The sequence below is a fragment of the Dysidea avara genome, chromosome 15 (genome assembly GCF_963678975.1).
Source record: "Dysidea avara chromosome 15, odDysAvar1.4, whole genome shotgun sequence".
NCBI lineage: Eukaryota > Metazoa > Porifera > Demospongiae > Dictyoceratida > Dysideidae > Dysidea > Dysidea avara.
Genome location: NC_089286.1, coordinates 1 through 114,738, shown reverse-complemented (window position 1 = coordinate 114,738; position 114,738 = coordinate 1). Strand labels below are relative to the sequence as shown.

The window sequence follows — 114,738 nt, the reverse complement described above, 5'->3', positions numbered from 1 at the left end:
TCTATATACAGCTTATTTCTTAGGGTTACCTAAGGTGCTGAACTAGAGATGAGACATATAAGATAAGTCACTTAATTTGTATGCATAGAGTGGTTGTACAAATAATTACATTAGACGCGCTTAAAAAACGTTTGGCAAGAATCCATTGCCACAATGCATGAAAAATGCGTATTCGATTCTACTGCCTCAATACAAGTACGGATAACTTAGATTCTACAGTGTTACATTCACCTATTATAAGGTATTAATATACTAGAAGGATGAGAGCGTAGCTGATCTGGTTTCTGAAATTACAATGAAATTCCGCTTTTTGCTAGATGCTCACAAAGCCTGATGCCTATTCACGTTTATCAATGTGTTAAAAAAGTTTTTCTGAAACAATTGTAAAGAAAGAAAGCAGTTTAGCCTCGCCATTTCAACTTAGTGTGGACCTGTTTCAAAAATGCGTGGGCGAATAAACACTATTTTTTGCTGCGTAGCCACAAAGTAGACCGGCTATGCTCTCACTACCCAGTATGTTAGTACCTGATAACAGATGATTATCAACACCGATGTAGTTAGGCTAGTCATTCTACAACAACAGGAAAATGAAACACGCAATTTTCCCAGCACCTGGCTGTACAAATGTCACACGTTTCAGTTGAACGCCACACCTGTGATGTCACATGCAACCGCTCTATACTGATATACTGACTGACTGACCATTCAAAAATTGTTTAGTAGGTATCAACTAACAAACCTTTTGGTAGTTGTGACTCGTAAAAAGGATATTGTAGATTAACAGCTCCACAGAAAGGCTTGGAAAGTGCATCAAAATAAAATTTCAAAACAAACCACAATCTGTACATAAGTAGGTCAGTAGTGCATGATATTAAATCATAGCTAATTTCAAACCTTTTAGTAGTTGTAACTAGCGTAAGCGATCGATTGTCGACCAGCATCCGCTTACCTTCGGCGGTGCCCGTACTATACCAGGCGCACTACGATTTATTAGTTTTACAATACCTTTAGTACAAGCATAGTCTCTGCCTGTACTTAAACAACAGTTTCTATGTGACAAAAAGTAGTGACAAGCGATTTCCTTTCTCTCCATTTGTTTCCATTTTCGACCACGGATATATTAAGTCGACCGCTATACATTTTCCAATATCTCAATGTCGACCACCCTGGTTTTCCCCTTTGCCATAGTAATTACATGTACGGAGTTTTACTATTATTCATACTATGGTGTTCTATAAATAGTAAGGTGTAAGTCCATATATAGTGTTACTAAAAATAGTGTTGTGTTAATATTGTATTCTAGAGTTTTCGGGAGTCAGCTGTTGTGTGAACGCGAAGGAGACCTTCGCCTTCGTTCAGATGATCTTTCATCGCCAGATTAACGCAGCTACTATGAATTAAGTAAGTGCAATAGTCGCTATAACCACTTCCTTTAATTTTAGGCTCCCCACAGCGTGATTCCCGGCCTTGTTAAGCTTCCTGTATCCTATTTCCATTCAGATTGTCACAACCGCAGCACATGTTGACATTAATTAAGCAGTATTTCTTGACCATCTCTGCCGAAAAGGTGACTGGTTTAGCCGGATTAAATGGGCAAACACTTGTAGTGCGGAAGCCAGTAGCAGTACCCACTGTGCTTGTAGAGTCAGTAGCAGTACCCACGGTGCTTGTAGAGTCAGTAGCAGTACCCACGGTGCTTGTAGAGTCAGTAGCAGTACCCACGGTGCTTGTAGAGCGAGTAGCAGTACCCACGGTGCTTGTAGAGTCAGTAGCAGTACCCACGGTGCTTGTAGAGCGAGTAGCAGTACCCACGGTGCTTGTAGAGTCAGTAGCAGTACCCACGGTGCTTGCAGAGCCAGTAGCAGTACTCACGGTGCTTGTAGAGTCAGTAGCAGTACCCACGGCGCTTGTAGAGCCAGTAGCAGTACCCACGGTCACAATATCAGCATCCAAAATCTCTACAGCACCAAAGTAAACATGTACCTACATAATCACACAGAATGCAAAGTTGTACTAACCAGGAGGGAGATGGTCAGGATGATACATCCGTATCCACTGCACATAAGCTGGATCTGTATAGATGTTGTACCCATTCTCAAATCGTCTTTCAAATTTCTTGACCGTCTCCGCCGAAAAGGTGACTGGTTTAGCCGGACTCTTACTGGTAGTAGACTCGTCTGTTTCTTTCTGCTTGGGAAATTTGCTCAAGATTGCATCTGGGTTAAATGGGCAAACACCAGTGGTGCGGAAACCTGATGAAAAGTTATTAATGGTCATACTCTTGGACCATGCTTCTGAAAACAAAGACGAAAAGTGAAACTTAGTAATGACCCGACTAGGATTAGTAAATAAATATCTGCGACACACATCAACCCAATGGGTCTTCAGTGGCTTAAAACAAGTGGTGTCAAGTGGTTGACTGTCGGCAGTGGTGTGGGGAGGAAGACAAAATATTATGACATCTTCCTCAGCAGCTCTTTTGACCAAGTCTAGAGTGTAATGAGATGAGTGGCCATCGAGTAACAATAATAAAGGTCTACTGGATACAGCATGCTTCAGAAAATGCTCTGAAAACCACTCTCTAAAAAGCTCTTGGTCCATCCATCCCGATGGTGACATTCCATAAAGAGTAGCAGGGACCTCTCCTTTAGCTAAGGCACTGTTGAAATGCTTTCCTGAAAACACTACCATTGGAGGTATGGTTTGCCCTGCAGCGTTGGCACAGGCAAGGATTGTTGTTTGAGTCTTAGTTCCTGATGTGCACTGTCTCACCTTCTTTGTGCCTTTGGCTGCAACAATTCTCGGCAGTTTGTACTCCAAGGGTATGCCAGACTCATCACAATTATAAATCTGAGCTGGTTTGTCTTTCAGGCCGTGCTTAGTTAGTGTTTCATCGAGAAGATCAAAGTACGACTCAAAAACTGTACGGTTGCTCATCTGGTCATGCACCAAAGGAAAAGAATCACCCTTACGGAGTTTGATTTCTGGCCATCTTTTACAGAACTTTACCCACCAACCCTGGGTAACTCCATTTTCCAGTTTAATGCCCTTCTTCTCCACCATAGCATGAACAATACCCAACACCTCCTTTCTGGTTTTTCTGTACCCCATCTTCGCACAATTCAACAAAAATTCAACCAGCTCCTGTTCTTCCTCTCGGCTCAAGTACGGTTTCGCTCCCATATTGGTGCCATGAATAACTCGCCCGGACAACCTGTCTTTCAATGTTGTCGGTGGTATTTTGTAATCTCGTGCTGCCTCATTAATGCCAAGAATGCCAGACTGTACGGCATTCAATGCGCGTACCATACCATCATCAGTCCATTGTCGTAGCTTCGATGGCCTTTTACTGGCCGGTTTTTGTACATTATTCAGGCGTCTTTCTCTTCGCTTCTTCTTCTTCCTCTTACGCGCCATAGCCTTTTTAATACGCGCTAATTCAAGAGCAGTAAATTTACGGATAACTTCAAGTCATTTCTGTGGTCGACTTTGTAAACACCTGTGGTCGACATAAGATACCGGTCGACATTCGGTCGCTTACGCTACAACATCTACTAAAGTAAGTATTTTGGCAGAGATGGATAGATATTCTATACACACATACCGTTTGTGTGGTGTGTCGACAAATTCTTGCTTCTTGTATCTCCACTTACCTTTTACGATCTTTTTGTAACTGCTTGTCTATGAAAGAATGGCTATTGCTGAATAGTGCAAGGATAAAATAAAATCAAACTATCTCTTAGTCTTAACAGACATTATTATGCACTGTCCTGGGTAGCAGAGCACATAGATCCACTCAAAGCGACTATGTGTGCTGTTCCTAGCTTGCTGTTGCATTAATAACAGTCTGTTGTAGTAAGTTACAGCTCCACAGAAAGAAATGTCTTAGACCTTCAAATATCGACTTCAAATTAACTTCAGAATTTTGTAACCTGGCACATCTGATGTAACCATTTAACCATTTAAGCTATACACCATGGTACGTAGCAGCCTACGTACTAAACTACATACTTTCAAATTAAACTAGGACATGCCATTGCTAGCTTCTCCAGGTCCCCTGAATGAAATTCTCATTCTAAGTCCAATATAAGCTATATAACTTTCAATTTCTCTGTGTTGTATAGTTTTAATTCCACTCACAGCTCCTAGCCTCCTAGAAATGTAGCACATTTTCACTACACGACAAGACAAATCTATGAACTTTCAATTTCTCTATATGCTGCATGTGTTGTATAGTTTTACTCAATTTCTGTGTCTAACTCAGTTCCAGTTGGTAGACTAAGAAAATTACGATTTGCCCTACATCAATGAAATTTGTGTGAATTTTATATATGAAAACTTACTAATCTTTTATCTCCCTGGCTTCCATGATCAAGTAAATCACTCATTTTCACTACAATACAGTTTAATATGGTAAGCCATATACGAAAAGCTACAGGTATTGCGAAAGATAAAATACTGTACAGGGTCAGTCAGTGTCACATAGTGGCCATAATGGAAAGAGTTCCATCCCTTGTATAAACTCACAGCTACGCAAATGATAAAATTTCTGTTCTATTTTCCAACTTCTAGCACGGAATAGATTTCTGGTAGGAAACTTCTGCTCCAGTCTATTCCTTAAATTGTCATCCACATTGTGTTTACCAAGGAAAATGTGCAGTGTCAGCAGTCCAGTTGAGTCATAACAAGACTGGTAATCCCATCAGTAGATATTATCAAATGAAATAACATGATAAGTTAATTTGCAATACTAGCTAAACTGAACTTTTAATTTCTCTCTATGGTGCATGTTTGTATAGTTTTACTCAATTCCTGTACATACAATGCACTCTTCATGGACTTACCAGTGTCCTCCTTTGTTTCCCATTCATCTTTGCTGACAGCGAAAAGTGTCAACTTGGTGGTGAAATTCAAGCAATATTAAAGAAATTGGAAAACGAGCAGTCATAAATTATTTCTAATAGAACATCGTAACAGAATTGGGGGTTTCACTTCGTAACAAAATTGTCTATATTTTTCATAGTGGCTATTTTGGTTGCAGAGATGCTTTTCAAATTCATACTGCTGTGTAATGAGTTTGTATATAGTTTTACAACAGTGCTACATCTTTAGGCTCAATCATTTTCTGATGTGTTGTTGGTGTTGGTGTATAGACTAGTAGTCCCCATCAGCCCTTTTGACCAATGTCCATTATTCCCAAAATTGTTCCAATAATGCTGCATTAGACTTTGGCTTCAAGTGTAATACTACTTCTCTTTTCCTTTATTAGAATACTATATATAATTGTGTGATGAGTATTCTGACCATTATATTAGAGTACTATGAGTGTGTTTAATGGACGTGTGCAAATTTTGGAACTACTGAAGCTTTCTATTTTTAAATAATGCCCACATAGTGCCAGATTCTTACTACCATATTGGTATTATGTTGTGATGTGTTTAACTTTCCAAAATAAATTCTTAGAATGATACTCCATCACTCATAGTTTTAATTTGTGAATGTTCTATTAGAAATAATTTATGACTGCTTAAATTTGGCTTTCCAATATCTTTAATATCGCTTGAATTTCATATTATCACTATCACAGCGAAAGCAAATCAAAAACACGGACGGTTTTGTCGACAGTGTATCAACTGCTCACCTCGCTGATCCTGAGTCTGACTGCCATCAGTTTCGTCGGCAAAACTATCAACGTTTATCAACAGTAGTGGGACAGAAGTTATACTGACCAGCAGTTTTGCCGGCAGTCTTTTCCCGCCTTCTTGAAGTTCATCCTCAGTTTCACCGGACACATTACTCAGTTTTCTCGTCGATTGATCGATAGTATCCGGCTCCACTAAGCCTCCATATCTAGCATGTGCTCTTCCGTATTTTGAAATAGCAATCGTAATCAGTTAAATTTTAATTTTAAAATACTGATCATAATTCATTTAAATTGTATTTAATAAAAATCACGCTATTAGCAGTAGCTGATATGGTCGATTAATAATCACTATCATAGTCATCATTATCAATCCCTTGCAAAAGCTGAGATGAGCTGATATGACTAAAAAATAAGAGTGCATATAATGTGTAAATACTACAGTAGAACAGCGAAATACCTGTGATTCCTATTAGTAGCTGGGTCTCTCCTGCTGCGGGACTCATGCAACAACAATTCACTACAATGTGAAAAAGCTTGAACAGCAGTTTATTACAACAAACACAATACTCACCGTTGTAGTGTCTCCGTCGTCATTTGATCTTGCAGGCAAATCACTAAAGAACAAAAAACAAAAGGTAACAGTTTAATGAACTACTTAAGGCGTAACTAGCACACAATAATTTAACTATCATATAGAGAGTGAGAAACTTTAGCAGAGTTAAACTTAGTTGGCAAATTTCTATTTAGTGAAATATGAATATCTGTTATACAGTTACTCTGCTGCATACAATTTTGCATACAATGATTGCATGCTCTAACTGTTCAGTTAGTTTGCAGTTTGACTGAGTACATCACGTCCTTCTGTCTCTAGATTTTTAATTGATTCCAGGTCATAAAGTAAGGAGTGTTATATTTGATGTCTACTTCTAAAAACCAGGTGCCGCGCAGCTCTACTTGGACTTAATCACCAATACATAAATATTACATACATTGTACTTTGGGCTTTTGTTTTGTAATATTCACATACAGAGTTTTAAATCACTGCATAGCTACGTATGATCCCTACGGAGTCTTGCTGGCCAGACATTATTCTGCACAGGGCATTATCCTGTGCACAGAGTAGCATCTGGCCATTGAGACTACCCAATAGAATACAATCACAGGTGAAAATAATGCTTCCTACAGTGGAACCGTGTTAACAGTACTGAATCAAGTGGTCAACTTTGTATATTGCAATGGCCACTATCACAAGGTATTTCCAATGCATTGTGGGCTGTGTTAAGCGGTCACCTGTCTAACACTTACAAATTGCTGTACACATATTTTCAACTCTCACAGAGTGGTTGCTGCCTTACAAAGAGAAGTTGGGGTTCTGTTTCAGTAAACTCACAATTTTCACAGTATAATCCATCTGGCCTCAACCATATGCGGGTACTGATGAAAGCCGGAATGGAACGGAACGGAATGGAATCGATCGGGGCACGCGCCAAGTTAAAAATCGTTCAAAACAGACTGTGCGCTATTTCCAACTGTCACACAATAACTATAATTATGCTAGAATTAGTTTGTTTCTGTTTATAGGCATGCTAGTAATCGTTCGCTCGAAAGTTCTATTAAATGCCCACCACATGGTAAGGTGTGTGTAAATAAAATCCATCCAGTTTAGTTTAATCCTGTTGTAGAAGTACTTCCTTACCATTCCAAGAGGTAAACTACTGTAGTATTTTCATGTTGTAGCGGTATTCAAACCTTTTTGTACATGTGTCGCTGGTTTTCTGAAGCGACTATAATTCTACCATTATTAGTATTAGTGATTTAGGATACATAGGCAATGCCTGTATATGATCCTATTCTATAACTAGCAAAATAAAATCAAACATAATTTAAATTAGCTACCAGTCATGATCGATAGTAAACATTTGTGAGGAGAAGTGTTGATCCAGTAGGTTTTTAAAACTGTTGATAGATTGGGCTGCAATCACATTCTCTGGTAAATTGTTCCATACACTAATGCTCCTTGCTGCAAAAATTATTGGCAGCGATTTACGAGAGTTCGCAAACTGCAGTATGTTATATTACCAGTGCTTACAAAAAAATAGGTTGACAGCTTAGCTAGATGATCGTTGTTCAGCTTAGACGATTATACAACACATTCTTACAGTGGGCATTAAATAGAGTTGTCGAGCAAATGTTTTCTAGAATGTTTATAGCAGAAGCGAACTAATTCTAGCACAATTCTAGTTATTGTGTGAAAGTTGGAAACAGTACACAATCTGTTTAAAACAATTTTTTACTTGGTGAACGCCCCTATTGATTCCATTCCGTTCCATTCCATTCCGGCTTTCATCAGTACCCACCATATGCATGCATGCACACTCATACACACTAATGATCAATGTGAATAAAGTAGTTGTGAAGTTTAAGTGGTAGGCATCACAATTGACTGTACAGCAAAAAAATTTATAGGTGCTCTTCAGTCAGACATAAGTAACAAAGGAAACAAGCTGACATGCTGTATAGAATGAGATGGCAAAAGCAAAACCAGATGTCAACACCTAAGTAGGCAAGGTCAGTTGGACATTGATGAAATAACTGGGTGGGCTGCTTCCCCAGTTAACACCAGCTATAAGTTCCCCAATGAACCTTATCCGCAACTACATCAAAACAGAAAAATGGCCGACAGAGTGTGGTAGTTTGTACAGTAAGCCATTGGGAGAGATGGCGTTTTGCTCTGATAAGTTGATAATGTTTATGCAGTTCAGCATGGGGCCAGGTGAGGCATACATACTTACCTAAAAGACAAATTAGTTGTCTGGTTGGATTATTTCACACCGCAAATTCATGTTAGCTAGTCTTTTACCTTCATTATCCCATGGCTCCATGTCCAGAAAGTTATAAACTAGCGATGCACCGATAATTGGTGGATAATCAGAAATTGGCTTAATCGGCAATATTTTCAATATTGGTATCAGTAATTATTTTGCCAATATGTTTTTGCTGACCCAGATGATATTGCTTTCATAGAAAGTAGATCAAAATAGTGTTTTTAAAATGACAATTTCATCAAATTCGTGTGAAATCTTGGGAATTATAAACATTGGATCGGTTATAGGTATCGGTCATCATGTGAATTATAATATCAGCTAATTGGATAATCAGAAAAATCTCATATTGGTGCATCACTATTGTAAACAAAGTCTATTTTGATGAACACGCTACAAAATATCGCCGATCACACCGCCATTTTGTCAATTGTGATGTAATTGTGAATATAGCTCATTCATACAGTAATCAAATTCTTACTCAAAATACTACCAAAGTGACACACATGCACGAATTTTTGTACATGTACACCCCTGTACAAATTGTTGTATACGTATGTACAAATTTTCCAAGGGACGTAATTTTCTGCAGATTAACTTTTCAGGATACTTTGCAGGTTTATTTTTGAGAATCACTTGTACTTCACTGAGGTTAACTGTCGATCCTAAAACAATTGTTAATTTTTGAGGATGAAAAAATTTGTAGACAGCTAGCCAACCAACCGTAAAAATAATATCCCTTGAAAATTGTATGCACACGGTACATGTACACTACACACTAAACACACATGCACGTATGCACACACAAAGTAATCAGACACAACAACACTGAACACACACACACACACACACACACACACACACACACACACACACACACACACACACACACACACACACACACCCTTGATTCTCATTACATACATACCAGTCATTTGAGGACACCATGCCATGTTGTATGCTTCCTCCCCTGGACCAAGTATTAAAAGACCAGACTTTGAAATAATGTTTAGTAAATATAGTCACATACTGTACCTGCTGGGTCACCTAGGTGTAACACTGCTATGCCTAGGGTTTCTGCTAGTATGTGGCCTATGCAAAACAAACTTCATAATACAATGTAGAGTGTTTGTTTGTATACTTACGATTGTTGCTGTAAAAGTATCTGCACAGATGCCAATGATGAACTACAAATATTGACAAATAAACCTAATTATTCTAAAGAAACAAAACTACCTTTGTAAAGGTGGCTGACGGATTGCACTAGGACTACTGCTGATCGGTGTCAATGGATTTGTAAGAAAAATAACTTAAGTACGGTAAACAGTGGCGGATACAGGGGGGTTGCAATGGTTTCCACGGAAACCCCCTTTTAAATTGTGCGCGCGCCGAAAATCATTAAGGAACGCAATGCTGTAGAAATGCTGTGTATCAGCATAGCCACGCCTATTCGAAGTGCAAGCTTAATTCAGGGCGACCAGGGGCAATTCTCGCGAGGCCAGACCTCCGTGATGGAGCTTATGATCGTCACAAAGAAATTGCGGAAGGGGCGCTTATAATCTTCAATCGATAAGCGCCCCACGAAGGAAATAGGTCTGGGCACGAGACGACACGTGTTACATTAAAGGTTGTAGCCGTTATGAGCAAACGAAAGCAGCGGCCTGATGGAATTCTGTCGTTTTTCAAGAAGAAGAGTAGGCAGACTGACAGTAAGTATTAATTTAAATAGTATCCTATATATATATATATACTTAATAGACAAGTAGACAAGCTTATTAACCAGCTGTAGCTACTGTTACCAGCTGGCACTAGCGAGACTAGCTAATCTCGCTAGTGACAGCTGTTAACAGTACAGCTGGTTAATAAAGCTTGTAGCCTTTTTAATCAATTCCAATTAGTTTTCGAGTTTTATGGCTTCTCAAATTACCTAAAATGCAACTTTTGTAGAAAATGATAGTTTGCCATGCAACCAAGTGGAAACTGAAGTGCCAGTGTCTGTGAACAGTATTAATCAGCACGAATCAGAAGTCGACATCATTGACTTAAGGAGTGATAGTGAAGATAATGACTTTGATGATTGCAGTTACAGTACTGATGACTACCACTGGAGTAATGATGTTGACATGCATGATATGAGCAACTGTACAAGTGAGTCTGTCGAGTCCATTTCAGGTGAAAACCTTATCGTTAATGCTGCTCCCAGCACTTTTATTGCTACTGCTTTCAGTAGCACTCTTGAAGGCCCAAGTACTAGTTGTGCTCCTCTTGACTTAAGCACGTGCACTACTAGCAGTGCTTATGTTGATGACCTTACCACTGCCGAAGGTGGTGATAATATTGATCATGATTTTGACTTAACAGAAAACACAAGGCCTGAAGATGGGAATGAGGATTCTAGTCTCAGTAGTACTCATTCGGCAGCTGAATGTACCCTGAGCATAACAGACGGTGCTCCAAGCACTGGCGAAAGTGCTAACACCACAGCATCTGAAGAAAATCTTGCACTTGATAATGGAATTGCTGAGTGTGATATAGGAAAACTGCTGCATGATGGTGTCAATTTAAGAATGTTAAGTAGAGAAAACAAATACATCATTTTAAAGCACAAACCAAATCCTTCTCCCTCAGTATACCCACGAACCCGTTGCCATGGCTCTGCAACTTATCGACAGTTTCAGCCTAAATGGATAAACCAGTATAGTTGGCTGCATTATAGTCCTCATGTTGATGGTGTGTTTTGTACAGCATGTGTCTTTTTTGCACCTGACAAAGTTGGTGGTCAAACACCTGGTCAATTTGTGTCTTCGCCATTTAAAATTTGGGTGGTGCAATCACAAAAGATGCTTGCACATGCTAAATTGGGTTATCATTTAACAGCAATGGCAAGAATGCAGGAATATTTAACTAGGTATGCACATCCTGCTACAGCAATTGATGTTGCGTGCAACAGGAAAGTTCAACAAAATATGGAAAATAATGTGAATGTCTTGGAATCTCTTTTTAAAATTGTTTTGCTTTGTGGCAAGCAAGGGATTGCATTAAGGGGTCATAGAGATGACAAAATTAATTGGTTTGAGCAGGATGAGGATGACTGCAATCACGGTAATTTTAATGAGATCGTGCGGTTTCGAGCAGAGACAGATGAAACACTTAGAAAACATTTACAAAATGCTCCCAGAAATGCCAAATATACCTCAAAAACTATCCAAAATGACATGATAGAAGTCATAGGCAAGCACATTCGCAAGAGTATTTTGAATGAGGTTCAAAAGGCCAAGTATTACTCGGTTATTGCTGATGAAGTAGCAGACATTGGCAATAAAGAGCAACTCTCAATTTCAATTCGCTACAATTTGGACAATTGTGTGAAGGAAGTGTTCCTAGATTATGTTCAACTTGATCGAATAACAGGTAGAGAAATTGCAGATGCCATACTAAGTAAGCTAGAATCATGGGAGCTCAATGTTGATGATCTAAGGGGTCAGTGTTATGATGGTGGCTCCAACATGTCAGGGGCAAAGTCTGGCTGCAGAGCACTTGTGCAAGAGAGGGCTCCCTTGGCCTTGTATACACACTGTGCTGCACATCAGTTAAACTTAGCAATTGTTGCTGCTTGCAAAATTCAGGCTTTCAAAAATACAGAGTCGTGCATTGGTGAAATAGCACGGTTTTTTCAATCTTCACCTAAAAGGCAGCATCTCCTTGACAAAGTCATGGAAAATGTTAGTCCAGCACCAAAGTCGAAAAAGCTTAAGGATGCGTGTTGTACACGCTGGATACAGCGCATTGACTCATACGTGGTTTTTTTAGAGTTACTGCCATCTGTTCACATTGCCTTACAAGCCATTAGTGACCCAGAGCAGTTTGAATACTTGGGAACAAATTGGAATTGGGATAGTGAGACAATAACCAAAGCTAATGGGTTCTTATATCAACTTGAGTCTTCTTTATTTTTGATTACTTTTGAGATATTGCTTGAAGTGCTATCATCACTACGAGGCTTAACAATGAAGCTACAAATGCAATCAGTTGATGTATTATATGCTCACAAAGAGGTAAAAAATGTAATTACCTCTCTTGGTAAAATGAGAGAAAGCTCTGAAAGAGAGTTTAGACAAGTCTTTGCTAGTGCCACCAAATTAGGTAAGGATTTACATGGAAGTGCTTTTACGTTAACAAAACCTAGGTTAACTGGTAGACAGATTTATAGACACAATGTTGTAACATCTACCGCAGAAGAGTACTACAGAATTTCATTTTACAATGACTTTCTTTCTCACGTTGTTGCTGAGCTGAAGGAGAGATTCATTAGCAACCCATTGAATGGTGTTGGTTTACTGCACTTGTTGCCTTGTGAATGCTGTAAAAGCAAAGATAAGGATGATGAGACACCTGAGGATTTAAGAAGGACTGCAGAGTTCTATGCAAATGATTTACCACATTCAGTAATTTTCCCAGTAGAGTATCGTATGTGGTCCAGGATGTGGCAAGACAAGGAAGAGGAAGGTACAGAGTTGCCTAAAAAGCTTATAGACGTGCTTCAAGCTTGTGATTCCATGACTTTTCCCAATATACATGTACTGTTACGTTTGGCACTTACACTGCCAATTACTTCGTGTGAAAGCGAAAGAAGCTTCAGTCAGCTAAAGCTTGTTAAAACAGCAAGACGGTCAACAATGACTACAAGCAGACTAGGTGATCTCACACTAATGAAAATTAATCGGAACTATAGCGACCAACTCCATATTAAAGATCTCGTTCAAACCTTTTCTCAGATGCATTCAAGAAGAATGAAATTACCTTTTATTTTAAATGATTAACTTAGAAATGTGCACAAAATTCAATGTGTAGCTAGAGTTGACTGTTTAAATTCCAATGATGGTTAATTCATCTTGATGCAGAAAATTATATTTGTAACATTATTATTATTATTATATAGGACGATATTAATAAGTACAGTATATAGGCTGAGCTGTATGGGCTGACTGTAGCTGTTGAGGCTATGTGATTGATATATATTCGATAGTATCTTTTCTCATTTTGTATATCTTTTGGTATATATATAGTGTAATAGCATGTAACATAGAACCATGCAATGATTGTTGTATGAGTTAATTTCACTTTAAAATTGATGTAAAATGCAGTCTCAGAGCCTCTATTTTTCAAAAATTTCCTGGGGGGGCATGCCCCCAGACCCCCCTAGCATATGTGTGTCCCCTCAAATATGGAAACCCCCTTTACAAATTCCTGGATCCGCCACTGGTAAATCCTAATTTAGCTTACATGGTGGAATGATTGCTTCTTGGTGTTGGTGTTGGCTGACTATTAATATCAAATTGAACTAAAATACACGGTTAACCTAATTTAGCTTACATGGTGGAATGATTGCCTCTATTTCCATTAGAAGTTGGTGTTGGGTGACTATTATTATCAAATTGAACCAAAATCTTGACGTAAAGTACTGCAAACAACAACTTCAATAATAAAAACTTCAATCTCGTGATCACCTTTTCACTGCCCATTGAACTGCGTTCCTTGGAATGGGCAGTGAAGATGGAACGCCTTCTATCCTAGGCTTGGCAGAGAAGTGACCAGCACACACTTCCTTTTCTTTGATGCGGTTGTCTAAAACTTGCTTCAGTTCTTCTAACTCTGCCAAAATCATTGTATAATACAGCAATTTAACCACACATACATTACCATCGGATTGCCATTCAAGATGGTGAAGCTTCATTGATCCACTCTCTTCGTCACTGCTCTCCTCTGTCATGTACAGTGGATCAATTTGCTCCCATAAATTTCGCTCTTCATCTGACCTGATGACCTTTTCTCTTCTCCTGTACAGTTGTATATAAGCAATTTATCATATTTAGCTGGTGAAACAAAATTCTAAAGTATGAGAATTAACCCCAAATGTTTGCACAAGTCTTGACTATCTAATAAAATACAGGCCATTGTAATAATGTATTAGATATGAGATTTTATTGAAATCACAAATTCTCTTTGGCTTTAACAAACTAAGCACTAAACAACAGAACCATTTCTTGTTTATCATATTGAAAATCTTTTGTGTTATCGACCCTGACATTGTGTTGAAAGCTCACTAACATTATCTCGTAGATTGCAGTGAGCATCTAAAGGAACAAGTTGATGTTGTGCTACTTCTAAAAGCCACTCTACTTAGACTTGTCACTACACTCAGTTTGAGCAAAGAAGAAAGTTATCTTGAGCTAAAGCTTAGCTACAGTTTAATATACGGTTTATTTAGCCAGAAAGTTGCTTTGGCGCACAAATGCAGGTGTGGAAAGACAAGCATACACACACTTTTCGTAAAACAATTTCAGTGAACCAGGCACACTGCGGACGCGTGACTGGTTTAAAAACTAGTTGTAAGAATGTGATGGTTTAATCTAAAGTTTACATTTAAACTTTGAAATTCACTTCTACACTGGATTCCTCAACTGTTAGTTATCTAATCAAAGATAAAATCAAAGAACAAAGCTAAGACCATTCTAATAGAGTTATTAGTGATAAGATTTAGAGTCTCCAACACCAAAGACTGTCTCGTTTTTTTAAGGATACCCTTCTCAAAATACTCTTATGAACATTCTGTCATCATAATTGCTCGGTAGAGTTGGCACTACAAAAATGCTATACAGGAATGAATTTTGATTTACAAATCATATACACAACACCGTGTGAGGTAGTCAGGTACAGCGTGTATAATGTTTACCCCTGTCCCGGTATCCTCTTTTGCCTTCTTATTTTCAGCAACCTTTGCCACTCTATGAGGTAGGGAGTCATTGTATGTTCTTCTCCTGGACTCATAATAGCGGTGTACTGCAGCTAGGAAATAGTTATCAACACAGTCAAATTCTACTATATCATGAGTATTTATCTACACAATAGATAGCATGCACCACTTACACAAACACGCACGCACACAAACATGCACACACTACACAAAGATTTATGTATTTATAACATAATTTGACTACATGTCAAGATGGGTGCATCTCAACAGTATGCTGCCCAAGATAGGTGCATCTAGCAGCATAAGTCAATACTGTGAATATTCAAGCACAAACAATGCACACACACAAACAGCACACACACACACACACTTGGTGTGACTCAAACCCATACACACACAGACCACACACAAAGGTATTTATGTAACATAATTTGACTACATGTCAAGATGGGTTCATCTCAACAATATGCTGCCCAAGATGGGTGCATCTAACAGCATAAGTCAATACTATGAATATTCAAAAACACACACTTCGCGTGACCCACACACACACTTTGCGTGACCCACACACACACACACACACACACGTAAACAGTTAGTAAAATGTGGTGACCAATTTGTCAAGATGGGTGCATCTCAACAATATGTCGTCCAAGATGGAAGCATCTATCAACATAGGTCAAAAAGGAGCTGAACACACACACACACACACACACACACAAACAAACATGTAAACAGTTAGTAAAATGTGACAACCGATTTGTCAAGATGGGTGCATCTCAACAATATGTCGCCCAAGATGGGTGCAAAAAAAAAAAAAATGGCCGCATGCGTGTGGTTGCTGATGTTGACTCTGGCGTCTTTGAAAGTTAGTAATGAATATTACAATCAAACAGAGGTGAATTTCAGCTCGTTTTCATCATCTGTGAGGTATTTGCAGAATAATATTGCACTCTGCTGGTTACAAGATGGTTTCTGTTTGTCGCCACGTGTGTTGAGCTTTAATTGGAGAAATGCTCGTTTTTGTTTGCAGTTAATGATACTCTTATGCGGTGATGTTCACTTGAATCCTGGACCAGAATATCCTTGCAGTAAGTGTGATTTAAATGTGGAAAATGATGATAAAGCATTATGCTGTGATGGGTGTAATCAGTGGATACATGTTTCATGTGATCAGTATATCTCAGAGTCTATTTATGATGAAATGGTCAATAATCCATCTTCTGATCAATGGTTTTGTGCTTTGTGTGTTTCTTCCTCAATTGAGTCAAATTGTATAAACCATCTATGGTGCATTTGTCTTAATGCACGTAGTTTGTTTCCAAAACGTTTTTCCCTGTTGGCATTTTTGTCTGTTGTAGATGCTGATGTAATTGCTATTACTGAAACTTTTCTGGATGACACTATTCTTAGTTCCCAACTATTAACCTCAAATTATGCTATTTTTCGGATAGATCGCAATAGGCATGGTGGAGGCTAGGCCTGAGCGATTGTGAAATTTTGCTACTTTCACGATTGTAAGAAGCAACATATCACGATTATGATAACCATCACGATGTTATAACTTCACATGCATTGACATGCAACATTGTATGTACGTACACTGTATGTCATAATTTGTATGAATTATTTTAAAGAAAAAACAATATGAACTTGCGTACAACATTTCAATGCAAAAAGTACAAGACCATAAGCAGTTATAGTTCAATACAATCACTTTATCAAAATCATGTATAGTATTCTGGTATAGTTTAACTGGTATGAATCACGGTAAGTTTTCTGCCAAAAACACTAGTTTATTCACGTTGTCAGATAACAAGGCTGATCTTTTTTGGTTAACAATATGGCCTGCTAGGCTAAATGCCCTCTCAGCTGGTACTGACGTTGCAGGAATAGCAAGATACTTTCTGGCAACATATGACAAACAAGGATACCTTGCACTGTTCATCCTCCACCAAACCAATGGTGATTCAGCCTCTGGTTCTTCATCTACATATTTGTGGATTTCAGCTTTTGCTTTTTCAGCAGGACTTGTACCCCGATGTTTAGACTTGACTATGTCATCGACAAAAGAAAGGAGGCGTTTTTCTGCTTTGCTTACTTTGCATCTCTTTGAAAGAGGTAAGTCCAATTCTTCAGTTGCTTCTGCAGACTCTGCAGATGAACTCACTGCTGATTCTGTATCTTTTGATGCAATGTTTTGTGCCACCATAACTGTCTCTGCTTCAATAGAAGCAATCACATCTAATCTGTCATCATCTGGAAGAAAAGACAGTGCCTTAAATCTCGGATCTAAGAATGCAGCTTTGTTTAGTAATTTCAGCACTGAACCTTTGTAACGATCTGCTAGGTTTGCACGCATGACTGTCTTCATTGTTTTCTCTAGCTGTGTAATCCTTTCACCCTCCTTCGGTCTGAAGTATACTTCAAGTAACTTATAAAGCACAGGACGTACTGCAGAGATAGTTACCCACTTTTGTGCACCAATGGATTCAGTTATTTCAACAAGAGGCTCCATTACCTTTACAAATAGCTCCAGGGTCTTGAACTCTGTATCAGATGGCATCAGGTCACCTCTATGTAACTCTAACAGGGTAGCACACAGTGGCTGTTGTTGGGATAACAGGCGTTCTGCCATGTAATAGGCTGAATTCCATCGGGTACTAACATCCTGAACTAAACTTAATTGTTTGTGCTGAAGGCTAATCTGTTTTTGTTTAAAAAGGTAAGTAGATTTTGAAGAGCGGTTGAAATGGGCAATTAGCTGTCTACTTCTAGCTAAAGCTCGTGATACCTCTGGAAGCTTAAGCACTACTTCAACAGCGAGCTGCAAAGTATGACTAAAGCATGGCATCCTCAGCCATCTTGTGATGTCAAAGGCAGCAACAATGTTGCTGCCATTATCTGTCGTAACAGCAGATAAGTTGTCTTCTGGCAGTTTCCAATTATCAAGTACCAGCTGTAGCTCTGCAGCGATGTTAACACCTGTGTGAGCCACTGGAAATTCAACGGTTTCTAGCAGGTAAGCTTTTAACTGGAAAGATTTAGCCACAAAATGAACCGTCACACCAGTGTAGGCTTCATTGTGACGTGAAGTCCAAACATCAGTGGTAAGTGCATAGCTACTTATTTCAGAACTACACAACTCACCACAAATCCGTTCCCTTTCTTTGTCATAAAGCTTGGGAATATAATTAGTGGCTAGTGTTTTGCGGTCCATGGGAACATATCGGGGATCGAAGGCAGCTAACATGGCTCGAAATCCAGTGTCATTTACAGTTTGATACGGGTGCATATCTCTCGAAATGAAATAACAGACTGCATCATTCAAAACTTTCAACCTCGCGGAGTTTCGAGGGTAAGGCTGCTTTCGAGCAATCACTAAATCAATCGTCGGTTGATCGCTGCTGGCCATGGAAACACTCGTAGCAGTAGTACTACTCGACGACTCCTTCTCACTGGCTTGTTTGGCTTCTTCTTTCGCTTCTCGATAGGTTTCCACGTGACATTCTTCCAAGTGCTGCCACAAATTTGTTGTATTCCCAACATAAGAGTAGTCCCGTTTGCACAGTTTACAAAAAACACGTTTTCGTTTCTTCTTATCAGGTTCTATCATTTTCTCATCTCTGCTGGGGAAGCCGAAATGCTTCCACACAACACTGGTCGAGTTCTCTAACGGTAACAAAGTTACTAAATCTTCCGCGAAAGAATGCGTCGCCATCTTGAATTCGCCAATACGCATGCGTGTGACATCATAACATCGTGATGATTCTATAATACACATCGACATCGCGATTGTTCAGTGGCAATCGTGATTAATCGTAGAATCGATATAATCGCTCAGGCCTAGTGGAGGCGTACTGATTCTGGTCCGTTCATCTATTCCTGCTGTGAGAATGCTTAATCTGGAAACAAATTGTGAAATTCTGTGGATAAAGCTCCTTACTCCACCAAACTCGTTTCTTTTTGGAGTGTTTTATCGCTCTCCAGGCTCCTCTAGTAATGTCTTAGAATAACTGAATGGCTCATTGTCATCCATCCAAAGTGGCAGCCCATTAGTTTTGTGTGGTGACTTCAATGTTCCGTCCGTTGATTGGTCTACAACCTCTCCCTACTGTTACTTCTGCCAATAGTGAATTTCTTTGTTCAATTGCCCAAGATCATTTTTTAACCCAGCTGATAAATTCCCCTACCAGGGGTGACCATATTCTAGACCTAGTATTTACAAATCGCCCTGATTATCTCACTGCAGTTAGGCCTATGGACAATTTGCCTGGAACTGACCATGATTCTGTGGAGTTGAACATTTGTATTTACCCTCCACAACGTCTAAACCATGACAAAAGGCTTTACAACTATAAAAAAGCTGATTTTTGTGCCTTGAAGGAGCTTATGTCGCATATTCCTTGGGATCAGCTAGACTTTGAGTCAGACATTGAAGATGCATGCATACCAATGCAAACAACTATTTCAACACGCAAGAAGATACTTCCTTTTTATCCATTAGACTAGTGTTTTATCAGCCATTACTTACAGCAGGGAACCTAAAAGATAATATACCACTATTTAACAATTGTACTGCATAGAATGGGTAACGAAAATAGTGTCAATAACTGTACTTTACTTTAACCAAGGGCGTTAAATAGAAAATAAACTAACTTTTAGACCTTTCGCCGTCTGCTAGTGAGTTATACACAGAGAAGACCATTCCTTACATCTGCTGCAACGGATTAAGTCTTTCCTTGCCTCCTAAAACTAATATAGTGAGCCACACCTGTTGACTTTGTAGATTGGCACCACCAGCTGCGGTATCACGCGATTCATCAATTAATGGCTGTGTCCAGTAAAACTGACGAACGTGTTTTCCAGTACCTGTTCACTGCGGTAGAACGAACTAGAACTGCTGCAGTATCACAGGTAATCAGTGTTCCTGATGTTGTTTCACAGTTTAGGTGGAAAAGACTGTGTATGCGTTTCGCTCAGTTCAATGCCGTTTTTGCGATAGCTGCCGCATCAACAACACTTTTCAATTACATATTCAATTAGAAAATGCATCGCTACTAAACCACAGGTGCAGTAACGTGGCAATTTAGGCATACTTCACTGGTTATCGTACCTTTTACTTGTATGGGCATGCTAGTAAAATATACAAATAAATTTTAAAAAATGTAAAATACCTGTGTGTCATTTTGCTTGTCCTTCATGATGCACCTGTATGGCACAACATCTGCCATGCTTTACGGTGTGATGTAGGTGTTGGTAGTGAAATGTTAAACTCGAGTGCGATGGTATTCATCAACTCGTAAACTTTACGAAATTCATTACCACTAGGAAACAAGAAAAATCGTTTTTCATCTATTGATTAACAGCCTCCTGTTTCATTCTAATGTTTTTGTAGTATGCCTGTAGGAGGCTGATGATCATTTAGTTACTCACTACAACTTCGGCTGGACTTCTCTGAACTCCTGTTTTGTGTTTACAAACTAACGTTATCTCATGCCCATCAATAGATCTGCTCTCCAAGTATTCCTTTATCTCCATGTACTGAATTACACCAGGCCTTTGTCCATTATCATATATGAGATTCGCAGCCAAATATCCAATTACTAGCTTGTGATCATGGGAAGATAAAGTTGTTTTCTGTGCTCTTCTGATAGCGTTATTGACAGCATTAACCACTTCATCACTTTCTATAAGCTCTTTGGGTGATTCTTCAGTCTGTATCTATAAAACAATGCACATAGCTTTGTTATATTGTACTATATCATATGGTACTATACTGAATATTAGGGATCATGGAGAATAGGGTTTTTTGCCCAATAATATTACCCCAAAAACCAGCCTCTCTTCACATCCATAACAGCTCCTGTCCAACCTCATTTGTTTCAAACAAAAGTGACTACAGAATTTTATTCGATTACAAAACAGTTAAGATAAGCCTACCAAATGCTTACATTTCCACTTGTTCACTATTCTGCCTGTAGTTACTGCACCATTTGTCAGTTATTTCAAGGGACTACAGAATTACGGCAGATTAAAACAGTTAGATAAGCACACCGATACTTACATTTCCACTTGTTCACAACAGAATCTATTCTACTGAAGTTATGTTATTCCACTGCTCAGTTATTTCAAACAAAAACGGACTAAAGAAATACGGAAATTAAAGCAGTTAAGATAAGCATGCTTATACTTACATTTCCACTTGTTCACTATTCTTCCTGTAGTTACTGCTCTCCATTCATCAGTTATTTCACACAAAAAGGCACTAAAGAATTACAGCACGTTATAAAACTGTTAGATAAGCACACCAATACTTACATTTCCAACAGAATCCATTCTACTGGCAGTTTTGTTATTTCACTGTTCAGTTATTTCACACAAAAAGGGACTACACATTTACGGCAGATTAAAACAATTAAGATGAGCACACCTGTATACTTACATTTCACTATTCTGCCTGTAGCTTCAATATTTCACTGCTCCTGTACTTATTAAACAATGACAGACTAATTCTACAACAGGATTGTGGTCAATAGCAACACAGTTACATAATCATGCCACCACTTGTGTACATTTCACAACTGTAATCATAGTCGCTGCTCTGTTCTCAGTTCCTCCAAATATTCTATAACAGAATTATGGTCAATTACAAAACAGTTACATAGCACGAGAAGACTTACAATTCCACTTGTTCACAACCATTTCTATCTGGCATTATTTCACTGCCCCACCCTCAGTTACTCCAAACAAACTTATAGTCTATAACAAACAGTTAGATAAGCATGACAGCAGTTATTCTCGCATGGCCAGACCACTATCTTACTTCTTTGTGATGTCAATGGTTGGCGAGATAGGGTCTGGTGAATTACTGTTGACAAAATGCATTCGTAGGCAAACAGTTACCACAGTTTCTTGCTGGGAAAATGCTATGTAGCAATGATATCAGCTCTGTTACAAGTTTTGCTGTAGCGTTTATGTCCACCATACTAACATACAACTAGCCAATGAATTAATTTCACTGGATATTGGTTGAAAGTCACCACTACACTTCACCAGGCTCTATCTTGCTGACAAACAATGCCACAAAGAAAGAGAGGAGGCGAAAGGCAGTCTAGCCACACGAGACTAAGCAACACTTACAATCCACTTTTTCACAACTGTTGCTATGCCTGTAGTTTACTGCTCCCATCTTCTGTGATTCCAAACAATGAAGAAGTGATTCTACAACAGAATTACGGTTGATAACAAAACAGATATGATCACATTTTGGAGATACAAATAAGGATTTGACATTATGCAGTGGCTTCAGTTAATGTCCATCCCCTCAGGAATAAATTTAAATCCCTTCATAATGCTGACAATGTCCTTTACTGGGGGAGATGGGGAATAACATTGATAGCTGCAGGTAAGCACACAGATGATCTAATTTATATAAGCTAAATAATGATGTCAAACAAAGCAGAATTTACTGCTCTACAAAAATATTATTATTATAGTGGCCATGTCAGTTAGGTGGAGTTCATGACTTCTTTACTGAGACCACCTCACTATCAAAGCTGCATTATTTTTCTCCAGAGGTGGTTCCATTAATAAAGTTCATGTATGCAAGTTAACTGCACAAAATACTATGCACCTTGTGATCACCTTTCTTGAAATTCAGCTACAACATAACAACATAAAAAAATAGCTAGTAGTGTGCCATCTCTCTCCATACGTACTTCATCAATATTCTTCATCCATTTAAATTGTTAACCACTTGCAGTACAAAAAGGTAGATAATCAGTTTTGGAGGTAAATCTTGTGGAACGTATCTTTACAGCTACATGGATCATCAATTTGACTGATAGAGTTTTGCACAGTTGTCCTAAAAATCATATCAATTATAATATTGTTACATACTACATACAGGATTTCTATATAAAACACAGACATTACATACATGTCCCCACAGCAAGACCGCTCAAGGCTGATCGCTGGTTGGAAACACAGATACATAAACACATAACCAACAGCTAGACCGCTCAAGGCTGATCGCTGGTTGGAAACACGGATACATGAATACATAACCAACAGCTAGACCGCTCAAGGCTGATCGCTGATTGGAAACACAGATACATGAATACATAACCAACAGCTAGACCGCTCAAGGCTGATCGCTGATTGGAAACACAGATACAGGAATACATAACCAACAGCTAGACTGCTCAAGGCTTATCGTTGGTTGAAAACAGATACACGAATACATAACCAACAGCTATACCGCTCAAGGCTGATTGCTGATTGGAAACACAGATACACGAATACATAACCAAAAGCTAGACTGCTCAAGGCTGATCGTGGTTGGAAACACAGGTACACGAATACATGACCAATAGCTAGACCGCTCAAGGCTGATCGCTGGTTGGAAACACAGATACATGAACACAACCAACAGCTAGACCGCTCAAGGCTGATCGCTGGTTGGGAAACACTTTCATACAATACAAACACGCCTTGTGTACAAGACCATACAAGCATGAACAATAATATCATCATACATCATGGTCCATTATGTAGTTTCGGGCTCTTCATTTTCTCATTCCATCTTTTTCTTCTTGGATTAGTCATGTCTTATAATTTACAGTTGTGATGCACCTAGAAGGAAACAATTCTGGCTAATACTAGTTCACTCTACGCATCAGACAGAACGACTATCTAATAAATGCTCACCATGTAATAAAGAAGACTTCCCAGAGTCGCATAAATCATCTAGTTCAGTGTAAATCGTAGAATTAGGCCTGGATGACTTCCGTACTTACAACCAATTCTTCCTTTGTGCAGTAGTCCTTCGCTCATGTAAAACTTGCTAAAAATAAAACACTGTTCAGTTGATTTGATGGCACATCTTTCTTTATACAATCTGTTCTTGTTACTGCGCGTAGCAGAATACTCGTAAACGCTCCAGCACATGCTCTGTTCAGTACGCCATTTTTTTCTAGTGCAGCTGGTCATACCTGTGGCTACGCGCACGTGTACAAAATCATTTACCGTATATCGCAAACCAGGGTAGCCGTGTTTTGATATACGGAATTGTCCCGTGATATGGATAATTAACGGTAACTCGTTAACAACTGTTTACAGGCGTTTAATCTCCTGTGCAAGATGTGCCTTTTTGCCAACCGCAGAAGTTACAATTTAGTGCATCATAGGCATACCTTTGTGCTCCTATGTGTCCTATTTCGTACTGCAAGATGTCAATTCGCGGTAGCACATGATGGGTTCTTGATAGTTTGCTATGCAAAAATCATCCGTATTTTCCATAGTGAGTGGATTGCTTGTAGGAGCAGTTGTTGTATCGTTTTCATTTGAAATGCTGTGTAACATGCTGAACATAGCTTCTTTCAGCCATCCGACCCTCTCTAGCACTGTTGTTCCTTCATATATCTTTACTTTCTGTAAATGATTAATGTACTCCCGTATATTTGCTTTATTCAATATGATATTCAGTGGTGTCTTTTGCATATATTGTTTTAAAATAATTCACACTGCGTGCTGCAGTTTTTGCAGTATCTGGATTTCTTCCCTCACTGGTTAAATATTCGAAAAAGCTATCTTGAGAAAAGTCGGTTGCAAAACATTTTCCAAGGTGGTATTGCTCAACCAAAAGCAACTCATCTTGCTGTGCCTACATATGCAGAGAATTAAAGTATAAAGAAACACTAATGACACAGGTACACCAATTACTATACTACTACTGCTTGTCATTAAAATGATTACACATGTACAATATAGTACAGAAACAAATTGGTACACGAGCAAAAGACTTAAATCACATCAAAATGAAAATTGGTGTCTAATACTAGAGATGCGTCAATTTTGCCAGCAAATTAATCAGAATAATAGGTGAGTAGAAGCAAAATTTTGCCAGCAAATTAATCAGAATAATAGGTGAGTAGAAGCAATGGGCAAAATGCTGGCTAAATAGGTGAAAGTTGTGTGAATTGGACATTTGGAAAAATAAAATTTGCACAAAAAAGATTGAGATACTCTAATAGAACAATCATACAAGAAATACTATGTAGCTAATTGTTATGGTAAAGTAATTGACGATCAATATACTCCAATAGAACAGTCACATGCATTATCATGTGATATCTGGGTTCTTGCTATGATCCTATTATGATAGTGTATGTGTAATCAATATTGTAGTAATACGTTGTACCTCATTAATTGTAAACTCATTGTAGTCACTGTCATAGTCACTATTAGGGCTGAGCGATAGTGAAATTTTCACTGTCCGAACGATATCAAGACACTGTTCATGATAGACAATAGTAAAATGATAGTGATAATTCACCTATTTCCTATTAGTTGCCTTCAAAGAGAGTTGTAAGGAGGGATGTACCCATGCATGTATTTTGCATAAGATATTAAACAGCCTTTTAAGCTGATTCTTGTTCCAAAAAGTTATTATTTTAAAGTATTTTGCAGATATTTCTCCGTATTTTACTTGTTAATTATTGTGCGATAGTAAATTTTCAAGCGATATAGGCAATACCGATAGTGATACTATCCCGATATTCCGATATGCACATACTATCCCCCAGCCCTAGTCATTATCACTGTCATCCTTTTCTCTCTGTAATTAAATTACATGTATAGCTGTAAGGTTTTCTGAGGTCCTCTACGTACTTATACTGCCTTTTCAAAGTCTGTCAAATTGCTAACTTTATTTGTTAAAGTATACACGACGTGTGAATATGGTCCTCTTATACTGTCGTGTATGCATAATACTTTTATCGACATACCTTGTACTTTTCTGTTGGTGGACTCACGGTTTTCTATTTTACATGCAAGTTTTTATAACTCAGAATAAATTTAAACTGACCTTATCACTGTCATCATGTCGGGACAATTTCTGTCTCACCTAAAAAAGAAAGCACATGAATTTATGATTATAGATTGCAGGAATATACATGCATTAACATGTATTTTCATGCATACTGTTTTAACTGTATGCATAGGCACATTAATTAAACCATACATTCAGTTATTTGCATAAGTGTCTACTGTAAAATTCATCTGAACTTGCTTGCTATAGTAGGTTAGGGTTAGGGTTAATAATAGTAGGCCAAGCATTGGCTGCCACAGTCTTGGGAACCAAAACTCAGAACAAACTATGCCGGAATGACTGTCCGGCTCAGGGGAGGGGGGCTACCTCTATAACATTACCCTTAGGAATACAACTATGAAGAGCCTGTCCCTAATCATATAACCCGGTTAAAACTGATGGTTAACCCTAGGCACAATGGCTGGACGAACGGTGATACACGGGAGACTACATGTACTAAATAATAATGATTATGATCATGATTTGTGCTAATGATAATGTGCAGTATAATATAATTGTCCTTTTTGTCGTTCTTCTTATGTTTCTTATTGGGCGGGCCGCTGTTACTGTCATTGGCGGTTTTGCCATTGTTCTCTCTTTTTCTTATCGTTTCGTTTATCTTGGCCCTTTCTTCATTGGCCTTAGTGAGGGTCTCCTTGATACAGACCAAGGGATCTCCTTCTACAAGGGGGTCTATAATTTCAAGGGTCTGGTTGACCTTCACACAGATGTTTCGGTCAATCTTGATTATTAGCTGTTTGAGGTGTAGTTCCAAACACCTGCATAGGATTTCCTCTGATTCGCTTAGTGCTCTGGCCCAGTCCTGACAGAACTTCGGGTCCTCGTTGGTGGGCCACTCAGGGGTCACACTGATCCTCATGCCCTTCGGTACCCTGCCAGATTTCTGTTTGACATATCTGATGTTCATCAGATTTCTATCTGCTCTGTCTCTGAGCTTCATCTATTCTACATAATAGGCAACCAAGTCCTTCATGGCTCTGGCCACCTTGTCCATCCCTGTGTTGGTGCTACTGTGAGGTGTTTCACCGGTTCCGTTGACAAACTGGGCAACAAATTGCTCAATGTCTTTACGGGCCCTGGTGGTGGCCGATCTCTGTTGTTCGTGTTCGTTCTCAGTTATTGTGCCACTGTCATCCTGGCCGCTTTGCAATTCTTGCGAGTGGCCTGTGGTCAAATTGTCTGGGTTTGTGCTGTTGGTGGTGGTGGAATCATCCACCACGGCCCCGCTGGTATCCGTGGAGAAACTGGCACCTGGTTCGGGACAAAATATGTGTTGTTTCCTTTGAGTCTTGCCTGTGGAGCCTCCTTTCCGGCAATCCTTTTCTTTTGTTGTTGTTTCTTTGTGCTCCTGATTGGGGTGCTGCTGCTATCACCAAACAGGTCTTGGCTGTGCAAGCCACTGATCACTCTTCTGATTTCCTCTTCATCTGTCATATTCTTGTCCCTACCAGACAGCTGGCTGCTAGGGAGTCTCTTGTCATCATTGTTGTTGTTGTTGTCATTTCTATCATCATTGTCTCTTGTGGCCATTATAACGGCGGTTCAATTCAATACACAGTTCTACTCTTCTTCGGTTTAACAAATTAATAACAATTCAACTCTTCGGTTTAACAAATTACAGCCACTACAAGCTCTCTCGTCACTATCAGGCACACGTGTCCAGACTGACTGCTTGTACAGCAAAAAAAATGGCACCTGTGTGCAGTGATGGTGTTCTGTGTAATTAATATTATTATTATTACTTGTAGTGGATGTACCTCTTCTTATTGTCTACTCTGGTGTGATTGAGACCCTGTGGATATTCACACATCATTCTGTACATCCACAAGAGTTCAGTTCTCTTAAGTTCTGTTTCTCTCTGTTCCATGGGGAGGATAGGGCCTCCCACAGCGGAGCCAGTGGGTTGTAGTACGTGTAATACCTGTACGGTAATGTTGTGTACACCTCTGCAGGCACCCCTGCGGAAGTGCTCGTGCATGGTGTTGACATCTCTGTGATCATTGATCTTCCATAGCTCTTGAATCTTTCCTTCAGCGATTGACCTGTTTGACCCACATACTGTAGCCCACACGTTCTACATTGTATCAGGTAGACCACAAATCTGGTATTGCAGTCTGCCCTGCCTCTGGTGATGTACGTTCTACGTTTGATCTGACTTGGTGCATTTCAACTTCACGTGCAGTGGACAACCTCGGTCACCGCACTTCTTGGTGGATATCTTTACACCAATGTCCACGTTATGTTTGATGTTGTCCAGTTCAGTAATGTGGGTACTTTTCACCCGAGGGCGACCACGTTTACTGTCACTGACACTATTGGTACTGGTATAACTGCTGCTGCTGCTGTTGTTTATACTATTAGGGTTAGGGCCCCGGACATGCGACCATTTAAAAAAAATCAAACCATTTGCGACCATTAAATACTTTAGAGGTGACCATTGTGACCATTTAGAAAGTATTTGCGACCATTTTTGACCATTCCAAGGATACTTAGCCAGTTGCGACCATTGGCTTTTAATAGCGTGTCCTTGCATATATAGGCTAAATCTCAATATCTATTGTGAGTCAACTTAGGTACAATTAATTTTTTTTGCTACATTTCTGAAATTACTTATCAGACTGATCATTATATATGTTAAGCATAGGTTTGCACTCATTAAATGTGCTAAACATTGTCTTGCATGTAACCATAGCTACTTTTTACTGTCTATTGTGAGTCAATTTTATGTACTGATCTAACAATTTCTGTGACATCCTAGCTACATGTCATGATAGTAGACTAAGGACAATGGACATCTTATGTATAGAGTGGAAACTTGCAGACAGTATAATTAGCCCAACTTAAACAATTGTACTACTGCAAACAGCTCTCCAATTATAATAGTTTCAGCACACAATATTACATACAATGATTGCTGTAAACATGAACGTGGAATTGTTAAAGAGATTTTTGCAATTGTCTCCATTTGTCCAGAACATCCTTTCCAGTTCGATTCATTTTATGATTCTTGGCAATCTCTCTACACACCATTAAACCTGGTGGACTATTGCTTAGTGGCCACTCTTTAAGCAACACTGTGATGTGTTGTGTAGACCATTTTTGTCTTTCAGAAAGATTTTGTAGAGCTTGATGAGCCAGCAATGAATCATTTGTGTTGCTAAACTGGTAATATCACCTACCTGTTTCTGTACTGTGCCAAAGGTGTTTTGCTACTCTTCTTAAATCTGCATCATTCAGCTCCCTTGCAGGATCTGTAGCTACCAAAATTCTGTAGTCGTTTGGCCTGGGAGATTATCTTGCAAAGCCAGTAAAATTGAATTTATAATTTTGAAGCCGCACATTGCAGTCTTTCACTCCATGTATTAAGTCAAAGTTTGATGGACCTTTGCTTCCTATATCATTGTCAATGATGGAAATATCACCACCTGCATCAGAAGTAAATTAATGATTGTCATCACTGTTTGATTGATCACTGCAAATGGAAGTGCTGTCATCACTTGACCATCTGCTTGTTTGTGTCCCAGTGCTTGCCTACATGATACAGTCACAAAGAGTACACATCTAAATACGATGACTATTCTTACTGTATCTGACATAATGCTCTCGATGCTTGTGCTTGTGATCACAGGACTAATGTTATTAGCATCATCTGTGCTGGCATCACTTTCACTTGAGTCATCATATATGGATTGTATTGCAGCTAAAGCACCCTGTGCAGGTGAGAATATTACAATTGGCCAGAGAAACACTTAATACTATACCGAATATTGTACTATTCTTTTTTCTTGGCTACTTTGTGCATTGGATGATGTAGATGTATCACTTGAGCTGCATAAAGGTGGCAATATTTTATGCGTCTCTGCCATGGATATATCTCCTTTTACTCCATTAACCTACATTACCATCATAATGTATAATATTACTGACTAAATGCACATATCTATATGCATGTGACATACTGTATGATGTGTATACTGCATAATTATGTATTATATAAAATATATTACGTGTGACCAGAAATTTAACTTAATATCACACACATTACTCCCTCACTTTTTCACTTTCAACACATGACCATTTTTCAATGCTTCTACTTTGCCGTTTGCTGGCTTTATGTGACAGTGAAAGATTCTGATCTGTTAACAGTTTCAGCAAATGGCTTCCTCTAGTGTAGTAGTCTTTTCTGTTAGTTAGATCCATGATGTATTTAATAGCAAATTGTAGTCTCCATATTTGTTCAGTAATTGCTGCTGGTTTATAATATTTTCTTCTCTGATGTACTCTAGGAATGCCTCCAGGTTGGATCTGGTTAGTAGTGTGTCTATCTTGCCAAAGCAGTCCTTGGATGATTGTGTTGTTACTTCATAAAAGCGGATCAGATCCACCACAATAGAATTTGCAGTTGCCTTATTCCTACTTACTCCAGCTGTGGTCAAAATGTATGCCATAAAACCTTTGAAATTAAATTCATCAGACAGCGGAGGCTGGAGTTCTGAGAGAACTCTGTTTGTTTCCTGAATATATGTGGAATAATAATGATAGATGTTTATTGTAACAATTGATGCACTTACTAAGAGAAAACTGTTACTGCTTGGCAGATGTGAGCTAACCTGTATAGACTTAAACATGTGGTATAACTATCAAATGTAGTTACATACGTTGAACATTACACAGCTATATAGCAATCATACCAATTTTTGCTGGCTTGTTTCACACTTGCTTGGCTGCTTGTCACACCTTTTAGAAGAAAAGTCTGGTTCTGAATCAGCCATATCTTTGTGGACATCATTATTTAGAGTAAAATTCACAAGTATAGGCACTAAAGTACAAATTAAAGCTTTTAGTCTTATATGAATTCCCAATGATGCATAAAAAAAGTATTTTCTCTTGCAATATCCTGTTTTATGTAGGCAATTGTCAGGCTTGTTAAATGCCTGAATAGATTCACAGTATATTACACAAAGCTGGCTAAAATGAGTAGTTTTAGGAAACAATAACCCAATTCTAGGATGCACATATGAAGCGAGAACATCACTATTTCTACCTGTACTAGATGTGGTTTATGTTGCTGGAATCATGTCAACATATGCACGTCATGCATGCTCTTGGTTACTAATTACGTCATTATATTTGACGTCACGGCGTGTGGTAGCCTGCTGGTGCCAGTACAGGTTTTAGATTTGACCATAGTTGAGAACAGCTCTTAGCAAAGCACCCTTAGGTATAGCTAATCGGTTGGAAATTTCACGTATGTTGAACCGTTAAAATTAAAGCAACATAAAATTATCAGCTGGTTAGAATCATGTGCCATGTAAAAACATAAAACGGCAGCCACGTGTAGCCCCAGCTGCTTACATTCAAAATGATAGTGGGCCTCTACGGTTGGAAGGACAAGTGAGTACGTAAATAGCATCAAGCACGCTTTTAATATTAGCAGCTTGCTGTATTATTATTGTAGCATACATGTGTGGCGATCTATCACCCTAAGAGGTGGTTTACTGCGTACGTACGCCAGTTTAGTTTTCTTAATGTACACAATATGCAAGTTATGTGCTACATAATGTAAAATACAAACCATAGGCTTAATAATTATTTTAAATTCAGCATATATAGACTTAGTACATTGAGCTTGAGGTCTATCTATATATGTGCCTTAAGCTTCTGTGTGTGATTTTTGTCTTGATGCTGCCTTTATATGTCAACATTTTTCATCCCATACAGGTGTCCTTTTTTTACTGCTAAGTACTTCTACAACTTCTCCATACTGCAGTGAAGAGGGCATTGATTTTGTACCCTACCTCTGTATTGGAAATGAACGTAGATGTCAGTTTTAGTCACTGGTCCCTGTGACCATTTGTGACCGTTTTAGATAGCCAGGTTATATTGACTGGAAGACGATTGTGGACCACCCTTTGGACACTGGACGTATTGAAAAATCCATAGAAACTTCACCCTTTACCCTATATTTTCATCTTTATATGTTGACATTTCATCATTTGCTGTTCAACATTGGAGAAATTGGAGACTGGTCAACCCTGTGAACACCATCAATAAGGCAGGGGTATGAGGTATCATCACTTCATGTGGATATAATATTGTGTAAGTTTGAAACTGTCGCAATAATAAGTTACCACGTACTGTACAATGCACAGGTACATTCACATTAAATATATTCACTATTATGAAGCTGTTGCCATTTGGCTAAAATCTCTTTTGATGTTCTTGTGATATGATTTTCTTTAATGAAATTTCTTATATCTTTAATAGCTGGAGGGTCACCAGATAGAGGCCATCTAGATGTCAAAAGCTTTGCCTCATGCTGCTTCCACCGTCGCAGTGCAGATAGAGTGCGGATGTTTGCGTGTGCCTCTGTGGCATCAACATTGTTCATATATTCATAGTATGTCTCACTTGTCTGTGCACTGTGACTGAGGTGTTTTACTGTCTTGCGTCTCTTCATTTCATCTAGGTGACGTCTAGCCTCACTGGAAATCAGCACTCTGTATAAACCAGGCTGAGGTGGAGTCATAGACTTTGTCCCTAATGTGTTTTTGATTCGTCGATACACCTGATCATATTGTTCACCACTTCGAGTCAAGAAGAGGTAATGTTCACAATTGGCTGCAGGAGTAATCATCTGCCGTATGTTGTCATGGTAGTATTGTATAATGTCATCAACTTCCTCACTAATCACAAGATAAGCCAGCCCCTGTGACCCTGTCTTATGGTGTACGCATGGAATAACCACCATATCTCCTGATTCTTCACTATAGCTCTCCTCGCGCATTTCAAATTCTCCGACGGTGAGGTTTGAAATAGCTCCTGACCTCTGCCCATTTACATAAATGGTGGCTGCTGCTGCATATGCAGTTATTGTATCAATTTCTTCTTTGGTACAATGTCCACTGGAAGCATTCTCAAATGCCTTGCTTAGCTTAGCCTTTACCTACATATGTATATCACAATTTAATAACAATCGGAGAGTCGGCATATATTTATACCTCCTGGTCATTCAAAAATTCATTCGGGTCTTGCAGATGTGGTAAAATCTCTCACTACTAGGCCATGTTCTTGTTTCTGTAGACTCACATCTTTGTTGAGCAAATGAACCCATTCCTCGATGGAATCGATGACCCTGTTTGCCTTGTAGTACAGCTGTGCATCATCAATACTCCGTTTAGCAAATTTTATTGCTAATTTAATTCTGTTCAGCTTCTCTTTCCGTGTGCTTGGCTTGAATTTCAGTTGCTTCGGGTCCTTCATTATTTCGATAAACCTTTCAAGCTCTGTTATGTTTAGAAGCTTCAAAATATCGCAATTGCTTCCTTCTGCTCTTCCGAGGTACAAGTTGACATCCCTTGCTATAGATTTTGCAGTAGTTGGATTTTTGCTGTATGACACCTTTAAATATGTTTGGAAGCCTTCATAGTCAAATTCTTTAGGCTGTTGTGGATGACGGTGTATAAAACTATGCAATCAAAAAATGTACTTAATCTTACCAGGTTGTAATCATTGGATGATTTACTATGAGTAGCAGTCATCGTGCAAGGGGTGGCTGGTTGATCCTGTGAGCATCATCAATCAATTAGTGTTATACAGCTGTAGAGTTCTGCCTTACCATGCTGTTACTTTCCATAGACCTTTGGAATGCAGGTACTGGAGCAGCTGTAGCCATTGATTCAATGATACCCTACAGTACAACAATAATTACAGGTATACAAGCTCTAAAGGATGTCCAACCTACCACGCTGTTGGATTGAGGAACTTGAGGAGCAGTGGACAAGCCGGTAGTCTGTGTGACCATTTGAGTCTATTTACATAAGTTGTAAGTCAAATACTAATAAAAATGCTAACTTACGTACCATGTTGTTAGGTCGAGGAACTTGAGGAACAGTGGAGACTCCGGCACACTGCGCAACCAGTTGTGTCTATTTACATAAGTTGTAAGTTAACTAACTTATGTACCATGTTGTTAAAGTGAGGAACTTGAGGTTGAGGAACAGTGGAGAAGCCGGTAGTCTGTGTGACCATTTGCACCTATTACATAAGTCGTAAGTCAAATACTAATAAAAATTCTAACTTACATACCATGTTGTTAGGTTGAGGAACTTGAGGAACAGTGGAGACTCCAGCACACTGTGCAACCAGTTGTGTCTATTTATGTAAGTTGTAAGTCAAATACTAATAAAAATTCTAACTTATGTACCATGTTGTTAGGTTGAGGAACTTGAGGTTGAGGAACAGTGGAGAAGCCGGCACACTGTGCAACCGGTTGTGTCTATTTACGTAAGGTGTAAGTCAAATACTAATGAAAATTCTAACTTATGTACTATGTTGTTAGATTGAGGAACTTGAGGAACAGTGGAGACTCCGGCACACTGTGCAACTAGTTGTGTCTATTTACATAAGTTGTAAGTCACATACTAATAAAAATTCTAACTTACGTACCATGTTGTTAGGTTGAGGAAGTTTAGGAACAGTTGAGAAACTGGCACTCTGTGTCTATTTACGTAAGTAAAATACTAATATAAATTCCAACTTACTGTATTGTTAGATTGAAGAAGTTGAGGTGGTGATGCTTGAACAGCTATAGTCATTGATCCAGCAAGCTATGGTCATCATGTAAGTAACTTGACATGCATATATAAACATTTAGTTTACCATGTTGCTGCTGCATATGCTAGATAATGTTGTTTGGGTAAGGGTACCAGCCGTACATGGCATCATGGTGTCCTATCCTATATGTTATGGTAAAACTGTATAAAAGTGATGTATTGTAATACCCTTCGAGTTACATAATTGAAAAGTAACTACTTATACGGTGTCCATGCTGTCTTCCCAGTTTTAAATAATGGTGTCTCTCCTCGGTGGTTAAACTACTGTGTAGCTTCATAAGATGGTCCGCCAACTTTGAAACGTTTCTGGTGGTACAGCCTGGCACATGGCAGCTCATAATGGTTCGATTTGGCGGTGGTCGTTTCTTCTTCTTTTTCACTGGAGACTGTGATCTACACAATTAGCCAAGCATAAACAGTGCACAAACAGGTAGCAGCAGCAGCAGCAGCAGCAGCAGCAGCAGCAGCAGCAGCAGCAGCAGCAGCAGCAGCAGCAGCAGCAGCAGCAGCAGCAGCAGCAGCAGCAGCAGCAGCAGCAGCAGCAGCAGCAGCAGCAGCAGCAGCAGCAGCAGCAGCAGCAGCAGCAGCAGCAGCAGCAGCAGCATTACCTTGCTCTTGTTGAATATACGTTTTGAAGTGTTGTAGTTATTTTTGCTGCATCTGTGCCAATCCATTCAAAATCTGGATGACTTTTCAAGCCATAATCAAAGAATAATTCCTCTCCATAGGAAATGTCTTTCTTGGCTACAAACCCAATTTTTAGTTCAGCACGTGGAGGCTCTCCAATAAGAACTGGTGACATTTTAACTAGGTTGTAGTTTCTTCTTGCATGGTTAATGTACCTCCCTGGATCACCCAATATCTAGGGAGGCATTGCGTTGGTCCCCCAATCCTCTCCATGTTTCTTACGTACCACATCCCCATACTCGCACACAAAGTCCCCAGCCTTGAAGGTCTTTGCAGCAAAGGCAGATCTTCCTCTGCCTGATACTTCCTCGAGGATGACATTCTGGCGTGAGTACTGTTTCCCTTTCAATAGCGCCCATAAATATTTCTCTTTGGTAGTTGCCAGTGGATGGGGTGTGGTACTATTGTCCTGAAATCCTTCATTGGTACAGTTATCTAAGAATAAAATTTTCTATGAATTTCCTGTGATATTGCAAGTGTTTCGTACCTAAGGTTTCAGTAGATTTGTTGGTATCTGTGTTGCCTAGTTAGCTTGAGGCTGTATTTATAAATTGTACAATACTGGTGAGTTCAACTTTCATTCGGAATATACCTCTGATGGTTGGTTGCACAGCTGAAACTGCTCCGCTCACTCACTGTAGTACAAGAATGAAGGTGAAGTACGTCATAAATGTGTTTTTTGCTTACAGTTTGTGTATACTGCTGCGGCTCTGAAGCATTGGCTGGTGAGGTCATGTCCACTTGAGCAGACCTATGGAAATGTGAGTTGAGTACATAGCAAACCATATGTTGAACATTAAAAAAAAACTTTTGTATTGAAAAAACATTAGGTTAGTCGGGCCCAAGGTACAGACCTAATAAATGCTGGATTATATCTCAACAGCTAACCCTAACCCTAAGGTTAGTCGGGCCCAAGGTACAGACCTAATAAATGCTGGATTATATCTCAACAGCTCATCATCTGATCACCTTGTAAATTTAAATAATGCCACAAATTCTATGTTAGCGTCTAAGCTCATCACGAAGTAAGGAACACTCATATTTCACCATATTATTTTGTTGGCTAAATAGTGATTTTTATGTCAAATGATAGCCAAGCTACATTATGATTGCTTTGCCACTTGTTAGAAGGCACCTACGTAGCTTATTCCTGCCAACCTACCAACCCTGAGTTTGTCCCAAGACACAAAAGATTTAGCTAGTGGAAGTGGCTTTAGTGAACATTTTATTGTCTGGCTTTACTGGAGCAAATTATAGAGCTGTTATTTTATTTGTTTGCTGGCCTGTACCATATTTTGCAGAGATATACTCTCAGCAAAGTCCCATGCAACTTAACCTTTAAGAATGTGCACGATACTGCACCGTGAGTCCACAATGCATGGGGCTATGCTGAGCATATCCTGATGTTCTTTGCTACTGCTTATGTAGTGAGGAGAAAACTCTTCAAACCAATCCTGCTGCTTCTTGTCATGAGATATACCAGCGTAATCCTATACTAGTAGGGGGGAATGTTGCACGAATGAGACTGCAGTGAAGGATCCATGAAATAAAATCAGCAGCAGACCGACAATGTCTGCCTATATACTATACATTGACACGTAAGCAAACAAAACTGTATTACTTTAAAAAAATGAATTGTACTATCAGATTCTCCCTAGTCTGGTTGTTTGAAGAAGCCAGACTGTTGTAAAAAAAGCTAAACAATACTGTTGACATTAGATATTAGGGCATTTTAACTGAAGTTAGTGTTAATACATCTCTGTTACATTCATCATGTGATCACCCTGTATGTTTAAATAATGCACAAATTCTCCTTTTAAGCTCATCACGTAGTATCTTATTTTACCATAGTAAACATTTTGATGCTCATTTACCTACTGTAAGTGTAGCAAATTATAAAGCTGCTGTTTTATTTGTTCACAGGTCTATACCATATTTGCACTGGGATGAGTCCCGCTGACGGATACGCTCAGCACATTGTGGACATATGTGCAGCTATTGTACCACCTTAGAAGCCAGTGTATAGCAACACACCAGCAACATCTGTCTGCATTACACATTTCATGATACGTAAGTAAACTGTCTGATTCAAAAATCAATTGTACCATTCAGTCCTCCCTATAGCCTGGCTGTCTGAAGAAGCCAGACTGTTACTGTTGCGAACACTGGAGATACTATTTTTGCAGCATTATTATTTTTAAAATAGCTACCGTTAATTTTCTTGCAATTGCTTGTCTGAAAAGCATTAAAAATTGTGCTTTTTACAATTACAACCAGCGGCTAGATTAGCCTATTCCTATTACTGGTGAAACTGAGCAAATTAAAAGCTAATGGGAGCTAATCACTGCAGGTGTGTGTGGCTACAATATCGCTTACCGCAAATGTCAACGGCTTCTTGTCCACGCCTACGTAGCTATCAGATTCTTGTACAACTGGCGCTGGTTAAGCTTTGAAGGTACTAGTACTACGTACAGTCTGTCGTGAAACTTGCACGGCTATAGCGAGCAGCAGAGAGTATAAACAAGCAACTTCAACCTTTTGGCGTCCTAAAACTATATTACGCGGGTTACGTGCCCTGCCTCCCTCTAATTTTAACATGGCTATTCGCTGTGCTATTGGCTGGTTGTGACTTAGTGTTGGCATTATGCATTGCAGAAAACAGGTTTTTTTCTGTTACGTGTAACTCGCGGCACCTAATTAAGCGGTTCGAAAAACCGCCTACAACAATTAAACTCCTGCGCTTTGGATTGGGAGGCGCCCCATTAAATAATGAATCATTACGTAGTGATCACCCTTCGAGTTTGACGTTGGGAATCATGCTAATACAGGACATTGATGAGTCAGCTTGAGGTATAGTTTGTTAGTTATAGAAAAAATGATGAAATAATTTTAAAAAGTAAAATACTAAACGCTCTTTTGAAGTATTAACCAAATACTAGCGGGAGCTCATTGGCACTGCTTACAGCGTTCATATGTGCTCCTGCTAGTTCCCTTATGTGCAACTGCATGAGGTGGTTATTCTCAAGGTGGATAGCTAGCATGGTGCCACAATAACTGGTGTGGATGTATGCATAGCCTGTACCGGCTCCTATGTCATACAAAACCGGCAATTAATGCAGGCTGGAGGGGGAGGGGGGTCTTAAAGTCTTCTGTGAGCTCAAATTTTACATGCTGGTGAGCTTTTAAGTGTCCATTAGCAGAAGAGGCCATGGATATTGGCAGTGGCATTGATGATGTGTATAAATTGTTGATGAAGCTAGCTGACCTCACAAATGTTGGTATATGTGTATAGTTAACCATAACGTTCATTAGGGTTAACCCTAACCTTGAATCATTTTGAGAATATTATCAACCTCTGCCTGGTGGTAATTGCTAACAATAAATTTTACAGACTTATCTCAATTACTTCAGTTAATGACCACCATTACTTTTTCCAGTATGACCCCGATGACACCTAACTAACCCTAAGTGAGGCCAGCATGTAGTATTTACCAATAATATAGTCTACTGGTCTACAGAGCAGATTTAATATTTAAGATTTCCGGGTTTAGCCCTAAACGTATGAGTGCATAACTCTACTTAGCAATCACTGAATGATTTTATATTAAAATCCCGGTGGAGTCTTAACAACCCTCTACAAATCTACTATGAAATATTCTTTATTAATGATAACCAACAAGCTGTGGTTGGCCTTGAAAATGGGTAAAAGTTAGTGGTTGAGCAGAAATGTTCGGGGTTAGGGTTATTTGACTGTTGGTTGTTATCATCTGTCCTCTCGTTCTCTGCTCTAGCCTTCTTCCTTGTCTCTTCATCTTCTTCTACATCTGATTCTGGTGATCTGTCTCTTTTCTGTCTCTCTGTTTGTTGTGCCTGTTCTTGTTGACTCATCTTTGAGCTACTGAGTAATCCTTACGAGTTGTAATAACGCAGGTAGTGATATTTATTAGCAATGAAATTAGTAGTGATATTTAATGACAACAGTGAAGTAATAATAATTAGTGAGGTAATAATGATTAGTGAAATAACAATGATAACAATAGCAAATAACAATAGCAATTAACAACAGTAGCAATAGCGATAAACAACAATAATAAAGTCAACTATACAGAAACCGGTTTCGGTTATAAACCTTCTTCAGTCTGTACTGAGTAGTGTGTGTGCAGTCCTTTTATATGTGTATATGTTGGACATGTTTTGTCAGGGATCAGTCGGTGTCAGCAGATGTTTGTTGGGCGTGTTATGTCAGGATCAGTCGATGTCAGCAAGTGTTAGGTAAATGTCAACAGGTGTCAGCAAATGTCAGTTTGGCATGTGTTGTATCATTGGTGTTGTGGTGATATTTCTTGGAGGTCTCTGTACAATGTTTAGTCCAAATGGCAGTTTTGTCTTGAGGTCTTTGATCCATGATGATTCTTTTTCTTTTCTAAGCTTTTGGTTGATTTCTACTTCAATGATGGTTAGTTGATAGATGGAGAAGTCTTTGTCATGAGTGATTGGGTGGCGGTAGATAGGTAGGTCCGTTTTTGCATTAAACTTATTTCTGTGGTGGCGCATCCTGATTCTTACTGTTGTACCTGTTTCTCCTACATATTGTTTGTGGCAGATTTTACATTGTAGCATGTAGATGGCATTTTTTGTATCGCAAGCATAGATGTTGTTGATTTTGTAGTAGTTTTTGGTTTGGTAGCTGGTGAAGTGACTTTTTTGACTAATTATTGTGCAAGTGTTGCAATTTCTAGTACGACATGATATATTTTTGGCTGGATGTTGTGGAGGTTTTCTGATGGTAGGTGGGGTTTTCTGGTGGCGGTAAATGTTGATCAAGGGTTGTTCTGGTCAGTAGTTTTCCTAAAGTTGGTGGAGCTCGGTAGCAGATTCTTGGTCCATTTATAAGTCTTCTTCTTAGATTGTCTTCTGTAAGTAGTAGTGGCCAGTTCTCTTTGATTATGGAGCTTGTAGGTAGAGTGGGGTCAAAGTTGGTAGTGAATGTAATATGAAATTGTGTTTCTCTGTCTCTCTTTGCCAAGTAGACATGTCTGTTGTTAAAGTCTGGTATTTCTTGGGTGGTGATGTTAGGATGGTAGTTTCTGTCTTCAAATTTTCTCTTTATTCAGTTGTGCTCAGCTGAAGTGGCAAAGGAATCATATTGCACAGATGCATTAGTCAGTTGTTGACCAAAGCATGAGCTTGGTAGCTGTATAGTAACAGAGATTGTATTTCTTTAGTAGCTCAATGTTGTTTTGATATATATATATATATATGTATATATATATGTACCTCAGATTGTGGTATTGTAATTTTAGCTCACAGTGGGTATAGGCAACTATGTACCTATCCTGGGTTATGGTATGTAACTGTGTGCTGGTGGCTATTATAGTCTCACCAGGTGGGAGTGCCACTCACACAATCTTCACTATTTGGTTTATAGCTGTATGGCCATATGTGTAGTTGTATTATTTGACTGGCAAGTTTAATTCGTCGTGTAATAGCTACACGGAGACCAAATGGGTTGAGAATTTCCCATTATAAATATCCATCGTACTGGTCACGACCGGTTTCGTTTCAGCTCTACGCCGGAAACTCATCAGGCAACCTTAGACGTGGATTTAGTATTGCCAGAGTAGTGTTGTACTACTTTATGGTGAAGAATTGGTAGCCCGGTATGAGATACTCGGGCCGACGCGTTATGTATAGCGTCTGACGTCACGGCGTGGGGACGCTATTGTTTCTGAGTGTTTTGAAGTGTGAAAACCACATGATATGGTAACACTTGTTGATAACACTTATTCCAAGTTTTGGAATATGTAAAATTGTAGTTTGTATCACAAGGTTGGGGGTTTATCTTGTCATAGCGTCAATATACTCAGTGTGTTAGCTATAGAATTAGACTGAAACACCTTTGTATGAGCTAGCCTGACTGTGTATAGCTAGCTAGGTATAGTTATAGTTAGGTTAGAACACAGGGGGTCTGGAGATTATGTTAGGGCAGTGAGTAGACAGATCACGCGAGTACAAGTTAGGTTAGGACTGTGTGAAGGCAGATCACGTGATTACTAAGTTAGAGTTAGGTGTAGGGTTTGGATTAGACAATGGTCACATGAGACACTCTTAGAGCTAGGGTTAGAGCTGAGCAGTGAATTATTTTGCTGTGTGCTGAGTTGCCTATGGTCTGAATTGCAGTGAGAGAAGTGTTGCATCGTATTGTTGTTTTGTTACATTGTAAGTATGACATGCTTATGGTGTCATGGGTAGCTACCCATTGTTATGTAGCAGCATTGATAGGTGCACCTCTACATTTTAGAATGTTATGCATGTCAGTTGACTTGATAGTGTAGTATGTAAACGAAAGCAACAATGTCATTGTCAGACATATAATACTGGTTGTATTCACTGCCAAAAGAATGCACATCTGTATAAGTTCAGAGTGCGATAGGGTAGTTGCAGCATAGATATGGTCAAGGAGTGTCATTTGTAGAATTATGTACGTGCCATTTTTATTCTGCCTGCAGTGTTTCAGGAGTTTGTGGTAACTGCCATTTCATTGTGATGTTTTTATTCTGCCTGCGGTGTTTCAGGAGTTTATAGTAACATAGCATATAGCTATATGGCACACTACTGAGCATATAGTCCCAGTTGACGTGCAGTTTACTTCAGTATGTGTATAGCTACAGCTATATAGAGATTGTAAAGTAAAACAGTTACAGTGAGCTCTGTTTTGTGTATTATATGTATAGGTATACATGTGTGTTTTATTTGTGATAGGAGAGAGCTACCGATGTGAGAATTGCTAACTGTGCTAGTTTTCATCAGCTTGGTACCAGACATAGTGCTCTGGAGTGTCAGGTTTTTATTCACAGTTTGTCTGTGCCAAAGTGGGACATGCACTGTTACCGGTGAAGTCTCACACTGAGAGAAGCCCTGGTGAGAACTTTATCAACCTCTGCCTGGTGGTAATTGCTAACAATAAATTTTACAGACTTATCTCAATTACTTCAATTAATGACCACCATTATTTTTTCCAGTATGACCCCGATGACACCTAACTAACCCTACGTGAGGCCAGCATGTAGTATTTACCAATAATATAGTCTACTGGTCTACAGAGCAGATTTAAGATTTCCGGGTTTTGCCCTAAACGTATGAGTGCGTAACTCTAATTAGCAATCACTGAATGATTTTATATTAAAACCCCTTAGGGTTAGGGTTAGGGTCCCAACCCGGGACCATTTTGACCAGTTATAGCCGTTCTGTCGATATTGTCCATATGGAGGACCAATTTGTCCATTTGTTGGACCGATTTGTCCACAACTTTCTTTTATGTTCTGTTAACAATAAAATTGACTTTTATACTTGTATACTGGTAATGTTTTATTGAATAATTTTTTGATATAAAATTATAGTTGTTATTTATGAATTTTGGAGCATAGTAAATTTAAAAGATCTATGGCTTTTGTGATTATAGTGCAATCGTGTTACTTCATGCATTAATTACAAAAAGGTAAATTTCATATTTCTGATTGTATATTGAGATGTCTTTGATGTGGATATTACCATAATTCTATACATATTAATTGTTACACAGGTGAACATGGCAAAACCACAATTATCTCATGATCGATGATTTTTATACTTACAGTATTTAGTTTTTGTATCTATACTTGAAGTATTACTGTTGTAAACACTGAGCAATTGTGTGTAATTGTGATATGCATTAATTTTATGTACAATATAATGTATTTAGTATGATTGCTGGGATTAAAAATTGTATTAATTCTGCCTGAGTTTGATAGAAATCCCACACACATATCAACACACATACTAGCTTTTCAAGCAAAGAAAACTTGTGACCATATTTTGGAAACCATACATTTTGTTATAATATTATACATCGGTCAAATTCCTTTTTATGGCTAAAATGAAGCACTGACTGGTTACCTACCTTGTTTTAAAATTTCATCCCAATACATTGAAGCATTCCAAGGATATAGTAGCTGATTTATTGTCTGATACATAACAAACTAACTATATACTATCAGTTTATAGTACTGCATAGTGATCAAGTGTATCAAATGCAGTGGCGTAGCCAGGAAAAATATTTTACCGAGGCAAAGTTTATACAATGATCTGATTGAAAGGGTCTGCTTCTGACTCAACTGACTCACAAACACTTTCAAGTATGGTACAGTGTTTACAGGTTGACTCTCTGGTTGGATGGAAGAAACTGTTTTAGAAGATTCTGGGCATTTTTCTACATGTCAGGTAGCTAATGCTCCATCTTAGTCAATGCTGCAGTATACCATGCTTCAGTTATTAGACTAGTTCAATTGTATATACTCAACACAAAAATTGACTTACTCCAAAGATATTTTGAGTGGTCAAGCCATCCATTAACTGAAACAGAGGTCATAGTCATGATGCACACTATACTTTATTATTGATCTGATGTGATATTAATGCTAAAGATTATCTCTTTCATATAATGCTCAACTGCATGTGCTAAGCATATCAAGCTAGGGAGTCTGGGAGCATGTTTCTTCAAGGTAAACTTTGAAAATATATATGATTCGAAATGGCATGTGGAGGCAATTTTTTGTTTGTAACTGATAATGCATAATATGCATGATCAATTAGCTCAATACAATGCCATGCAATTGACTCATTGGAACTTTTGAAAAGTGATTTAGAGACAATATAAATGTAAATGATTTAGCCCAATTAGTGCCGGTAATGAGAACAGTGTCATGAATGCTCTATTAAAGTACAATTATTACGATGACTGCTCTATTAGAGTATCTTGATCGTTCTCATACAAATTCAAGTAGCTGATAAGTGGTCCAGCCAATGCCAGACCATGTCACTGGGCTCCAGCATAGATTTTATAATGTGTGGTGCAGTAATGCTGTCTAGTAACATTTGAGTAGAAAATTCAGGCTACTAATTAAAACTCAGGCCTGCTCAGCCTGAGTTGTTGAGTACCAAGGCAGCTGCCTCGGTTACCTCAATGGTAGCTACATCACTGAAATGGTGACAAATCACTTTGTTGACAAAGATTTCCATTCCTACCATCTAAAATGGATAAAAGAGATCACTGAGAGTTTATCCAATTTATAAGTTAATTGTTGTCCTACACAATGTGAAACCACTACATGGTCTGATATAATTGATTATAACTCTTAGAAAAAAGAAGCTATGGGTGTGAAAAGCAAGAAGGCTCAATAGTTGTTTTATCAGAATGTGCAAAAAAATTAATTTTAAACATTCTCTGAAATTTTCAATTACGTTTTCCAAATTTTGCATGTGCTCAAATGTATGGTTTTCCAAAATATGGTCACAATAATTATTATGGAAAAACAGTTTTGAAAATGTGATAAAGCATGTAGTGGTTTGCGTGATTGGGTCACTTTTGCACTACTAGTACAAGGGTATAATAATATATAGACCATGCATACTGCTGTGAGGTCAGTCCCATTGCAGTGGTGGATACGGGAATTGCAATAGCTTCAGCTGAAACCCCTCTAAAAATAGCACCCGCCCCTAATGTGTTTACAATTTGTGTGGGTGACAAAATCACCAATAGTTACTTTTTCTACTGGCCAAACTTCATACTTTGCCTTTGAAATCACCATTACAGCAGGTATAGTTACCTTTGTTTTGATCTTTGACTTAAAGCTAGGCTGAAGTTGCAATTTCAGAGTTGAACTCCCCAAGTCTGGAACTGCATCCGCCCCTGACAGTTATTGAAAACTTGAAATCCCCTCTGAGAATTTCTAGATCTGCCACTGTATTGACTTTAAACATTTCAGAAAACCCTAGATAGTGTATATACATGAATTTAGCAGACCCATAGTAACACATCAGCTAATATATAGGCCCAGCTAATACACATCAGCCAATAAACTCACAGTAACATACCAACTAATAAACTCATAGTAACACATCAGCTAGTAAACCTGTAATGAGCACATCAGCTAATAGACCCATAGTATATGCAGGTAGACCCACAGTAATGTAGCTGCCTGTAGACCCACAGTACAATGCATGCCACTACACACGCATGGATTGCAATATTGTATTTTTGAGACATATACTTCCAGTTACTCAAATGCATGGAAGGTGCTATTGTTCTGATACTGCATAATAGTGGTGGCCCTACCTATCTAATGAATTACTGTTGTTAAATTAAATGATGAGTACTCAGCAATGATGTGTAACTCAGCAATGGTGTTCTCTAGCTAGCAATCTATCATCTTTGTTTATTCTTCACAGACAATTGTGGCTGCAATTACTATACTTATACACCACTTCCTTACACTACATAGAAGAACATAACCGAGAGATATATATTTGATTCAGTATAATGTATAAAAGCAAAAATCTAAAATTAAAGGTGTCATGCAGTTGTGAAATTCCTTAACCTACACCAATGACTTAACAAATGCACCTGAAAATAAATGAAACGTGATACAACAAATTCAAGTTACATGGTTCAAAAATCTTTCAGTGTATTAATAGGAACATCAATGCATGCTTATATTTAGGATACTTAAATGCTTCACAAAAATGATGCTGTCATGGTCACTGTGTGGTATGTATGCTAATTGCTACCACAAGTTTAAACCTTTAATTGACAGGAATGCTTGCTTATCAGTGATATAATTGATAATCATCCAGCATAGTCACTTTGAAATGGAGAGTATAAGATGGTATTTCCAGTGACTTATTGAATATAAAATAAGCTTGGTATAACATGTATTATACTAACAAGCTCACAAAAGGCTTCAGTTGATGTGTTATATAAACATACTGAAACCATATATGCAATGGTATAGTGTGGGTATTATAATTGATATAAGCTATTTTGGTTGATGTGGTAAATAAACTGAAACCATGTATATATGCAATACTAAGTACAGCATGGGATAAAATTATACTATAGTATGAGATGATTATAATATACTGCAGGGTATTAGATTAAGCTTATTTGTATTCAATATGCCACTGGAAATGCCATCTTATATTCCTCTTTTTTTACAGTGTGGTGTGTTCTGATTGGCTGAAACATAGCAACTAATTTAATTTGTGCTGAATCGAGCCAAATTTTATGGACATATAATTTTATGCAGTAATGCATAAATTATTTTATCTGTTAATGTTATTGCTTGGTAATTCATTGATTATGTTATCTGATGATTACCTACCACAAAAGGTCACTGCAACATTAAATTCTAATTGAAATACTCCAACCCACGAAATGGACAAAATGGTCCCAAATACCTTTTATTAGCAATAATATATTGCCAGATAAACAATCAACGATCTCTAAAATGTTACTGATGACCACAAAAGGTCACTGCAACATTAAATTCTAATTAAAACACACCAACCCATGAAATGGACAAAATGGTCCCAAATACCCTTTATTAGCAATATCTTTCCAGTAAACATTTAATGATCACTAAATTTTACTTGATGTACAGTGGGACCTCCATTATCCGATTACCTGTGTGCCGGCTGAATCACAAAAGTGTTCTGATAAGTGAATTTGTTCGGATAAATGAAGCCCATTGATGTATATACAGAGAGCTCTGTTGAACTACTCTAATAGAACATACACCTGTTAACAAATACTACTTTTTGGATAATCGAGGGTTCAGATAATCAAAGTTCGGATAATCAAGATCCTACTGTATGTAGCTATGCATGCATGTAATTTTAAGGAACAGGACATGTACAATGTATAACAAACTTTATCTCATACATTTTGTAGAACTCCTTCTAGTTGCTACTATCTCATATCATAAATTTAGGGGTCACCAACCATCATCCTATTATTTTGCCCCTTTGAATTATTCAAAGATCCCTAGATGTTGATACATATACACCATCAACATCATGTAGTGCTTCACTTAGTAGTGGGAGAAAGTATATTTCCACTCTAACATCAGCACCCACATATATAGCCAGCTAATATTTTTGCTACAGTTTTCAGTGGTTGATTCAGGCTAGAAAGGTACAAAAGCAAACAGTTGTAAACTTACAATGGTAGCTACAAGTAGACCTGAGTCAAAAAAATATGCTCAAAATTTTGCCCAGAAAGCTTTCAATTTCGTTATCTATTATGCTCTGTGGTGTTTCCAATATGTTTGTATTATGCTCTGTAGTGTTTCCACAATATGCTTGTATTATGTACTGCAGTGTTTCTGATATGCTTGTATTATGTTCTGTAGTGTTTCCAATATGCTTGTATTATTTACTGTAGTGTTTCCAATATGCTTGTATTATTTACTGTAGTATTTCCGATATGCTTGTATTATGCTCTGTAGTGTTTCCAATATGCTTGTATTATGTACTGTAGTGTTTCCGATATGCTTGTATTATGTACTGTAGTGTTTCCGATATGCTTGTGTTTCCTATATGCTTGTATTATTTACTGTAGTGTTTCCGATATGCTTGTATTATGCTCTTAGGTTAACTAAAATAATTTATGCAATGATCATGATCAGTGAATGCTCTATTAGACTGCTCTATTGAGGTTTGCATTTTCCCCTGACTGCCCTAATAAGTATCATTTTCAAGGAATTAAGCTCCATAGTTTGAAATAACTATCGATATATATATAATATAAACTGGAATATAGCACTCTAGCCTATATATAGTATTTTTATTATGCTGGCATATTTGATGCAGGCCTAGGTACAAGATATACAGGAATCAGGCTTCATTGCAATAATATGCATTTGTTTTATTTACATTTTATTTACATACAATTGCATGGTTCTCAAATATTTATCTTCCCACAAACAGAAAACAAACAGACTATATTCTGCATCAAAAGTTACTATTGTATTAAAGAATAGATGATCTCTGTACATTTTTATATACATATCAATTGGATGATTGTTGTAATACAGCTGCACGAGGGCTTCAAACAATATTCTACATCACCTATTAACTAATAATAATTTCATCACCTGACTTTCGCCCCCATGACCTACATGAAAAACTACACCGTATCCTACAAAGATATACTGTACCATTTTTAAACCATAGAATAAACTATAAATTGCATTGCAGAATGTTAATTGAATTTTTTTAAATGTTACAGTATTTCAGTGGGGATTGGTACAGACAACACAGGTACAGACAACACAGGTACAGACAACACATTTGAATGATCTTTAATATTGTTAGCTCTACAAAACAGACACTACAGCTTATTATATGTCTCGTTATATTTTACACTGACCTAGAACATGCATGACAATTAAGGACTAGCTACAGTGAGTGTCATATTCTATGTAATTTTGCATCTACAGTACATAGTCAACCCTATGCAAAACTACATCTACACACTTCTGATACATAGCTGTACATAGAAATTATTTTATAGGGGTCTCAAGTGTAGCCTTACTTCAAAGTATTTGCAGGTGCCAGTGTGTGAAATAGCTTTTCAGATATGTGCTGACGTACAGTCAGGCCATTGTGAAAGTTGAGTGGACATCAAGAGATTTGACTGGACTTTTTAACTTCAACCATTCACTGACATTACAGTATTTTAAAGGGTAACTACTGATCACATAAAGGAATTGATTCTAGGGTTTGTAAGAAATGAGTCATAAAGACTTTTATATACTTGCTTTTATATTCAAACTTTTCTTATGCTGCCATGTCTTAGAAAATATCGTGGGTCTATCCTTAATACAGTGTATGAACATAAGAGATGCACTGATAGCTGACAGCTTGTTCATTCTAGCTTAAAGTATAAACTAGTTGTACAGGTGATCATGAGCACCACAAGTAAAAGTACTATACTGGCAATCAGGTAATAAATACATTTTACTATTGCAGTACAGGTGACTGAGACAAGTAGGCTGGCACAGCATAGTAAACTGTTAACCTCAGTGTACATCTTGGGCATGCCTTTGTGGTCACCACAGACCAAATCAAATAACTGATTACTTGTCAATACCATCATGTCTGGCCTCCCTCCTAGCCCAATATAAACTCTGCTCCACATTGAAAGGAAACTATTTCCGGATAAATTCAATAATGGCCTGACACCTGGTGTAATTGACCAGAAATTGTCCAGTGTCTGGACTTTATTTTGCACACTGAGGTACTGTAAGTCTGAAACATTACAGTAATAATATTCGTAATCAGACATTTGTCCTTAGCTTCAAATAACTAACTTATTAAATTGTTTTTCTTCTCTGTAATCTTGTTCCTTGTGGCTACAGTAGGCTACAATGCATGTGTAGACATGAAATCATTTCAATTTTAAAAGTTACATTGATCATAAATATCAAAATTCATTTAACACACATGGACATATAATATATGCAAATAACATCTGCAGCATATATATTGTAGCTGTTATCCGTTGTAAGCTGCACAAGGTCGTCTTTGCCATAATTGTGCAAGAGTATACTCTCTGTTAAATGATTGTTGGGAAACAGCAGTAGCTTTATCCACTACACTACACTACACTACACACACGCAAGCATAAAATGCAAAGCCTTTGACTATTGCTAGCATGAAGTGGTGACTAACAGTGAAAAAATCAAGCCCATGTCTGATAGAATCAGGCAATTAGTTAGCCCACCGGTAGTGAAATATGAAATTTTAAAATTCCAAATAATTTGCGTTTTTGGCTGCACTGAAGAAGACACTTTTATCTTTGAAGGAATATACTACATAAGCCATATATTAATTGAGTGTTATGGACTGGACTACTGGACATGATATAGATACAAGCTATGCAACCTAGGACAATCTATCGTAGCTACTGTAAATTCCTTCCTAATATATAAGATAGCTTGCTAGTGTTATATAGTATTATTCTGCACCTTTAATAACCTTGCACTAATTTTGTGTACTGAATGGGTATTGGTTACACACACATTCTTTGCAGCATACCGATAAGGAGTATTATATGTACTGAGGATCATAATGAATAATAGTGAAATTGCTAGAAATCAGTTTTGCATACTCCACTCCTCACAGTCTTCATTTAGTACAGGCTGCAAGTTTTCTCAACACCCTTACCAAGCAAGTAAGACATAAAAGACCAGGAAACATGCATGATAGCAAGAGTTAATAATAGTGGAGGTAGAGTCTCGATCGCATGAAATTGATCATGAAAGGGACCAGACATGTAAAATGTTCACACTGGCACAACACGCTGACAGAACAAAGAATGCGATGATTGAAACATATAAAGAATACTACAAAATACAGAGTTTTGCAGAGAGCTTATCCCTTTCAATTTCATGCAATCATTTTTTACAGGCCTATGCAGTATTAGACACTCTCCCTCCACTATTGTTAACTCTTGATGACAGTTTTAAATTTAAATTTTTCATATAATTATAAACTGCTATTCTGCATGTTCATAACTGACTTTGAAAGTACACTAAGTTTTGCTGTAACCCATGAAGATCATCTTACTTTAATTTGTTAGAAATACATGGTAGGAAAAGCAAGCCACTTCATAATTAGGCTGCAAGTACGTATTTTGTTAGCATCCTCAGGCAGTTTCAAGCTGCAAGGAAATTTCAATGTTCATTGGTTGGGTCACAAAAAGGGCTAGAGTTATGCACTTTTTGGCTATTAACTATGAGAACCAAGCCAGTACAAGTATTGAACTCAAAAGTGGCTAAAGACTTGCAAGGAACCTGCAAAGTTTTTCAAGCAAAATGCGATAAATCAAACTGAGCTATCATAATAACTAGAGTAGCTAGAAATTATCCCTAATCACCATACCCCGGTGTACCTGTAGCACAGACATTAAGTTAATATTTTTTTGGGTTACAGCACATCAAACTAGAAATTCACCTCCATTAAAATCAGCTTTATTAACTCATGGTATGACAAGCACAACTAATACAATGCTTGGCTGCTGGGCCAGAGCACACGGTCTGGCTGGTCCGGCATTGGCTGGACCCTAGTCTTTACTGAATGCTCTATTAGAGTATCACGGTGACTGTTCTATTAGAGTATATTTTGATGACCACTCTAGAGTATATTGATCCTTTTACAAATTCAAGTAGCTGAAAAGTGTAGCCACTGTTCTAATCATATACATTGCTGTTCAAGCCACTACATCTCTGGTAATTGTCTTTCAATCTAAATGGTTTCTGTATAGAACTACGTAAATATTTGCTTCAGGAATTTTTTGTACCAAAATAAAATTGATATTGAATGATTGGTACAGTAGCACAAAATTACCATTGATGTTAACAAAGAGGAGAAAGAGACTTTGTATGTAAAGTAGCCTCCAGATGCCATTTCAGAGCATCTGTTTTCAAAAATTTCCCTGGGGGAGCATGCATGCCCCCAGACCCTCCTAGCTTGGCATGCTGTGCATGTGCCTGTGTGTACATAGCACATGCAGTTGAGGATGATTTTTGTGTTTGTAAATTGTTTGCTTAATTGTTTTGTATGTGTTGTAATTTTTTGTTCAGTTATTGTGTGTGTGCTGTTGTAATTTATATGTGTATATGTATGCTATTTTTGTGTTTCCTCCTCAGTCAGGGAAGAACGGCATTGCCGACTGACTTGAGGCTAATTTAAAAATCAAATCAAATCAAGTATCACAAAGATCTTATTAAATCAATAAAAAGTAGTGTACATGTATGACCTCCTTTGTAGTCCATGATCATGGCTGGACCACTCAAAATTTCTGGGCTCCGGCCTCATGTGGCCAGACCCTTTCCGCGCAGTCGCTTATTGATTGGAAATTATAAGCGCCGCGCTACTATAGCACGGCGCTGTGCGGAAAGGGTCTGGCCACACGAGACTAGGCCCCGGCCTGGCTCAATATGCTCACCTTTCAGATCGTGTGTGACTATCAGCCTAGCCACTGGGGCCTCCAATATCTACTGATTGGTTTCACCTGGACTTGTCACTTTAAACGCTTGACGAGGAGATGCTTCACCAGAAAACACGTGATACTTCGTTAATTCCGGTACTGTCTCCCGCGGATCGCTCCTGATAGTAGAAGCAGCGCAACGTTGAAGTCTCGGCTTGCCATGCTTGCAGTTTTGACGCATATTTGAAGAAGATATTTAAGTGGACTGTCGCATGATTCGAAAGGCTTGGCTGCTAAAGGTTAGTAGCTGCGGCTATCATGAAACCTGATCATTCTTTCTTATGTGATCAGGTTTCACAGGCAGTTCCTGTAATGAGTAATAGTAATATAACAGGTTTGGTTTTGTAGGCAGCACTATTTAGAACAAAATTAAACATTTTATCGTTATCATGCAAATGCCTAAATTAAATCTTTGCATATGGGTGCTTGGTGAACAGACTACCACGACTTCCATGGTCCAGTTTAATTCAATATATTGATGTATTTGTAATATCTGGGAACCAGTGCATATGGGTGGTTGGGGACCAGACTACCATGACTTCCATGGTTCAGTTAATTCAATGTATTGATGTATTTGTAATATCTGTGAACCAGTCTTTCTAGTCTATACTTGTCCCAGAAGGGTTAGCTGCTATATCAAAAGTGTTGATTTTTGTGATTGGGTGAGTGGAGTTTGATGCACATTTAAGTGTTGCTCATGCACATGATTTGTATCACACCCCATATAATGCTACAATTAAAGTTCAGAATATATATATTTTTTGAAAATTGTACCTTCTGGGATTAAAAGTTGAATGTGCTCAAGCTTAATTTGGTATACTTCTGCTCACAGGTATTGAATACCTGGCTCACCATGTGAGATTTTTTCATAGCCATATATTATCCTGAAAACATTTGAAGGTATGCAAATCTACCTGGGAAAATTTTGTAAGAACATTTTTGGAAGTTTTGTGTGCTCAGTAGTTATATACAGCAGTGTTATAGTTGTCACTCACAATTTTATTTGAGATTTAGGGGGGAAGTTCTCCCAACAGCCCTAGAATAAACACTGCTGGGAACCTGGTGCTGCCTCAAAATATTACGACGTACAGTGTACAACTATAGACTATTATTTATATCCTGGTAATTGTGGGATCAAGATATTTAATTCACATTGATTGTTAAAATGTATGCTTGATTTCTTGATGTGTAAATAGAAAGCCTTCTTGAAGTGGCTTGATTGTCCATTTTTTTGCATTGCTTGATCTCTTGCATTGTGAATTAGACCCTTGATTACTTTACTACAGTTTGATCCTGGGAGTCACTATACCTGTGAAAGTGACTACTGCTTGTTCGTGTGATTACTGGGCAGATAGTATAGTTGGTCTGCCCAGGAAAAGGAGACCAAATTTGCATATATTTTTAAAAGATTTGCCCTGACAAAGCTTAGTACTTGTATGTATGCAGTGATAATGATTTGTAGCATAAATAATATAGTACAAGTAGCTAGGTACTAATAGTTTTATGTATGGACAATCCTCATTGTGGGTCCGGACTTTAATGTACAAAAAAGTTCAGCTTTGTGAACTGAGGCCGATTCCTTTGATTACTGAAACCATAGACAAACCTGTAACTAGTAGTGACGTCACCATTGCGAATCCCTACTTTTACTATATTGTCTATGTTTGTACTGCAGCAATATAAACACTGCTTTATCACCCTGTTAAAGCATTCTTGGGCACTTAAAGGGGCTATTATACACTTGAGAATCTTGAAGAAGTCGTTTAAGAATTTAACTGGCAGTGAAACCATGAAGCTTACATATACAACATGTAGATAGCAACTTCTGACAGTCTGCACTAGTAGCTGCATGGGAGAACAACGTTAGCAACTAGCCATGGATAACAGTCTACTACTGTAAAAGGCATTAGCAAGCAGCTGAGGAGTAATAACGTGTATTTAGGTTTAATAACCATGTGTGTTGTAACAGCAGTGTTATTGCAGTAAAATTAAGTGTTTTGTCTCAGACAGAATTACTATGCCCTCACCACCTTTGTCATGATGCTAAGCAGTTTAGGAAACATTGTAAGCTAGCTCACTTGACGTATAATCATTTTACAAGGCCAGCTTTATGGTGTTAACAATCTGGGCACATACAGTAGCTAGCCCCTTTAAATGCTGTTCTATATCACCAAGGTAAACCATGTCACAATGCTTGCTTCACCGTGATCATTTTGATTTGAAAACCAGTCATCAAGTACCTGTACTTCATCTTTTACATTTTTGTTAAAATTAATTCAATTGTATAGCTAACTATTGGAACTCACATTAGTGTTGCCATAGACTACTGAGAGTAGGGTTGGGAGGTATTTAGGTATTAGTAGTTAAAAAGGTATTTTTCAGATACCAAAGTGGTTTTCTAAAAATACCGAATACCGAATTTGATGTAGTAGTTAATTTTTGGTGGTTTAGTGGTGACCATACGTATGTGAAGTCAAGCCTCATACAAACATGTTTACGCTGTGGACAAGTACAGAGCTATGAGTGTATGTTGAAGTATTCACAATGGTTTTAACTTTTTGGGATACTCCAAAACTTACTTTGTGGCACAATATTATTGTTGTTTCATTTGTTTCTTTTAAAACAATGTGGGTGTAAGTGCAAATCATAGCTTACCCAAGTTTAAAAGGTATTATAACAAGGTATTTAGTGATACCGAGGTATTTTTCCTAATACCGTACCGTTCTTCAAAAATGCAATACCGCCCATCCCTAACTGAGAGTAGCAGTTTAAACCATCATCAATTGAAACAGTAAACTATAGACTCTGGCAAACTATCTCGGAGTACTTTCATTAGGTTTGATTCTAGTTTCTTCATCTTGTAGGACCGGATAATGATATGTTAAGGTCAAGTGTTTCTGTGACTACCAGGCTTACGTCTTTATGATGAGTACTGCATTCTTCTTGAAGCCATATCTTCACCTAATAACATGCAATTTTCACTCTGTAGGTCTATAAGTAGTAAATCGCGTGTCCAAGTTTCCTTTCACACACTTTGAAAAGCACAATGTGTGGGTTAGAAAATGTGTACTCCAGAAATTCTTATAAATTCCTCATGCCTTTCAATAAAATGGTCTATTGTAAATGTGTTGTGATTATAACAATATATGTGACCCACTGAGCGAAAACCTGACTGTTTGCATAATGCCATTGCAATGTATGCCTATGCTTGCTACATAAATAAAGTTTTAATCGCTTCAGTACACAGTGAAGGAAGAGACTTGAGTTGAAATATCTAATATACCACTGGATTTGCTTCTTCATGGAGAGTAAGAATATCTTTGTTTCATTTCTGTACCATTAAGCAACCATGAGTTATGTGCATTTGTTTACATTGCTGTAAAACATAACTTTGTCGTCGCTGTTTCTAAGCTTGGTCAGCCTTTTTGCTTGATCCTAAATGCCCCGGTTTATGGTGAATTGAATGACACACTCCCTAGCCCATTTAATTTAAAACTTACGGTTGATTAAACAAGCGTTTGTAATTTTCTTCCCATATATGTAGGTACTGTACAAATTGATTGTTTTGCTCTTCAAGTTGCGTATTGCTATAACTCCAAAAGCATTTACCAGTTAAAGCTGAAACTTAACAACCCATTGGTTTTTCCCTCTAGACAACAAGAAAGTCATAAAAATGAAGTTTGAAGAAAATGCAAACTAGTTGGGTCTTTATTCAATGGGTCACACATTGTAGTTGGTGATATCTAGGAGAAATGTCATATCAGAGGAGAACACTACACATACCTATAAAGTAAACAGTGCTTTCCACAAATGTTGCCATTTGTTTGAATGGGTTTAGCCTGTAATAGCTGCCAAACAAATTAAATTATTATAGACCTTACTACATACTCCGTGTTGATGATAGCAATTTATTAGCCACTAGTGAGGTATGTTAATAATAATATCCATCCATTTATATATACAAACAATGTGGTACAGTGTATATCAAGTAAGTATATATCCATCCTTTTATTGCTTTTTGTGTTTTGTTAACTTCTTAATTATTTTGTGTGCATGTACAGCATCTTTGGTGTTTGCAAATTCGTAGTATTGCCTTTGGGTCTCAACGCTATGATTTAAATGTTTCGCTACTCCTCTATTGTCTTTGTCTGAGCAATGACGTGCTGCTTTGGTGCTAGTAATGATTCGAAATTCTGATGGCTTTGGTGGCTGAATATTTCGGATTCTTGTTCCCCGAAATGCTTGTGACATCCTTCTATACACTTGGTCTTATTCCTTGCCATTGGTTCTTAAAAATAGCAAGGGCCTGCATTCATCATTTTGAGGAATTATGTGCCTTCTCACCAAGCCATAATATAAATCAAGCAGTCTTGCTGCTTGATTTGTAAGTACAAGCTGTACCCTTCCCTGTGGTCCAGTTTTATGGCCCAGTATGTTAATTATTGTTTTCCCTCTGGAGTTGATTATCCGGCTTTTGTATTCTGTTTTGGTTGCATTCTGGACTACTCCAGATCTTTGCGAGTTTTGAAAAACAGCGTGTGCTGCACAGTAAGCTGTTAAAAGTTTTGCATCTTTGTCATTATATGCTTTTCTTAGTCGCTTTACCGAAGACTTGATTTCTTTATAGAGAGCCTTGCTTTCCAAGAGGTGTGTTGGGTTTTTGATAAATGGTAGTTTCTTTGTCACCTCAGTGCTATGCTTCTGACGTTGCAGTTTTTTAGATCTATTCAGGGACCGGATCCATAGCGTTAGCACATTTATGACTCTCTGTGCTTCCATATACCGTCTTTCACCTTTCTTGCTGTTGTCAGTGTGGTGCTGAATGAATGTTACAGCATGCCGTATCGTACGTAATTTATTCTGGATGGTACTTGGAGCTTTTCCTTCACCTTTTAACTGGCGGTAGTATTGCTCTAGGTTGTGACGTGATAGCAGTGTGTTGCTGTTAGCTGAAGTGCTACTGCTGCTGCTGCATTTGTAAAGAACTTGTGTACGTCTGCTGTGATGGCTTTTGCACTTTTTTTCCCTCTGTCGCCACCTGCTATGCCTTGCAAATATTTATAAAACTGTTTAAATTTTAAATCCAGTGGATCAAGGGGTCCTGCCTGTGCCTGTAATTACATATAAATGCACACAATATATATGTACACTGATATACCATATACAGACGTGCATGTACTCTACATTTGCATTCTAATATTAACTCTTGTTTATACTGTATGGTGCATGTACATTTGCGTTATAACATACATATAGAGGGTATCTTTTCATGTTAGCAATGGTTACTAGACACCATGTTGTTGAGGTAAAAACCATGCGAGATATTGAAACTTTTTGCTATTGGGAACCATTGAAGAAAGACTTGCTAAGCTGAGGTAGTTACTTATAGTAATAGTTAATTCAAGACCAGGAGTTAAGGGTACTGGGTCAACATTATGCCGCAAACCAACGAGTGGCTAAACTTTAATTCCCCTATTTCTTCCAGCTGTGAAGTGATATTTTCATTCAATGCATAACATAGAAACAATACCACAGTTGTCTTATTTTTGCTAGCATTTTTGACTCATAACTTGCTCTTTCATTACTCAACTCATAATTCGATCGTTCATTACTCAACTCATAACTCACTAATGCATGAAGTAACCTGTGATTATATGGAAATATTTACTGTAACATCAAACAGATATCTTCTATATGTAAGATTGCAATCAGTGTACGTACTAGTATGTATAACTACTTACCTTTACGTTACTTTCACTTTGATTGCTGCTGTCACTTCCGTCGCTTTCACTTTCTTCACTCCTTCCATCTTCTCCACTACTTTTGGTTTCTTCACTGTATTCGCTCTCTTCACTGCTTTTTCCTTCTTCACTGCTTTCACTTTCTTTGCTTTTCTCACTGCATTCACTGTGTTCGCTTTCTTCACTGGGTTCTCTTTCTTCACTGTGTTCCCTATCTTGACCTTCCTCACTTCTGCCTTCTCCCTACACAGAGGTTTAATCATAACTGGGGTTGCAAGAATTCTATATGTTTATGCAATCCTAGCAGAGCATATATTCATGTAATCAGGGTTAGAAATAACATTGTTACTTTAACCCTTAAACCTGCATAGAACTTTTGGGGACTGCATGCTTCACAATACAATCATAAATGTTGACATTAATTATGGTAACGTCACCTTTCAGCCTAAAACTGCCCATTGATAGAAATTATTTTTACTGAACTACGTACTTGGAGAAGTTTAATTGAACACTGTACCTATACAATGTTTTGCTAGTTATGAAACATTCAGTTGCAAATCAAGTTTCTGTGATTGAATATTCTTACTTGTTTAACTTTGATTGTGGGTTTCATCACGTAAGTCATATGGTCTGATACAGAATTTAATGGAATATTTGTTTCAGGTGCAACTACCATCGAGTATGGATCATTTTAGAATGGTTTGTAAAGTGTTTGCATTTCTTTTTGCTGAAGGGTGCTTAATACATGACACATTTTGGCCCCACACTTTGGTGCTAGAGTAAAAACCTTAGGGTCTGTTTGAATCCTCACCAGTTGAATAACATAAATTGTGTAGCCATAAGATACAGTGGGTAAAAATACTCATGGTACATGGTACGCACTGATAATAACCTCAAATCAATAAAACCTAAATGGAAAGTAAGAAAATCTTAGTTTCGTGTTTGCACAGTAAAGAATATGTGAGTTACGGGCACTTATTTATGATGTGATAAAAATATCGTTTACCATTGTTTTTTTTGTTATTGGAATGTCCCTCTTCTTTGTCAATACAGAGGCATGCAATATGAACACAAATGGCCCATTTACCACCTCGTGCCTTCTGCTCCTTTTTTCTCAGCAATAATTCACTATTGCAACCAATTCACTTCAAAATTTAATTGATTGGTCCAGTGGTATGCCACTGATGAAGCAGTACATGTCTTAAGATGGGGGTAGTTTGGCTCAGAGTCCCATTCCTTATCAAAAACCCTTGATTGAGCTGAGTCCCATGTTTATAGGGTTCATAGCTTATGTCAGTCGTGAGTTATGATCAATTATTTAAGCTCCTGTAATTTAAGGTGCTTTTTTCCATATTGTTTCTATATAAATTGAGTTTATCACTGTTCCAACTGTCTAGTGCTACAAATGATCATTCATCATATACGGCTGAAACTTTAGCTATCCACTCTTTTGTTACTGTAGATAACCAGAGGTTGGATGTGCAGCACCAGGGTAGATTCTATAGTCAAATCACTCTCATATTAAGCTTTAATTATATATACTGTTTTTCCTTATAAAAGCCACATTCAAATAAACACCAGGTCTTAAATAAAGGCCAAGGGGCACTACCTTAATATAATTAAGGGTTACAATAGCTTAATTTGTAGAACAAACTTTACTACAACTACTGAAACCTTTAACTTGTCAAAAGTATGTCGACTGCAGCTGCTACAAGAAAGCAAGAAACAACAAGATTTTTATCCATGGAGCCAGTGCTTCACTATTCCATTTGCTATAACTGATACATATTTATATTCTTTCCTCCCTTCTACCATCAAATATGTGAAATTGTTTACCCAATTCTCTAGTTATACTGGATGATATTAACCAATTCAAAGATGACTTATCCTTGCACCTCTTCCCTTATCTGATTTATGTATAATTATCTGTTCTTTTTGAGTTCTACACAGTAAATGATTCATAGATAGAATTGACAATGTCTCACTGAATGGTATTGAACAACTATGTACTCCACTTCACAAAACAGGCCTTCATATAATTTAGTTAAGCGGCGCTTAAAGCCTCCTCTGATAGATAACAGAAATGCAATAAAGTGAGATGCAAGGAATGTACCAAAAAATGGCCGGCGGTTTTTGCTCAGGCAGTTACATATGGATTTTATGGATTTTCCCCCTGTACTTTTTCTCATCTGAAATACAGTACAATGGTGCAAACCGTCAATGCATAAATAGCTTACCTTTTTACATTGCTATCATTTTCATCACTGTTGCTGTTGCTTCTGCTTTCTTCACTTGTCTAAAACATAGTACAATACTGTAGATTTATTCTAATTGCATTGGTGTGCTATTTACTTTTTCATTGTCACTCTGCTGGTTGCTGTCACTCCGCTGGCTGCTGTCACTCTGCTGGCTGCTGTCACTCTGCTGGCTGCTGTCACTCCGCTGGCTGCTGTCACTCTGCTGGCTGCTGTCACTCTGCTGGCTGCTGTCACTCTGCTGGATGCTGTCACTCTGCTGGCTGCTGTCACTCTGCTGGCTGCTGTCACTCTGCTGGCTGCTGTCACTGTTAGTCTCATTCATCTTCATCTGTCATATTATGTAAAGTTTTGATTACAAATTTAGAAATGATGTATGTACATGTAGTAATTGCTTTGGCTATTACAACATGGTCAGTACATACTATTGAATGTACTTTAACCGAGTCAATATATACATATGTATACATGTGCCATATATGTTGGGTCAAAGAGAAAAGTAATGAAACAAGGGAAAGGAATTTACATATTTCTGAGCACAAAGTGGTACTGTGAGTGCATGCAAAATTTGACTTGTAGTTTGGGATCTTTACTTACAACAATGATTGTAGCATTTATAGCCAGGTATGTATGTATATCTGCAGCTGTAGGTAGCCTCTCTTGTCTCACTACTCATTACCTAGAGCCTGAATAACTAGATACTAAATGCAAGGTCCAAAATCACTTTTAGGAAATAAACACCAGGGCATGCATGCATATGTGCATAAAAGGAAGTCTCCACTGGGGGAGAAGCGTGCTCCACCAGATTCACCACTGTATAATAATTATAATAATAATGTACTGTATATTTTAATGCATTTTTATGGATATACCTTGCCCAATTCATGGTGAACAGATTCAGAATGACACAAGTCTCTGTATCCCATTGCACTTGATACTTACGATCAATAAAATTTTAAAAAACTTTTTTGCTATTTAACCCATTGGTTTTATCCTCTAGACAGCAAAAAAGTCATTGCAACTCTGATGTACAGTCTTAAAACTAGTCTGGAATTCTTTTTTGTCTGCAGTACATTACAGTGTAAAGTGCATAGCCACTCGAGCATCAAATGCAAAGGGTAATGGGGTCACCTTATGTAGGATTTTTTGTTTTAAAAATCATCACAAGCCAAAGCTGTTATGATGGACTTTAAATAGAATTGTTGTACCATTTCAGTAATCTCCAAAACACTGCTTGTGCTTTTGTTCATTAGTGACCATGCAAACACTTAATTGTGACTCTCTGAGCGAAAACTCTGTTTACATTTTTCTCGAACTTCATATTGGTGTTCCCAGCACAGTAGAAAATTAGTTTCACCAATGTTTGTGTGCTATATACTTGTACAGTGTAACAATACATGATTCAGTTTATTAACCATGCTAGTATTAAACCCTGTATGTACTGCATACATAAATTTGTTATGGACATACTTTTGATGATTGTGGGAGCAATCCATATCTGATCTAAATGTATAGAATATCTACACTCTGATCATATACACAGTACACCAACCTTCTTGGCCATAGCTAGGTGTTTATCCCTCTCTTCTTTTGCCATTTTGTGTGTCACACGGTAGTGATCTGCCAGCTTCTTTACTAGTGAATAGCACCCTTCAACAGTGCATTCCTGCCTTGGCCTTTCATACTGCTGTTTTTTTGTCTTTTTACATCTGTAATCAAACATCAGCTGCTCTCCAGCTTTGATGTCTCTGCTGGCAACAAATCCAATTCTTAACCGTTGGTGGTGGTGGTCTCCTATCAGCACTGGTGGCATCTGCTTGACATTGGCATTTCTTATGGCATTCTGAATATATCTACCAGGGTCATTGACGTGGGATGTAGCATCAAAAACATACTGTTGATCCTGGTAGGTAGCAAACAAGCAATATTTTCTCTTCTCATCAGTCTCCTCTACCATTGCCACTGAGCTACCATATTCACAGACAAATTGTCCAGCATGGAAATCTTTGGTAGCATATGCACCTTTCTGATGATTGTCTATTGTTCTCACGATGACATTTGATCTTGAATATCCCTTCCCCTTCAGAAGCCCCCAAAGATAAGACTCTGAAGGAGTTGCCAAAGGGTGAGGATCAGCATCATCATCAGTCATTCCTTCATATGGTCCTTCACTGCTGCTTCCATCTGTTGAAACGTGCATTTACAAAGAATCGTTTTAAAATGATACATACAGTGCTAATGATGAAGGCATTAGCACTATTTGTAGTGTATGTACAGTGGATCTTTAACACCTTTGCTGACTGTCCTATTAAAGCATTTCATAGATTATGTTCTGTTGAAGTAGTGGGCTTCACACTCAGTTTCACTTATGTGAACACTAAGCTACGTAACTCTAGAGACAACGGCAGTGTTTATAGATAACCAGCTGGGTCAACTGTATCTACTTAAAGGTGGCAAGTACAAAGACCATAATGGAAGTAGGTTGAATAAAAGTTCCACTTCCATCGAATCTCAACAGTAACAGCATTTAGACTTCAAAAAATCAGGCTTAGATGGTTTAATCTCTCTTATTGTATGTGTAGTCAGGGGCGGATCCAGCACCTGGCAAGGGGAGGGGCACAAACAGCGAAGTAGTAGTTGGTTAGGGAAAGCCAGATCCTCTTGAGTTGCTGCATTTTTGAAGCAGCAAATAATACACCCCTTAGTAGTATCTCACTGTTGATTTTTACCATTTTGGCCTTTATGAAGTCTTTAAAGCTGTTTAAAGGTTCTGAATATCTTAAGCAACAGCAACACGATAATTATTTTTAGAGGCGCTTAGTACTCACGAATGTGCTGGGTGACAGTTTCGTAGCTAGTTTGGCTTTGGTTCACTTTAGTTTCAGGTGAATTCGTAATAAATGCTGGTAAAATGTACATATTTTCGTGAGTTTTATAAGCTGATCTTTGCCTGGCATGAAGTTTAGTGCTTTAATCAGAATTAAGTATGGCTCCTCCACGAGGTGAAGGGGGATGGGGAATTTGCCCCAAATGCCTCATCCTGGATCTGCCATTGTAGTAAGTTAGAAAAGATTCAAAACAAAGCCCACTTAGAGAAGATAATCATGTACAGAAGATACGTACGTAAGTAACTCATGATAATCTACTTTCAACTTTTAAAAAAAATGCCTGGGTGTTGACTGTGCAAGGAAATGTTTTACTTTCTACTTGACCAGGTAGCCTTGACCTTATCACTTCACAGGTAGCTGTGACCATATCACTTGAGCTTCATGACCAGGTAGCTGTGACAACCATTTATGAGTAAATTACAATTTACACTTTCATGTGGGAACAGTGACTATAGAAATGGACAATGGTGTCCTTTTTACTGTCTTCCCATTTTGTGTGTCATGTCTCAACATATGTGATTGTATCTGCAAGAATGCTACATTTTAGCACAAGCCTAATAATAGTATAGTAGAATGCATTAAGTGAAACAGCTGCAAATTCAAAATATTCTTTAAAAATTGAGCTCTTGTTAGAAGGTGCCAATGGAATTAACCTTGATAGTATCGTGTTATCCAAAAATTCAAGAGAGTCAGAAGATGTCAGAAGATGTTATCCAAAAATTATCCAAAAATTATCCAAAAATTATCCAAAAATTATCCAAAAATTCAAGAGAGTCAGAAGATGTTCTCAGAAGATGTAAGATACAGTACGAGCATTAGTCTGCCTAGTTGCCGACTCTCTTGAATTTTTGCTGGTTGTAGGAAGTATAAAGCCATGGATTTGTCTGTTCTTGTATAACATGATGGTGTAAGTTGTATATGCATAGAGGACTGCTTCTGTAAGTTATGATCAATATACTGGTGTTTTTTCCGTATTGTCTCTGCATGTACAAATCAAACCTCTTTTATTGCCACTTTGTAGCTTTTTAGTTTCTCTTGGCTTCTAAGGTTACCATTATATATCTATAGTAGATAAAGGAAATGTAATAATGTACAAACTTGTGGGGTTCTTGCAGATGTTGTCACATTGGATAGATCAACCATATACACAATATTGCTGCCTTACCATTGGTCTCCTGATCATCACTACTGTCCAAAACAATTATTCCTGCATGTGAGCAAATTTTCAAGGTACATGTGTTGTATACAATATATGTGTACCTCCCTCAGTGATGGCAGATTGAGAATACTCTCTGTGTGTCTCAGCAGTAGCTGGTGATGACTATGTAAGCAAGTGTCCATGTCAATGTGAAGTTTACATACCTCCCTCGGTAATGGAAGATTGAGAGGACCCTCCATGTCTCTCAGCAATAGCTGGTGATGACTATGTAAGCAAGTGTCCATGTCAATGTGAAGTTTACATACCTCCCTCGGTAATGGAAGATTGAGAGGACCCTCCATGTCTCTCAGCAATAGCTGGTGATGACGTCAACATTGTGTAAGCAAGAGTTCATGTAAATGTAAAGCTAACATACCTCCCTTAGTGATGGTTGATGAAAAGGACCCTCCATGTCTCTTAGTAGTAGCTGGTGATGATGTCAAGAAATATTTCATGTCAATGTGAAGTTTACATACCTCCCTTAGTGATGGTTAATGGAGAGGACACTCTGTGTCTTTCCGTAGCTGGTGATGATGTCAAGATAATGTAAGCATTTCATGTCTATGTGAAGTTTACATACCTCCCTTAGTGATGGTTAATGGAGAGGACCCTCTGTGTCTCTCAGCAGTAGCTGGTGATGATGTCGAGATTATGTAAGCAATATTTCATGTCAATGTGAAATTTACATACCTCCCTTAGTGATGGTTGATGAAAAGGACCCTCCATGTCTCTCAGTAGTAGCTGGTGATGATGTCAAGAAATATTTCATGTCAATGTGAAGTTTACATACCTCCCTTAGTGATGGTTAATGGAGAGGACGCTCTGTGTCTTTCAGTAGCTGGTGATGATGTCAAGATTATGTAAGCAATATTTCATGTCAATGTGAAGTTTACGTACCTCCCTTAGTGATGGTTAATGGAGAGGACCGTCTGTATCTCTCAGCAGTAGCTGGTGATGATGTCAAGATAATGTAAGCAATATTTCATGTCAATATGAAGTTTACATACCTCCCTTAGTGATGGTTAATGGAGAGGACCCTCTGTGTCTCTCAGTAGTAGCTGGTGATGATGTCAAGAAATGTTTTCATGTCAATGTGAAGTTTACATACCTCCCTTAGTGATGGTTAATGGAGAGGACACTCTGTGTCTTTCAGTAGCTGGTGATGATGTCAAGATAATGTAAGCATTTCATGTCAATGTGAAGTTTACGTACCTCCCTTAGTAATGGTTAATGGAGAGGACCCTCTGTGTCTCTCAGCAGTAGCTGGTGATGATGTCAAGATAACGTAATGTAAGTAATATTTCACGTGAAGTTTACATACCCCCCTTAGTGATGGTTGATGGAGAGGACCCTCTGTGTCTCTCAGTAGCTGGCGATGACGTCAAGATTATGTAAGCAATATTTCATGTCAATGTGAAGTTTACGTACCTCCCTTAGTGATGGTTAATGGAGAGGACCGTCTGTGTCTGTCAGTAGCTGGTGATGATGTCAAGATAATGTAAGATATTTCATGTCAATGTGAAGCTTACGTACCTCCCTTAGTGATGGTTAATGGAGAGGACCCTCTGTGTCTCTCAGTAGTAGCTGGTGATGATGTCAAGAAATGTTTTCATGTCAATGTGAAGTTTACATACCTCCCTTAGTGATGGTTAATGGAGAGGACACTCTGTGTCTTTCAGTAGCTGGTGATGATGTCAAGATAATGTAAGCATTTCATGTCAATGTGAAGTTTACGTACCTCCCTTAGTAATGGTTAATGGAGAGGACCCTCTGTGTCTCTCAGCAGTAGCTGGTGATGATGTCAAGATAACGTAATGTAAGTAATATTTCACGTGAAGTTTACATACCCCCCTTAGTGATGGTTGATGGAGAGGACCCTCTGTGTCTCTCAGTAGCTGGCGATGACGTCAAGATTATGTAAGCAATATTTCATGTCAATGTGAAGTTTACGTACCTCCCTTAGTGATGGTTAATGGAGAGGACCCTCTGTGTCTCTCAGTAGCTGGTGATGATGTCAAGATAATGTAAGATATTTCATGTCAATGTGAAGTTTACGTACCTCCCTTAGTGATGGTTAATGGAGAGGACCCTCTGTGTCTCTCAGCAGTACCTGGTGATGATGTCAAGATAATGTAAGAAATATTTCATGTCAGTGTGAAGTTTACATACCTCCCTTAGTGATGGATAATGGAAGGAACCCTTTGTGATGCTTACTAGTAGCTGGTAGTTGTACAATCACATGATCACATAAGTAAAAATTATATTCTGTACCTTGAGTTACAGATGATTCTGTAAAATAATATAAAATACCTCATACAATTAAATCAACAATAAAGACATGTATACTTAAATGCCTTTAGTTTAATCGAGATATGTACAGTATGTAGTGTTTTATGTGCATGAGTTCAATGGGGCCTGTTATTGTGTTGTACTTAGCTTACTACTTTTGTGTTTTTTATTGATGTACTAATTGCTTTCGTGAAACCATAATGTCAAACTATATTTGGCTGGACTTATTGACACAAATATCATCTTTTTGCACAAACAAAGTACATAATATTATGTGTTACATCGCTACATGCATACTATCCTAATAGAGCCATACAACAGCAAAATCAGATACTTTATCAACTAGGTCAGCAGGAAACACTCACGGATTTAGCTAGCCAAGTGACAAACAATTGGTGAGAATTAGGCTACATACCCATTAAAAACTCAGCACAGCTTTGCATTATTTAAGTCCCTACCATATAAGCAGGACATTTGACATAGAATTAAATTTTGTGGTTGGTTATATAAACATGCTATTAAAATTGACTTCTGCTTTTTAGATTAAAAAAATTACAATAACATCTAAAGCATACAACATACAATTAAACACAAAGATGTCTGTAATAACTAGACCATCCCTCTTCAGAACCTCTCAGCCTGATGTCTAAAGGAGCATATGTCCATATGTTAGTAACCGCACCAAGAAAGCTTCTAAAAAGATCCAAAGATTTTTATGGTATCTGACTTTTATTCTGCTTTTCAAAAACCGATATTCAGTTTAAGGTGGCACTGAAGTAATTATGTTATGCCATACAATTTCTATTTGCACAGGTGATTGTGAACTTCAGTAGTATAATATAGCCTGCATGTATCTAAAACTTTCTTATGATGTCGTAACTTGACATATACAGTACCATGCAAGTTATGTTAAATCACCCACTTGAATTGCATGCCATAAACTCTGATTGGAAACCGGTTTTAAAATAATTTACCCAAATATCAATGCAGCTTCTCTGCTAACAAGTAACATGGTTAGCACTAGAAAGAACTGTATAAAATATGAGACACAAATTACTATTGTAGCTACAGTATGTAACTTTACATGCCCTTGTAAATCTGTGAAAACTATGCCAACTGTCACTATATACTGTTTGGAGCACACCCTTGCCAGCTAGACCCTCAAAGTTTGGTAAAGGCACTGAGGCAGCATTTCGTATAGGGCTGTGGATCATCTTTTCGAAATTCACCCTCGACAGGCATGTAAGGCTATGTTTAAAGATATGGGTGGCCATTGTAACTTGTTGCTGTTGTTAAAAAGAAATTACTGCCAAGGTGGAATATATTCAATATGAAATACCTTCGTTTGTTCTAGTTTTTTGTGCTTTTCTTACAGTAAATGACCTCAAACATGATGTCCTAATAGCTTTGTAAGGTTTCATTTCATTATTTACATACTTTCTGTGCCACCTTAGTTGACTTGTCTCTTCTGTAATGTATTTCAAATTAGATAACATAGCAGTGACACTGCTATAGATTTAAAAAATCTGATTAACATATTACATAACATTTCAGTGGCTCATACCTAACTTCAGGGTTGGCAAATGCAGTGTAGGAGTTGAATACCCACATGAAGTAGGCTGCTTTTCTTACAAGTTGAACAAGTTCACAAAAGACTTTGCATGCCCAGCAATTTGCCAACAATGTGGCCAAGTGCCACTTTGCAGTAAACACATATACAGGCCTAACCATTGGCTTCCTGATCATCACTGCTGTCCAAAACAATTATTTCTGCATGTGAGCAAATTTTCAATGTACATACAGGTACACGTGTTGTATACAATATATGTGTACCTCCCTCAGTGATGGCAGATTGAGAATACTCTCTGTGTGTCTCAGCAGTAGCTGGTGATGACTATGTAAGCAAGTGTTCACGTCAATGTAAAGTTTACATACCTCCCTCGGTAATGGAAGATTGAGAGGACCCTCCATGTCTCTTAGCAGTAGCTGGTGATAACGTCAACATTGTGTAAGCAAGAGTTCATATGAATGTAAAGTTTACATACCTCCCTTAGTGATGGTTGATGAAAAGGACCCTCCATGACACTTAGCAGTAGCTGGTGATTGTACAATCACATCATGTAAATGTATATTCTGTACCCTGAGTCACAGATGACTTGTTGGTGGTCACTACTTTACCATTAATGCAGTAGCTTAATTATGTAGCCAAATAGCTTATGTCTAGCCTCCAACACATGTTACACAGCATGCTGAGCATCTGATTTATACGGATCAAACAATTGGTGGCCTATATCAGCCTGTGTCCAATTTTTGAACTGATTATCAGTGCACCACTATATTTGTTATCTGTAAACTTGCTATATGTTAACACATACGTAAATGTAATATCATTGCTACTATTCCTGTTTGTAGAAACCTGTACATAAGATCGGCTAAATTTGGGCAGCAGTGTTCACATGGTAGAACCACGGATATTACCAGCCAAAAGATTGGTGGGAATTTTTATTCAAACTATTGAGTGGCCGCCGCCAGTATTATCTGAACTTAGTATAATTATGTTGATTGACATTCTGTTTATGTGAAAAGTAGATCACAAAATGGAATAGCAATTGTTACTGGTATCACTACGTTGTATAGATCATTGTCCAAGTTGGTCACTACTTCCCCTGCAAACTAAAATCTGGTTGACTGCTCTATTAGAGTAGTTACAAGTGTTGCACAACCCCTCCCTAATCGAAGAAGCCAAATGAAAAATAAGCAAGCCCTCTGGCTTTGGAGCTTGCAGCTTGTGTGTCTATACTTTAATGCAACAAAATATACTACATATAACACGTACCTTTTCCCGTATTCTCTTTATTCTAAAGAAATAGATGACTACAGCTAGATCCCTGTATGGGCTATCTGACTTTGCTTACCACTTTATTTCGTTTGTCCCTTGCTTTATCCATAGTGGCTAGCTAACCAGTACAGCGAAAGACTTGACTAGCAACTAAATCAATATTATACGTAGCTAATTGGCGCAATTGAGCATACGTCATCAATCGCCCTCATGCTCTAATAATTAATTACATAATTATACGGCTTAGCTACTTACCAAAGAACATGCTCATAATACAATCCTTTCTTGCCTGCCCCTGTTGCAGGGATAAATAACTTGGAATGTGTGCCTAGCTAGCTCTATGCTATGCACAAAGTTGTAACATTAAGTCATCATCATCTTATTGATTCTGTGGTGTGTACTTAATGGAGATGGACTAAGATGTTCAGTAAAGACTTGGATAGCAACTGCAGTTGTCAGAAGAAAATGTTTTCTCCATAATTAGATTGTTATGACTCCCCTTGTGGGAAGTGTGTGCCTGTGTGATAAACTATATTATTGTTAATATGGGTAGTGCATGAATTGACTAGGACCGATTTTCCGAAACAGTCATCGAGACCGTTCGTTTAGTCAGAGGTGTGATGAAGTGACTCTAATACAACACACGCTATTCTATTAGAACGCACAGTTGGTGACAAAATGTTCAGTCATTGGTTGTGTAGCGTGGCTAGTTTCCCATATGTACTTGAAGTGACTGGCTTCCCAATGAAATTGTGCACCTAAGGCTAAGTAAAGAAACCCTTCGTCAACACATAAAATAGCCGTGTATTCGGTCCTTCCTGAAGCTTGACCTCCACACTTCCGGTAACACGGAGTGTTTCAACGCGTGAACTCCGTTTCCAATCCCGGTCTTTTAAGTAATATACTATCTATGACATTATCTACAGTGTCTGCTGTGGCAAATTTAGTTTAGGTATGGGCTTGTATCCTAGCTTAACTTAAACCAATTAAGAGTCCATAATAAAAAAAATTGTTGGACTCCTGATTAAACAAATAATGGCTTACAATTTTTCATCGTTAACAGCCCCACAAGTGCCTTATTGGCATGCAGCAGTACAGTACCTTTGTGTCCTTCAAAAGTGTACCACATTTCTTTTTTAACAGTGCAAGGTGTTGACTCATGGTAGCATGGCAATTGTTTCATGTTGCCTAGCTATCACATGATACTGTTAATAATACTGCTGGTAAAACATACTTGAAAATGAATCATAACCATTTGACTCTTCAGTAACTGATAGCTGAGGTGTGCATACCATTTTCCTTGTATAAAAGGCCAGGCATTTATTTCTTATAATCCACTCGCAAAACCTTATAACATAGAGTTAAAATTAAAAAAATTTCCTGGGGGCATGCCCCAAACCCCCAGAATAACATCCACGTCTGTTATATCCAAATTTGCTGTCCCTTAATTCTTTAGTCTGCACTTGATACTGTACCAGAAGCAAGCACAATTAAGTAGCTTACATTATACCTAACACAATTCTATTTGATATTGTTACCAGATTCAATTTCAAATTACACAATTTTCTGGAAAATCTTGCCCCCACACCCCCTAGATTTAAATTTGCATTTAGCAAAAGTTTGGAAACCAGTCACCAAAATTCTTGGGGTTGCCCGTCCCATTTGCATTAATGGTCCACACTGAGCATTGTACTCAATTCTAGATGTTATACGGTCCTGTGCAGTGTACCAATAACACTGGTATACATGTACAGTATGTAGCACAGAGCAGTGTAGCATACATATTAATGTTTCACCTGAGTTGTTTGTTTGCCACTTTTCTTGTACTTGAATGATGTATTCTACAAATACACATAATATATAAAGTACAGTAGTAGAGATCACTACACCAACATTCTATATACACCTGGAAGTACTGCTTATATAATACATGCAACCTTTAAATGTATACATTTTTTTCTATAATTATATGGTAGGAGAATGGTAAACACTGTACCTTGTCTGATCGTTGTATCAACCCTTGTCTTATCTGCAGTTAATTGAATGTACAATATTACATCACTACATCTGTGTAATTGTGTACCTTTCTTGCGATTGCCAAATGCTTGTCTAACATTTTCTTTGACATTTTGTGTGTTACTCGGAGATGATCAGCCAGCTTTTTCACCACTGCACAACATCCTTCAACTGTGCATTCTTGTGCTGGACGTTCTTTGGGTTTAATTTTCTGCAGGGTGGTCCCAGCTGCCCTGGCATCTGTTTTCAGCCATGGCAAGGTTTTGTCCTTTACCCCATAACTGAAAAAAAGCTCCTCCCCTCTTTTGATTTCTTTTTTTGCAACAAAGCCAATCCGTATTCGATCGTTAATCATAATTGGGGGCATTTTTTGCAAGTTGGTGTTTTTGCTGGCATGATTGATGTACCTACCAGGGTCATTGATGCGGGAAGCTGCATCAAATATTTATGACCCCGGTAGGTAGCATCCAAGCAGTAGCATCCTATGCCAAGCTGTGCATTCCTTTGTTCTCCCCATTCATCCTCATCATCATCATCAGTTCTGATTCTTACTACACTACTATATTCGCAAATGAAGTCCCCACTGTTGAAGTGTCTTGCTGCAAATGCTGATCTGCCTCTGGCCTTTACTTTTCTTATAATTACATTCTGGCGTGATAGTTGCTTTGCATCTTGCATTCCTCTTTCATAACACTCCCTAGGTGTTTGCATAGTACTATCATCATCACTTTGTTGATCTGTACATTATAGAAGTACACAGTGCGTAATTCGGTATGTTAGTTATGTACTTATAGTGTAATAAAGTATAGGCAATTTACATGGCTACCTATATTCTATATAATGCCACTAAACTAAATTATTTTACCTTTTGGATTTTGTGACTGGCCTTAACAAATTTACTTGGCAATTTTACCTTAACCTTTAGTATCAAAAATCAATAAGGAAAATGGTCAAACTTGACCAGTGCTCATTGCTCTAAAGTGATGTTACAGCCTATAATTTTAAAATTGATTGTGCTAAATAAAGTTGTGGCATTTGACCAAGGAAATACGGTGGACACAATCAATTAATAACATGACAGGTTATTTGCAACACTAAAAGGAATTTTATGTAATCTGTTATTTACATGTATTTTTAAAGTGATTCATACATGTACATGTACATGTAGGTCCCTAACATATAGCTAAAGTGTAAAGCTAAGGTGTACTTCATGACCTCATTAATAAGACCACCTCATTATAGTGACCATGTCAAGTAGGTCCCAAACATAGCTAAAATGTACTTCATGACCTCATTAATAAGACCACCTCATTATAGTGACCATGTCAAGTAGGTCCCAAACATAGCTAAGGTGTACAGTATAATTATAGCACATGGCTTAAATTGTAAAACTGTACATACAAAACTGTGACATACAGTATGACATCACTTATTATCAGTTATTAAGAAAGTGATTTTCATGTACAACGGGCCTCACTAACCCGAACAGTAATCCGAAAACTTGCTAATCTGAACAGTTGAAATGACTGTTCTGTTAGAGTGTGTTATCAACACGTGTATGTTCTATTTGAACTAGGCTCTGTATGCATGGGTTCACTTATCCAAACATATAATCTGAACACACTTTTGTCAACTTGAAAAAAGAGCTGTTTGGATTAGTGAAAATCCACTGTATCAAGATTAGGCCTAATTGACATATACACTGTATCATTGTTAGGTAGTTGTACATGTACTGTAGGTCTTATGAGTCCATACTATGGTATAATGATCATGTCAAATGTATAAAGCACTGTGCATGACCCCAGTATGTAAGTCCTAACACTTGATCATGTATTACCTAACCCTTCACTTCTAGCTTCGTAAACACCCACTGCAAATGAAACTGCAAAGTGACTAGTAAAAGTGTCAGTTTTAAGAAATTTGTGATAGAATAAACAGAACACTATGCATATGCATGCAGTGTATTCACCTGCTTTTGTAACACTCCTTAATCTTCTTTTCTTGTGTATAACCTGAAGTAACATAATTTGTTATAATGTTTGTAGCTGGTGTGCATAGCTCACTTTGCCATTAACGTTCTCCTTTCCTTTGCTACTAGATTTACACATAACGATGACCTGTATATACATAATACATACACGTATAATCATGGTGTAGCCCAAGAGTGTGCCTTTCTAATAAATAAAGAAGGACTAAACATTGAGTTTCAATGAGGGCTAGGTTGCAGACATGAATGGTGATAAAACCTAAGTACCAGGTTTCTAGTGTCTATGATATTATTTTCCATGTTACAAAAAAGTTTACTGAGACTAATAACCTTACCATCAAAATGATATAGTTAGTTAGCTTATATACAGATGTATATTATATTAACAACTAATAACAAGTATGCATAAAATAAAACACTGCTTAGAGCAGTGTTAGGAGCAGTGTTAGGACTGGAAATTAGAGTAATGGTACCTAGCCCACAATTCAAATATCAGCGTCAGCTAAGCAGCTGCTTGGTTTGCTGGTTCCAAGGTATACAAAAAGATTAGATGGTATATATACACAGGCCATCAGCTATATATGCTGTAGTACTGGCTGAGTAATTGAGATGTAGCTATAGCAAACTATCAGAGCCCTATAGTACCACTTAAAATGATCTGAATGATAGACTAACTCCTCTTCCTGTTTGTAACCATTTTATGGCTTATGATTAGTGTTACAAATAAATGATTTTGAATTGGCACAGGTTGGTATACTCTATGTAGGTTGATCACACAAAACTGTTACATGTTCAGTGGCTCTAATGATCAAGACACATCAGTCAGGGGTTTGTGGAGAAGTCAATATACCAGGAGAGAAATCACTCTGCCCCTGACACTAATAGAGTAGCGCAGGGATTTTAATAGAACAGTCAAACTACCCTTCAGTCTACTAGGAAATTTGTGAGTGGTGGTGGCAATGGTTAGATTCAGACAGTGGTCAGAGACATTATTAGACATCAGGTATAACCACCTACACATGCTGATCAGCCCTATTAAGGACATTTGGGATCCAGCAGTTTCGGCCACTTTTTGTTAGCTAGAGGTTTTCCTCTTTCGGGGGTAAAATGTACTATCTAACCAGACCTATTGGGACTAAAATTTTTGTCATTAGGCCAGGCCAAGTTAATTCACAGTTTATCATCACCGCCCACATGGGTTTTTAGGAATAGAGCAATAATTTCATAATTCATTATTTCTCACGTGATAACCATTGCTTACGCTTCTGTGAACTCATTTTTGTATATTAAAACATGGTGTGTGCAACAAACGTGACGATTATCCCCAGCCTGGACTAGTTAGAACCTTCAATAAATGAATTTCTAAAGAGAGATTACATAAACGAGTAGCTAAGTATTGACAGTGACGTAATCAAATAAGCTTGCAATTATTGTTAAACTAGCTAGCAACTGTGTGAAGCTACTTTTTAAATCAATTTCCATGTTTGAAATATGAAAAATGACCTCCCGCCCACATAACTTTTTCAAATATCCCGGACGATAAACTGTGAATCAACTTGGCCTGGCCTTATATAATAATGAGGTATTTTCTATTGTGTAGGAGTTTGTTAAGAGAGATTTCACTTAAAACCATAAAACAAACGTATTGGAAGGCACAACTAATAGAGGCGCAAGCCAATTATCCCGCTTGACAATAACAGTAAAAGTACACGCAGGTACTAATGCCCCTATCAATGTAATCCCCGACTACCACTAGATACGGGCTGAAGTGGAGATTTTCATCACTAAAAATTACAATTTCCCACCTACTGAGGAAATATTAGCCTCTGACTTGCAAACCCTGGGTAACGATTCCGGGAGAATTTTAAGATTAATGGAAATAGTTTTTATTTAACATAGCCTTGTACAGTACTCCCTGAGGATCTCATAAACACTTAGTTTTTAAAAATCCGTCATAGGATGGTGGAGTTATAAGCAATTTTGTCCTTGAAAGTAGGCAAATTTTTCTCCATATCTTTCCATTGAAAATAGTCCCCAAAATGGCACAATTGAACAAATGCTTATAAGTGAGCTTTGCAATAACATTTTGAACTTCTGTTTTTTGTTATAAATACCTTGATACATGGACCACAGTGTAACCTTACTTGTAAGACCCTCTGAATAAAGGTCACCTCCATAGAAAGCCACGAAATAGCATCTTGCAGATGGCAAAACTGCATACACATGGTGAAGTGCAACCACTCTGTACCAGTCATCTCCACTCAAAAATACAATGTGCATGCAAAACAAGGAGTTGTACTGTTGATTTATAGCTGCTTATATGATTATTTTTTCTCTTAATGTATAGCTCCTTGACAGCTACCAAAATGGTGCATCAAAGAGATAAGGTATTTGTGGTGCAAATTTGCTGACTTTTAGCATAGTAATATTAAAACCTACATGGACAAAAATGCTCACCTAGGTGTAACTAACATGTCCTGGGTCGTTTCTTGCAAAGAGAACATAACATTGTGGTGGCTACATTGCAAAATAATCTTATAATTGGCATAAAACTCCACACAAACATATTTGTAGCAGAAAACTAACTGCACCATCATATTCCTTGCCCCCAGAAACCCTAGAAATGATCCAATTGTTTGATCAATCACTCGTACGGCAGCAAATTGATTGTGCCAACTCTTCAATGGAAGATTCACGGAGAAAATTTTACGCAAAATTTACGGAATTCCGGAATCGCTACCCTGGGCTAGGAGGGGATTTGAACGGTCTATAGTGTTGGTCTAGCAATGAGTAGGTGCGAGTGGATTCTTATGAATGTAGTAGTTAGCGCCTCCAGACACTCCTTCCAAATTAAAAGCACACATTGTTGCCGCCTGAGTGAATTTCTTTAGTGAAGACAAATCCCCACTATGTCGGGGAAATTTAGCGATCAATTCCCCCACCATCCCCGACCCTCAGCCCGTATCAGTGGTAGTCGGGAATTACCTGATAGGCGCATAATACAACACCGACAATACAAACTAGTTAGCTACACCAAGGAGTCACGTACATACAGCACTGTGAGGTAAAGTGCAGTTATCATCTAACTAAAATTTCTTTCTTACTTGTTACAGGTAGCTAACGAGTATACCTAGCTGCAATGCTGTATTCCTTTGCAACACCTCTTAGACCTTGGCTTGACTGCACTAAATGCTCACTGCCCGCTCTAAATTTGCAAGAGTTGTTTGTAAAGGGTGTATAATTATTTATGCAAGCAGTATCCATGGTAATTATATCACAGTTGCGTGATAATCACGTGGCCAATGCGGCCTGTATGTCACGTCACTGATTGGCTGGGGACTCACTTTGAATGCCGTTCTGAAGAAAATTTCGTACACCTACTTACACGTTGCACCTTGAAACGAATCGATTTAAATGTGGGAACTTGCTACCGAAGGCGGGGAACTTATGCGTAGGAAAAACTTTGCGAATCCGGCTGTATAGGCAAGACCATAGGTAAGACCTACGCTTTTCTTGGTCATGTGATCGGAAACAGCTGGCAGAAGAAGTGCAACAATTTGTGGCTACCAAACGATTGAAAACACGAACATCAAAGAAAGTTGTAAGTGCAGTATGTGGTGACTGTTCAATTAGAGTGTTTGACTGACTGCTTTTTAGAGTACCTCAATCTTGTGTGCATTTTTGAGGGGGGAGCACATTCCCCCCATGGATATACTACTGTATTCATACATGTAGAAACTCTAGTAGCATTTGTATTACAGTATGTCCTACATTATGTGCCGCATTCATTCGCATAACCTTTTTTATCACAGATTGGAGAGGATCCTTTAGATTCACCTTTACAGAAGTGAGTACTTGGTCATTGACAAGTGTCCCAAGATGCCACTCCCTAGACAAGCCTATGTTATTTTGTGATGTGACAAATCAGACCGCACGAACAACCATTCTTTGAAAGGTTTGAATTGAGGTTTGAAATCTGTGTTTTATGCTTTTTAGCAACAGTATGCTCTTCAAGACTTGCTAGCTACCTGCACTGTAACATTGTCATCACCAGTCATTGCTTATCATAGACGGCCATATTGACAGTGCTGTCAATTGTGAAGCAGCCAAACCATATAGCTACCAATGGCGGATCCAGGATGGGGCATTTGGGGCAAATGCCCCCCCACTCAACCTCCTTCACCTTGTGGAGTAGCCAGTCATGCTTCTGATTAAAATAGCTAGCTACTAAACTTTATGTCAGACCAAGGTCAGTTTATGAAACACTTATGAAAATATGCACATTTTACTAGCATTCACCTGAAACCAAAGTCAAACTAGCTGTGAAATTGGCACCCAGCACATTCGTGCGTGCTAAGCACCTCTAAAAGTAATTGTCGTGTTGCTGTTGTTTAAGACATTCAGAGCCTTTTAAACAGCTATAAATACTTCACAACCATCTGAAAAGGCCAAAATGGCAAAAATCAACAGTGAGACACTACTAAGAGGTGATTATTTGCTGCTTCAAAAATGCAGCACTGAACTACAGAATCTAGCTCTCCCCAATCACCTACAACTTAGTCTGTTTGTGCCCCTCCCCTTGTCAGCTCCTGGATCCACCCCTGTAGCTACCACTGATCACTTGGCCACTGAAGGTGAATCTGACAGAGGTGTAATGTGAGAGGCTAATGGACGAGGCAGCACTCAGTGGACATACCTACAGTCAATCAATATATATTCAAATGTGAGCGAGTATACAGCTATACTTTAATTTGTTTTACATTTGTTCTTCTAGTGTGATACAATCCACTTCTGAATGTCGTCAGTCTTCCGAAGTGAAATTGAAAAGCACAGCATTTTAAAATAGTGAACGTTATGTCAAATAGTAAACATTAATGTACAGTGTGTACAGTTTATTATTATGAACAGATTTAAGAATCAGTAACACTACTATTATGTTCAATATTGTAAGCTCTTGTATTATGGTGTGTGTGGTAGTATTCTGGAAGTCAGCAAAATAAAGCTATAACCTGCAATTATTCTGTGGTACTCTGATTTACCAAACACAGAATACTTTTGCGATAGAGTACTGTAGTTTTTTTTGTGATAATTTGGTCTGGTTACGCTTCTGTTTTCACAGTCTATATATGACTTGTACAACTGTTAGAAATTGTAGCACTAGTTGAATGTCTCTTGTGTCAGTGATCTCTATTTCAGCCACCTTCTTGTTTATTGCTTTATGTGACATATAATATTTAAATTCTTTTGAATTGCAGTTTCTTTGGTAAATAATGCTGGAGGCACTGTAAGGTACATCTAGGAGACTGTTAGGGAGGGCCAAGTGTAGACATCAGCCTATTATGCTTTTAATTTTACCTATTATGCTATGCTGCAGTGCTCAAAAATTTAACCTATTATGCTCATACTTTTTGCCCCAACTTCCATGGTTAACTAATAATTTTATCCTTTTACACAGCATATGAATGACAATAATATTTGGCCTGAAAGCAATTGTTTACAGTTAACCATCAAAAAATAAATCATTTGCAGCCCAATAGCTCTAATGTCAAATGTGTACCTACTATATACTTTATTGAAATTACTCATTAGACTACAGACCACTATATACTTTCCTTTCAGCATATACTGTAGGAAATTGCAGTGGTATGGCTACACAAGACTTTGCAGATATTCGATCTTTTTCCATGATGTACATTATTCACTGATACAATTTTAAAGTATTGCAGAATCTACCCATTATGCTATAGCATTATGCTTGATGCTTCTATACGCACCTATTATGCTAAAAATTATGCCAGCATAATAGGCTGGTGCCTAGCCAAGTGTACACTTTAGTCAAAATTAATAATACTATGCTCAAAATTTAAAATTTATGCATTCAGTTGAATTCTCACCTATTAGGTCCCATTATGCAATTTAATTGCTTTGATGATGCTCATTCAGGTACATAGGTGAATGCTCTAGGTTATATATATATATATATATATATATATATATATATATATATATACCACTACACTATAACCCTAACCCTGACTGTTCTATTAGAGTGTTAATCTAAGGAGCTATGTATATACAACAATTATGCTTTTGAGTGCTCCGCTGTAGTTTGCATTTCCACTGACTGCTTTGTTATCTATTTTCAATCCATAGATTTAGATATTCACCTAATAATTATATGCTAGCATTATGCTGGTTAACACTGTGCTTTCAGTACTAGTGTTCCCATTATGTTTGTATATTGCTCACTTTTATTGTAATATTGGAGAATTTTCATCAGTGGATGCTCTATTAGAGTATTTCACTACAAACTGACGGTTTTATTAGAAAGTATTTGGATGTTTTAGCATTTCCACCAACTACTCTCAATCTATTTTCAAGTATGCTAACATTATGCTAGTGTAGCACTCTAGCATATAATATAATATGTTGACATATTTGGCGGAGGCCTGGGGGTCAAAGAATTTAGAATAAAATTAATATTGTTTATTTCACTAGGAGGAGAACAATACAACTCTGTTACACAGGCTATATTCTTTCACATAAGTTTAGTTGGTAAGTGCATGCAGCTTGATGAATGAAGGATACTTACCTTCCTAAACTTTGTTGGATATTTTCTGAGAACGTTTTTAATTAGGCATCCTATCTTTGAATCTGAGAGCAATTACTTAAGATTTTACATGCTTTGAATAGCATACAATAGCCTAAAAAATTAGCTTTCTGAGAAAGAACTTGTTTGTACTCACTGGTTATAATTAATTTATCAATTGAATTTTGCAGTGACTGCTGTATTAGAGTATCCCGATCTTTACACAAAATTTGCCCATAGCATACAGTTTATTTTTCATTTATAGCTCTTGCCTTCTATTTGACCATAATTGGCTTTCTCTACTTCAACACATGCAGTAAATTAGCTATCCCAGCTTATGGTGTGAATGTAAGGATGGTTTACTATAATTCCAAGGTGAGCAAGAGAAGAGCCGGGGGCTGTTTGGCTATGCTCAGATCCGCCCGGCTATGTCTGTAAAAATTATGGTGGAACATGCCGTAATGTGCTATAATTTTCTGATAAATGGTTCTGTGAAACTGCACGTAGATTGATACTGTATATCTCAGATAACTAATCAGGATGAAGTGGCCCTATATAGCAAGCTACATAGTGTAGTAAAAGCTGTCACATGATTGCTGTCTACAATACAGTATGTTACACAACAGATATTATTCAAACTTTTTTTACATTTTCAATCATTCCCATACATACCAGAGTTCACCCATTTAAGTTATTCAAATATCATTCAAGATCAGATGTCAGAAAGCCAGTATTTTTTCACGAGTGAGAGTTATAACACCATGTAATAATTTACCCAAATATATAGTTAGTATAACTTCAACTGATGAATTTAAGAAATTGATATACTATTATTCACCCAACACCATATAATTAATTCTTTTACTTTTTACCTGTTTACTAGGTGTAACAGGCTGATAGCCTTACAATTTACTTGTTAATGTTTATTTTTATTATCATTGCATTTTTTACTATCTGAGTAGTAAAATCCCATTCATTTCATTGAAAGATTGTCTAAGAATCAACCCAAAGAATGGTGAATAGACTGTGTATGAACCACTGAATAGAAGAGTTTACATGCTATAAATTTATAGATATTAATGGATCATGTGATCCAATATTTATGAACTCACACGAAACATTTTGCTATCAAGAAGTAACACTGTGGAGTTTTTTGTGCAGTTTAAAGCACTTTGCTTGTCAGGAACATTTACTGCATGGGTACTTTACTAAATACAGTGTATTTATCTTTACTGTCAAGTTACAACCATACTTGAAAAGGTCAAACTGCATAATGGTATATGCTACAAAATACATACACATAATTCACCAAAAGTAGCAAGCACTGCATGAAGAAGGCTATTAACACTGTAAAAATATCATATGTATAGTACACTAATATAGATGCATACTATAGTAGGTAAACAAAATGCACTACAAGGACGGTCCAAGTTTCAGTAGCTTTCCTTATCATAGGAATGGTAGTGAAGCTGCCATAAATATTTCTATAAGATGGAAAGGTATGGAAATAAGGCCATTTTACTATCTTTCTGAAAGCTATATGGAAACTGGAATCTTTCTGTAATGATGATCCCCTTAGTTTACCACTCTAATTTGTATAGCGTTTTATACATCCAATATAGCTAACATGGTAAAACAACCTTCTTCAAGCAATGAAGATTCCTAAGTATTTAATTAATCGTTAATGCTTGCAAGTAGCTACTTGAATACAAAAATCTATGATCGTTTCAACCCTAAGGGAAGTAAAAGGGATTGTGAAATAAAATAAGAGCTCAAACTATGTCTCTTCCTTCAAACATTCAAGGCCTGCATATGTACCAATCAATTATTATTATTATTATTGTAAAACACACATCATGTACAACATGAGAAATAATTATTCAGAAACTACAAATATATATCATAGTGTTCTGTTATAAATCTTCTTAGGATGTTGCAGGAACCCAATAAGACACTTTTCTGTAGTTTAGAAATCAAAGTTCCATAGAAAATGTTCAAAGATTGGAGATGCTTGGCCAAACACATGGGGCTCGATCCAAGGGAACCAATCACAAGTGATACAACTACAGCACGCATATTCCACATTCTCTGGATCTCAATTTTCAAATCTGTATACTTCTCACATTTCTCATTAATCTTCTGACTAAGCCTAATGTCATCGGGGACAGCTACATCAATTTAAAAAGCAGTATTATGTTGGTGACTAATACACAAAATGTCAGGCATTATGTTATATTATTATTATTACTTGGTTGTATAATTATTATGGATACAATTTTTGTAAATAGCACAAATTATTTTGCATGTGATGGATTGAGGTAAAATACCCTTACAAAGTTTCAATATTAGGGCATATGCTGCTATAATAATTTATTTATTCATTAATTTTTTATTGATGCTTTATACAGCACATGTACAAGTACTGAAGGTCTGTAAAACACTTATATTACAGTATGTAATTTTTTGCAGCTTAGTTCCTTGAAAATAGCTCAGTACTTCCTAATTGAGCAGTCAGTGAAAATGGAAATTGTAATAGAGCACTCAAATTGATCATGAGCTCCTTGGGTTGATACTCTAATGGAACAGTCACTTTGTAGTGAAATACTCTATAATAGAGTATATATATATATATTATATGCTAAGTTGTTAATAGTATTTCATTAAGTGACCATTCTATTACAGTATTTCACTGACTGCTTTATTAGAGTATCTCTATGGGAAGGAGGCTATTCCCTTACAGATTTGCCACCACAAAAAGTAGATTGATATACTTGCTTGTACCTTTCAACAACACACTGGCCTGGGAATTGCTAACTACTGACAGCTTCAGTAGGAGTTCCTGGAAACCCTAAGCACACACTTGATCCAACTTCTATGATATTGAATGCACAAACATTGCGCCTATTATCCTAGCTTTAAAAACTCAATGCTTTAGCTTACCTATTATGCCCCAAATTATATGCTGCCTAAATCAGCACCAGAGCAGCAGGCCTAATACCTTAATTTTGGTGACATTATAATAGTACTTCCAGCAAGTTGACACTCATTCATTAGCAATTGAAATACAAACAACATATTCATCCACCACAAAGTTTGTATGTGACTGGGCCTGCAAAAAGAGAGATATGGGCACACAAAATTTATCTACTTTCAAATTTTCACTGCTCATAATGTTTTATTTCCTCATTATGCTATGACCATATAATTTTCTTAAACATTTAATTGGCTTTATAATACAAGTTACGGAATGCAAAAATTATCCATTACTAAGATATAATGACATGTCTGGGCACATAAAATATTACGTTATCTTTGTTTTTCAACAATTATCATGAATTTGGCCTTGTATAAGTAAAAAAATGAAGTGTGCCGCACACCATAATGTCACAATATATACACCATTATCAAATGGTGTGTATTTGACATGCTTGGTGTGTTAGGCACACTTCATTTTTACAGTATATATAGCACTGTGACTACATTTCTGGCTCATAATATTGCTGGCTATGATTGCATCAAGAGTTCATAAGAGGAAGAGGGAGAGCTTCCAATGTTCAATATACCCTGTACAAACACACTCCCACAGGTTCACCTTTTGATGCCTCTCTTAGTATGTAGAGGTATTGATTGGTGTTTAATACAACTCTGGTGGTATGAGAGAACTGTTGGTAGGTGTTGAATATGGTGAAGCCTCTATTCTTAGTATTCTACAGAAAACAGAGTGAGGTATTGATACTGCAATGCATTTCATAAATGCATCTCAGTTAGATACTCTCTCTGCCTGCCATATCTATTGATTTTAATTATAATTATGTAACATTTAAAATACGGATATATAGTGTATAATTATACATGTGATAGCTGCTTAAATGTGTCTATAGCTTTATGCACTGTCTAATGTGAATAAACATAATATATATTAACCAATAATATATTTTACAATGTTTACTTTGTAGACCATTTTCTTTTTTTTGTTAAATCCTCAATTGGGTTGTGTGCTTTGACTGCATCTCTATTGTTGGTGAACTCGTAATATTGTCGGCTAGTTTGCTCACTGTGACTGAGGTGACGAGCAACATTCCGTAAGTCACGATCATCTAGAAGGCTAGCAGCTTCAGTGGACACAGCAATCCGGTATTTGCTTGGTGGGGGTGGCAGCAAGTCTTTGAAACCATTAACGGTTGCAGCTTCCCTGATTTTTCTGTACACTTGTGTGTACTTGTTACCATTTGGTGTCAGAAAGAATAGTTCTTCGCAACCTTTGCTTGGCATTATATGAGCACACTTGTAACAATCTAAAATTGCTTCCTTCTCTCTGGTGAGAACTAACCGTGCTCTTCCTTGAGGACCTGTCTTGTGGTGTAGGCAAGACACCACCACCATACCATCATTGGTGCAATCTTTCTCATCATATTCATGGAGAGTTAAGTTTTGTATAACACCTGACCTTTGACAGTTGCCATATAACATTAGTGCAGCGGCATATGCTGTAATCATCTTTACATCTGGTAGTCTAAATGCCGTCTTTAATGACTTCATGGCTTTCTTTACTCTTTTAGTTACTGTTGGGTTATCTAAGAAATCTTGAGGGCTGCAAATGGATGGGAGCTCTTTGACGACCTTTTGGCTGTGTTCCTGTCTTTGGATGGCTATAGACTTTGACAACGAGTGTACCCACTGTCTTAGCAGGTCCAGAAGCCTACAACCCTTTATATACAGCTCTTGATCCTCTTTGGAGTTATCATGCAAGACAAAATTAATGGCCAGTTTGAGTCTCCTCAGCTTTTCAGCATTAGTTGTTGGCTTGTATCGATTTATGTGCTTTAGGTGGTGATAATAGCTTTCCAAATTTCTAGCATCTAGCAGTAGATCAATTGTATATAATGATGCATATTTTGCAGTGTACTGGAAATACTTCTGAAGATCCCTTACAATAGCTGTTGCTGTATTTGAAGAACGATTTCCACCTGCAATTCCTTCAAGGTACTGCTTGAATTTGGTAAAGTGGAATCGATTGTGTGACTCATTATTTCTGGCCTACAGTGCACAGATAATCTGTATGCTGATGTATGCTCAACACACTTACAAGTGAGCTGCTGGCACTGGGTCCTGCTTCAGTAGACCTATCTTGCATATCAGCACTTTTTTTCTGGACATTTGCTAACCGGTTCTGAAACAATTATGCTTAGTGATATTGCGTTTACCAAGTTTACAATCACTACCTTCTTTTCTATGCCAAGCCATTTCTTTTGTTCTGCTTCATTAAGTAGCTTGTGGACACAACGGAGATGATCTGCAAGTTTTGACACAGTTGAATTGCAGCCTGAAATCGGACAATCTCTTAACAATCTTCTTGTTCTCGTAGGTTTGGAGTCTGATCATCGGAATACACATGCAAATAATTATGCATGATTTATTGAGGAATGCATACACACACAATGACTGTCTCTGGGAAAATTGGCATTATAATTAATTTTCAAGTTGGTTTGGATGTTATAGTACCAACTTTCTCAGAGTCTGTATTGCCCAGTAACATATATAGTGTGACATACCATTACAAATTTGAATATCACTTTCACTATCACTCCTCAGGATACGCCGGCTGCTTGAAAGTGTTCTTTTGTGCTTGTTTTTAAGGTTGAAAGCTGCAAAGTGTACATATATTAGCTATAATAAAGTATCTGCTTATATATTTAGTAAGCATATACATACTTGTTTGTACATATGACATATTATGCTTGTTATGGAAGCAATGAAGGTATAATTATGTTATTATATGTGCAATATTATGCTCTTACAGTTTTCAGAATTATTGCTGACATCACTGTCACTGCCGCCACACAAGCTATCATCCTCTTCTAAGTGTAAATATCTTGCTAAAGTATGCATAGTGCATAGATTTTTCACCTTTTTGAAGACTTTCTTCACTGCTGCTATCAAAATCAGCTCGAAACTTTTTTTACAGCTGTTTGTAAGCATAAAGTTAATGTACGAGATATACTGCTTCATCCACCTACACATCTCAATGTTCCAATCACTGCCACTATCACTTTGATAGCTGCCTTCACTGTTATCATCATCATTGTCTGTATTAAATTGATACATATGCATAATTATTATTTATATACTACAGGACTATAATTACCATTCAGGAAAAATTTTGCTAGTGTACTATCTGTCTCCCTGTCACCCACAAGCTTCTTGGACTTGCCACTATATTCTAAACAGTAATGAAATAAAATTGATAGCATAATTTATTGCATCCCTCAGCAACCTCTTTTACAGTAATCATCATCACACTTCCTTATGTGCATCTTGCCTGTTGCATTATCACCTATAATTATGTCCTTTGTATATACATGTACATATAGAGGGATTGTGCATAATTTTCAGCATTTTCATAAACGTACAAAGAATTATCTTCTACCCAAAAATACTATAATGATGTTGATAATATAACTACATGTATAGTGTACATATAGAATTGATGATAAGATTTTGTACTGCATTTCCTTCTTCATACTCTGAATTGTCAGAACATAAGCAGCGACAGAATTAACATTGATTATTTGGAGCCTTGTTAATGCTACTTGGCTGCATAGTTATTCCCCAAGACTCCAGGAGCAGCTGCAACTCAGCAATTCTGTATACCATCTTTTACATCCAACTAAGCACTAGTACTATATGTATAGGTTATAATGACTAACATTTCAAAAAGTGTATGTGCATGTGAATTTACTCCTTCCCGTAGAGTACTCTCTGTACTCTTGTGAAAATGATGAAAACACTGTATGATTTCATATCTACATGTATACTCACTGATATCATGTTCTACTCCCTCCCCTGTTATATCATCATGCCACTCTTTCCTGAATGCTGCTAAATCTGTGTTATCCTGAAATGAGATAACTACATAATTTATAATTCTCAATGGAAGACTTTTCGTATATCAACACTTTAGATGTGTTTACACAATTAAAACTCCGCGTGGTTACTTAAAGCCACTGTGGTCACTATGAAGTTTTGATGAGCTGATTGCTGTACCTGGAAAGCCTGCTTGCATTTGTTTGGATGATCATCAAAATATTCATCATCAAAATATTCATCAAAATCATCACTGCAGCCACTAGCACACTGTCATATGATAGTATATGAACCACTGTGAACTGTATATATATTATATACTTGCCTCAATATCTGCACTATCAAGATCACTAATAGACTGTACATGGAGCATAGAATGTAATAAAATTTCAAAATGGTACATGCATTACTTACAAATTGATCAGAACTTGAATCCATGTTAGATCAAGAACCTGCAATAACCAACAGTATTAAGTCAGGGTATTATACTGGCAAGCAAAAGGATTTTCAGGTAGGTATATATATCCAAACATACCAATATTGTAAAAGTTTAGCATAAATATAATATAGTGATGATTAGCTATTTTATACAACTATGATCGCACACTAGGAGGCAATCTATTACTGTAGCTATTTGCCTAGGGATGCACCAAGTATGCTCAAAACTATTATGTTATGCTGCACTGCTCAAAATTTTTGCCCATTTATGTTCAAATTATGCTCAACATTTATGCCCATGTTTTGCTTACAATTTTGCACGTTTATGGGCAAAATTAATAGTAAATGGCTGAAGCAGGCTATAATCCTTACTTACTACAATGCATTTCACAGAAAAGATTGTTAGAACAGCCAGCTGCCTGATTGTTCTGTCAGGGTTACTGACTGTTCTATTAGAATATATTGACCTTTTTCTATTATCTATTATTTGATAAGCAAGGATTTATAATATTGCACAAGATTTCTTCCCACTATGCTAGCATTATGCTCAATGCTTTCAGGTGCCATTCACTTGCTAGCGGTTGATGAATGTGGGCTCCACCTTGTTTATTGTGTCCATACAAATACATGAGTATTGGTATTCCAATTAATGCACACCACAAATGCCTCAGGAAAAATGAAAGCCAATGTGTAAATTATTCATTGTGAGCAAAAACACTTTAAATTTAGCTGAGGTTTATCACTAACTCTGAAACTGACTTTATTTACATTTCTATTTAGTGCTCACCAATAAACTACAGACAACACAGTCATAAGCACATTAAATGAAACCTTAAAATCTTAAACTTCATAAACAAGCCACACCATGCATGCTATAATTAGTTTTAAACCCTACTTAATTGAAATTTGTGCTGTTTTTGATACAAATAAGCAATAATGCATTACTATTCAGGCCATAGCAACCATTAACACACCAAATCAGTGAGAATTGTTTATATACAGTACATCACATACCTTAATGACTCTCTGTTTCTGTAGTAGAACAGGTTGTCAGCAATATCACTTTTTAAAGATGGAGAAATGTGGGCAACAACACATTCATACAGCAATAAAAATAATGGTGGTATCCATGAAGCCTTACAAAATTTAAAAAATTTGAAATCTAGCCAATCATATTTAAGTACATAATATTGCAGTATTGTGTTGCACATTTATAGTAGTAATAGCTAACTGATAAATTTTCCAAGTACACATCATAGCAGATAAATGATGATGTACTTTTAAGGAAGGTTAATTTTCTAAAGCTGCTTTTCTAAATAAAGCCCAACATGATATTTAATGCATTGTATTTATGCCATTAAGGCTTACCAGGATAGCATTTACTATTCAATACATTACCACCAACTAGTATGTGCAACAAACTGAACAACACAGCCTTGGGTTAAGGAATAGAGCCACTCTTATTTTAGAGGGGCTTACCCCATCCACTTTAAAGTCCAATATACTATAATAGAGCAGTCATGAACAGAAAAGGCATTTTATTATGAACTTTAATGTAAGACAGTTAAATTTTAATTTAAACTAGGTGTACCCGTGCAAAATGCGCGTGATACTAAGAATTTGTACAATTGTACTTAATTATTCAGACTGTTTTAAAATACGGTAATAATTTAAGACTAGTGGTACCCGCGCAAAATGCACGTGATACTAAGACAATTGTTATGTCCTATTGTGTGAATACACTTATATTTGAACATTACTAATGATCAAGGAGTAATCACATCATTACATACCAACAAAGACATGAATGGCAGGGATGTACTCAACTTTGATGATGTTACATGCACTAACAAAGTCTTTGAGTGTGGTATGAGGATCAGTTTACCAATAGTTGGTGCATCACCACAATGAGCTATGTTCTAATTCAACTTGCATTTGGCACATTCATTTTGTATATGTAGTCAATTTGAGTAACTGAATTGTAGTTTTATTTCTACATCCTAGTCATGGTAGTGTAATGTTTACTTATCGCATGACCAAGTGTGTATGCAGTACAGTGAGTATGGGTATTCAAGTTTATCAGCTGTACTGAGCAAGGTCAACACAACCATGTGGATTTGGATAGAGAAGAGTTTTTTTGTTGCTTTCTGAATCAAGGTGCATTACCAAGATGAATCCTTCATATGAAGAGTGGTTACTCTATAGAGGTTGAGAGAAATTGACTGATTGATTGTTGGTAGAGAGGTTGTGTGTGTTCTATTAGGGTAGATATCGCGATGTATGTTCTATTAGGGTAGTTCAACGGAGATAAGTAATAGAGCTTCTAGAAGCTTCAGCTGTCCCTGTGGAGTTACCAAGGAATGAAAACGTATCTTATGTCTCCCTACATATTGAAGACTGCAACAGTCACTTCATGATGTTGTCCACGATTCGTAGCCTGGTAAGGTAGATGTATGTTTTATTAGAGTAGTTGAACGTAATCTTCCTTTCTTCATCTCTCATAATGGCGAATCTTCCTTGTGTAGTCTGTTAGGTAGCCTGATTGGAGTGATCATAGTTCGTTAAATTGCCATCCCTACTATGACTGTTTCCTTCTCCCTTACAGTGCTGTTGCTGGTAATCCTACGTTTTAGGTCTGTCTGTAGTCCCTGACCTGCTTATATTCGTGTCGCAGTAGCTGACACTTCTCTATCCTTGTGGTGGACAGCACAGCAGGGTGCAGAGTGTGTATTCCCGGCGAATCTTCCCTCTGTAGACTGTCAAGCAGCCCCATCATAGATATTATGTACATACATAAAATTAGTTTTGAGCGGCAGACAAATACCACAATTGGGATGTACTCTATACTTCATTTGGATGATGTTGCATGAACTAACATAAAGTGCTTGAGTGTGGCATGAGGATCAGTTGACCAATGGTTGGTGCATTACCACAATGAGCTATATTCTAATTCAAGTTGCATTTGTCACATATAGTGGTATTATTCAGATAGATTGTTTTGTCAATATGAGTAACTGAATTGGAGTTTCATTTCTACATCCTAGTCATGGTATTGTTGTGTTGTTTATTTATTACATGACAGTGTGTATGCAGTACAGTATTGAGTACAGTATTCAAGTTAATTGGCTGCACTGAGCAAGGTCAACACCAGTATATGTGAAGAGTTGTATATCAGCATAGCCCAGGTGAATCCTTCATACGAAGAGTGGTTGCTCAGTAGAGCTTCTGGAAGTTTCAGCTGTCCCTGTTGAGTTTCCAAGGAGTGAAAATGTGTCCGTGTCTCCCTACACATTGAAGACTGCAATAGCAACTAAATGATATAGTCCCCACGATTCATCGCCTAGTAAGGTAGATGTATGTTCTATTAGAGTAGTTGAACGTAATTTTTCTTTGTTCACAAAGGTGTCATCCTGTAGGGTGCAGAGTGTGCATGTCATTGTAGGCAGCCTGGTCGGAGTGATCATCCCATTTTAACTTGCCACACCCACTATGAAACTATCCTTTATTGACTGTTTCATTTTCCCTTGCACTGTTGTTGCTAGTGATCCTCCGTTTTAGGTCTGTCTATAGTACCTGACCTGCTTGTCTACTTGTCGCAGTAGCTATACTTCGTCTAACACACAGCGGGATAGGCCTCAGGACGTCTATCTTGTAGTGGACAGCACAGCAGGGTGCAGAGTGTGTATTTCCGGCGAGTCTTCCTTGTGTAGCCTCTGTCCAGTAGCCCGATATAAATAATTAACCCTCTTAGGCTTGCCACACCCACTACGAAACTCTCCTTTATTGACTGTTTCCTTCTCCATTGCAGTGGTGTGCTGGTAATCCTCAATTTTAGGCTTCCCTGACTCCTGCCTGTCTTCATGTCGCTGTAGTTATACTTCGTCTAGTGCACAGCGGTGTAGGCCTCAGGACGTCTATCCTTGTAATGAGCGCAGCAGGGTGCAGATTGTGTATTCCCGATGAATCTTTCGTGTGTAGTCTCTGTCAAGTATTCGTAGACTGGCCACACCCACTACAAAACTCTCCTTTTATAGTGGCGAGTGTGTTTGCCGGATGATAGCGTACACACCAGATCACATGATCAAATTCGCTGATTTGATTGGTTAAATCATGAAAAAGCGATTGATCCTATCTCAATGTAAGCTTCTAGATATTAAATTTTAACCGTGACGTCATCTGATTTCTATTGGCAACGCATGTATACCGGGATGCCGTATACGCGTATCATAAACCTATAATGGCCATTGAAAGTGATAAGTATCTCGCAACCAAGGTTAGCACGTAATGATAGACACGAAAACCACCTTATGACACATTGTTATGGACGGATAGTTGATTTAGCGAGTTTGAAGCTAATCGGAGGAAAAACCTGGGAGGAGTTTGTGTTTGAAAATTTTATGGCCTCGATTTTAATGTTTCTCGTTCTGTCGGCCACAGGGGAGAGAAAAATCTGGTGTAGGCTGGGATGGGGAAGGCTGGTAACACGATAAGGGTCTCAAGAAAGTTATGGACGAATTCGTGTCTTCCTCCGGTAGTTACGGTGGTTTAAAGGGTATTTTCCGTGGTTTAACGAATCGCCACCAATCCTGGATCATAAGATTTGTCTCAAATTCTAGAATTGAATGGTACCGATCCGATTGAAATCCTACCAAGAATGACGGATCAGTGATCGAAAAACACGTGCGTGGGCAAAGAGAATTAATATATAGACAATCAAAATGGTCTTAAATTAGCAGTAGATATATCCAATAAACATTTCACAATTACAAAAATGGTACCTAAATGACTAGCTACCTACATAAAGTCACCACAATGTCAAAGGGTTACAAGGGGGTTCCATACGTCCTCAACAATCGACACCCACTTTTCTACACATCATCTGATTCGGCTCATCGAGCTGAGTTGTTTGATACGTAGTTTCAAGTCATCGGATCAAAGATGACCGAGTTATGGCCTTTCAAACTTTTCTGCATACATATTCAGTTTTATATGCATACACATATACATACATACATACATACATACATACATACATACATACAGTACATACAAACTTTTCACAATCAATCAATCAGTCAGTCACTTACATCATGTAAACTATTATGTGTAGATCAAGTTATAATTAATGTCCATCTGGTGAGGGCGAATATTAATTAGATGGTGCTACGTAACCCTAGGGTGGTGGACATTAATTAGAATAGGGTATGTACACAAAATTATCCATTTTCAGCTTCACACACACATTAATTTGCCTATATGCACAAAAAATCACCCAGCTTAGCACAAATACTTTTTACATGTATAAATGTATATACAAGGGGGTTCCATACGTCCTCAACAATCGACACCCACTTTTCTACACATCATCTGATTCGGCTCATCGAGCTGAGTTGTTTGATACGTAGTTTCAAGTCATCGGATCAAAGATGACCGAGTTATGGCCTTTCAAACTTTTCTACATACATATTCAGTTTTATATGCATACACATATACATACATACATACATACATACATACATACATACATACATACATACATACATACATACAATACAAACTTTTCACAATCAATCAGTCAGTCACTTACATCATGCAAACTATTATGTGTAGATCAAGTTAATGTCCATCTGGTGAGGGCGAATATTAATTAGACGGTGCTACGTAACCCTAGGGTGGTGGACATTAATTAGAATAGGGTTATGTACACAAAATCATCTATTTTCAGCTTCACACACACACTAATTTGCCTATATGCACAAAAAATCACCCAGCTTAGCAAAAATACTTTTTACATGTATAAATGTATATAGGTGAAAGGTAAGGTTTGGTTACAAGGGGGTTACCAAACAGAGAGCTCCCTGGTGCAGAGCACCAGGGAACTCACAACACAATGGTGACTCAGGCATGGATTGTGTGCGCATACCTAAGCTCAAAGTGTTGGGTCAGAGACCTGCCTGTCTCGAGGGCTACAGTTTAAATATATTAGTGGTTGGTTGTCTGCTGTGGTGCTTTGAGGTGTGTGAATGCAAGTTGATGAGTGTGTAAGTACAGGTTAGTGGGTGTGTAGTTATGTTAGGTTAGGGGAGCGTAAGTGCTGGGGTAATACGCGTGTTGATGGATTAGGGACAGCGAAAGTAGTGTTAGAGTTAGGGTTATAATACAGTAAAATAAGGGCTCGTCCCATAGGCTCCAAACAGTGGAGACATTCAGTTGTGCTCAGCTGAAGTGGCAAAGGAACCATATTGCACAGATGCATTAGTCAGTTGTTGACCAAAGTATGAGCTTGGTAGCTGTATAGTAACAAAGATTGTATTTCTTTAGTAGCTCAATGTTGTTTTGATATATATACATATACATATATATATATATACACCTCAGATTGTGGTATTGTAATTGTAGCTCACAGTGGGTATAGGCAACTATGTACCTATCCTGGGTTATGGTATGTAACTGTGTGCTGGTGGCTATTATAGTCTCACCAAGTGGGAGTGCCACTCACACAATCTTCACTATTTGGTTTATAGCTGTATGGCCATATGTGTAGTTGTATTATTTGACTGGCAAGTTTAATTCGTCGTGTAATAGCTACACGGAGACCAAATGGGTTGAGAATTTCCCATTATAAATATCCATCGTACTGGTCACGACCAGTTTCGTTTCAGCTCTACGCCGGAAACTCATCAGGCAACCTTAGACGCAGATTTAGTATTGCCAGAGTAGTGTTGTACTACTTTATGGTGAAGAATTGGTAGCCCGGTATGAGATACTCGGGCCGATGCGTTAGGGAGCGTCTGACGTCACGGCGTGGGGACGCTATTGTTTCTGAGTGTTTTGAAGTGTGAAAACCACGTGATATGGTGACACTTGTTGATAACACTTATTCCAAGTTTTGGAATATGTGGAATTGTAGTTTGTATCACAAGATTGGGGGTTTACTTTGTTATAGCGTCAATATACTCAGTGTGTTAGCTATAGAATTAGAATGAAACACCTTTGTATGAGCTAGCCTGACTGTGTATAGCTAGCTAGGTATAGTTATAGTTAGGGTTAGGGTTAGAGTTAGGGTTTTGGTTGTCATCTATCCTGTCAACTTCTGCTTGGCTTTCTCCTTGTTTGGCCTTTTTAATCACTTCTATATTCTCTTCAGTTCCTGGGGATAGCTGTCTCTTTGATCTGTTATTTTCCTTTGCTGAGTCACTCATTTTAATCAACAAATCAACAAAATCATCAATAATCAACAAAATCAACAACAAAACAATAATAATCAACAAAATACAAAAACCGGTTTCGGCTAAGAGCCTTCGTCAGTTTGTAATTGTGTGGATGTGTTAATTACTTATATATGCAAGGATCAATTGTGGGTTTAAGTTAAGTTGAGTCATGTGTATGTCATAATGTCTAAAAGTTGTAGTTGTGGGTTAGAGTATTTTATAATTTACTGATGATATTCATTCCAAAGGGTATTTTTGTTTTCATTGACTTTATCCATTCCATTTCTTTCTGTTTTCTAGTGTTTCTGTCGTCGTATTTGTCAATGATAGTCAGTTTGTAAATACTAAAGTCTTTATTGTGTAAAATAGGGTGGCGGTACAATGGTAAGTCAGTACTAGATTTAAATTTATTTCTATGATGACGCATTCTGATTCGGACAGTTGTTCCAGTTTCACCAATATATTGTTTCTGACATGTTTGGCATTCCAGTAGGTAGATAACATTCTTTGAGTCACAAGAGTAGATATCATTGATTTGATGGTAAGTTTTGTTCTGATGACTAGTAAAGTGGTTTTTGCTTGTCAATGTAGGACAGGTGGCACAGGTAGAATTTCTACAACTAATGTTCTTTGCTGGTATTGGAGGAGGTTTTGTAATATTTGGTAGTTGTGGTACATGTTGGGTAGATAAGGTTGTTTGGGTAGCTGCTCTTGTCAGTATTTTCCCAAGATTTGGAGGGGCTCTAACATGTTCGTGGTCCATTAGTAAGTGTTCTTCTAAATGTATCTTCTAGAAGCAATTGTGGCCAATGTTCCTTAATAATCGTAGCTGTTGGGATTGATGGATCATAGCTAGTAACAAAGGTTGTTTTCTGTTCTGTAGCTTTCTTAGTGGTGGTCAAATATTCTGCTCTTTGTTCAAAGGAGGGAAGTTCTTGTTGAGTAATGACTTTACTGTATTTTCTTTCTGTGAATTTACTTCTTAGGAGTTCTGTTTGTTCAATGTAAGTTGGTTGTTCTGAATTATTTCTTAACATTCTAATGACTTCTCCTTTGAATATCCCTTGCTTAGTAGCATTTGAATGGTGTGAGTCCCCTGGCAAATAGCTGAAAGTGTTTGTTGGTTTGAAAAAAGTAGTAGTGTGTAGTTTATTGCTTTTTACTGTAATGGTGAGATCTAGATAGTTGATTGAACCAGTAGAGGTTTCACTAGTGACTTTAATAGTGGGGTGATTGTTGTTGATATTATCGATCAGACTTTTCAATTTCTCACTTGTGTCAGTCCAGATAAGAAAAATGTCATCTATGTACCGTCGATAAAGGAAAGGCTTTGTTGTTTGTTGTAATATGTATTTTTCTTCAAAGTTTGTCATAAAAAGGTTTGCAAAATTAGGTGCCATTTTTGTCCCCATAGCCACTCCTTGAATTTGTAAAAATGATAGATTACAGAATGTAAAACAATTGTATTTAAGAATAAAATTGAGTATTTCTCTTAGTAATTGCAGTGGAGGCTGTTGCGGTGTTTCTGCTTCCTCCAAATACTTTAAAATTATTTCAATTGCCTCCTCTGTTGGTATGTTTGTGTATAGTGAACTGACATCTAATGAGGTCAGGATAGTGTTGTCTGGAACTTTCATAGGGGTTAGTTCCTGTAGTAATTGTGTGGAATTAGTAAGAATGTGAGGAATGGTTTTCACAATTGGCTTTAACAATATGTCCATAAAATGTGATAAGTTACTGGTTGGTGATTGTGTGGATGACACTATTGGTCTTACCGAGATTGGAGTTTTATGTAGTTTCTTTAGAAAATAAATTATTGGACTTCTCGGATTTTCTGGTGGTTTGATAAAATTGTAAGTGTCATGTTCCAGTATTCCTTTATCAACTGCCTCTTTAAGGTATTTGTTGATGGCTTTGGTTATTTCAGGATTGATATCTTCTGGAATTTGTTTGTAAATGTTAGTATTGCTCAAGTGTTTCATTCCATCTTCTATGTACCGTTCCATGGTTTCTACTACAATTGTATCACCTTTATCTGCTTTTTTAATTATGATGTCAGTTCTTTTTTTAAGTTGGTTGAGTGTTGTCCTCTCTGCAATACTTAAATTATTTTTAATGGGTGTTCTGGCATCGATAGCTTCTTCAACAGCTTCTAGGGTTAACTGTTGGTATCTTAAAATGATGGTGTTGAGGTTGTTATCAGTTGTAGTAGTGTTAACAGTAGGGTTATAATACAGTAAAATAAGGGCTCGTCCCATAGGCTCCAAACAGTGGAGACATTCAGTTGTGCTCAGCTGAAGTGGCAAAGGAACCATATTGCACAGATGCATTAGTCAGTTGTTGACCAAAGCATGAGCTTGGTAGCTGTATAGTAACAAAGATTGTATTTCTTTAGTAGCTCAATGTTGTTTTGATATATATACATATACATATATATATATACACACCTCAGATTGTGGTATTGTAATTGTAGCTCACAGTGGGTATAGGCAACTATGTACCTATCCTGGGTTATGGTATGTAACTGTGTGCTGGTGGCTATTATAGTCTCACCAGGTGGGAGTGCCACTCACACAATCTTCACTATTTGGTTTATAGCTGTATGGCCATATGTGTAGTTGTATTATTTGACTGGCAAGTTTAATTCGTCGTGTAATAGCTACACGGAGACCAAATGGGTTGAGAATTTCCCATTATAAATATCCATCGTACTGGTCACGACCGGTTTCGTTTCAGCTCTACGCCGGAAACTCATCAGGCAACCTTAGACGCGGATTTGGTATTGCCAGAGTAGTGTTGTACTACTTTATGGTGAAGAATTGGTAGCCCGGTATGAGATACTCGGGCCGACGCGTTATGTAGCGTCTGACGTCACGGCGTGGGGACGCTATTGTTTCTAAGTGTTTTGAAGTGTGAAAACCACGTGATATGGTGACACTTGTTGATAACACTTATTCCAAGTTTTGGAATATGTAAAATTGTAGTTTGTATCACAAGATTGGGGGTTTATCTTATCATAGCGTCAATATACTCAGTGTGTTAGCTATAGAATTAGACTGAAACACCTTTGTATGAGCTAGCCTGACTGTGTATAGCTAGCTAGGTATAGTTATAGTTAGGTTAGAACACAGGGGGTCTGGAGATTATGTTAGGGCAGTGAGTAGACAGATCACGCGAGTACAAGTTAGGTTAGGACTGTGTGAAGGCAGATCACGTGATTACTGAGTTAGAGTTAGGTGTAGGGTTTGGATTAGACAATGGTCACATGAGACACTCTTAGAGCTAGGGTTAGAGCTGAGCAGTGAATTATTTTGCTGTGTGCTGAGTTGCCTATGGTATGAATTGCAGTGAGAGAAGTGTTGCATCGTATTGCTGTTTTGTTATATTGTAAGTATGACATGCTTGTGGTGTCATGGGTAGCTACCCATTGTTATGTAGCAGCATTGATAGGTGCACCTCTACATTTTAGAATGCTATGCATGTCAGTTGACTTGATAGTGTAGTATGTAAACGAAAGCAACAATGTCATTGTCAGACATATAATACTGGTTGTATTCACTGCCAAAAGAATGCACATCTGTATAAGTTCAGAGTGCGATAGGGTAGTTGCAGCATAGATATGGTCAAGGAGTGTCATTTGTAGAATTATGTAAGTGCCATTTTTATTCTGCCTGCAGTGTTTCAGGAGTTTGTGGTAACTGCCATTTTATTGTGATGTTTTTATTCTGCCTGCGGTGTTTCAGGAGTTTATAGTAACGTAGCATATAGCTATATAGCACACTACTGAGCATATAGTCCCAGTTGACGTGCAGTTTACTTCAGTATGTGTATAGCTACAGCTATATAGAGATTGTAAAGTAAAACAGTTACAGTGAGCTCTGTTTTGTGTATTATATGTATGGGTATATATGTGTGTTTTATTTGTGATAGGAGAGAGCTACCGATGTGGGAATTGCTAACTGTGCTAGTTTTCATCAGCTTGGTACCAGACATAGTGCTCTGGAGTGTCGGATTTTTATTCACAGTTTGTCTGTGCCAAAGTGGGACATGCACTGTTACAGGTGAAGTCTCACACTGAGAGAAGCCCCGGTGAGACCCTTGGTTAAGAGGGTTATAATACAGTAAAATAAGGGCTCGTCCCATAGGCTCCAAACAGTGGAGACATTCAGTTGTGCTCAGCTGAAGTGGCAAAGGAACCATATTGCACAGATGCATTAGTCAGTTGTTGACCAAAGCATGAGCTTGGTAGCTGTATAGTAACAAAGATTGTATTTCTTTAGTAGCTCAATGTTGTTTTGATATATATACATATACATATATATATACACACCTCAGATTGTGGTATTGTAATTGTAGCTCACAGTAGGTATAGGCAACTATGTACCTATCCTGGGTTATGGTATGTAACTGTGTGCTGGTGGCTATTATAGTCTCACCAGGTGGGAGTGCCACTCACACAATCTTCACTATTTGGTTTATAGCTGTATGGCCATATGTGTAGTTGTATTATTTGACTGGCAAGTTTAATTCGTCGTGTAATAGCTACACGGAGACCAAATGGGTTGAGAATTTCCCATTATAAATATCCATCGTACTGGTCACGACCAGTTTCGTTTCAGCTCTACGCCGGAAACTCATCAGGCAACCTTAGACGCGGATTTGGTATTGCCAGAGTAGTGTTGTACTACTTTATGGTGAAGAATTGGTAGCCCGGCAGGGTTAGGGTTAGGGTTAAGGTTAGGGTTTGGGGGAACAACAGTGTTCCCTGCACCATCAATCCCTTCCTCAGCACTATGGTTCCCTGTCTGTTCAGTGTTGTGCTGTACATTTACATTGTTAGTACCTGTGTTTAGAACATTGTTATTTTCTTCTTGCTGTTGTTGTTCATTTGTAGGTCCAGTAAGGTCAATAGGATTAGGGGGCAGTTTCCTTCCAGAGGTGGCTCCACTCGGAGGTTGACTACTGGTGCTTTGATTGCCAGAGTTTCTCGTTTCTCGTGGAGAGTTTCTCGTGGCAGGAGAGGGTTGAGTCGAAGGGTACACAGATTTGTACGTCCTTGGTTTGCCGTTCCTCAGGGTGCTTCCATCGCGGTTGGTGCGACTCATGACTTTGCTGTTAGACAGATTTACTTTAATGATTATATACACAAAGAATGATAATGTACGCGTACAATTACAAGCCTAAATACATACAACCTAATGTAATACAAGTACAAAATACCATACTGACGACATAACAAACAAAAGAGGACTCTTACAACAACAAAATAAGTTACAAAATGTTCGTGACTGTCCTTGTAATGGGAGAGCTTGCTGGCGTGACCGCGGTTTCGGTTCAGGGCCTTCTTCAGACGAAACAAACTCACTCCAAGTTGCAATCGTAAGAGAGTGAAAGGGCTGTCAATTAACAGAGTTTATATAGGTTGACGTCATCAAAGATGAGGGGGAACACGGAGGTGAAATTCCAGTATACGTATGTCGGAAGTGGCTCACGTAATAACATTAAAGCCAAAAGGTATCTTCGTTTTGAATTGCTGGATGAACCACATTTCTTTAGCTTTTCTAGCGGAAGTATCGACAATTCTATCAAGGATAGATAACTTGTAGGTTTGAGCAAAGGTTTGCTTGTGCTCTTGAAGATGGTGATACAAGGGTCTATTGGTAGCTTGATTGGACATATTCCTGTGTCTTCTCATTCTGGCACGTAGTGTGGTAGAGGTCTCTCCTACGTATTGCTTGTAACAATGTACACATTCCAGTAGATAGACTACACCTACAGAGTCACATGCATAGATGTTAGTGATGTCAAAAGATACTTGTGTTTGATAACTGATAACTCGAGCACTGCCCTTTAGTTGACTGCAGCAGGCACAATCCTCTCTCCTGCAAGCTATATTCTTAGCTGGAAATTGTTTACTGGTGATAGTAGGTGAAGGGTGAGTTGTTAAGTCGGTAGGTACCTCAATGTCCAATTTATTATTGGGTAATCTTTGCTTGATGTTCTTGTGATTGGTGAAAGTGTGTTGAACTGGTTTCTGATATAAGTGTTTTTTAGTCTCTGAATTAGCAGTTAACATTGGCCAGTGGTCTTTACAGGCCCTTACAAACTTTTTGTTAATGTCAAACTTACTCACAATGATGATTGGGTTGTCCCGTGTCTGTGATGTGGTATCACTCTTCTTCAGATGATTATTTCTTTCAGAAAATGGTATATCAGGTAAGTCTAATGTGGCATAGCCTCTGACTGAGAACTGTTTTTTAATATGGTTCATGGTAGTTTCATAGTCTGACTGTTTAGTACAATTACGAAGGATTCTTACATTTTCCCCTCGGTAGATACCTTTAAAGGTGAATTTAGGATGGTAGGAAGATGTCTGTAGATAAGAAAAAGTGTTAGTGGTTTTAAAATGGGGTTTGACATAAAGTTGATGGTTCTCCTTGACAATATTGATGTCCAGGTAAGTGACTTCAGTAGTGGAAGATTCAAATGTGAACTTAATAGTTGGGTGACAATTATTTAGGTGGTCCATAAATTTTATCAATTCCTCCTCCGTGTCTTTCCAAATTATAAGTAAATCATCGATGTATCTACGGTAGTAGACTGGTCTGGTGTTTCTGTTAAAAATAAATTTATCCTCAAAATTAGACATAAATAGATTGGCATAGTTAGGGGCCATGGCTGTGCCCATTGCAATCCCTCGAACCTGCAGAAAGAAAAGGTCACCAAAAGTAAAACAATTATTATATAATATAAAACTCAACATTTCTTTTAATATAAGTATAGATGGAGATGTGGGGTCCTTGTAGTTTTCCAATTCAGTTAGAATAATGTTAATGGATTCCTCTATTGGTATGCTGGGATATAATGACTTAACGTCGGCTGTGACTAGTAATGAGTTATTTGGAATACGTAATTGCTCCACTTCAGTAATGACTTGTATGGAGTTTTTGAGTATGTGAGTTTTAGTGGCGACAATGGGTTTCAGTAAGTGGTCCATGAACTGAGATAGCAGGCAAGTGGGACTGTGAATGTTAGAAACTATTGGCCTGACAGCCAAGGGAGTCTTATGTAATTTTTTCAAAAAGTAAATAAAAGGAGTTCTGGGTTTATCATCCTGAGTGAGAAAACTATAAACTTCATGATTGATTAGACCACGACTAAAGCAGTGGTTAACAAATGTCTTGATTTTGACATGTAACTCTGATGTGAGGTCTTTATCAATACGGTGATAAATGTCCTGGTCTGATAAATGTTTGAGACCGTCTCTTGTGTAGCATTCCATGGTTTCGACAACAACAGTGTCGCCCTTATCACTCTTGGAAATTCTGATGTCCTTACGATTACACAGTTTCTTAAGTATATTTCTATCTCTTCTATTGATGTTGTCCTTGCCTGATTGTGTAGTACCAATGTTGCAAGAGACTCTGACTTCATTTACAAATTGGTCGATGGCATTACTGACTGGGGTTGTTACTTTGGACACATCACTGACTGTTTTCATTAGTCCACCCTTTGGAATGTCGTATCTGTATGGTACACAACGTTTAGTTAAGTTGGCTTTCAAGGAACTGGTGTCTAGTTCTAAATGCTTGGGAGTGTATGTACTGTAGGGTATATATTTAAAACCTTTTTGTAACACCCTCATCTCCGGTAGGGAAATGGAGGCTGGGGGAATGACTGATATGTTGATTGCGGTTGTAGACTTTGTAGTAACCAGTTTAAAGTATTTACGAGCCCTCCAAGCTGATTTCCTTGTACTGGTGGGTTTGTGTTTCCCCAATACTGGTTTGGGTAGTTATTAGGAGGTGCAATGTTATTATGTGATGGAGGTTGTTCAAAATGAGGTCTTCTAATATTGTTGTCATCCCTGTTAAAGTTTCGGTTATTTCTATACGAAGGCAATTGTTGTCTGTTGAATGGCTCTTGTGGTCTGTAGCCTGGGGGATCCTGTTCTGGCCTCCTGGGTCTGAATTGATGAGGATGGTTATAGGGTGGATTGTTTCCTTGTCTAGGTGCCTGGTAAGTTCTTCTGTTGTATTGTCTGCGTGGTTGTACATTTGGGGGGGAAGTCCCTTGTTTCTTCTTCTCTCTTCTCTGGTCCAATTTGACATTTAGTGAATTGACCTTAGTTTCCATTTCTTTATATGTAGCTGTGATTATGGTCTCATCTGGAGCACAGGCTAGTGTGCTTTCACAGGAGATTATCAACACAAGTACGTACATTCTTCACTTACCGTTCTTTACGCTTGCACGGTGAAATTCGTGCATTGTTCCTGGTTCCCATTGTCACAGGTAGTATCGATATCCGTGCTATTGTCCTACCAGTTTCCCTGAACTATCACGTTTCTCCGTTCTTCCATTATGATTAGCTGAGGATTACGCGCATACAGCCTTTAAAGCGCATAATATAATTTATTAAGGCTGATCATAGATGGCTGAACCTCAGACCGTGCAATGTGGTAATCAAGAGTCTGCGACTTCTGAATCGTCGAGGAACAGGGACAAATACTGCCCCCATTGCCAACTTGTTGTTCCTAATACAACATTTTACCGCCACAAGCAACAGTTTTACGATGAGCAAAAACGTGAATGGAGCAAGGTTCGATTAAGGAGGTGGAAATCCAACAGCACTAAGCCATTACGTCCCGCCCAGCCGGAGTTACAGGATAGTACGTTTAATATGGACAGCGTCGAACCTGCTATGGGAGACATGGACGAGGAGATGCATGAATCCACACCGGAAGGTTTGTTCAGTTTCATAACTAATTTCGTGTCCAAGTATTGATGTATGCGCAAATTTCTGTCAGCCAATAGTCTAGTTGAAGAATTTATGTAATTCTTCTCGGTTTATCGTAGTGCACTACACTAGCTGTGCTGTATAAATTGTCGTCGTGAAGACAAGGGCTTGAGGTGATCTTAGCCCAGTTGTCTGGGCATCAGCCTGGTTGATGCCTAGGTTTGTCAATTCTTGGCTGGGTCTTTATACTACTATTGTTTCCTTGGGCAAGAAATATTCCCCCTAGCCATTGAGCTGCTACATAAATTGGAATGTAATAGGTTACAAAATAGAAGAAATTTGTCCAGATTGATAATGTTTTACAAAATTCTCAACAATTTAGTAGAAATTGACTTCAACTCTTATCTATTACCCTCTGAAACATCTACAAGAGGCCATCAACTAAGATTCAGACAAATCCAAACAAGAATTAATTCTTTCCAACACTCTTTCCTACCTGCCGCCATCCGTGATTGGAACTCTGCCAGCCGATGTGGTTACCTCCCCTAACTTAGACACGTTTACAGACAAACTGAACAAATTGTATATGCAAACATACTCATATTTGAGGTTTTTTGCATAGTAAATAAATAAAGCACATACCGTATACGCTGAATATTTGGCGGTGATTTTAATTTGGCGGTTTGGCGAAATTAGCATCGACCGCCAATTTAATTGACCGCCAACAGCAGTTAGCTTTCCATTGTCTTAGTTTGCTTGGTAGATTGTTTGTACAATTCGCCAAACTAAATGTCCGCCAATACGCTGTTTCTTCCAAATAGCCAAAGTTTACGCTCGCCAAATATTCAGCGTATACGGTACTCATGTATGCTCTATATAATACAGGTGTGGAGATGAAAAGTAGCATTATCTGATGCTGTCCTCCCAAGGCCAAAATAACTGTTATTATTTATCTAGTCAATAATAAATACCTGCCCGTCTGCCCGCACGTTGTCAGGAGGGTAAGTAAGTTTTTGTGGCCTAATTACAAAGACGTTGCTACACATGGCTAATTAAAAGCTATTCCACATGTGTAGCTGCCTTAATTTATCAGGGTCACCACTAACAGATAGAACATCTTCTAATAACTACCCTAACTATATGGAATGTTGTGATATACTTGTGCATGCAGTGCCAGACTGTCTGGTACTGTCATCTGGATTGTTATAATGACTTTGTAGTCGGAAATGTTAAGTGCACATATATAACCGGCCTGTGGGCAGGCGCTAAAATGGTTTCCCAAAATGTGTGTGTGCATTATATGTACCTATGTATGTGTTTGTTTTGCTTTCTGCACCCATACGTGAGCAAACTTTTACAGCAGCCAGTAATCAAGTATTGCACCTGGCTCAAAGGTGGTTTCTTTTCCGGGTTTAAAACTGGGCCATAGCTACTCTCCTCAGACTTCGAGACTGGCTTCCTAATAAACCTTCTAGTTGTTCTGCATACTGAAAAACATGGCAGTAGGCCTCGTATATGCTCCCAGTACGTAGGTGTTTACGTGCTCATTTTGAAAGTGAGTGTGACTTGCATGTACTTACGTGAATGAAAATTAAAGAATAATTACAGTTAAGAAGATACGTAGTTCTGTGTGGCGCGTGTTAAAAATAGTCTGATTAAAATATGCATCCATAGCAACATGTTTCATGTAATTTGTGAATTACAAAATACATTATTTTATTCCGTGAATTACAATATACATTATTTGATTAGCAATTTTTTTACGGTGTGTTACATTAGCCATTCAATGCAGAACGCTACCATCTTAGCAACTAAATCTTGCATGGCACCTGGTTTTTAATAGTAATACAACTTTTACTTCCAGGTCACATGGCTCTTTATGACTATATCCATGTTTCCTACATGTGCAATAATTTGCATGGCATAGCTACATGTGTTCATCTGTGCAGTGTGTGGTGTGTGTTTACTTTCCATAAATGGATTGAGAAAAAGTGTATTAATTAGCAAAACTGATACAAAAGAATAAATTTTCAAACAAGGGAAAGAAACCAACGAACAACGAACAAGAAAGGATCGCTGAGGTGGTAATTAATGTTAATTACAAATCCCTATTTTGACCCAGTGATCCCTGAGGCAACATTTTGATTGAGTCAAAATATGCATTTGTGGTCTACATTAATTACCATCAGCATTGAAATTGAGTCTACTCACCACAAAGTGTCGTACATCGGCCAGGCTGTGACTTCTATGCGCATCTCCACTTTAGTAATCCAGGTCATATCTGCCTTGATTGGTATCTGGATCACTGGGTCAGCAGTGGTGAGCCAGTTTTACCATTTAAGCAGTCTTTGCTTGTTTGTTTTCTTCAACAATCCTTTAAACTTTTGTTTTTCTTTGTTATTGCATGCTACAGTATAGTTGAAGGTTGAAGTACTCAATCATTGCCAAGTACATGCACCGTTCAGCTAGATTATTTTATTATAGATGGATCTTATATGGCTAGTGAAGATGAAGAGTTTTTTGAATCAGAAGATGATGATGAATGCTTAGAGGTATATATATGTATGTGCAGAGTTGTAGTGAGGTTGACCGCCAGCAACTCTGGCCCGGAGGATGGGTCGTTACAGCGATTACACAGGATAGGATGATAACAGCAATATAAGAGCACGCACAATACTTCTCAATATCACAACTGACTCAAAGGTCAAGAAGACATACATGTACACTGTTTTCACTATATGTGTTGATACCTATACAAAGAATTACTTAGCTATGTTTGTCAGTGTGTGCACGTTCTGTTACTCCACTACACATGCCCCTTCTTTATAAGGACATGTCTCATGTCAGTCATCTCGGTATCGAAGTGGTCTTTGACGATTCTCTCTCTGTGGATACCGATGTCTCATATTATTAGATTGCTGAACTGAATTATCCGCCTGGTTGTTTAAAACAATAGGAGCATTGTTCTGTTCTGTCACGTCATCATCTTGGTCAACTAGTTGCAGTACAGTTCCCGGTGGTACAACAGTAGAATTTTCCAATGCTGTGTCCTCATTCATTTGGGCATTGTCTTGGGAATTGTTGCTGGTACTGGTTTGAGGCCTTGGTCTCATGTCTGGTGAGCAGGGTTTTAACCGCTCAAAGTGTACCACTTGTCGCTTCCTGTTTTGTGTGTGTTGTATCCTGTACACCTGATCTGAAAGTTTCTTAACCACTTTGTAAGGACCAGTCCACGGACAATGTAACTTTTTTGACTTCTTTTTGCCTACCATCGGTGTACAAAGCCATACCAAATCTCCTTTTTCATAAGCTCTCCCATGAACTCTGCTGTCATAATTTTCTTTCTGTCGGCAAGCAGCTCCCAGTGAATGCTTTCGCGCATTTTTGTAGCTGTGTTCTAGTGAAGATCGAAGGTTTTGTATGTACTCTGGAGGTGTTGTGGTTGCTGAGGCAGGGTCGCCATAGATGATGTCTAGTGGGATTTTTGCTTTTCGCCCAAACATTAAATAGAATGGGGAAAACCCAGTGGTGGCATGTTCTGATGTATTGTATGCAAAACACACTTTTGCTAGGTGAGTTTCCCAGTCATCTCCATATTCATCAATCATTGTGGCTAGCATCGCAATTATGGTCCTGTTAAGTCTCTCCACCTGGCCATCACCTTGTGGATGATAGGCTGTCGTATGGGTTTTCTTGATGTCTAGTAGTTTACTGATTTCCTTTACTAAAATGGACTCAAATTGTGCCCCCATATCAGTGTGAAATTGTTCTGGTACTCCAAAGCGGCAGAACATGTTGTCGATAAGTTTATTTGCAACGGTTTTAGCCTCCTGATTTGGGATTCCATAAGCCTCTGCCCATTTAGTAAAATAATCGGATACTACCAGGATATATTTATTACCTGTGCTACTTTTAGGTAGGGGGCCCACAATGTCTGCAGCAAGCATTTGGAGTGGGTATCCTCTCTCCACCTTTTGTAGTGGTGGTCTTTGCTTCTGGTTTGGCTTTTTCCTGGCTGCACAGTGAGGGCAATTTTGACACCACTCTTTGACACTTTGAGAATACCCTGGCCAGTAGAAACGCTCTTGAAGCTTCTTAAAAGTTCTATCTTCACCCAAGTGTCCTGCCATCCTTCCTCCATGTATTTCATCCAGTATTGAGCTCTGCTGCTCAGTAGGAACTACCAATTGCAGGTGTAACTGGCTGCCCTGTGTATTCTCATATTTCCTGTAGAGCACTCCATGCTGGATAGTAAGCTGCTCCCACTGTTGTGAGAGCGTTGTGACTTCTCTGGGGAAGCGCTTCAACTCATCAGGAAGCAATTTATCTCCTTTTTCTTTTGCTGTTAAAACAGGGCCAATGATTTCATCCTGTATCTGTAAATGTCTTAACTCAAGATCGGTGGTGGACAGTTCTCTCTCAGGTGTTAATAATGTTGTTGCAACTTGTATCTCAGGCTCACTAGTAGTGCACTCTGATTCTGGCCGTTGGCACTGACTACATGGATGGCGTGACATGGCGTCTGCATTAGTATGTCTCCTGCCTGGGCGGTGTACTATTTCAAAATTGTACTCTTGCAATTGTTCCACCCATCTAGCCAGCTGACCTTCAGGCTCTTTAAAGTTTTGCAACCATATTAGTGATCCATGATCAGTACGAAGTATAAACTGGTGCCCTAGCAAATAGGGTCGGAAGTGGTGAATGAAAGTCACAGCTGAGAGTAGCTCCTTCCTCGTCACGCAGTACTTCCGTTCACTCTTTGATAGAGAGCGGCTGGCATAAGCAATAACCACTTCCTGGTCTCCCTGTCTCTGTGATAGCACAGCCCCAATGCCTTCTTGGCTGGCATCTGTGTCCAATATGAATTCCTTTTTGTGGTCAGGATAGGAAAGGATAGGAGCAGTGGTCAGGCGATTCTTCAAAGCTGCAAAAGCTTCTGCACATTCTTTGGTCCACTTAAATGTTCGTCCTCGTTCAATCAACTTATATAGTGGTTTGGCTAGTGAGGCAAAATTGCAGACAAAACGGCGGTAATAAGAAGCCAGCCCTAAAAACTGCTGCACTTCCTTTATGGTGGTAGGTGTTGGCCATCCTGAGACCTTCTTGGTTTTAGCTGGATCTGTGGCAATGCCTTGTCTGGACACCACATGCCCTAAATACAAAACCTCCTCTCGAAAAAGTACGCATTTTGCTGGCTTGAGGTGTAAATTAGCTTCTCGCAATCTCTGCAAGACTAATACCAGGTGCTGAAGGTGCTCCTCAAATGATTTTCCAAGCACAATGATGTCATCCAAATACACTAGGCACTTTGACCACTGAATACCTGCAAGGACTAAATCCATCAACCGTTGGAATGTTGCTGGTGCGTTGCAAAGGCCAAAGGGCATAACTTTAAATTCAAATAGTCCTTCATGTGTGGCAAAGGCCGTCTTCTCTCTGTCTCTTGGATCCATCTCAACTTGCCAGTATCCGCTTAAGAGGTCTAACGTGCTGAACCACTTTGAGCCATTCAGAGTATCCAGTGTTTCATCTATGCGGGGTAAAGGGTAGGCATCTCGCTGTGTTACTGCATTCAATTTGCGGTAGTCTATGCAAAACCTAACAGAACCATCTTTCTTTTGGACTAACACCACTGGTGAAGCCCATGGGCTCTTGGATGGTGTAATTACATCTTTGGATAGCATATCATTAAGCAATTTGCATACAGTCTCCCTATGGCAAAGTGGCGCCCTTCTTGGTGGCTGACGAATTGGTTGGGCTGTCCCTGTGGGGATTGTGTGTGGAAGCAGATCACTGTGGCCCAGGTCATCATCACCTGCTGTGAACACATCTGCAAATGCCAGTAGGGTACTGTACAGTGTTGTCTGTTGTGCACTGGTAAGTGTGTCTCCACTGTCAGTTACCATCTTCCACAAGAGCTCTTGTTTGTGGGGAGGGGCTTCAGGTATTTGAGTTAGGCTAGAGGTATGTAGGTTCTGTGACACACTAGCAATCTTAATAGAGTCATCTAATTGAGTAATCTGGCCTATTCTAGAATCTTTGTAGATGTTGACAACTTCTCCTGATAAGTTGGCTAATCGCAGTGGGACTGTGGTATTGTGGCCATCATAATGGGGTGTTACTACGGCTGTAGCAACCATGACAGTATCCTTAAGTGGCAAAGCTTCTAGTAACCAGTCGGCAGAGCTACTGATAATGTCTGTGGTGGCTACCTGCAATTGTAGCTCGCTAAACGGTGGGATGTTGATGGTCTCTTGGACTCTAACAGTAGACACAAGTGCATCATGTTGATCAGTGCCCTGTAACAGTGGTATGGCTTTCCCTGCTATGTGCAGCACCTTTTGCTCAGTGTTAATTACACACTTGACACTCTGTAAAAAATCTAACCCTAGTATGGCTTGAGTGCTTAATCCACTGGCCACTAAAATATCTGCCCTAAGCACCTCACCGGCTAGTGTGATGTCTATTGCTGCAGCACCATGGATTATGATAGGGCTACCTTCAACACCTGTCAACTGTGGACCAGTCCATGGTTCTAGAGTATTTGCATTTATGTCTATACCCTTAGATACCTGTTCCCATGCATCCCTGCTGAGCAGGCTTACTGATGCCCCTGTGTCTAGCATAAACTGCACTCTTACCCCTGAAACTACCCCAATCACATGGTATGCTTTGGCAGGATTTACTGCCAACAGATCAATAGCATTAATTTTACAATTATTTGACACATTGTTTACAACTTGCATATGTGAGTTACAGTCATTAGAATTAAGTTCACTTGTTGATGATTGGGTCTGTTGGTGGTGATCGCCCCCACGTGCCTGACCCTCGGCACTGGGGGCTTCTATTTTCCCTGCTTACGTTGACCATAGGTGGCAGCGCAACCCTTGGCAAAATGGCCCTCTTTGCCACACTTCCGGCAAATAATAGGCTCCTGGGGGCGGTTCATAGCTGTCTGATTCTGCTTGGGTGGAACTGGCCTACGTTCCATCAGTTGAGAAAGGGTGTGCTCCATCTGCTCCATTCGTATGGTGAGGGACTTTAACATCTCCACCATGTTATCTTGTCTCATCTGGATTGCTGCTATAGTAGCGGGGTTTTCTTCTGAGACATGACAGCCATTTGTAGTAGTTATAGCAGCTGCTACCGAGTTAGTAGGTCCGGACGTCAGGGATAAGTGTGTTTCTACCTCCAGTGTATACATCACGGCTTCGTCTAAATTCTTTGGATGTCGTTGACGGACGGTTAACGCAATCGTGGGCTTCTCTATCAATCCCAGGAAACGATCTAGAGATAACTGCTCTCTGGCCTTATCTTCTAAATCAGGGAACGCGCGGTCTGAGATAGCTCGAAGATCATCGGCTAGGTCTCCCCATGATTCCTTCTCCCGTCGTTTCCTAGCCTGAAATTCCGCTGCGTATAAGTCCCTCTTGCTACTAGGCTCAAAACGTTGACGTAATGCGCATGTGGCTTTCTCATATGTTGATTTCGCCTCTTGACTCAGGCGTTCCCATGCTGTCTGCGCCTTTCCTATCAGCCTTACTTGGAGCCATAAAAGACGAGCGGATTCATCCCATCCATTAATCTGAGCCACACTATCGAAGTGAGCAATCCACTGGTCCCACCTACTACTCGCCTCTCCGTTATATGGTTCTGGCGTTATCACAGGACGATTAATTGTAACACTACGAGTACCTTCATGGCTGTCTCCAGGTCCCTGAGGCTGTAGTGACATGTCTGCTGCGAACGGTAGACCACGTGATCACCACGCTTCTAATTGTCGCATGTGTCGGTGTGTCTAGACGATGTCAGGAGAACGAAAGAACACAACTCTGGTCGGCTAACCTTTCCTGGTACCGTTAATCCAAATCTATGCCACGGTACAACAGCGTTTTCACCTTTGGTTCAAGTTATAAACTGCCAGGACTACGCCAGTTGTAGTGAGGTTGACCGCCAGCAACTCTGGCCCGGAGGATGGGTCGTTACAGCGATTACACAGGATAGGATGATAACAGCAATATAAGAGCACGCACAATACTTCTCAATATCACAACTGACTCAAAGGTCAAGAAGACATACATGTACACTGTTTTCACTATATGTGTTGATACCTATACAAAGAATTACTTAGCTATGTTTGTCAGTGTGTGCACGTTCTGTTACTCCACTACACAGAGTGCATGATGCTGTAACGTGTTTATGATAACTATAGAGTTATAGTGCATAATTATACTCAATGCTTCATGCTCTTTTATTTGGGAAATCATCTTGCTTGTAAGCAAAGTCATATCTCTATTCTATCCATATTATTTACTGTCAAGAAACAAGTGCATGGTTCATCAATACAATTGTTTAGTAGCCATTTGGAAGTGTTACATCCACTAACAATGGTGTAAAGGCTTAATATCATGATACAGTTTTAATCAGGCGCACGCCCACAGCCGACCGAAGACTAGCTGTGGGCGTGTGCCTGGTGTACTGAAATTGTTTCCTAAAAAGTGTGTGTGTTTGTATGTCTGTTTGTGTATTTGTATATTTGTTTGTCTTTCCGCACCCACACGAGCAAAACTTTGTTTGCTGAAAACAGCCTTTATGTTGTAAACAACAGCCATATATAGCCTGTATTATACCTCTAAGCTTTAGGTTAAGACTGTTAATACTTGCCGGTTTGAAATACGGGTGAAACGAGTTTAAAAGGGCACAGTAAAGGCCTTTCCTAAAGGGCTTCAGTGGATGTCTAGTAGCCTTGAAACAACACAGCTGGCCTCCTAGGGTACCAGATATAACGAATTCCTTAGTTGAAAGGGGGAGTATCCCTTCCAACAGTGATAGCAGAAAAGAGGCTTTGTCGAGAGAATTTTGTAAAAACAACAGTTTAGTCAAGCTATTAAATGGTTTAGAGGATACTTCTGTACGTAAGATGTTAGTTAAATATTTTATTTAAGAAATGTTGCTAGCCAGTGCATAGCCACGTAATTCATTGAATTACGAAAATTAACTTTCATGAATTAGAAATAAATAATTACCAAAAATTAAGTTATAATACAATATATATTTTAAAAATTCTGCTAATAGAAAGCTGACTGCATGGCACCTGGTTTTAGAAGTAGCATATCGACTTGTTCGAATTAATATTCATGCTTTTCATGCTATTCTATAATTTCGTGGATTGCCTTCTTTGTTTAGCTATACATTATATCAACAATTACCCAGCACTATAATTTGTTTATGTATGCAATGTCATTATAATGGATTTACAGCTGGGTGTGTGTGTTGTTTCAGGAAGAAGCTTACCAAGAAGTGTGGAATGAGAGTGATATTGGAACCATTGGGGTACACCGAAATCCTATAAGTCAGGAGAATCCTATTAATCCCATTGTGAAGTTATTCTTTTTGCAACTAATTATGTGGCAGATGATTTTTCGTGTTTCCGATTCTGCTATTAAAGCTATGATGGTAGTTGTAAAAAAATTGCTTCATTTGTTAAGTGGCCAGCTCAACTATGCTGATCTCAATGATGCTTGTGATCAGGTACCTAATTCTTATAATGGACTACTGAAGTATGTAGGGCTTGATGCACACAATCTCAATGTTTTTGTTGTTTGCACATCATGCAGCTCCATTTATAACTATGATGAATGTGTAACAACTAGAGGACCACTTAAGTGCAGATCTGTTGCATTCCCTAATCACCCTCACAGAGATCAGCGAGTACCTTGTAATGCACCACTGCTAAAGGAAATAAAAGTGCGGGACTCTGGAAAGACTCGTTATGTGCCACTGAAAACATTTCCGTACCAAAGTCTAAAAATTGCGATCGCTGATTTAGTAGCTAATCCAAGTTTTTTGACTATCTGTGACCACTGGCGAAAAAGATGTGAAACTGTTCCAGTTGATATATTGGCAGATGTGTATGATGGAGCTATATGGCGAGATTTTAATTCAGACAAGTTTTCTAATTTCCTCAAATTCCCAGGAAATTTGCTGCTATCGCTGAACACAGATTGGTTCCAACCTTTCACTAGAACTAAGTATTCTGTTGGTGTGCTGTATTTGGTAGTGCTTAATCTGCCAAGGAACATGCGGTACAAAATAGAGAACATTATATTGTGTGGGATAATTCCTGGGCCAAAGGAACCAAAATTGACAATGAATTCTTTTGTTGCTCCACTGGTGAAAGAACTTAATGATGCCTATAAAGGTTGGATGATACCGACAAAACATCCCTTAGGGTTAGGGTTAGGTTAGGGTTAGGGTTAGGGTTAGGGTTAGGGTTAGGGTTAGGGTTAGGGTTAGGGTTAGGGTTAGGGTTAGGGTTAGGGTTAGGGTTAGGGTTAGGGTTAGGGTTAGGGTTAGGGTTAGGGTTAGGGTTAGGGTTAGGGTTAGGGTTAGGGTTAGGGTTAGGGTTAGGGTTAGGGTTAGGGTTAGGGTTAGGGTTAGGGTTAGGGTTAGGGTTAGGGTTAGGGTTAGGGTTAGGGTTAGGGTTAGGGTTAGGGTTAGGGTTAGGGTTAGGGTTAGGGTTAGGGTTAGGGTTAGGGTTAGGGTTAGGGTTAGGGTTAGGGTTAGGGTTAGGGTTAGGGTTAGGGTTAGGGTTAGGGTTAGGGTTAGGGTTAGGGTTAGGGTTAGGGTTAGGGTTAGGGTTAGGGTTAGGGTTAGGGTTAGGGTTAGGGTTAGGGTTAGGGTTAGGGTTAGGGTTAGGGTTAGGGTTAGGGTTAGGGTTAGGGTTAGGGTTAGGGTTAGGGTTAGGGTTAGGGTTAGGGTTAGGGTTAGGGTTAGGGTTAGGGTTAGGGTTAGGGTTAGGGTTAGGGTTAGGGTTAGGGTTAGGGTTAGGGTTAGGGTTAGGGTTAGGGTTAGGGTTAGGGTTAGGGTTAGGGTTAGGGTTAGGGTTAGGGTTAGGGTTAGGGTTAGGGTTAGGGTTAGGGTTAGGGTTAGGGTTAGGGTTAGGGTTAGGGTTAGGGTTAGGGTTAGGGTTAGGGTTAGGGTTAGGGTTAGGGTTAGGGTTAGGGTTAGGGTTAGGGTTAGGGTTAGGGTTAGGGTTAGGGTTAGGGTTAGGGTTAGGGTTAGGGTTAGGGTTAGGGTTAGGGTTAGGGTTAGGGTTAGGGTTAGGGTTAGGGTTAGGGTTAGGGTTAGGGTTAGGGTTAGGGTTAGGGTTAGGGTTAGGGTTAGGGTTAGGGTTAGGGTTAGGGTTAGGGTTAGGGTTAGGGTTAGGGTTAGGGTTAGGGTTAGGGTTAGGGTTAGGGTTAGGGTTAGGGTTAGGGTTAGGGTTAGGGTTAGGGGTTAGGGTAGGTTGGGTTAGGGTTAGGGTTAGGGTTAGGTTAGGGTTAGGGTAGGGTAGGGTAGGGTTAGGGTTAGGGTTAGGGTAGGGTTAGGGTTAGGGTTAGGGTTAGGGTTAGGGTTAGG

General features: G+C 38.3%; 6 protein-coding genes and 6 long non-coding RNA genes across 31 annotated transcripts; 3 read left to right on the top strand and 9 right to left on the bottom strand.

Moving 5' to 3' along the window:
* Positions 1-2,013: 2,013 nt before the first annotated feature.
* On the bottom strand, positions 2,014-3,417 carry LOC136245892 (uncharacterized). Its single transcript, XM_066037347.1, has one exon. The coding sequence runs from the start codon at positions 3,415-3,417 to the stop codon at positions 2,014-2,016; it is 1,404 nt and encodes a 467-aa protein (XP_065893419.1).
* A 2,482-nt stretch (positions 3,418-5,899) lies between these two features.
* On the bottom strand, positions 5,900-14,323 carry LOC136245730 (uncharacterized). Of its 3 annotated transcripts, none has more exons than XM_066037213.1 (11): positions 14,167-14,323; positions 13,974-14,118; positions 13,840-13,927; positions 13,750-13,788; positions 9,703-9,741; positions 9,612-9,653; positions 9,502-9,558; positions 9,395-9,436; positions 6,216-6,258; positions 6,102-6,161; positions 5,900-6,046 (listed from the first exon to the last, which is right to left on the bottom strand). In XM_066037213.1, the coding sequence occupies exons 2-11, from the start codon at positions 13,986-13,988 to the stop codon at positions 5,983-5,985; spliced, it is 489 nt and encodes a 162-aa protein (XP_065893285.1). In that variant the 5' UTR covers positions 13,989-14,118; positions 14,167-14,323; the 3' UTR covers positions 5,900-5,982. The 3 variants fall into 3 exon arrangements, with proteins under 3 accessions (XP_065893285.1, XP_065893286.1, XP_065893287.1); XM_066037214.1 differs by having other exon boundaries at positions 9,703-9,738; XM_066037215.1 differs by lacking the exon at positions 9,395-9,436.
* Positions 14,324-21,079: 6,756 nt separating this feature from the next.
* Positions 21,080-21,975, bottom strand: LOC136245611 (uncharacterized). The gene is made up of 8 exons (XR_010696011.1): positions 21,904-21,975; positions 21,796-21,848; positions 21,666-21,735; positions 21,542-21,611; positions 21,418-21,488; positions 21,288-21,366; positions 21,175-21,236; positions 21,080-21,119 (listed from the first exon to the last, which is right to left on the bottom strand). It is a non-coding gene; the product is annotated as an uncharacterized lncRNA (long non-coding RNA).
* A 15-nt stretch (positions 21,976-21,990) lies between these two features.
* LOC136245612 (uncharacterized) lies at positions 21,991-24,089 on the bottom strand. Of its 2 annotated transcripts, XR_010696014.1 has the most exons (5): positions 23,933-24,089; positions 23,761-23,857; positions 22,942-23,087; positions 22,857-22,883; positions 21,991-22,444 (listed from the first exon to the last, which is right to left on the bottom strand). It is a non-coding gene; the product is annotated as an uncharacterized lncRNA (long non-coding RNA). The 2 variants fall into 2 exon arrangements; XR_010696013.1 differs by having other exon boundaries at positions 22,857-23,087.
* Positions 24,090-24,750: 661 nt separating this feature from the next.
* Positions 24,751-102,774, bottom strand: LOC136245365 (uncharacterized). Of its 9 annotated transcripts, XM_066036844.1 has the most exons (7): positions 99,445-102,774; positions 88,405-88,452; positions 87,367-87,404; positions 87,278-87,310; positions 87,133-87,222; positions 86,908-86,983; positions 86,399-86,422 (listed from the first exon to the last, which is right to left on the bottom strand). In XM_066036844.1, the coding sequence occupies exon 1, from the start codon at positions 102,244-102,246 to the stop codon at positions 100,090-100,092; it is 2,157 nt and encodes a 718-aa protein (XP_065892916.1). In that variant the 5' UTR covers positions 102,247-102,774; the 3' UTR covers positions 86,399-86,422; positions 86,908-86,983; positions 87,133-87,222; positions 87,278-87,310; positions 87,367-87,404; positions 88,405-88,452; positions 99,445-100,089. The 9 variants fall into 9 exon arrangements, with proteins under 9 accessions (XP_065892924.1, XP_065892915.1, XP_065892923.1 ...); XM_066036846.1 differs by lacking the exon at positions 87,367-87,404 and having other exon boundaries at positions 87,278-87,302; XM_066036845.1 differs by lacking the exon at positions 88,405-88,452.
* LOC136246023 (uncharacterized) lies at positions 35,588-36,059 on the bottom strand. The gene is made up of 3 exons (XR_010696213.1): positions 36,009-36,059; positions 35,904-35,954; positions 35,588-35,851 (listed from the first exon to the last, which is right to left on the bottom strand). It is a non-coding gene; the product is annotated as an uncharacterized lncRNA (long non-coding RNA).
* Positions 36,103-37,652, top strand: LOC136245366 (uncharacterized). The gene is made up of 3 exons (XR_010695815.1): positions 36,103-36,177; positions 37,340-37,486; positions 37,541-37,652. It is a non-coding gene; the product is annotated as an uncharacterized lncRNA (long non-coding RNA).
* On the top strand, positions 52,276-69,058 carry LOC136245510 (uncharacterized). Of its 9 annotated transcripts, none has more exons than XR_010695903.1 (20): positions 52,276-52,525; positions 64,286-64,383; positions 64,440-64,597; positions 64,653-64,707; positions 64,754-64,914; positions 64,958-65,021; positions 65,068-65,228; positions 65,275-65,338; positions 65,385-65,546; positions 65,590-65,658; positions 65,699-65,759; positions 65,806-65,866; positions 65,911-66,072; positions 66,116-66,184; positions 66,225-66,285; positions 66,332-66,392; positions 66,437-66,500; positions 66,547-66,619; positions 68,500-68,665; positions 68,712-69,058. It is a non-coding gene; the product is annotated as an uncharacterized lncRNA (long non-coding RNA). The 9 variants fall into 9 exon arrangements; XR_010695905.1 differs by having other exon boundaries at positions 64,440-64,707; positions 68,500-68,555; positions 68,611-68,665; XR_010695908.1 differs by having other exon boundaries at positions 64,440-64,707; positions 65,590-65,653.
* Positions 84,034-85,977, bottom strand: LOC136245459 (uncharacterized). The gene is made up of 5 exons (XM_066036996.1): positions 85,887-85,977; positions 85,641-85,733; positions 85,311-85,462; positions 85,175-85,258; positions 84,034-85,125 (listed from the first exon to the last, which is right to left on the bottom strand). The coding sequence occupies exons 1-5, from the start codon at positions 85,975-85,977 to the stop codon at positions 84,034-84,036; spliced, it is 1,512 nt and encodes a 503-aa protein (XP_065893068.1).
* Positions 86,006-86,305, bottom strand: LOC136245647 (uncharacterized). Its single transcript, XR_010696035.1, has 3 exons — positions 86,234-86,305; positions 86,106-86,174; positions 86,006-86,053 (listed from the first exon to the last, which is right to left on the bottom strand). It is a non-coding gene; the product is annotated as an uncharacterized lncRNA (long non-coding RNA).
* LOC136245889 (uncharacterized) lies at positions 95,345-96,859 on the bottom strand. Its single transcript, XM_066037345.1, has one exon. The coding sequence runs from the start codon at positions 96,857-96,859 to the stop codon at positions 95,345-95,347; it is 1,515 nt and encodes a 504-aa protein (XP_065893417.1).
* Positions 102,775-102,986: 212 nt separating the features above from the next.
* On the top strand, positions 102,987-113,570 carry LOC136245888 (uncharacterized; the record flags this gene model as incomplete). Its single annotated transcript, XM_066037344.1, has 3 exons — positions 102,987-103,345; positions 105,823-105,890; positions 112,621-113,570. Coding segments are annotated over exons 1-3 (1,331 nt in total), but the record flags the coding sequence as incomplete, so codon positions are not given.
* Between the last annotated feature and the right edge of the window lie 1,168 nt (positions 113,571-114,738).

Bases quoted from the DNA above. Each gene is read 5' to 3' on its own strand.
- LOC136245365 (XM_066036852.1), bottom strand. From the start codon at position 102,246: ATGAGGGTGTTACAAAAAGGTTTTAAATATATACCCTACAGTACATAC.
- LOC136245459 (XM_066036996.1), bottom strand. From the start codon at position 85,977: ATGCATACTTTAGCAAGATATTTACACTTAGAAGAGGATGATAGCTTG. The intron at 85,463-85,640 runs GTATGTCACACT...TCCGATGATCAG, and splicing joins TGATATTCAAATTTGTAATG to ACTCCAAACCTACGAGAACA. The intron at 85,259-85,310 runs GTAGTGATTGTA...TAATTGTTTCAG, and splicing joins GGCTTGGCATAGAAAAGAAG to AACCGGTTAGCAAATGTCCA.
- LOC136245730 (XM_066037213.1), bottom strand. The intron at 9,654-9,702 runs GTAGTTTTGTTT...CAATATTTGTAG, and splicing joins CGTCAGCCACCTTTACAAAG to TTCATCATTGGCATCTGTGC. The intron at 9,559-9,611 runs GTAAGTATACAA...TGTTTTGCATAG, and splicing joins ATACTTTTACAGCAACAATC to GCCACATACTAGCAGAAACC.
- LOC136245889 (XM_066037345.1), bottom strand. From the start codon at position 96,859: ATGGGACGAGCCCTTATTTTACTGTATTATAACCCTACTGTTAACACT.
- LOC136245892 (XM_066037347.1), bottom strand. From the start codon at position 3,417: ATGGCGCGTAAGAGGAAGAAGAAGAAGCGAAGAGAAAGACGCCTGAAT.